This window comes from Diceros bicornis, chromosome 11 (assembly GCF_020826845.1).
Source record: "Diceros bicornis minor isolate mBicDic1 chromosome 11, mDicBic1.mat.cur, whole genome shotgun sequence".
Lineage (NCBI taxonomy): Eukaryota > Metazoa > Chordata > Mammalia > Perissodactyla > Rhinocerotidae > Diceros > Diceros bicornis.
The window spans coordinates 62,635,641-62,764,516 of record NC_080750.1 but is presented as its reverse complement, the minus strand read 5'-3'; the positions used below and the strand labels follow the sequence as shown (position 1 = coordinate 62,764,516).

Here is a 128,876-nt window from a genome sequence, read left to right as displayed (position 1 = left end):
TTCCACCAGGGCCTAGAGCTCCAGACACCTAAGACATACACAGGACAGCAGCCAGGCTGCCCCATCCTGGCCTTTAGGACCAATCCTGACTGCATACAGGGGGCTCCAGTCCAGATCCTGGGGTTCCACCTCCTCCTGGGACCCCTGACCCCAGGGCTGAGTACTGGAAGTTGGCCTCATTCTCGGGGTAGCCTGAAACATGGCCAGGTTCCTTTCCTAGACGACTGGGGTTGGCAGGGTCCTTCAAAGTTATCTCATCTGCCATCCTCACAACAGCACTGGGGGTGCTGTTGTCATCTCCGTGGACAGATGTGCACACTGAGCAGTGGGGCTGCAAAGTGACTTGCTCTGGGGTTCCATGGGGAAGTGGCTGGCCTTGTTTTCTGTGGGAACTCAGCCCCCCAGATGCCCGAGACCCTTGTGCTGCCCCCTGGGGCCCGTGTCCTTCACTGCAACTCCCCAGCTGGGCCCTGTCCCACTTCCTGCCTTTCCCTCTTCACTAGGACGTTTGTAAGGGACTTTGTCTAAGAAGACATCCTGCTAATGGGAGCACCTCTTCATGCTAAGGGGTTAATGCGTCTAAGCTAGCAAGTGTACAAGAGCAGGGGTCTCCTGGAGAGTCACAGCATCAACCCACCCTCTTGATTCCAGCTCCTAAATATCCATCCAATCCTTCCACTTCTTCCCATCCCCTCTGCCACTGCCCTGGCATGAGGCACCATCAGCTTGCTCCCCTCCAGCAACAGCCTGTTACTGACCACGCTGCACCCAATCTTGGCCCTCGACTGTCTCCCCCAGAGCCGGTTATTCCTCCACAGCCAGAGCAAACTCTTCAAAATGGAAATCCAATCCTTGCTTCTCCGGGCTTGAAAGCCCTTCAACAGCTCCTAATACTGCCAGGATTAAAACCCACCTGGGCTGCCAGGTCTGTGTGGTCTGGCTCTGCCCACCTCTTGGGTCTCACCTTGCTCTGATGCTCTGCTCTCCAGACAGACACTCTTCCAGGTCCTTCTACATACCTGCTCCTCCCACACGGGGCTGACCACACTTCTACCTCCTGAGGGGACCCCAGGTTACATGTCCTCATAACCCCACCTACCTCTCCTTCATGGACCAGTTGTAATTTTATCTTCGCTGTGAGGTTATTTGATTAGTATCTGTCTCTCTCCGAGGCTGTAGGCTCTGGGGGGCAGGAACCATGTTTGCTGGCAGAAGGCTGGGTCTGGACTCGGGGACTTGGCATCCTCCTGGCTGGCTGTCCCTGGCCACAGGGCCTGTGCTGAATACAGAGCTTTTGCCTCACTGCTCACCAGTGTATTCCGGCCCCAGCACGTGGTAAGTGCTCCAATGTCTCCTTGGTAGGGCCGTCCACCTCATCTGGAAATGCTTTCTCCCATCTTCACCCGCCTAGCCCCTCATTTGGCATAGGGCTCCTGTTCCTGCTTTCTTGTGGGTGCGCTGCCTTCTGTCTTCACATAGACAGGCAGCCTGTCCAGGGCAGGGACGGGGTCTCACCCTCGTGTCTCCCATGCTGCCTGGCATAGGGCTGGGCAAGAGGGTGATCAGTGACAGGAGCAGGAGAGTCAGCGAGGGAGGGAAGAGGAGGAGGAAGAGGAGATCTCTGTGGGAAGAGTCTCAGTTCTAATGTCTAGCCATATGCAGTGGTCAAATGAATCATAGTTAGAGCTTCAGCACTGGGTAGTATGTGGCCATACAAATAATATTTTCAAAATGTTTTTGATGACATAGGGAAATGCTAATGATTTCATGCTAAGTAAATAAGACTGGAACACCAAATGTCTAAGTAAATAAGACATTATGAAACCTTTAATCTAATATCTAATTCTTTTATATGTGTAAAAAAAAGATTGGGAAGGTATATGCAAATATTAGCTGTGGTTATCTCGGGGGGGCAGGATAACAGAGGACTTAACATTTCCTCTATAGACTTGCATTAATTTTCTACACTGAATAGTTTTTGTAATTAGCAATGTCAGGAAACACTACTATAAAGAAAAGTTGTCCCTGTGTTTGGGGAACCTGATGTGTCCTGCTGTGGATGGAGCTGCCTTTTATATGAGGTGCTGTACGGCTGGGCTGGAGCCCAGTGATGAGGAGGGAATCCCTGTGGCTCAGAGCAGCAGGGCCACCTGGGGGCTCTTTCCCTCTAGTTGACCCTTTGGACCAGAGAACATTGGGCTGAGTCCACAAAAATGAGTCTGGACTCGGCGACAGCACACTGATTCTAGAGCTGCCTGTGGGATCATTCCTATCGATCCAGTTTGACTTTCAAGAGGCAAGATGTACTGATGTGTGAATGGCTGGCCCAGGTGTCTGGACCCTCTTAGTGAGTGCATATGGCGACCGACAGCAGCCTCACTGACGTTAGCACACCACTTTACAGGCTACAGAGTGGTTTCCTTTCCACTGGTCCCAAGATGAGTGAGACATCATCTCTTTTGATCCTATAGAAATCCTGTGAAATATCAGAGTCAAGAAATATTCTCCCTATCTTACTTACGAGACATCAAACTGGGAGAGGTTAGGGTCTTACCAAAAGTCGCACTCCAGGTAGTGGCAGGGGTCCCAGGACTGTCTGACTCTGAGTCTAGGACACTTCATACTGCACTACACTGACCCTCAGTCCCTCCAAGCAGTGGACAAGGTAGTCTCAGTGATCACAACGTGCCTGACCCACGCATGGTGGGCAGGGATGATCTCATTAATAAGGTGACTTTCAAGCAAAGATTTGAAGGAGATGAGGGAATTGGTCATGAAGTATCTGCAGGAAGGGTGTTCCAGGCAGAAGACATAGCCAGTGCAAAGGCACCTTGCAAGCAAACATGCCTGATGCAATCCAGGAAGAGCAAAGGGGCCTCACACTAGAGTACAGCGAGCAGGGGGATGACGAGAGCTATGGGAGATGATGCCAGGGAAGTGACATGGCAGGGTGCTGGGGCAGATCCCGTGGACCTGGCAGACCATTGTAAGGCTTTGCCTTTTCCCCAAGAGAATGCACAGAATGCGCAGCTGGGTTGGGTCTCCGCCTTCTTGGCACTCCCCCAGCGTAAAGCATTCCCTAAATTAGTCTCCCCTGTTCCTGGGGGAATTTTTAAGCTACTCAAGGGCAAACTCCATTGTCTAAGGCTCTTGTGTATCCCTTATGATTAAAATTTGGTCCCTATTCGTTGAATGAGAGAAAGAAGGAAGGAAGGAAGAAATTTCTGTTTGGCTCTATTGTACGGAGGACGCGGCGGGTAGTGACATCCTCCCCTGCTCCAGGGAGCAATTAGAACTCGCAATCTTGAGCCAGAGTCTGCTAGCTTCTACCATCTGCCTTTGAGAGGGACTTTTCCACCCAGGGCCCAGCGTTTCAAGAGGATCCAGGAAGCATTTGTCATATGGCTTTGATGCTGGCAACAGTAATGGCTCTTCTCTGCCCTTATCTCTCAGAAGGGGTTGATTAGGGCTGAGGCACAGAAGGGAGATGGGGCCAACTTCCTATCTTGTAAGGAAGCCATTAGTTCAATGAGCATTTGTGGGCAGCTCCCTCTGTGCCATCCAGTGCTAGGCATGGGGGTACGGTGCCTTCAGCTTATTGCCGTAGGAAGATGATTAACAAAGCATCTACCTTGGAACTGGAGTTGGGGAGGTGACAGGTGCCACTAAGTCCAGTTGAGGAGGAGTGGGAGCTGTCTAGGAGAGGTGGTGGGGAGGCCCGAGGCAGGAGAGGGAATAGGATTTTCAAGTGTGTAGGACAGAAAGAGATTCAGCATGGCTGAGAAGAAAAGTACAGGCAGGAGTGACGGGCCAGGGTAAGTCTTTGGACATGATCCTGAAGGCAAGGGATTAAGAGGGAGTGTGTTATGGCTTTTGTATCTCAGAGAAACTAGATGGATGAGGGGACAGGACAGGAGGCAAGGAGACCAATAAAGAGATTGTTTCCGTTTTACTGGTGATGAGAGGCAATGGAAGTCCAGACCCACAGCAGGGAGTGACTCACTCCCCAGTAATGATGGACGGTGAAGGGGAACAGCAGGGGTTCTGGAGGCAGGCAGACTTAGGGTCAAGTCCTGGCTCTTCTGACACTGGTGTGTGCCTGTAAGAAGTCGCTCAAGTTTTCTGAGCTGCAGTTACTTCATCTATAAAATAGAAATACTTTTAATAGTACTGTCCTTATACATGGGCAAAGGGGCCTGCCTTGGACCTCATGCTTTAGAGAGCCCCGCTCTGGGCCTCCTCCATGTGAGGTGGCCATGGGACCAGGGGACATGCCCACTCAAAAATCTATTCCTCTCTTTCTACTCTGGGCTGTAAGTATCCAGGACCCAGGAAGTTCCTGCCCAAATAGCCCACGTTTGGGGCTGTGCAGGCCTCTTTCCTGGTCTGTGGAATATGCATGAAGGTGGGACTCAGGCTTGGGTTTCTCCTGCCAACCTCACTCCCCCTGCCCCTCTGTGTTCCAGGAGGCCAAGGGTGCACAATTGGAACCTGCCTTTGAAGTTGTTCTAAAGATATATTTGTCAAGGCAAGAGGAAAGAACAAACATTATCTAACAATTTGTTAGCTTGGTTTATAACTCTCAAATATTCAGACACATGGCATGTGGGCCTTCATTTACACGTTTGCTTTGGACCTCTCAAATGTTAGGGGTGGGCCCAATTACAGGCCTGGCTTGTGGTTTGTTTAAGATCACTTTCCTCTCCTTCGTGGCATCTCAGCATCTCCTGCAGAGTTGGCCCTTTTATCCTGTGGACACTTGTAAGAATCACCACCTAGAAGATGCTGCAGAGAGTATTTCCAGGCCCAGCTCCAGCACCTCCTAGTGACAACTGGATGACAACCAGGCCTCCCCAGGCGTGTGTAGCATTCGAAGGAAACCAGAAATGATGCCGCTAATGATGGTGGTGCAGCAGCCCTGATGGGCAGGGGAGAGCCTTCTAAATTCTTATAAGCATCATCTCACCCAAGGGGCCTAGCTCCTTTGAACAACGGAAAGAACCCTGGATAGGTATCAGGAGATCCTGGTCCCAGTCCCGGCTCTGTTACTAATTAGACCTTTGTCAAATCACTTTCCCCCATTGGATGGTTTCCTCCCCACTGGAACAAGGGGTTCAAGCTCTGGCATCTTCTGACTCACAATTCCAGGATACCCCACATCCACTGAATAGAATCTGTCATGCTGGGCAGTGACAGGAGGCAGGACCAGAAACTGCAAAATGGGAATGTCTGGTGGTTACTCCAAGTCTGGGCTAGCAGGAAGTCAAGACCAGCTAGATGGAGGGAAAGAGTATGGTGGGCTTGCCCTGAGTCTGGATGAGAGCTGGCAGCTGAGACACTCATGAACAAGGCTGCACCCCCACATCCTGGAGGAGAGCCTGCTTGTTCTCTGCCCTGCTTTAACCTCGGGGGCCAGGAAAGGCAGACCTGAAGGCAGGATGAGGAAGCCTAGGGCGTGCAGCAGAGCTCTGCGCCTTATGGAAGCAAGGTCAGGGATGCCCAGTTGCTTCACGACCTCAACAGTGCTCCTAGTGGCCAAACCAACAGCTGCGGCTAAGGAGTTGACTTCATTTGCACCAGCCAATCTCTGATGATATGAGAGGCCAGAAGAGGGTGTCAGAAGGAGAAATTATTGCACACGGAGATAAAGTCAAACTTAATCATTCTATCATTAAGAAAACCCAGACCATAAGTACAGGCTTTGGAGGCAGGATCAAGACTAGGTCCCAAAAGATAATGGAGTGCTTGTCATCCACCAGGCAGAGGACTGCTGAGGGGTTCTGGGGGAAGCTGGTCTGTGGATCTTCTTATTCAGCCCCTTTCCAAGAATTCTGCCCCGAGGACAGAACTCCCTAACTGGGGATGGAATCTCCCTTATATTATCTGCTCTCCTAAAATCAACTCAAACCGACTGACCCCCTAGCTGTTAAAACAAATGGGATGCACACTTTCTCTCCCACCCCATCCTGCCCAGCGAGGTGGGAAGGAAGTATACTGTGTGCAAGTCTGGGCTTCGGGGACCTTGAGTCTAGTCCTGGCTCTGTCACTTGCTGTTGGGCTGCTTTGGGCAAATATCTAACACTTTTGAGGCTCAGTTTCCTCATCACACATTGAGTTAACAGTATCTACCACTATGAGTTGTTGTGAGGATTAGAATTAATGCCTATAAAATGCCTGACATAATGTTTGGCACAGAGTAGGCACCCAACAAATGATGTTTCTTATCATATCTGTGCACTAGCCGATTCTTCCACCGTGCACCGCCTGAAAAGGCCGTCCCAGTTGCTCATTCTAGTCTAACGCACAGCACGAGCAAATATTTAACAATCAAGCTGGCAAGATTCCTGAATATCTTAGCTGCCCTGTGTGTCTTCTTTGAACATGAGGTAGCTCTGTTTGGAATCTGACACCAGGAAAACAGGACGGAGCACAGAGCAGGCAAACATACCCCACGGTTCAGCCGCAGTTTTCAGGCACAGACTCCTAGCACTTCCTGGCGGGGTTGCAGCAAACCACTTCAGTGTGGTCAGCTGCCATTCTGCTGACTAACGTCTTATGACCAGGCCTGTTCCTAGTTCACAGAGAGAACTGGCAGTAGACAGGGAGAGAAAAAAGATGCAGGCGCATGGTGATGGGCTTACTTATTGCACTCAAGGACGAGAGAAACCGAGGGACAGACGACGGACTGATGAACACACAGAGAAACCACTTCTGCAGGACCCCCTGATGAATCACTTTCAGATTAATGTCTCATGATCAGATCGTTTAGCAAACGGAATCAGCCCTCCTTGGAAATGGTTGGTTGTGATGATGCCAAAGGCTTATGAGAAGGAAAGAGAGAGTGAAAGAGAAACAGAGAGAGAGAGAGGGAGGAGGGAGACAGAGAGAGGAGGAAGAAGGAGAAGAAGTAGAAGAAGAGAAAGAAGAAGAGGAGGAAAAAGAAAGAAGGGCAGGGAAATGTTCAGAATGGTGCTATGGTGTGAATGTGTCCCCTCAAAATTCATACATTGAAATCCTAACCCCCAAGGTGATGGTGCTAGAAGGTGATTAAATCGTGAGAGTGGAGCCCTCATGAATGGGATTAGCGCCCTTGTGAAGAGAACCCGCAGAGCTCCCTCTCCTCTCTGCCATGTGAGGACCAATGAGAAAGCACCAGCTATGAACCAGACAGCAGGCTCTTACCAGACGCCAAATTTGCTGGCGCCCTCATCTTGGACTTCCAGCCTCCAGAGCTGTGAGAAATAAATTTCTGTTGTTTATAAGCCACTTAATCTGTGGTGTTTTGTTAGAACAGCCTGAACAGACTAAGAGAGTAGGATCCGTTCTTCCTCAGTGGCCCGGTGTCCTGGAGTCAGGAGCCTGTGTAAGTGAACAGCATGCTGCCAGGATGAACTAATAGCCTGACATTTTGCCCACCGCTCCCATGAAGGCCTTGGTCCACGCAGGCCTGGGCAGTCTGGCTCCTACAGGAAGGGTAGGTCAGCCTGGTCTGAGAGTTCTGCGGCAGAGCCCTACCCATGGCGCACCCCGACCTCAGAGCAGTCTCATCATGCCTTCTCTCTGTAGGATCCACTCTGTTGTCCCCGGGCCTGACCTCAGATTTTGGAGCCAGTTTCCCTAGTGGGCATTTCTGCATCCTTGCAAGTCAGGGCTTATGGCGCTGAAGGAGTAGGATTATCTTTGAAGTTTTCCAAGGGGGAAAAATGACCTGTTGGCAGTTGAGAGAGAAAGCACCTCAGAGTGACTGAATAAAATCCTCTCAACCCCACCCACTCCTCATTGGCCCTTCTTACCCTGAAGTCCAGCCATGCAAACAACTCAGGCCTGTGGGATCTCAGAGTCTAAACAAAATCAGATGGAACCAAAAAGAAATCAGAGGCCCAGTTTAAAGTACAGTTGAGATCCAAGCTTTTAAACATCATAGTCCTTCTGAAGTATGTCTTTACAAAAGACTTCTCTTGCCATCAGAAGAACCACTAGATTTCTAAAACCTGCTCACATGCAAACATGCCCACCCAAATATATCAAGTACCTGCTAAATACTTGGTTCTGGGCCAGATAATTATATTTTTGTGATCTGACTTACGTGTTAGAGGGGAGTAGAGAAATGTTCAATAAATCTGGTCAGATGTACTTATTTTCAGGTCCTAGGATACATAGATTCTCTATTCTTTCCCTAAATGTACTGATTCCATCCGCTGACCCCCCCGCCCCCATCCACTCCCCTAGCTTGAGTTAGTGCCCTTTATCTATGCTTCCCTATCACCGGGGCAAACCCCTGCTCTAACAGTTCACCCTGAGGTCACTGATCTCTTGTCCATCTCTCCTAAAAGATTCTAAGCTTTTGAGGTCAGGAGTGATGTCTTACTCATTTCCATTCCCAGAAATGTTCCCAGTGCCCAGCTTGGGGCTGGAACATGGAGATTATCTAATCAACGATGCTTGTGTAAGTGAACAAATGAATGAATGAGCACCCATTCTTATAAACCCTTGTGTTTAGTTCCCTCTGCTAAAGAAGGAAGGGGAGGGAAACAAGGTAAGCTGGGGGTGCCAGGAGTGTCCTGGATGGGCAGCTGGCGATGGGGTGGGTGGTTTCAGCGCTGGACCATTTGATCTCTCCCAACCTAGGAATGAGCTGGATGGGGCTCACTTAGTTCACCTCACATGCAGTCTGGCCACCACTGGCCTCCCCAACACTAACTTACAGAAAGACAAGAAGCGGTCTCTTCTTGTTACTAATGGGCCTGTGTGATTGCTCCTCTTTTCTAAGGAGCTAAAAGAAGGTAGTAGATTACTCTGTCTCCGTTTTCAGGAAATCAGCAAGGGGCAGCCTCTGCTATGTCCTTTCTGCAGATGGAGAGGCTGAGGCTAGAGAGAGCTCACTTCCCAAAGTGCCCCCGCAGCTCACATGGGAAGCTGGCTGCTAGTCTGGGACTTGCCACTCCCCTCCAGCCCAGAGCTCAGGAGCAAGGCTCATTAAAATGTTTTCCATTCAGTAGTTATCACTTGGGAAAATTCCACAACCTGCCCCACCTTCCCCCAAGGCCCAGGCAGCTGAGGTGTGTGCACCTAGGTATCTGGACTGGGTATGAGCCCAGTGGGGGCAGAGTTAGGGAATATGCATCCCAGTGCATTTCCAGGCCTTGAATTCATTCCTGTGGCAGGTCATCCCTCCTGATGGCTTGAGCAAGGGAGTGAGAATTTAGGCCCCCTCTGGCTTTAGGCCATGTGGAGACCGGAAACTCTCTCATGTGTTCTGTTTGGGAGACTGTTTTGGGCTGGAGTGCGGGGGCTGGGGCCGAGGCAAGGCCAGAGTCTGTGGGAAAGAAATGGGCTAAGTGGGAGTGTGTTATGAGGGCAAAGCAGTGGCGACCCGCCTCCTGGGAGGCCTGAGAGGAGGCCAGGCAGCCTGTCTTCTCGCTGCTCACTCTGGGCCTGGGCTGCCAGAACCCGGCCTGTTTGCTCACCCCAGAGCCCTGTTCTTGGGGTAGTCTGGAGACAAATGTTTTGGGGCTTTCAGTTTTAGTTTTGGTCCCCTTTCTTTGCAGAAGTGGGAAATTTGAAAAATAATGAAAAATCAAAACTTCAAAAAGAAGAGAAAAGAACATTCATTCACAGTCTTACCAGCCATAATGAACAATTATTAATATTTCAGCATATTTGCTTCTATACTGTATACTATACTGTTTTTCCGTACTGTATACTGTCTTAAAAAGTATACTAGTTGTAAGTAAACTGATTCTTCTTTATAAAAAATGAGGGCATTATAGGTAAGGCTAAGTCTCTCTGACTAGCCCCTGCCACCTGCCCTTCCCCTGTACTACTTCTCTCCCCTCCTCCCAGAAATAATCACTGCTATGAGTTTGGGGTGTGTTTTCCTTATTCATGGCTTTACTTTTATACACACGAGTGTATATAAAGCACATACACAAGGTTTCATTTTGTTTGTTTGTATTTTTTCCTAATGGAATAATCCTGTAAGTATTGCTCTGCAGTTTGCCTTTTTCCTCCCCAGTAGGCGTTTGATGTTGATACACATGGATCTGAGCCACTTCCCTGACCCACTTCCTTCCTGATGGACGTCTCCGCTGTTCCCCGTCACCGTGGTGCAGTACCATCCTCATCTACCTGCGCTTCTCCAACATAGGTTCCTGGAGGTGACATCGTGGATGACTGGGCCTTTTCCCTTTTGCTAGATATTGACAGATTTCCCTACATGTAGTGAGGTAACCATTTACATCCCAACCAGTAGGACCCGTTTACCCATTAACCAAGCCAACTCCTGATATTGTCTGACTTTGTGTGTGTGTGATGGGGGACAATGGTATCTCACTGTTACTTTTCATTTCTCTGGTTACTACTGAGGTTGAGCATATAATTTATTTTTTTTTGGATGATTACCCAAATGCTCCAACATCATTTATTAAATCATTTATCCTTTCTCCACTGGCTTAAAATGCCGACATTTTAATACATTTCATTTCCATATATGCACAGATCCTGCTATTCAGTTCTATTAGTCTAGTTGTCTATTCCTGAATTGTCAATACCACACTGTTTTAATTATTATAGCTTTATAGTATATTGGTGCCTGTCTTAGTCACTTTGGGCTGCTATAAGAGAATACCGTAGATTGGGTGGCTCAAACATCAAACATTTATTTCTCACCGTTCTGGAGGCTGGGAAGTCCAAGGTCCAAGTGCTCCACATCCGTCAGGTAAGACCCTGCTTCCTAGTTTGCAGACAACCGCCTTCTCATGCCTTCTCATTGTGTCTTCACGTGGCGGAGGGAGAAATCTTCTCTCTTGTGTTTCTTATTATATGGGACTAATCCCATTCATGAGGGCTCCACCCTCATGACTAATCACCTCCCAGAGGCCCCATCTCCTAATACCATCACACTAGGGGTTAGGATTTCAACATAGGAATTTTGGAGGGACACAAACATTCAGTCCATAACAGTGCCAATGTAATTTTGCTAATCCCTATAGAAATTCTGTGAGAATAAGTATTATTCTCTTTTTATAGATGAGGAAATTGAAGGCCAGAGTTAAACTGATCTGTCCATGGCCTGTCTCATCCAGCACCCACTGCCAAAAGGGGCTTCAGATGGGGCCCTGTTGTTTCCCCCGCCTACTCTGTTTCCCTAGGCCTTGCCACCCTTTGTTGTGACCTAAACTCACTGTGATGCACTACAGATAACAGCCCCATCCCTGAGCTTTTGTGAGGAGTGTTGGGGAGGTTGTGTCCTACATTATGCAGTGTCCCCCCAAGAGGGCCCACTGGACAACTTGCACATTGGACGGACTTTGTTGTGCTTCAACCTCAGGAGAACTGGGCTTCTTGGAGCAGCTGGTTTGCTTTTCTTTTTTGGACACTGTCATTCTTGAGCTGTGGTGCTGTGCTCTTCACTCTGGGTTCTAGAAAACCCAGAGCCAAGGGTGTGCCCTCCTTAGGAGTGGAGAGGACTTCACAGCAGGCTTTGGGTCCTCTATCCTCATCCCTGGCTCCATCTTACTTTTCTACTCTTATTCTCCCCTTTGACTCATTTTTCCCCCATCTACTCTAAAAATGTTTTCTTTTGGCGTATTGTCTATGTGCGTCTTTTTAGTTAGACTGCACTCCTCTTTGGAATGAGGTAGCAAGGTGATCTATAAATGAAAAATTAAAGTGAAGTATTTCATGTAGAGGTGGGAGCTCTTTGGGGCCTGATCCCAGTGAGTTAGGGGGTTCCAAAGGCTTCTGGGGCCCCTCTCCACCTCACTGGAGATAATTCTCCAGATCCCAACCCCTGTAGCCACTGTGCTCCCTCAAGCCTCAGCCCCGGCTGTGGCCCGGCTCTTCATGCTCCTGGGGCTTGGTCTGTGTTCCATTGAGTGACCCAGCTGGGTCTCTGCTTCTGCTACCGCCCTGTGTGAGGCCAGGACCCTCCTAGGCACTCAGCCCTGAAAGAGCTTCCACTGACTCAGCCATGACTCACCAGGTGTGGGCCCCTGCAGGCTGGATGGCCCCCTGGGGAATCTGGAGAGGGTGCCTACAGATGCCAGGCTGCAGACATTGCTGACCTCTCTTTAAGCTACTGAGCAAGTCTGATTTGTGGCAGCTCAGCCTTCAGGGTTTGAAGCTCCCAGAACATTTCCTCTCAACTCAAACCAGTCATTAGTGGGATTGTGGAATGGAAGTCTGGGAAGAATTTTCTAAGGGGCCAAGTGTTGGAGAAAAGAGAGGACTGGACTGTGGGTCAGGAGACCTGGTATCCAGTCCTGGTGTTACTGCTCACCAGCTTGTAGCCTTGACCACATCACTTTCCTTCTCTTAACCCTGTAAAATGGAGACAACAAGAACCAGATGAAGATTCCTTCAATTATTCAATAACTATGATGGAGCACTTCCGAGGTGCTGAGAGCTGGCCAAGGGGCTAGGGTACAGTGATGGACGAGAACAGTAAGGCCCCTTCTTCTGGGGCTTACCTGTGCTCTGATGAGCAAAGATAGGTGGTAACAAGGAAATCAACCAACCAACAAGGTAACTTCAGCTACTGAGAAGTACCATCAAGAAAATAAAACAAGGTGCCGCAAGGGAGAGTACTGGGGAGAGGGGAGTTAAAAGCGGCCAGAGAAGGCCATTATCCAGGCCACGGTGCCTTATACTGGGGTGATGGTGATGGGGCTGGAGACAAGTGGGCAGATTCTAGATCATGTTGGAGCTAGAGCCCATAGGATTTGCTGACTGGGGGAAAGGGATCGAGAGGATGACCGCTAGGCATTTTGGATTGAGCACCAGAGTCAGTGACGGTGTTGATTCATTGAATCAAGGAATAAGTGGGTCTGGGAAGGGAAAATCAAGAGATTGGTCTTGGACATGTTAAGTCAGGGACCCTAAGTTGGCTCCCAAGTGGGGATGAGATGAAGGCAGTCAGGGACCCTGTTTTGGAGCATGATGCCTAGCTGTAGAGCAGATACGAAGGGCACACATGTAGTGAAGGGTCCAGAGGTGTGGATGTAGGTTTCTAGGTCTCTTTACACATTTCCACCAGCCCTATCCCCTTTCAAATGGCCTCACACTGCCCAGTGCCTCGGGCACCCTGGTGCTGGCCACAAGCTTCCTTGGCAGATGACTCTGGGGCTGTTCCCACTTCTCAGCACAAAATCCATACCCATTACATCCTGGATCATGGGCCTGGCTCCCAGTTAGCTGACAAGTAGGAAAGCAGCCGCAGACTGCCTTTCACTGAGGGATCAGTGACACTAGGCATCTTATTCTCTAGCTGGTGGAGTACTTTTCCCTCTCTTTTTTTGGGGGGGAGGGGGAGGAGTGTGTAGGGGAAAGGGAACAAAGCCCCAATCCAAAGGATTGTTGGAGTTGTTGGGGTGTTTAGATTGGGACCTGAATTTGAGCAGTCCAGAACCCTCTGATCTCGGTGTGAGGAGCTTCCTGGGGCCGAGGAAAGCCTATTTTCCTGAGGGAGCTTAGAAGGCAAAGAGGATGCCAGCTGCTGGGAAAGGGGTACCCAAGGACCCCGCATGGCAGCTCTTGCCCTTATGTCAGGCATGAAAATTATAGGTTTGGGTTCTGGTGATTGCAGCCAGTGAACTCTGGGATAAAGAACCATCTTAGCAATTCTGAAGACGAGCTCTATTGTCTCCAAGCTGTACTAAAATGATAGGGTCCCTAATGAGCACCTGTGCCTTGCCGAATATGAGATCCTTTCCCATGTCAGCTCATTGTTAAACCCCACAGTCACTCTGTCTGGTAGCTTTCCATTTGCAATTGAGGGGTAGGATAGCTGGTTAGGGAGTGGCCTGGGGCTGTTGGCCAAATTGGGGTCTTTACCTCAGCCCCAGGACAGGGCCTGGGATCTTTGCAAAGGACAGGTGAGCTCTGACCTGCCCAAGGGACAAGCAGAGAACAGCTCGTGCTCAGGGACTTAGATGGAACCTAGGTGTCAGCTCCATGTCAGTGCTGCCAAAGGAGGCCAGTGGAGACTGGAGGATGCCGATGTTATCCCATGGAAGGCAGTTTTCAAATACGGAGCAACTGCTGGCTCGTTCTTTGGGCACCATCACCCCAAATGATCCAGCCTCTTGGTCTACAAACAGGCCTCCTCTGTGCGGTGGGGAAAACACCCGCCGGTGGCTCCAGCTTAATGTCCTTAGCAGAGAGCGTGGGCACCAGAGCCAGGCTCTCTGGATATCCATCCCTGCTCAGCCCTTCATTAACCTGGTGACTTTAGGCAAGTCACTTAACCTCTCAGGAAATAGCAAAAGAAACCATCTCACAGAGTTGTTTGAGAATTAAGGGAGATGATACCTATAAAGGGCTTATAACAGGAGGCGGTCATAGTAAGGTGCAGTCAGAGTCAGCTGTCGTTACTGTTACTGTGTGGCAATCGTGGGAGGGGCTCTCGTGGGCCCTGCTGGGGTCCAAGATCACTCCATGGGCCAATCCCTGGTGTCAGACAGGTGGGCTATTGTGGCTGGTCAGGTCCTGGGTCATCACCCTTCCCTGTGACCAGGGAGCACATCTCTTAACAGAAGAAGGGGGATGGGAAATTTGGAGAGGCAAATAGAAAAAGCCAACAAAACAAGACAAAAACTAAAGCAAGACTAAAAACAACAACTTCCACAGTCTTCTACAGATCGCCCCAAACTGTTTTGTCTACTGTCTGAGAGGGCGGTGGTCGACTTAAATGGATACCTCAACAGCACCGAGCCCGTGGCTGTTCATAGTCGAGTGTTGCAGAACTCTGTCAGTTTACTCAGGCTGCCATAACAAAATACCACAGACTTGGGGGCTTAGCCAACGGACATTTATTTTCTCACAATTCTGGAGGTTGGAAGTCCAAGATGAAGGTGTTGACAGGGTTGGTTTCCTCTGAGGCTTCTCTCCTTGGCTTGCAGATGGCCACCTTCTCCCTTGTCCTCACATGGCCTTTCCTCTGTGTGTGTGCATGTCTTGTGTCTCTTTTGTGCGTCCAAATTTCCACTTCCTATAAGGACGCTGGTCAGATTGGATTAGGGCCCACCCTCATGGCCTCACCTTAACTTACTCGTGGCTTTAAAGGTCCTATCTCCAAATACAGTCACATTCTGAGGTCCTGGATGTTAGGGCTTCAACATACGAATTTTTGGGGCACACAATTCAGCTGAAAACTAACTCCATCTGCAGAAGTCTGAGATATACAGAATACACAAACTTCAGGAGGATTTCAGAAATCACCAAGTCCATTCCCTGCATTTTGTAGGTAAAGCTCAGAGTCCTGGAGCCACTTGTCCAAAGTTACAGAGTAAGCCAGTGCTGAGCAGTGGCCAGCATCCCAGGGCTGCTCTCTCAGCTATGTGGCTTGGGGCAGTCACCGTCCTCATCTGTACGAAGCGGATGAGGAGTCTTCTCGAACTGGGCTGTCTGTTGAGAAGTCAAAGTATGATCACGCTCACAAACGTGCTTTGTAAACAGCAAAGCCAGCAACCAGGGCTGCATCAATATTTAGAGAGGCAGGCAAGGGTCATGGTAATAGAGACCCTGGGTTTTTGAATACACTCCTTACTCAGGATGAGGAGAGGGAATGGGCTTTCTGACTGCATGCCAGGCTTTGTACAAATGTTCACGTTTATTCCTAATAACAGCTCTACTTCAGACTGGAGATTGCTACTCTATTTTGCAAAGGAGAAACCTAAACGTCAGAAGACTTCAGTAACTTGACCAAGGTCACATTTAGTAAGTGATAGAGCCAACACTAAGTTTTTCTGGTGTAGCCCACACTCTTTCTACTCTTTACCAGGTAGAGGCCAGGGATTTTGGGGAGGACGTTAGCCAAGAATCAAAGCTTTAAAAAGCAACATGCCCTCAGATTCCTAGCTGGGAGAGGACATGTTCACAAGTGCATAAAGAAGCTTCTTGTGACATCCGATATTTATCTGGAAGGCACTGGATACAACAGAAACTTGGGTGAGGAATTAGGAGTTAGGGGTTCCGTATCCTGCTGAGTTACCCTGTGTAAACCCCTTTCCCTCTCTGGGCTTCAGTTTTCCTCAGGAGGAGATTGGATGAAATGAAAGGTGGAAAACTCAAAGGTGACCTGGAGGGTGACATGAGCAAGGGAGGCAGATCCAGGAAAAGGGATGGCCTCTCTGTCATTCCTTGTCACACTTGTGATAGAAGGGTGGGGACAAGAGCAATCTTGCCTTTCTGTTAGCCCAACTGGGGCAAATAAGGCAGCAATGCAGCACGGGGATAAATGGCAACTGAAAGTCCTTGAGCTGTGGGAGACTGTGACAAAGCTCCAGCTAAGGGGCGGCCACCACCCAGCTCACCTGATGGTGGCCCTGAGGGAATGCCGTCTAGAGGACTTTTCCAAATAGACAGGAATCTGGATTTTCACATATAATCTCCTGGTTTTTAATTGCTGTCAACAAATTCAAAACCTAAAATAAATGGACTAATGCTGGAGGCAAAGGGGGAAACAAGAGACATCTGTGGTCTGTGTCCTAGGCTGTGCATTTGAGATCTCTGGACTGGGCGCATCTAAGGCCTGCTGGCTCTGAGAGTGTGGATGACCACCATAGAAAGCACTGGAATGGCATGGATTTGGGCATTTTGAAGTACGATTCTGATCACCAATTACCATGTGTGTGGGAGATTTTCCCCCACATCACCAAGCAAGTCTCTGACACAAGCTGGGTATCCGACAATTCAACTCAATTTTGACGCTATCTACCTGGAGATAGCATCAGATCCCACAGGTTAAGTGCTCAGTCCTACAAGCCTGTGTCCCAGCCCCGACTTCAGATGCCAATCACAAGTCCAGGTTGTCACCTGTGCTTCTGACAGATGAGCCATAGATCAGAAATTCCCATGACCCCCTCTTTGGGTTCCATTAATTTGCTACAGCAGCTCACAGAAATCAGAGAAACATTTTACGTACTAGATCACAAGTTTATTATAAAAGGATATAACTCAGGAACAGCCAGATGGAAGAAATGCATAGGGCAAGGTGTGGGGAAAGGGCGTGGAGCTTCCATGCCCTCTCCAGGTCAGCCATTCTTCCCAAATGTCTATGTGTTCACCAACCCAGAAGCTCTCTGAATCCCATCCTTGGAGGTTTTTATGGAGGCTTCATGACATAGGCATGACTGATTAAATCATTGACCATTGGTGATTTAACTCATTCTTTATCCCCTCTTCCCTCCCTGAGGTCAAGTGGGACTGAAAGTTTCAACCGTTTAAACACATGGTTGGTTCTTCTGGCAATCAGCTGTCATCCTTAGGTTACCTAGGGGCTTTCTGAAAGTCACCTCATTAACATAACAAAAGACAGTATTATTGCTCTCAGCACTTAGGAAATTCTAAGGATTTTAGGAGCTATGTGTCAGAAACCTGGACCAAGACCAAATATATATTTCACAATAAATGTCACACGAAGACATGAACATTTACCAGCCGTCTTTACCCTGCTCTGCTCCCCAAGCAATCCCAACATTTAGGCTTGTTTTGTTCATCAATCAGGACTCTTTCTGCTGAATAACTGAAAACTCAATTTGGAAGGGAATTTATACTCTCACATCACTGGAAAGTCTAGAAGTAGGGCAGACTTCAGCACTGGTTTAATCCAGCAGGTCAACAACATCTCCAAGGACTAGTGCCTTTACATTTCTCTGTTCTTGCATCTGCAGTGTTGGCTTCACCCTAAGGCTGCTCCTGTATGATCTTGGTAGCTACCAAGAGCTCCCAGGCCACACTGCAGAAAGAGGGGGAATTAGAGAGAGTACAAAGTTTGAATCAAGCCTTCGTGTCCTATAATTGCAAGGGAGAGCCCTTTTATTTACCCTGGTTGGATCCACTTAGAACAACTTCTACCCTTGAACCAATGGCTACAGTCTCAGGGATGGGATGTGCTGATGGGTACCTGGGAGTAGGGTGGGGCCAGATTGCCTCAAACCACTTGGACTTGAGGGAGAGGAGAAGATCCCCAAATGAAAATCTGAGTTTTAGTAGAAGGAGGAAGGGGAGTGGATAGTAGCTAGGCAACCACAGTTCCTATGACGTTTTCCAACCTTCTCAACTGCCCACTCCTGGTAGACAGTCAATGGTAGGAGTCCTTATCCATGTCCCTTGGGTGTGAGGAAGGTACAAGGGCGAACTTTGCTCCAAACCTTTCTCAGTTCTCCCTAGCAAACATCTTTGATGAGTTTCTTGTATGCCCTCCACACCCCCCACACAATTCTTGCCGGACTCTGACAGGTGAGTCGGTCAATTGCCCAAGTCTAGAGTATAGATAGATCCTAAGACATTCTGAGTGCTTGGAAAATCATGAACAACCACGTCAAGGCTGCTGCCCCTCCCTGTCTGTGCATATTACTGCAAGTTGGATTCTACCTTGTGTTCAGCTCTCTCCTTCGTAGCAGGGAGGGAGGGGCAGTTGCAGGGTGCCACAGGGACATGCTAAGAAAATGAGGTACAAGTACGGTGCTTCTCAAAATGTTTAACACTGACAAGTCAACATGGTCTCTGGCTGAAAACCACCACTGCAGCTATGCCAGTGTGGACAGGCTGAATGTTTAGTGCTCTCTGCCCTCCCAGGGAGCCTTGGATCCTGCCTCACTGTCACTTGTTTCATGCGTCCAGCCAACTCAATGACAGTGATGATGATAAACGTCTACATGGCATTTGTGAGCCATTACAATGGTGGTGGTAAACGTCTACATGGCGTTCATGTCTCAGGAAGCATTCGAATGCTTTGTATGTATCAGATGCTCATCGAACCCTCACAAAACCCTAAGAGACAGGTATTACTATCACCCCCATTCTAAGGTAAGGAAACAGATCCCCGCTAGGTTGGGCCACTTGCCCAAGTCCTCGGGGCTGTTAAATGTCTATGGTAGGGTGTGACCCAGGCAGTCCTGCTCCAGACTCCAAGGTCTTAACCACTGAGCTATTTCAGGGACACGTGAGGACTCACTCGTGAGGACCTATATTATTGGGGCATTGTGTCTTCGACTTAAAAGAAAAGGTAATGAATATTTTCTGAGTGCCTCTTGAGAGCTAGGCACTTTTACAGACCTGCTGTCTCAAGAACCTGAAGAGCTGGGTTTTGTTATCTTAGTTTTAGAGACAAGGAAGTTGACGCTCCAGGTGATTAGGTGACACAGAATTTCACAGCCAGTAAGTTTATAAAAGTGGGAATTCAATTGTGAGCTACACAATGGTAAAGACTGTGCTCTTCCCACTGGATCCAGCTGCTTCCCAGGCTCACCACTGTCCCCTCGGGATGCTTCACACCAGTGTTTTTGGCTCTGTGGGGCTTGATGCCTGAGTGGCGGTGAAAATCAATTTGGTAGGTCAAAATAGCATTTAAAAAATGAAATGTAACAGAAAAGAATAAAGCCCACAGAAGAAAGGAGAAGAGACGAGAATAGAACACAGTAAAATAAAATAGAATAGAATATATAAAAGGTGAGGATAAGTATTTTTCGGTGAATCTTTGGGTTTAGTTATTCACATGTGTATACTGGATTATAATGTAAACTGTGGGTCACAATAAAAAAAAAAATGGAAGCCACAGCTCTGTGCTTTCCTGTCCCTTTGTCTGCAGGCACCCCTCTAGGGCCCAGGGGTTATGATAGTCATAACCCTAACAATAGGCCCTGTACTCTCTCTAGTTTTGAACTGAGCTATTCTGGAAAAAAAAAAGTCCATCTCCTATTGGAGTTCCCAAGGATTAGGGACAAGACTGCCAATTTGGTAAGCTTCAGGATGGCTGCTAAAGATCACATTGCTGCCTCTTCCATTCACTGTTCTGAGAGTTTTCTCAGGGCCACAGTCCCAGAATCTCCCTTTGTTTCTGGGCAGTATTCCACCTATGAGTGCAGAAGCTCTCCTCCTCAAAACCTGGGTCATCTCGTTGTCTCTTTCTCGATTTTTTTTAAATCTAGTTTTATTGTGTATTGGGGTCACACATGTACGTGGTTTAGAGACTCAGAGAGCCTTGCATGAAAAAAGGGAGGGCTCCTTTGCCTCTGCCAACTGCCTGCCATTTTCTGCTCCCCAGAATGCATGCTTTCAGTATTTTCAACTGACAATTGTGACACTTACCTCCATTTCACCAAATAACATGCTTAGATTGCTACTTCTTGATTTTTCAATTTTAGACGTGATATTTTTACTTCCTACTAAAAGTTTAGCTCTTTTTCAGTCTGTCCAACACATCCTTCTTATCTCCCTGTCTTTCCAGTATAGCTATATAATAATTTTTATTAGGTAAGTATTCAATATTTGTATTATGAATATATAAACTCTACTTACAGCTGAGCCATATAGTGTACTATGCTTATTTTTTTCAAACACAATATTAAGTTTTCCCTGGATATAATTGACTTGATTTTTTATTTGCTTAATTATCTATGTGTTTATCACTAATTCAACCCCTCAAACTAGTTGTCTTTAGTTGTGTAAATCTCTTCTCAATATAGTCCAATACATCAGACAATATGGTAATATCACCTTATTGAAGAAATCCCCCCAGAGGTCTCTGCTCCAGAAATGAATGCGTTGCTTCCTAGGCCTGCTTCACAGCTGTTTTCTTGAGATCTCTCTCCTCTATCTTCTTGGGAATCTCTTTCACCCCTCTAATACTGGCGGTTCTGTTTCCTGGATCCCACGTTTTTTCTTCCTAGGTTTATTTTTTAATTTTGGTGAAGCACGTCATTGAGTCTCCTCTTAAGAAAGGGGACATGGTACCAATGTTTTGAGACCTCGCATGCCCAAAAATGTCTTTATTCTACTCTCACTCCCAATTAATAGTTTGGTTTAAGACAGAATTCTAAGTTGGAGATAACTTTCCTTTAGAATTTTCAAGACATTGTTTCATTATTTTCCGGCTTCCAGTAGTTTGAGTAGTTTGAGTTACTTTGAGTAGTTCAAAGCTATTTTGGTCATTGGTCCTCTGTTCCCTGTTTTTCTTTCTGGAAGCTTGTGGATATTCTCTTACTTCATTGTTCTGAAATTCTATGATGCAATGCCTTGGTATAGGCTGATTTATATCCATTGTGCTGAACATTCAAGGGAACTTTTCAATCTGGAAACTTATATCTTTCAACTCGAAGAAATTTTCTTTAACTAGTTCTTTGATCATTTCTTTCTTTCTCTTTTCTATCTTTGTGGAATATTTTTGTTGTTTAAAAATTGGACTTTCTGTAATGGTTCTTTAATTTTCCTTTCTTTTCTCTTCTGTTTCTATCTTCTTTCTTCTTTATTTCTTTGAGATTTATTTAGCTTTATTTTTCAACTTTTCCATTTTTCTGTTAATCCCTAAGAATTTTCTTTTTAAGAATATGAACATTTTTTCTTTTTTAAGCATCCTGTTTTTCTTATTTCATGGTTCAATATTATCTAACTCTCTAAAAATATCAATAATATTCTTTTTGAAATTGTCCTTTCCCTGCATAGGCCGTTCCCTCCAAGTTGGTTTTTTTTTTTTTTTTCTCCTGTTTGTTTTGTCTTGGTCTGACATATCAGATGCTTTTTAAAAATACTTACTTATTCTTGACTGGTTGCTCCTTTTTTAGAGTTGTGGACTCAAAAAACTGTTTGGAAACTCTGAGGCCATGGGTGGGGATTGTCAACTGTTCTCACTGTAGGGTGATGTGGCTTGGGCTGTTTCCATGGAAACAATTAGTGTTAGCATCTTTAGACGCTGGGCTGGTCTGAGTCCCCAGAGAAGACTTTCCCCACTCTCCTGCTTGAAGGCATAAAGCTGGATGCCTGTGTTTTGGATGCATAGTGGGGAAGAAGGCTGGGGTTGGTGGTGCTCAACCTTCAGTAGGCAAATTTTCACTTATTCCCTCTGATCTCACTATGGTAGCTGTGTCCTCAGTTGTGCCTGGTGTGTCCCAGTTCAGAGTCCCTCTGTTGTAACCTCAACAGAGAACAAATCTCCAGTCTTCTGCTGGGGTAGGGAGGACCAAATGCCCAGATGTGCTGAGTAAGGGAGAAAAAGTGAGGGGGTGGAGTCTGACTGCTTCCTGAGTAATCGTCCATCAATCATTTTGTTTTTAGCACAACTTTACCTTCATTTCTAATTCCTGAACCTTCAGGAGATTCTGTGATGAAAATGGGGTCTTCTCTTTTCTTTATTGACAGTGGAGTCTTTACTGTATTGATTAATCTAGCTAAAAGTTTATCAAAACCTTTTGGTTTCATTGATTATCTCTTTTTATTTGTTTGCTTGCTTTCTATTTCATTGATTCCTATTCTGATCTTTATTATTTCTTTCCTTCTACTTACATTGGATTTGCTTTGCTCTTCTTTTTCACTGATTTTAGATATTTTTTCTATTCTTTTCTAATCTTAGCATTTGAAGCTATAAATTTCCCTCTAAGTAGTACTTTTGCTGCTACCATAAAATTTGATGTGCTTTTTTTCATTTTGATTTAGGTCAAGATATTTCCTAATTTCTCTTCTTTGAGGTTATTTAGAGGTGTGTTGTTTAATTTCTACATATTTGGAGATTTGCAAGATTTATTTCTATTATTGATTTCTAATGTAATATCCACTGTGGTTGGAGAATATACTTGATATGATTTTATTCCTTTCACAGTCATTGAGACTTGTTTTATGGCCTAGCATAGGGTCTATCCTGATGAATGTTCCATGCAGACTTCAAGAATGGGTATTCTGATGTTGCTGGGTGGAGTGTTTATATAAGTCAGTTAAATCAAGTTAGTTGGTAACATTCTTCAGTTCTTTATCCCTACTGATTTTCTTTCTACATGTTCTATCAATTCATGAGAGAGGAGTATCAAAATCTTCAACTATAGTTGTTGGATTATAAATTTCACCTTTTAATTCTGTCAGTTTTTGCTTCATATGTTTCAGGGTTACTTTTTATGTGCATAGACATTTATAATTTTTTAGGTCTTCTAGCTTTATTGACCCTTTTGTTACTATGAAATCACCCTCTCTTCTCAGTCATATTTCCTATCTTAAAGTTTATTTTGTTTGATATTAATACAGGCACTTTAGTTTGTTATATTTATATTGTATGCATCAGATATATTTTTTCTATCTTTTACTTTCAACCTATTTGTTGGTCTAGCTTTAATGTCAATCTGAATTTAAAGTGCACCTTTTGCAGCCAGCACAAGGTTGGATCTTGTTTTTTTTGTTCAGTCTGTCAATCTTTGTGTTTTGATTGGAGTGTTTAATCTATCTATATTTAATGTAATCATTTATATGCTTGGCTTTAGATCTGCCATGTTACTATTTTTTTTCTACTTGTCTTATCTCTTTTTTGTTCTTCAGTTCCTCCTTTATTGCCTTCTTTTGTATTAAAAATATTTTTTGTATACCATTTTAATTCCTCTTTACTTCTTTCTTCAACATTATTTAGGTATAATTGACTACCAAAAACTGTGTAGATTTAAGGTGTACAACTGATGACTTGATGCGTGTATACATTGTGAAATATTCACCACCACCAAGCCAATCAACGTTTCCATCATTTCATACCCTTACCATTTCCTTTTTTCTCCTTTTTTTTGTGGTGAGAACACCCAAGATATACCCTCTTAGCAAAATTCAAATACACGATACAATATTGTCAACTATAGTCACATTGCCGTACACCAGTTCCTCAGAACTTATTCATTTTGCATAACAGACACTGTGTACCTCTTGACCACTATTTCCCCATTTCCCCCTCCCCCAGCCCCTGGTACCACCGTTCTACTCTTTGTTCCTATGAGTTTGAATATTGTAGATTCCACATGTAAATTAGATCATGCAGTATTTGTTTTTCTGCATCTGGCTTATTTCACTTAATGTAATATCATCCAGTTTCATCCATGTTGTCACAAATGGCAGGACTTTCTTCTTTTTAAGGCTGAATAGTATTCTATTCTGTGTGTGTATATATGTGTTTGTATATATATATGTATAAATGTATATATATATGTACATTTTCTTTTCATTATTCGTTCTTCTGTTTGAAAAACACATAAATTGTTTCCATATCTTGGCTATTGTGAATAGTGCTGAAATGACCATGGGAGTGCAGATATCACTTCGAGATACTGATTTCATTTCCTTTGGATATACACGCAGAGGGGGGATTATAATATAGTTTTATTTTTTGAGGAACTTCCATACCATTTTCCATAATGGCTTTACCAATTTACATTCTTACCAACAGTGTACAAAGACCCTCTTTTCTCCACGTTCTTGCCAAGACTTGTTATCTTTAGTCTTTCTGATAATAGCCATTTTAAGAGATGTAAAGCGATATTTCATTGTTGTTTTGATTTGCATTTTCCTGATGATTCCTGAAGTTGAGCACCTTTTCGTATACCTGTTGGCCATTTGTATGTCTTCTTTTGAGAAATGTCTATTCATGTCTTTTGCCCATTTTTTAATCAGTTTTCTGATTTCTTGGGGTTTTTTTTTTTTGCTATTGAGTTGTATGAGTTCCTTATATATTTTGGATATTAACCCTTATCATACATATGGTTTGCAAATATTTTCTCACATTCTATATGTTGCCTTTTTACTCTATTGATTTTTTCCTTTGCTGTACAGAAGCTTTTGCATTTGATGCAATCCGTTTGTCTATTTTTGCTTTTGTTGCCTGGGCTTTTGATGTCATATCCAAAAATTCATTGCCCAGATCAATGTCAAGAAGCTTGTCCCCTATGCTTTCTTCTAGTAGTTTTATGGTTTCAGGTCTTCACGTTTAAGTCTTTAATCCATTTTAAGTTGATTGTTGTATACGGTATGAGATAAAGGTTCAATTTCATTCTTCTGCATGTGAATATCTAGTTTTCCCAACTCTATTTGTTTTTTTTGTGAGGAAGATCAGCCATGAGCTAACATCTGCCAATCCTTCTCTTTTTGCTGAGGAAGACTGGCCCTGAGCTAACTTCCTCCGCTTTATATGGGACACCGCCACAGCATGGCTTCACAAGCGGTGCATCAGTGCGCATCCGGGATCCCAACCTGCGAACCCTGGGCCACCACAGAGGAGTGAGCGCACTTAAATGCTTGCGCCACTGGGCTGGCCCCCCAACTCTATTTTTTGAAGAGACTATCCTTTCCTGTGTGTGTTCTTGACACTCTTGTTGAAGATCAGCTGACCGTAGATGCATGGATTTATTTCTGGTCTCTCTATTCTATTCCATTGGTCTATATGCCTGTTTTTATGCCAGTATTGTACTGTTTTGATTCCTGTAGTTTTGTAATATATTTTGAAATCAGGAAGTATGTCTCTGCTTTGTTCTTCTTTCGCAAGATTGCTTTTGCTATTTGAGGTCTTTTGTGGTTCCATATTAATTTTAGGATTGTTTTTTCTATTTCTGTAAAGAATGCCACTGGAATTTTGATAGAGCTTGCATTGAATCTGTAGATCAATTTGGGTAGTAAGGACATTTGAATAATTTTTCCAATCCATGAATAACAGGATGTCTTTCCATTTATCTGTCTTCTTTAATTTTGTTCATTACTGTTTTATAATTTTCAGTGTACAAATATTTCACCTCTTTGGTTAAGTTTATTCCTATGTATTTTATTCCTTTTTTTGCTATTGTAAATGGGGTTGTTTTCTTAAGTTCCTTTTTGGTTAGTTTGTTGTTTGTGTATTGAAATGTGATTGATTTTTGTATGTTGATTTTATATCCTGCAACTTTACTGGATTTGAGTATTAGCTCTAACATAGAGTTTTTTGTGGAGTCTTTGGGGTTTTCTATGGATACGATCATGTCATCTGCAAACAAAGATAATTCTACTTCCTTTCCGATTTTGATGCCTTTATATCATTTTCTTGCTACTTGCTCTGGCTAGGACTTCCAGCAGTATGTTGAAAAGAAGGGGTGAAGGTGGGCAGCCTTACCTTGTACCAGATCTTAGAGGGAAAGCTTTCAGGTTTTCTCCATTGATTATGTTACCTGTGAGCTTTTCATATATGGCGTTTCTTGCGTTGAGGTAAGTTTCTTCTATACCTATTTGGTTGAGAGCTTTAATCATGAATGGATGTTGAACTTTGTCAAATGCTTTTTCTGTGTCTATTGAGGTGATCATGTGGTTTTTTTCTTTCATTTTGTCAATGTGTTGTATCACATTGATTAATTTGCGTATGTTGAACATTCTTGTATCCTGGGAATGAGTCTCACTTGCTCATGTTGTATGATCCTTTTAAGGTGCTATTGAATTCAGTTGGCTAGTATTTTATTGAGGATTTTTACATCTATGTTCGTCAGGAATATTGGTCTGTAGTTTCTTTTCTTGTAGTGTCTTGTCTGGTTTTGATATCAGGGTACTGCTGGCCTCATAAAATCAGTTTGGAAGTATTCTCTCTTCTTCTACTTTCTTGAAGAGTTTAAGAAGTATTAGTATTAATTTTTCTTTGAATGTTTGGTAGAATCACCTGTGAAGCCATCTGGTCCTGGGCTTTTCTTTCTTGGCAGATTACTAATTCAATTTCTGTATTTATTACTAGTCTGTCCATGCTTTCTCTTTCTTCTTGATTCAGTTTTGGTAAGTTGTATGTTTCTAGGAATTTATCCATTGCTTGGTAGGTTATCCAGCTTGTTGGCATATAATTGTTCATTATAGTCTCATCATCTTTTTTTTTGTTTCTGAGGCATCCTTTGTAATGTCTTCTCTTTCATTTCTGGTTTTATTTATTTGAGTCTTCTTTTTTTCTTAATATAGCTAAGAGTTTGTTAATTTTGTATGTTGTTTCAAAAAGCCAACTCTTAATTCTGTTGATTTTTTTCTGTTGTTTTTTAATTCTCTATTTGATTTATTTCTGCTCTTATCTTTATTATTTCCTTCCTTCTGCTAACTTTGAGTTTAGTTTACTTTTATTTTTCTATTTCCTTGAGGTGTAAAGTTGTTTGAGATCTTTCTTCTTTTTTAATGTAGACATTTATCGCTATAAACTTGCCTATTAATACTGCTTTTGTTGTATCCCATAGGTTTTGGTATGTTGCGTTTTCATTTTCATTTGTCTTGAGATAATTTTTAAATTCTTTTTTGGTTTCCTCTTTCACCCAATGTTGTTCAAGTGTATGTTGTTTAGTTTTTACTTATTTGTGAATTTTCCAGTTTTCTTACTGTTACTGATTTCTAATTTCGTTCCATTGTGGTCAGAAAAGATACTTGGAATGATTTCGAACTTCTTAAGTTTTTTAAGACTTGTTTTGTGACCTAACATGTAATCTATCATGGAAAATGTTCTGTGTGTTCTTGAGAAGCTATTGGGTGGAAAGTTCTGTATATATCTGTTAGATCCATTTGGTCTATAGTGTTGTTCAAATCAGCTGTTTCTTTATTGATTTTCTGTCAGAATGTTCTATCCATTATTGTCAGTGGAGTATTGAAGTCCCTTACTATTATGTTCGTATTGCTGTCAATTTCTGCCTTCAGATCTGTCAATATTTGTTTTATATATTTAAGTGCTCTGATGTTGGATGTATATATATTTATAATTGTTATATCTTCCTGTGGAATTGACCCTTTTATCATTATATAAGATCTTTCTTTGTCTCTAGAGAGTTTTATACTTAAGGTCTATTTTGTCTGATATAAGTATAGCCACTCTCACTTTCTTTTGATTACAATTTGCATGAAATATCTTTTCGTACTCCTTCACTTTCAGCCGATGTGTGTATTTAAATCCAGTACGAGTCTCTTGTAGACAGCATATTATTGGATTTTGTTTCTTTGTCCATTCAGCCACACTATGCCCTTTAGTTGGTGAGTTCAATCCATTTACATTTAAGGTAATTATTGGTGAGGACTTACTATTGCCATTTTGTTGGTTATTTTTTGTCTGTTTTACAGTTGTTTTGTTCCTCTCTTGTCTTACTGTCTCCCTTTGTTATTTGATGATTTTTTGTAGTGATTTGCTTTGATTCTTTTCTCTTTATTTTTTGTGGGTCTATTATAGGTTTTTTCTTTGTGGTTAGCTTGAGGCTTGCATAAAATGTTTTGTGGTTATAACCCTCTATTTTAAGTTGATAACAACTTAACTTCAACTGAATACAAAAACACTACACTTTTACTCCCCCTCCCCACACACAAAATTTGTGTTTTTGCAGTCAGAGTTTCCTTCTTTTTATATTGTGTATTCATTCATACATTTTTATGTTTTAACTTTTATATTAGGGTTAAAAGTAATTTATGCACCACCAATATAGTGTTACATTAACTGTGTATGACTGTATATTTACCTTCACTAGTAAGATTTATGCTTTCAGGTACTTTTGTGTTGCTGTTTAGCATTGTTTTGTTTCAATCTGAAGAACTCCCTTAAGCATTCTTGTAAGGCACGTCTAGTGGTGATGGACTTCTCATCAGTTTTTATTTGTCTGGGAAAAACTTTCTCTCTCCTTCACTTTTAATGAATAATTTTGCTGGTTATAGTATTTTTGGTTGGCAGATTTTTCTTTCAGTATCTTAAAAATGTTATCCCACTCTCTCCTGGATGTAAGGTTTCTGCTGAGAAATCCACTGATAGTCTTATGGGGATGCCCTATATATGATGAATTTCTTTTCTCTTTCTGCTTTCAAAAATCTCTTTATCTCTGACTTTTGACAATTTAATTATGATATGTCTTGATGTAGACTTTTTTATGTTGATCCTGTTTAGGGATATTTGAGCTTCATGAATTTGGATGTCCTTTTTCCTCCCAACATTTGGGAAGTTTTCACCCATTATTTCCTTAAATAAGTTCTTTTTCTCCCTCTCTCTCCGTCTCCCTCTCTCTTTCTCTCTCCTTCTTCCAGAAACTCCATAATGCCTATATTGGTTCGTTTGATGCTATCCCATAAATCCTGTAAGCTTTCTTCATTCTTTTTTTCCTTTTTCTCTTCTAACTGGATAATTTCAAATTATCAAGTCTTTGAGTTTGTAGATTCTTTCTTCTGCTTGATCACTTCTGCTGTTGAAGTTCTCTATTGCATTTTTTATTTTATTAATTGCATTATTCAGCTGTTTGGTTGTTTTTAATGATTTCTAGCTCTTTGTTAAACTTCTTATTTTGTTCATGTATTGTTTTCCTGATTTTGCTGAGTTATCTCTCTGTGTTCTCTTGTAGCTTGCTAAGATTCTTTGAAATAATTTGAATTTGAATAATTCAAAGAATAATTTGAATTTGAAATAATATTTTGAATTCTTTGTCTGGCAACTCTTAGATCTCCACTTCTTTGGGGGTCAATTATTGGAAAATTTTTGTATTCCTTTGGTGGTGTCATGTTTCCTTGATGTTTTATTTTTCACATAGCCTTATGTTGATGTCTTGTGTTGTGTTGATTTGATGAAGCAGTGACCTCTTCCAGACTTTACAAACTGGCTTTGGATGGGAAAAGAGCTTCACCTATGGATTCTAGGGTACAGGCTGGGTGAAGTGCTGTTGCTCCAGCTCTGGGGCGCGTAGTTTCAGCTCCAGCTCTGAGGAGGGCACAGTGGCATAATATCTGTGCAGCTCCATCAGCTAAGGTTAGCATCAGCAAAGACTGCAGAGGTCCTTGACATCTAAGGCTGTGGGTGTTCACAGTGATGGTGAGGGCTGTTGGTGTCCCTGTTGGTGAAGACTGCTGGATCCTTCTGTTCTCTTTATTCCCCACAGGGGGATGTCAAGGCCAAGAAGATCCCTCTTGGTTCTGGGTTTGGCATGAAGGCATGCTCACAACACTGGTGGCACCAGTGTCTGAGGTGCAGTGGAGTGGTCACAGGGCCAGGTCTGATGCACAGGCATGTGCAGAGCAATTGTAGTTCCAGGGTCTGGTGTACAGGAATGCTTCCTGTAGTGGTGGTGCCAGCGTCTGAGGTGTGAGTGTGCACAGAGCAGCTGCTGAGCTAGAGTCCGGGACATCCATGCAATTGTGTGTAGGGGAGGCAAGTGTAGAGGCATGGTAGCCCTGGCCCTGGGGGGATGTAGTGGCAGCTCCTTCTCAGGGTAGGGAGCACATCAATGGTTCCCTGGGGTGGGAAGTGGGGGGCATAGCAGTGGCTTCTTCTTTTGGGGGACACAGCATCATAGACTCCAGGTAGCTCTGCCAGCTGAGGTCAGCATCAGCAAATACTGTGGGAGTCTTCAGTGGTGAAAATTTTGGATGTCCACAGCAGTGGCAAATGCTGCTGGGGTCCTTCTTGATCTCCTTTTGCCCCATGGGAAATGTGGGGAGGTCATATTGAGGAAATTCCTCTTGGCAGCGAGCTGTGTCAGGTTGAGGGATGGGGTGATCCAGGTAAGATACTTCCTGTGCTTTTCTCTTCAGCCATCCCCGGTTTTCATGCTCCATTGAGTTGCTGCAAGTTCTTCATTGTATTACAGAGCCCTCCCAGTGCTATTTTCATCTGTTTGTAATTCTTTATTCATTACTGGTGTTGTTTTTTGTGGGAGGGACTCCTAGTGTGCTATCTTGCTGAGATCACTTCTCTTCTTTGCTTTTTACTAAGGTTCTTTGAAGTTTTTTCCTTAGTGTCTGCTCTAGGGATTACAATATGCATTTTCAATTTATCACAATCTGCTTTAAATTAATATTGATTTTTGGTGAAAAAAAAACTTTGCATTATTAGTATAGCTCCTTTTCTTATGTCCCCTCCTCTGTGCTATTTTTGTCATATATATTTATGTGTGTTATAAACCCACAGTATGATGTTATAATTTCTGCTTTGAACAATCATATGTCTTTTTAAAAAGTTAAGAGAATAAAAGATAATATATATTTGTATTTTATATATATATATATTTTTTTTTAATGTACCTATGTGCTTGCCATTCTCAGTGTTTTTCATTCCTTTTTGTGAACTGGTTACCATCTGGTATCATTTTCTTTCAGCCAGAACGACTTCCTCTAGTTTTTCCTGTAGCTTAAATCTGATAGAAATAAATTCTCTCAGGTTTGTTTATCTGAAAAAGTATTTATTTCACCTTCATTTTTTAAGAATAGTTTTATTGGATAGAGAATTCTTAGGTGACATTTCCTTTTTTTTTCCCCCTAGCACTTTAAATATGTCATTCTGCTGCCTTCCAGCCACCATTGTTTTTGATAAGAAGTCAACCATTGATTGTATTGTTACTGTAAATGTGATTCATCATTTTTTCTCTTGCTGCCTGCAAGGTTATTTCTTTTCTTTGGTTTTCAGTATTTTGACCATGATGTCTAGGTGTGGTTCTCTTTGTGTTTATGCTATGTTGGGTTCATTCAGTTTCTTGACTGTCCTACTCCATTTGGGCTGTTATAACAAAATACCATAGAGTAAGTGGCTTATAAACAACAGGAATTTATTTCCCACTGTTCTGAAGGCTGAGAAGTCCAGGATCAAGGAGCCAGCAGATTTGGTGTCTGGTGAGGACCCGCTTCATAGATGGCTGTCTTTTCACTGAAACCTCACATGGCGAGAGGGAGGAGGGAGCTCTCTCAGGCCTGTTTTATAAGGGTACTAATTCTCTTTCTTTTTCAGATAAATAAAACTGAGGTAATTTGTTTCTGTTCAACTTACATGAGCCTCCATTCTTGTGACCTAATCATTTCCCGAAGGTTCCACCTCCTAATACTATTGCATTGGGTATTAGGTTTCCATATATGAATTTTGAGGGGACACAAATATTCAGACCATAGTATTGACTCTTTAAGTTAATGTTATTTACTAACATTAGGGAATTTTCAACTATTTTTTCTTCGAATAATTTTTCTGTGCCTTTCTCTCTTTCCTCTTCTTTGGGACTTCTATAACATTTATATTTGAACACTTTACATTGTCCGGCAGGCTCTCAGGCTCTGTTCATTTTTCTTAACTCTTTTGGATCTCTTTCTTTGGATTTGATAACTTTTATTGTTCTATCTTCAAATTCACATCTTTCTTCTGCCATCTCAGATCTGCTATTGAACCTATCTAGTGAATTTTCAATCTTACTTCTTGTAGTTTTCAGCTCTAGAAATGCCATTTGATTCTTTTTTATAATTTCCATTTCTCTGTTGAGATTCTCTTTTTGTTGACTTGTTGTTAACATAAATTCCTTTAATTCTTTGAGCATATTTTCCTTTAATTCCTTGAACATAACTATAACAGCTGCTTTGAAGTCTTCGCTAAATGCAACATCTGGGCCCATTTGCAGTCAGAGTCTATTAACTTGTTTTGTGTGGTTAGTTTCCTTTTCTTTGCATATCCAGTAATTTCTAGTTGAAAATTGGACATTGAATCACAAAGCTGGTCACCTCCATGGTGTGCAGCCATTGATATCACTGTGCAATTTGTATTTTTAGTATTTCACTTTGTTTTTTAGTCTGATTCTCTAAGGGTATCCCGTTTCTGCATTGTTTAATGGTCAGGCAATTATTTGGACAGAGGTTATGCTGAGACATTTTGAACCTGTAAACTTTCCACCTTCTGCTGCCCAAGCTGCGTGGTTGGAGGAACAAATTCAAATCTACAGCCAGTCGTCAGGTCTACCCTGGCTTTCACTTTTTGCTATACTCTCTCAGGTCTCCCTGACGCATGCGTATTTTAGCACTCAGTCAGGGATGTATGGGAAGTTTACTGTCTCAGGCCTTTCTTGGCTCTCTTACTTCCAGGATTTCTCCCATTACATTTCTGGGTAATCTTCTGCCCACTCTGAACAGAGGTTATAACCTCAAGCCGGTAAAGCTGTAGTTTTTCACTTTCTGTCTAGAACTGATTCCATGACCTTTAACCCATAAAACTGCAGATTTTCATTTCCCCATCCCAGACCAAGTCTGTCACCCCAGCTGATAAAGCTGCTGGTTTTCACTAACAGCTCTCAAACCAAGCTCCACATTCCCACTGGTAAAGCTGTGATTCTTATCACCCAAGCTACAGGATAGGGGAGGAGAGGACGTAGCACCTCCAAGTAAGAAGACCAGAATGGCCATTCTGATGCAGCAGCAGTTTTTCAAGATTAAACATTTAGTTTATTGTCTGCCTTTGGTCATTTTTCGAGTCCCCTGAAACGGTTGGTTTTGACAACTTTGTCTAATTTTATACTTTTCTTCAGAGGGAAATTTCCCATTTTCTCATACCACCATTCCTGAAGTGAATTTTGGACTGGATTATTTTAATGTTTCTTCCACTTAAACATTCTTTTGCCCACAGTTTTTGATTTTGATCAGAAAGTTACTGATGTCAGGAGGCTGATGTAGACACAATGAAAGAGAGCTCCAAATTTTGCATAAGTCACCTCAAATTGTGCAAAAATAAATAGGGGAGCCAGTGAGGCTGAACATTGAACTGGGTGTTTCAAAGCTGGGGTCTGGTCTCAGTGCAGCCCTGAGAGCGCTCTCTGAGGTTCTCTAACAAAAATGTTTAAAAAGGATACCCCTAGCCTCACCTAACACATCTCACTGCTTCTGATCTTCTCCCCTGGGTCCTGCCCCCACCTCCCGTCTGCCTTTCTCATGGATTCTATGACTCTCTGAAGGTGAAAATGGCTGAAATTAACTTTCACTTCTGCTCAGACATCTGAAACCCAAGAGCAAGGTCATTTCCTTGTTCTTTTCTGAGTGACTGCTGGAGTCCATTTTTGTTGTTTTTCTTTTTCAATGCCTGTCTTTTGGAGGTGGACAGAAAGGTGAAGATGTTTTTCCAGACCACAAAAAGGCCAGCTTACCTTGAACCTCCCCTCCCTGCAAACTCTCACATCCCCTCTCACTCCAACCTTGAATAAATGAGCCAGAGTCAGAGGAAAATGGATTTTCTCCTTAGCAAAGTGGATTTCCTGCTCCCCACTATATTCTCTATATCCTTAGGTCCAAGTATATAAAAGTTGTCCAAAGGTCACTTATTTAGGCCCCACTGATAAAAATATTAGACATAAGTCAAACAGCATCATTGGATCCTTGTTCAGTAAAAGCCTCCATCTAGATACCTGCCTCCAAGAGTCTGTAGGATTCTTAGTCACAAATCACATTCGAGGCCTTCTCCCTGGTAACTCCCCCCAATAATCCCTGATGGAATTATTCCTCCTGCCTCTGATCTAATATTGTGCCTTGTTGAGGCTTCTGTGGCTGCACTTACCATATCCCATACCCCATTATAATTGTCAGTCTAGCAGACCCCCTTCCCATGACCATCAGAGGAGGGTCATGTCTATTTCTGTCTTTACCCTCAGCCTCTAGTGCGTGCTTACCACAGAGCAAACACTCACAAAATTTGTTGTGTTAGTTGAATTGAAATAACAAGACAATAATCTTATCTCAAATCAGTAACTTTTGAAATCATAAGTTTAAGGAGTTTGGGATTTTTTCAACTTGTGTTTAATGCTTAGGTTTAACTCTCAGGTGCCAGGAGGTGAATATAATAATCAATTCATAATAGGTATGATTCACTGAGCATGGCTGGTTCTGAACACTCTTCTGGGCCCTTTGCTACCCAGGATAGAAGAAGACAAAGCAGTTTTAAAGATAAGATTTGAGACTTAGTTTAGACATATTCACATCAGCTACCAGTTATTTGAAGTTTACTATGTGCTAAATACTGTAATAGATATTTTTATACATTAATCCACTTATTCTCATAAAAACCTTTTGGGGAAATGAAGCAGATAGTTTCCAAGGACACTTAGATCCTAAGAACTCTATGTTGCTGCTGCTGTTGCTGTGAACATCTGTCAGAAAGCTCTTTCCTACCAGGAACTAACAGCGAGGTATTGTCTTAGTCCTAAAATCCAAGGACAGAAACTCCATGAGGATACTGAGATTCTGGATTGTGATGCCAGGCCAGGAGTAGAAGCAGGCCTATCTGAATTCTATCCGCCTCAAGGTTTCCAGACATAGAGGCAGGAGAAGAGCCCCCCCATTGGCTCCCTTTGTTCCATGTGTCAGAAAGCAGGCGACCAATGGCTCACCATGTCTGGATGGACAAACAAGTCTCCCGAGGTCATCTCAGCAACCTTCTTGGTCCTGTTGGTCCCTCAGCTGGTGTAGTACAGGACAACATCTCACCACTCTAGATGTTAGGGTCCCTTCCCCACCTCCTCCATCATTCTCTGCTCCTCTGAGTTTTCATAGCCAAGTGAAGCAGCACGATTGAAGAGGCCCTGAGATCAGAATCAACAACTGGCTAGAGTGCTATAAAAAAGAAACAGGGAATTAGCATTTACTTATTGAGAGCCAATTCTGTGCCTGTCACTCACACCCATTCTATCATTTGTGCTCATAGGATCTTATGGGCTAGGTGTTATCAGCACTTTTTGGAAGATGAAGCAAAACCAATACGGCTGAGAGAATGGCTGCCCTGGCTCCCACGAATGGCACAGGCAGCAGAGCCCAAGCTCTTTCTTGTCTTGCAGACAAATGTGGCCAGCCAGAGCGAAATACCCTGTAGAGTTAGCTTGACTCTGCGAGGCTCGGTACAGGAAAAACACCACCTGTGTTGTCAAACCAAAAGCCCACGAGAAAACTTTCTGGGGGCGGAGGGGCATTATGACCGATGTGGCCTGGGGCAGGAGAAAGACCAGCTGCCTGTGGCCCTTTTTCATGGGCTTTTCTGGGACAGTGGTGCCCACTGGGCCCAGTGAGCCCTTGGAAGCTTTTTGAAGCACTGGGGTGGAGGGGCGGGGCTCTTTGGGGGCGGCTGGTGAGGCTCTGACCACAGACCGAGGAACCTGCCATCTCCGCCTGGTGCTTGCTGCCTGCAGGAAGCCACGAGCTCCGTGAACTGATTGAGACGACTGGGATGGGCTTTTTCTTTGGGATTACATCAGAAGTTGCTGGTTATAGCTAGAAGGCTGCGTCACCACAAGGGCGCTGGGATTTGAAGAACTATGGTGAAAAGCCACTGAGCATCGCCAAGGTAAGACGCTACATCTTCTGCCTTCCTGATCGTCTCATTTCCTTCAACTGTGCAAACAGTGCTCTGAGGCCTGTAGCTGGGAGAGCGGGCAGGAACATCACTGTGGAGGCTATAGACAGAGAGAGAAGACATTAATGTGATCTGAGCCACAGCTATGAATAGACTGCCCCATTGTTTGTTTGTTTCTATTTTAGAGAGACTTTTCATTTATAAAAATTCATCTGGGTAGACTCTGCTTCTTGGGCTTTCTAAGCTGGAAAAGGCAGTGGATGTGCCACAGAGAAAAGACAGGAGAAGGCTGTGGGGTGGGGAGATGGGTGGGCACACACGTGGCAGCTGTGGGCATCAATCATGTTACTCAGCCTCCCTAAAAGTGACAGTATTGACATTTACGATGCAGAGCTAACAGGAGCTGGCAGTGATGTATGCAGAGTGTCTGACTCAAGGTCAATGATTGGGTGTTGCTTTTGTTTTATTTTGTTGGTTTTTGAATCAAGTTTTCCATTTTTCAGATACCATGGGTAGGGTGACGGAATAGATTTAATGATGATCTTTTGCCTAAGAGCTCTATTTTGGCCAACTTCGAAAAGGAAAGAATAACTGATAATATATGTTGAGAAAATTTTTTAAATTCTAGGGTTTTGACAACTTTTCTAGTCATTTTCTAATTGTCCATTGCTTCCACCCTCAACTATCCACATTACCAAGGAACCAAAGAATTGTTATTGTCGTGCTCCATAGTTATAGAGAAGAATTCTGCATGATACATGTAGATACTCCCCCCTTCAGGATGGGAGCTTGATTCCCCTCACTTTGAGTGAGGACTGGATGTAGACCAGAGTATGGGAAGGGAGAAACGGTAACTCCATAGTGGAGAATCCTGACAGACTCCACCGGCAGCAGGTGATCAGGTTAACAGAGTAACCCGCAATGCCAGTAGAGTCATGAGAAAACATCAGACAAACCCAAATTCAGGGACAGTCTACTGAATATTAGATCTTAAAAATTGTCAGGGTCATGAAAAGCGAGGAAAGATGGGGAAACGATGACACATCAGAGGAGAGTAAGGAGACACGACAACTAAGTCCAGAATTCACATCCTGGATTGGACTGGATCCTGGAAAAAAAAGTCATTGGTAAAAGTAGACGAAATCTAAATAAAGTCTGGAGTTTAATTAATATCATTGTACCAATGTGATTTCTTAGTTCTGGCAAATGTAGCATGTTAGGTAAGATGTTAATATTAGGAGAAAGTGAGGGAAGGGCATATGGAAAGTTTCCATAGTGTCTTTGTAATTTTACTGTAAACCTAAAATTAGCCCAGAATAAAATGATAAAAACAATTTATCTTCATCCTGCCTGAAGGCAGAAATGGTCAAAATCTGAACATGCTTGGGAAAGCTGGCATCCATGGCCCAGTGGTCCCCACTGTCTCTCGAACATTCTGGAACATAGCAGGCCTTTTGCATTTTTTACCATTCTCTTTCCCAACCCCCACCTTATTCCTGGAAAGCTCTATATTTCCCTCTCCTCATGGTATTTCTCATCATTCATCTAATTTTTCATTCAGCACATGCTTTCTGAGCCCTCACTCTGTGTCAGAGGGTTTAGGACTAAGTCCCCCACCCTCTGTCTGCCCGGCAGAGCTCACTGTGCTGATTCAGGCTCTCGGGGCTCCAAGCACATGCCCAGCTACCCAAACATGACCCCTCCCTGGTAAGGAAGCAGGAGGCCGAGAATGGAGGCAAGCGAAGGCCAGACACTGCGTGGAATACTGGATGGATTCTGCCATCCTCTGGGCTCAACCATCCCCACAGAGTCTGTGGCCAGTCAAGCAGCTGTGAGGTGTGCTGGAAAACAGTTTCCTGCGAGCAAAGCTGTGTCCTGAGGGATGCAGAGTGGGACTCGAAGAGCCAACTCCTGCTTGAGTGACAACCTGGCCTGGGAGCCCACTCTGCAGCCCTAGAATCTGCAGCAGCCAGAGGAGGCCACCAGGGGCCAGCATCCTTGCTTGTAAGGTCCAGGTGTGTGGAGAAGCTTGATATGCCCCCACCACCACCCCCACACCCCCCACAGGCCCCGCAGAGCAGGTGTGCCCTTGTTCAAAGATGATGTCTCAGCTAGATTAGAGAAACGCTTCAGAAGCAGGTGAGAAAGAAGAAAGAATTATGAAGCCATAGGAAGACAGCATTTAGATGAAAATCACACCACTTAGATGAAGATCAAAACTAAAGAGCTGCGATTACCACTGGGCCTAAAGTACCTTCCTGTCACATCTCCTGCTTCCCCCACTGCCAACCTGAATGCTTTGACTACACCAGCCACGCACTGCTTCTGGAAAGCACCAGGCCAGGCTCCTGCTAGTCCCTCTGCCCAGGATCCCCTCCCCGCTGTCTCATCTAGGTAAGTCCCACTTGTTCTAATTCTCAGGACCCGTGCCAATGTCTTCTCTTCAGTCACCAGTGCCCAAATCACCCCCTGTGTCCCCGTGAACCTCCAGCACGTGCTTAAAGCTATTTGTTTGCAGGTCTGCTGCCCTTCTGGGCCTGAGCTCCTCCAGGACAGGGACCAGGCCCTCCATCCCTTCCCCTCTGGGTCCCAGCACCCAGAACAGTGCCTGGCACAGGATGGGTACCCTGTGAAATGGCTCTTGAGTGAAAGAAACGAGGACAAATTCTTGAATGCAAGTGAAGATTAAGACATGAGGAAGAAAGTTTGAGGGAGGAAAAACGTGTAAGATTTAGAGATCACCCTTAGCCACAATGAGCTCTGATGCCATCGCCACATGAGGGTTTTAACGAGGGTCCTTGCAGAAGGAGACCGGTGTCACTAGGTCTCTGGCATGTTTTGCTCCCTGCAAGGCAGTGTGGGCCAGAGGACAGTGGGCCTTGGGGCCAGCCAGTTCTGTGCTAGACCTGGCTCTGCCACTTGCCAGCTGGGGGAGTGTGAGCAGATGACCGAGCTCTCTGTGAAATGGGAACAGTCGCACACAGCTCCAAGCACGGATATGAGAACTAAATTGAACAAGATGATGAGAGCACGGAGAATGAGGTGTAGAAGAGGCTCTGCCATGGTCCCTGCTGCTCCTGGGTGACCCCTGATCCCCACGGGCCACTGTGTGGCTCATGGGTGCTCCTTCACCAGAGGGCTGAAGCTTCCAAAACCACCTGGTGGAAGGAGATTCTCTTGGGTGCCTCGTCATCACGGCTCTCTGCTAGCCTCTCTGCACATCTTGATACCTGGGCTGCTGGGCCAGGACCAGGGTGAGGCAAGTGAGGCACCAGGGGTGCAAAATCTAAGAAGGCCCTCCCTCTCAGGGTCGCTCAAGTGCAGGGAATGTTCGTGTATGTTCGTGGAGTGTCTACAAGGGTATGAGATGATCTGAGCTTAATGGATTAAGTCAGGAGTTCTGACCTCTGGGACCATGGACCCCTGATGACTTTCATGGGGCCTATGAGCTCCTGGAGCTTGTATGTAAGCTTTTGTGGACATGCACACTCTTCTGCAAAGAGCATTTATGGCTTTCAGCAGATTCCTAAAGGATCTGCCAACCCCAAAATATTTGAAATCACCAAGTCCAATATTTGGTAAGAATAATTTAATTTTCTCTCTCAGTGTGTTGTAGATATGAGGAAGTGGAAAGAGCTTGGGCATAGGAGTAAAACAAAGCAGCCGTGGCTGAACGGTTCTGTAGCGTAGAGGCTGGACGCCGGGCCTTGTGGACCAGAGGGCCTGAGTTCAAGGTTCAGGCCTGCTCCTTCCTGGCCGTGCGACCTTGGACAAGTCACCAAATGTCTTCATGAAATAACAATAGTTTGACCTCACTCTGTACTGACATCCTTACCTACCTCAAGTCTTATTTCTTTATTTGTTGATAATAGCACATCGCAGGGTTATAAAAATTAAACCCCAAAGCCCTAATTCTAGGTGAGTTGAAACTGAAGAGTACACAATATTTCCATCTGGATTCTACTCAGGTCTCCATGTAAGAATCACCAGAGGAGTCCTTGCAACTTGAAAAGGCACATTTCACATTGTAACTTCTTCGACTTTTTTTAATGCACAGTACTTATTTTGAAATCTCGAAAAGGGAGGGAGAGCTTGGTTTTGTTATGATTCTCAAAAGAGGAAATGAGTTTAATAAGATTGAGAAACATGAATCTAGACATTTTGGGTGTTCACCTGTATCAAACTAGTCAGTCTGAGAGCTGTGTCTGGATCTCAGTGCTGGAGTGTCCAGGAATCGCACCCCTGAATCAGGCTCCGACTCTCTCTTGGCGAGGGCACGCCGTCCTGGGCTAGTGCTGAAGGCTGCTGTAAGGACCTAGGTGGGAAACTCACTGTGGCATTGTTGCTGCTACGCCATTGAGCCTGTGCTCACCATCCCACTCAGAACCACCCTAGGAGGAGCTGAGAGAGAATTACTCTCAGATTCCAGACCCGGAAAATCCATGCTTCTCTGGAGCAACGGATGTCCTAAGGACACTGACTCTTCAAACTGATAATTTCCCACTCTGCTTTGGACTCTGGGACCCCTAAAGCCAAAGCTGCCTCTAACCATTAGCAATTGGATCTCATGGTCTGTACTTCTGTGTACCAGCTGTGCCCTCAAATTTGCTTTGTGGCCCTAACTTACCCTTTCGTCTGATTTCTTCATCTATTTTTCTCTCCTATTGTTTTGTATTTATTTTTACAAATGGACTCAAATCTATTTGGAAACACCAGGAAATGAATAAATAAACAAGAACAGGACAGAATATTTGAAAGAGCTTGATGCATGGTGTGGGCACTCAATAAGAATTAGTTCCCTTTCTGTGTACAAAATAGAATTCCCTATTATATTTTTTTACCAAGGGGGCCAATTTATGGTGACATATTCAGCTGTGAGTCTATTATAGTTACACAAATAGCCTAAATTTCAACTATTTTTACAAATCTTCCACCTTGTATTGTTACAAAGATTATATATAATTATTTCATGCAAAGATTCCTTTCATTCCTGCAATGTCTATAGTACAACACAATTTTTTTAATAAAATAAATTCATTTTGTTAAAAAAATTTCATTTGAAGATGGGATCAAAAGTAATAAACAAATTTCATGATTTTATTTGGGTGGCCTTATGGGAAAGGCTGAACTCTCCTTTTCCTACATGTTAACATGGAAAAGGAAACTTTTCCCGTTTTCAGTATCTGTCAGTCTGTCTGAGAGACTCCCGGGCCCCTGTCAGTGCAGTGGGGAAGTGTTAGGTTAAGATAGATAGTATCTTCTAGATGAGAGCAGTGGTGTGCTGATAACTGTTTCACAACCAGCTTTCCGGGGAAACAAATGCACACATGTAGCCATACATAAATTTATTATACCTTTTACTGATATAAAGGATATGTAATACATAGTTTACAAATAGTAACAAAATATAAAATATCCTTTATTATAAATACCATATAGCCAATTGATTCTCCATAGAATGCTTTTGTTGACTTTTGCCAAACTCCTGTATCTGTAGTTAAGCAAGGGTGCAATTGATGCGAGAGTGTAGTGTTGGCATGAACATTTGTTGATCTTTTCATTTATGTTAAGTAAGACCAAAGTGAGACAACAAAGACGTCTTGGAACTGCACCATTAGTCAGTGATGTGACTGACTTCTTTGCTGAATTGGATAATAGTTTCTAATTACTCAAAAAAAAATTTCATCAATTTTTTTGGTGCTATTCACAGCTACAAACAGGACATGTTTTTAAGCTTAATCTACATTAACATTTTTTCCATCACTGTATTAAGTCTGGAAAATCAACAAACGAATCACCCCAGATTTGTAGCACTTGCCTAATCCTGTGGTGTAAACACTCCAAGCTGCCAACATGACTGAATATGAAGCTGGGAAGAGATGTGCTGCAGCACACCATTATACAGTGTTTCCACCATACAGATAGAATTGACGTGAACAACCTCAAGAGCAGAGCTAAAAGTAAAATGTAGTAAAATAAGAAGGAAGTGATAAGATTTTAGTGTTTATTACCTTTGTTTTTAATATAATTCATTTAATTATATTTTATATAATTTAATTTTAGATAATTTTAATTTTTTGTGGTTAAATTTGGAATAATGATGTGCTTAACAAATGGCTCAAAAAATTCCCTGAAATTTAACAATTGGCTCTTACAAATTGGCACGAGCAGGCCCTGGTACACCACTAAGAGGCAGAATATCTCAGTGCCAAACTGCGGATCAGCATCCTCTCTGCGTTTGATTTTGCTGAGCCAGGACAAGTGGAGAAGAACCTGCCTCCTGGGCTTTCCTGAGTCCTGAGGCTGGCAGAAGAGGCCCAGATACCCAGGTGGTCCTGCTGTGTGCTCGGTGGCAGGGAAAGATTGGGGGGTGCACGGCCCTGGATGGAAACCTTCCTACAGCCGCCGTGTCCCTGTACCAGTTGCTGCAGCTGGTGACCTAATTCTTGGAGACCATGGACCCCTGATGAGTTTCATGGAGCCTATGAGCTCCCTGAACCTGCCTGCAAGCTTTTGTGGACATGGGGAACCCTTCTGCAAAGAACATTTATGGTTTTTATCAGATTTCATCAAATCGGGAAGGTTTGGGGCTGCTGGCACTGGAAGGATTGGCTTCTGGTTTACTCCCAAGGGGAGAAGGTGGTTTTTCCATATTCTCTTGGATCAACGTAGGATTCTCTTCCTGTTCCAAGAACCACGCAGGGCAGCGCTCACCTGGGAGGTGTGTCACTTGTGTCAGCTAGAGGTATGAGGCAGAGATGTTTCCTCGAGTGGGCCAGGGCTCAGTGAAGTACAGAGGGTTCTTGTTGGCAACTGTCTGAGACTGTGATTGGTGCGGAGACACCTGCTCATGTCTCTCTTGACAACCGGGTCCGGTGGCCCTATCACAGGTGCAGAGGAGGGAAGGGGGACTGCACCCATATTTCTGCTGGGGCCTCACCTCAGCTGAAGCTGCTTGCTGTCTGGGCTGCTGGTGACAGGGGCCAGCTCCCACCTTCCCCTCTTGGTCAAATGAATCTTCCCAAGCTCCTTTGCTCCACGTTGTCACCAAGACAAGCATCCTCTGAGGACTAGCAAATAGGAAGTGAAAATAGCACCCCCAGAGAGGCTCCTAGCTCGGAGGTGAGAGAACAGGCCCTGTTACTGATGTCTCCCTCGCACCTGGGGCCCTGGCCTTCAGGAGGATCTCATTTGTTTGCATAATAAGGTCACACTCCTCTGTGGCATAGAAAAAAGGGTTTAAAACCTCTCTCCACAAGGCCTCTTGATGAGGGTGAGTGTGGATTGCAGTGGGTCAATGCAACATTCATTGCATCCATGCAAAATGACTTTGCAGTATTCATCTCAGCGGCTTAGAGCCTTCTGTTGTAAAACCAGGTTCCCCTGATTGCTGCCTACATGTAAAGCCTCTCTCTTGGGATGTGCACGCTGCCCCTCTCCCTATCCCCCTCTTCCTATATGTAAGAAAATGGACATCTCCACATCTGGTCTTTTTTTTTCTATTGATTGAAAAGCTTGTTGACACTTGAGTGAAGAAAAAGGCATAAAAAAGAATGTGGGAGAAATATGGGCCTTAAAAAGCTGGTTTTGTCCATATGTATACAATAGTACCCCTTATCCACAGGGCATACATTTCAAGACCCCAGTGGATGCCTGGAACTGAGGATAGTACTGAACCCTATGTATACTATGTTTTTTCCTATACATACATACCTATGATAAAGCTTAATTTATAAATTAGGCACAATAAGAGATTAGCAACAATAACTAGTAATAAAATAGAACAATTATAACAATATACTGTAATAAAAGTTATGTGAATGTGGTCTCTCTCTCTCTCAAAATATCTTATTGTGCTGTACTCACCCTTCTTCTTGTGATGATGTGAGGTGATGCAGCGCCTACCTGATGAGATGAAGTGAGGGGAATGACACAGGATTGTCACGCAGCATCCCAGGCAGGACAGAGAGGGACAGTGCAAGATTTCATCATGCTGCTCAGAATGATGCGCAATTTAAAATTTATGAATTGTTTATTTCTGGAATTTTCCCTTTAATATTTTCGAACCGTGGTTGACCGTGGTTAGCTGAAACCACAGAAAGTGAAACCGTGAATAAGGGGGGCCTACTGTAATGTAGTAAAGTTTATACTTAAGATCTTTTATGAATCTTCATGGTTAAATACTTTTAGTTCATTGCCGGTGGGAGTGACTGCTAGCCAATCTCCACTGAACATGTGCTCAAAAACTGTTTCCAACGTGGTGATCCGTGTTTGAGGTCGGCCTGAGTGACTGAGCAGTGTGCCCTTATTTCCCAGCCTGTGAGATTCAGCTTGAGAAGGGAGCACTTGCAGTGTGAGCCTTGGGTATCCTGGCAGTCTCTGGCATGCGGTGTTGGGGTGAGGGGTCCATTTTGGACTCTGTTTTAAGGGTTTTATAACTAGAAAGATAAAAAAGAGGACATCTCTGCAGACAAGGGGGTTATTGATACAGCGTGTGCTCATACACAGACACAGACACAGACACACAAGCGCACATAGAAACACACATGCACAAACACACAGGTTCATACATACACATGGATACACAGACACACACACGTGCTCAGACACACATATATTTATCAACAACAACAAAACCACCCATCACAGCAAATGCCATTGCAACAAAAGTGAATGAATAAATTCTGCCCCATAAAGAGATTTCCATGCCTCACCTATTTTGTAGAAATCTAGTCACTGGAGCACCATCCTCCTCAAAGTTCTTCTCATTCTTCATACTTTCTGTCGTACTAAGTTTTCTGTCATGAAATGGCAAAAAATCTCTGTCTTCCACTTTGAGCAGGTCTTGAGGAGGCAGAGAGCATCCATCTCCTACTCGCCTCGGCCCAGAGCCCAGCCTGGCGTGTTCCCCACGGGGACACCGTGGGTGGGGGACGGAGTCAGAGGAGGGACTGCAGAGCAGTGGATGAGGGAGATGAAGGAGGTGCCAGGTCTGCCGCTCTCCCGGGACTTGGCGTTACTTTCCTGCCTCCACATGGAAGGGGCGGGTCTGAAACCCTGGGGACCCCTGCCAGTCTTTCACCCCCTGCTAAGGGCGACTATCATCCCCCGGCATCTCCAGGAGAAGGCGTGTTCCCTGCAGAAGAAACTTGAAGTGGGGGAAGCAGGAGTCTTAGCAAAGGCCGGAGGACAATTTTAACACTCACAGGTGTCCCTGAGAGAGGGCAACGCTGGAATAACATCTGTCCCTTCCTCTCTCAAATGTGTCCCCAGATCCCCATCACTTTCTTTCAGGTCCTCCCTACCTGTGGACTAGACAATTGCCACTTCCTCGGAGCTCATCTCTCTGCCTTCAGCTTCTCCCACTCCAATCCATCCTACACGTGGCTGGCAAGGTCTTTCTAAAGCTCAGCTGTGGCCCTGTCACCCCCCAGGGTAAGATTTCTGTTGACTCCTCAGTGCCTGAGAACAAAGCCCAGGCCTCTGGAGACCAGGCAGGCTGGGTCTCCTTTCCCAGCTCTCTCCCGGTGTCCTTCTCCAGGCACGCTGGGCCCAGCGATCCTGTCTCCAAGGACTCCCTGGTGCCCATCGCATCTCAGAGCTTTTGCCGAACCCTCCTCTATGCCTGAAATGTCTATCTCCCCGAAGAGAGCTCCTGTGTATCCCGAAGGTCCAGTCCTAAAGTCTCAGCATCCGTGAGCCTTCATGGCCGTTCCTCGCCACCCCAGCCCAGGCACCACCAGGTCTAGTGGCTTCTTCCACTGGGCCCAGCAGGGAGCTAGAGCGGAAAGGGCTTTGGGCTGCCTGCCAGGTGGACATGGCTCTCTATCCCAGTTCCCCACTTACACAGCCCGTTTGTATTGCCAGGCCCCATTCGCACACCCAGAGAGCAGAGAGCCTTACCACAACTAGCTTGGCCTTCGGCCGGAGATCTTCGCTCCTCACTTCTGTCTGTCTGGCCACACCACAGGGGGCCTCTCTAAGACAGCTCTCCCACGTCCCACAGACCTGAGGGGAGGACTGCGCAGTGCTGAATTTGTCTCCTTGCTTTACTCCCTTTTACCTTCCCAAGGTCACACAGCCTGAGGACACTCAGGAATATGTATTTGGCTCATTTATCATTCCCCACCACCACCCAAAAAAGAATGTGCTGTTTGCAAGAACAATGAGGCTAAGGGGAATCTTTGAAATTGTTGACAATGACACCAGCTTCACAGAAGGTAGAGTGGGTTGAGCAAGTTTATTACGAAGGTGTTCCTATCTCTGGAAGAACATCTGGGGGCTCAGGGAAGTCATGAGACAGTAGGTCCGTGTGGGGTGAGTATGAATCTCAGTCCACACTTGGTGCAAAAATACAACATCTAGTCTGAACATCTTAACTTCTGCTGGGTGGTGGAAAATAACCCCAGTGAGCTCAGAGCTCTCCCTCCGTCTCCAGGGTTGGGTCCCAGTTCTGGGGGGGCTCGTGGGGCTCAAGACTTTGGGGGTGGCCCATCTGGTCTTCATTATCAATCTGCTGCTAGGATGTCTCATTCCAGCCTCTGACCCGGGTCAAGCCTTTTCTCAGGACTTCTGAGCCACATCACCGATGTGAGAATCATCGTGCCACTCCCTCTGGGCCACTGGGCTGGGGGGTCTCGGTGAGACCACTTGAGCCGCCATCTGCCCAGACTGACTCACAGCATTTCTCTCAGTCGGTCCACATCGTCTGGTCTAAGCCAAGAAAGTTCTCTTATTTCTACTTTCTGCTCCCCTCTGGCAATGGCTTGAATGTGGGTAAGGAGTAAAGTCATAAACCAATAGAAGAAAGAACATGCTTTAATATCTCAAAAAACATGTGTCTGCTCCACCTGCTGACAGAGCCATGTGTAAGCAACACGGGGCTTGTGGCTTTGATATTTTTTCCAGCATAAATGGGAACTTTGTTTATGAGCTATGTTGACAAGGTTAGGCAGCTGTGAACAGCCATGGAATGGGAAGACTGAAGGGGGAAGGGATTTGAGGCAGGATTAAGGAAGAAGGACAGCTTGCCAACTAGTTTGTGTTGAGGGAAGAATGGACAGTGGGATTTTGAAAGAAGAAAGCAGAATGTTCTACGTTCCTACCTGCAACAGACCCTGCCTCTGGCAATAAGCCTAGATCTGGTGGATCTTGGACCACCAGGAGAATGTCAAAATGCAGGTGGGCACTGATGGATCCTGTGGGGGAATGGGGGCCTCTACCCCTGGGGAGGGTAGGTTGCTCTGATTGGAAGTGAAGACACCCCCATCCCGGCTGCTGAGAGCTGTCAGAGGAAGGGAAGTCAGTGCTCTAAAGGAACTTTAAAGGGACAGGAGCCTAGTGACCCCAGTGGAGATAAAAGGTCCAGCTCAGGAGGCCAGCAAACGCTTGCAATATATGAGTGGCTGATCAGAGAATTCCAGTGGGCGGACTTGAGGGTTTGTGGGATACAAGGGCCCATGAGGAGATAAAGCTGAGAGAGCACCAAAGACCAAGCACACGTCGGGGTGCAGGTGGCTTTAGCAAGACGGGACAACAACCTCAAATTAGGACAGGAGGAGGAGCCTGAAACCAAGAGAGCTGGGAAGAGAGTGCCCAAGAGTGCCAGTGTGTGCCAAGCTAGTTCTGTTCCTAAGACTGTGTTTCTACAGCTGGGCACTGGCCTTGCCGTCTTGGCTCGGTGACTTCTTCTCTTTGGGCTTTAGGTTCCTACTCTGCCAAATGAGGGTGTGGACTAAATGGCCTCTGAGCATTCTTTCCAGTTAACCCTTTGATGGGTCTGCTCGGCATGTAATGCATTCTGGTCAAATGTGGAAGAGCTGCCAGTCCCTGAGTGCCAAGAAATGTGCCCGGTGCTTTGTGCACATGAGCTCACTTAATCCCCGCAAGAGCCCTGTGACATCATCAGGAACCCTCCAAGGGCCCGGGCAGGAAGGCCAGAGCCCAGATGCTGACACAAGTCTGTGTGACTCCAAAATCACTGCTCTTAACTCTCCGTTAGTCAGACTATCAACTGTCCACTGCGTGCAGAGCACCGACCTGGGCAGTACAGTAAGGCAAGAGAAGCTTATCACCCACATCCAGGTGAGGGCTAAACACAGGCTGTGAAATTGCAGCTTGCAGAATGATGCACAGCAACTGAGCAGAAATGGAGAGCCAAGGACAGGGGAGTTCGGGGTGGTTCTCACACAGCGTCTGGGAAACATCTGCCTGAGGAAGCTCCTATTCTGCTAGGAGGCGTCTGGCACAAGCTTGCCTGAAGAAAAGGCCCTCCAGAGAATGTCTCTCTTGTCCTGTGGGCTGGGTTGGTACATGCCAGCTTCCTTTTTCCCTTTCTTGGTGAGCATCATCCCTGTCTACCCATCAGCTCAAGCCTCCTTGCTGCAACTTCCTTTCCTCCATTGCTCCCTACGTCTGTCTACCCTTCAGGATCAGACCTCTCCCGGAATTCCCCCTGCCTTATTGTCTTGTAATTGTCAGTCGTCAGTTGTTACTTATTGTGACCTGCAGTCAGCCAGACTCTCACTAGGCCCTGAGGGCTCAGAAACGAGTCGCCGTTAAATTACACATGTACAGCCATCCTTCTCATCCGAATCTGCCTGTGATGGATTTGTCACTGAGGTCCTGCCACACGCTTTGGAGCTATCAGATGAGGGAGCCATTCATTTATCAGGGGCCAGAAGAGCCTTGATGGAGGAGCTTCAGGAGGAGGGGTTTCATGGGGCTCAGGGGAACCCTGCCCTCCACTGGGAAGGAACTACCCCGAGAGCAGAGTGTGCTGATTGCTGCTCTTACCGCTTGTATCCCAGATCAGGCGCAGATGAGAGGAGACAGTTAGGAGCTTGGCCTGTGGGAAGCGAGCCAGGCCTTGAGGTCTGAGCTGTGCTGCAGCGGGCGCTGCTTTTACTTAGCAAGCTCTGTACTAATGACTAGCGCACTGACCGTGACCCTTAAGAAGGTCAAGTGGCCTCCTGATTGCTGAAGCTGCTGCCCCTCTGGCAGGTTGCACTGTAGGAAGCTTTTCGATAATTTTCTCTCAGTGGCTGTTGTGAGAGTGGCTAACCTCCCAGCACCCTTGGGGACTCTGTGAGGACCCCGTGTCTCCAGCATCAGCAAATGGGAGCAGGAAGCCCAGACGGGCCCCAGGCTCGGCAGGAGAGGAACTCCAATGCCGTCTAACCAGGAACAGGTCTGTCGCCTTTGACAAGTCATTTACTTCTGACTCTGCGGATCAGCCTATGTGTGGGTGGTGTGAATCTAAAAATCGGAGGCTCACATAGATTTAGACATGAAATTCCTCATGCTGCTTGTAGGAACTAGTCTCCCCATCAGCCCAGACTCAGATGCAGTGCCTGCTGGGAACCAGGGTGAATGCTGGGAGTGATGGATGTGCTCTCACTCCTCTTTCAGCCGCATGCTTGGGTTCTGTGCTCATCTGGGTCTGTGCGAGCTCTGACTGGGGCTGCCGTGCCTGCCTGCCTTCTCAGCCTGCTCAGGAGGGAAATCACAGAAAGAGCTGGCTGCCTAGAAGTGGAAGAGGGCCCCAGCCATTCGGAAGACCATTCGGAAGAACAGGCTAGTTTTGTATAGCTGCATCATTTATCTCCTTTCTTTAAAACTGTAAAAATTATGTAATACCAAAAAAAATTGAAAACAGACAGAAGCCATCAATAACTCCACAAACTTCACGTTTCTACCCAAGAGCTACTTGTCTTGCTTCCTAGGATGCATTTTTTCATCACTCAAATCATAAGGGACATAGCACTTCTGCTTGCTTGCTTCCTTCCTTCCTTCCTTCCTTCTTTTCTTTCTTTCTTTCTTTCTTTTTCTTCATAACATAAGTATCTTTCCCACGGCTACATGTCTTCCCAATGATCATTTTTGAGGCTGCATAATATTTCATTGCGTTAACTCTATTTACCCATTTCAACTGGACATTTAGTTTGCTTCCTTTTTTTTTTTTTTTTTTAACGTTATAGAGGACTATGATTAAAAACAAAAGAACGTGTAGCTTGCAAAGCCATTCGGAAGTACGTCATGCAGCTGAAGGCTATTCTTTCCTACTCCCTCCAAAGAATGACAATTACATAGGGAGACAAACTGCTCATTTTGGGGGTGGAGCAGGGTGGACTTCAAATTGCATTTTAAGTCATGGTGACAGTGGCTTGAGATTTGCATCCTCTCATCCAGCTCCCTTGTTGTCAGCAGCTGTATTTGCTGGCCAGGGTTGACCACTGATGCGGTCTTTGGCCAGAGAACAGACTTTCCTCTCTGTGAAATGAAATGACTCATAAGGAAACAAAATCTAAGGCTTTGGCCTCCTTTGTCCTGTAGTCTAAACGAAGGTCCTTAATCAGAGGTCCAGGAATTGTTGTGAGGGTTTTGGGTGGAAGATCCTGAAACTGGGCACAAAATTTGACGTGTATGTGCATAAGTGTATTTTCTGGGGAGAGTATCTGTAGTTTCACCAGATTCCCAAAGGAGGCTGTGACCCCCAAAATGCTTTTAAAAAGCAACTGATCTCTCTCTCTCTCTTTGTCTCTCTTTCTCTCTCTCCCCTGTGCTCCCCACCTTTTGGGAGTCTGAGATTTAAATGAAAGAATCCTAAAGACCTGTGTCTACATATAGAGGTCCAGTCATGGGGTGGGGAACGTATTATCCCCATTTTAATGATGAGGAAACTGAGGCTCTGAAGTACTTCTAAGGGTACACAGCTGGCATGTGGGGAACCCTGGATTTGAACCCAAGTCTGTTTCACTGCCCCAAGTCTGTGTGCGAATACCCATTATGTTAAAGCGTCTTATGGTTAAGAAAGTTGCCTCTATTTTTACTTCTTTACACAAAGCTAATTGCTAATGTGTTAAAGTAAGAGATTCTGCCATGATTATGGTCATCCATGGTTCTTAACTAAAGGAAATGTTTTGGCATTTGTTTAAAGCCTTGCATTTCCCTCCAGGGAGTCAGGCTGACACAGAAATATTTGTGGTTGGTTAATTGTTCTTTCCTGCTGCGAACATTAACCATAGGAGGTAAGCCGTGTTTATCAAACTGAAATGTTGTCACTCAAGGCTTAAGGAGCCAAAGAAACTTTGAAATTCGTGAGACCAAATCTGACAATTCAACCCAACGGGTGGGAGACATCAGCCCACGATTTCCTGAATATCACTGGGCCTTTTCGAATAGATGTTTTTATCAACAATAAACTATTTGGCACCAGTAAGTGACTTTGGCTTCCTAAATGTTTTTGCTTTCCTTTCTTTCTTAGTAATCCTGTCCTGAATCTCCTTAAACTCAGGTGTATACCTGGAGGCGATGAAGATGGGCTATAATTCAATTTCACGTCTCCTTGCTTCCTCTAGGAATCTCTGCTAAGTTAACCACTTATTATTACTGAAAATTGGCAGCCCTTAAAGAGGAAAGACTTCCTGAAATATGGAAAATAATCATGCAATAAAAGAGAGTAAATTGTAATTTTATCTTGGGCATCTTAGATGTAATACAACATTAAACATTGGATCAATGTACCTTGTTGGCCCCAAAGTATTGGCTAATGATCAAAAATCAGTATATAGAATAACACTGGCTTTGGAATAAATAACATCTTTCTACCATTGTCCTGGTAAGTTAAACTGTTTTTAATTTTTGGCAGTGGGGTATTGGAGGGAGGCAGATAAGTAGGCATTTCTTATGTTTGGGTTTTTCCTGATTGATTGATTGATTCATTTACTCAAAAGAAAAGAAAAATTTACTTCATATCTAGTATGTTCCCAGTGCTGAGATGGGCCTTGAAGATGTAAAGATGAAAAAAAATAGCCCCTTTCCTTGAGGCACTCACAAGGAGTCTAATTTAGAAAGCAGACATTACACAAAAGCCCCAGTATACTGTGATTGGTGCTGCGGGCACAGAGGAGGGGGTGATTTAATGGATACAGGGTGCCAGAAAGGCTCCCGGAGTTGATAAAGCCTGACTATGTCTTGAATGAAGACTAGTTCTTCAATCAGACCCAGGGAATGACACCCAAGAAAATCATCTTGACTGTTTCTTTAGCTCTTTTCCAGACCTTATTAATGTGGTCTAATCAATATCCTTGTTAGCATGTAAAAATCCTCATTCCACACACCACTCTGAAATGAGCTGACAACATGTCAGTTATTCAACAGGGATGTGGATAGTCTGGAAGACCGATGGTTCTAAACTTTTAGATTTTATAATTTTGGTCTCGACAGAGATTTTTATATGGCACTCTATAGTTTACAAATTACTGAAATGATATCATTTGATCCTTTAAGGCAAGAAGGAAATATATTCCTAGCCCTACTTTATAGATAAAGCAACTGAGGTTCAGAGAGATTTAAAAGTCTTGCCCCAAATCACACTGGCTTCTCAGTAAATAAATATACTTATTTCTTGATGGTTTGGGGTCACTACTATAATATATTATTGTGCCAGGCTTTAATAATAACTACTGACATTTATTGAGTGCTTACTATGTGTTAAAGCACTACTCTAAGTACTTTATAATATTTCATCTTATTTAATATTAAATCATTCAGGAACTCGCTTAATCAAAGCATTTTTGGCTTTTTTGCCTTTGCTTCATCTTACAGATGAGTCCAGATTATTTACTTTCAAGCTTTTCTGGGCAACATAGTATGATTGTTTTCTTAAAAATTAATTATTAATTAATTATTAATTAATTGATAAAGGCTGAAGCGAGATTATCTCAAAATTTTTTGCACTTGAGAGAATATTTATTTTCACGTTTTATCACAATTTACCCGATCCCTCACCTCCATGCCCACAGCCTGGATTGGCCTTTGGTGGTGAACGTCAGCAGAGGTGCCTGGGTCCCAGGGTGCGTCCACACGCTGGGCCTAGCTGGGGCTGCTGATGACACTGTGTGGCTGGCTCAGGAATTGGGACCCTGAATCTGAAAGAGAGTGTCAATAGGCTGGGAGGTGGGGATGACAAAGGCAGGGGAACCAGGCTGAGGGCAGTAGAAATGAAGACTGGTGATTCATGGACCGTGATGGAGGCAGAGAGGGAGCTGAGAGGGGAAGAGAAACTAGAGAATCGTTCCTAACGGGATCTCTGTGTAACCGCCATAGGCTCCTTTGGGCCATGAGAATGCAGGGCCTGGACCATCTCCCTGTTCTGTCCTCATTCTTGGCGGCTCTGAGCCGAGCTCAGGTTACCACCTAGACACTGCTGTTCCTCTGTGCCTCCATAAATCTGCAGTGGAATCATGGGCCCACCGAATGTTAGGGCTGGGGGCCACGCGGAGATCATCCATCCAAAGCCCTCGAGACAGAGCAAAGAGGTGACTTGCCCGAGATGCACCAGAGGCTACTAAATTGATACTGAGTGATCCAAAGAGGCCCTTAAGGCATTACAAAGTGCTAAAGTGTCTTCAGAACAGTCAGAAAGAGGTAGGATGTGCTCAGAACCAGTTGGGAGCATTTATTAAATTCCACGTTATTTAAACGAGGACGGCTGGCAGACTTTGGTGTCTATGGAGACTCTGTATGAACAAGACTGGGGTGACCACAGCAGCCCAGTACCCAGCCCAGCTACATTTCATACTTTACCGTTAACTTGGAGAAGTCTACGCCTTGGAGGGTATTTAACTCATTGATTGGCCTGTCTCTTGTGAGGGAAATATTTGGAATTTTTTACAGGTCACAATAGCTACGGTATTTTATTATATTGAACCTGATAAAACCTGTAATGACACCAGATCTGCTGAGATATTTGGGATCCTCCCCTCTCGTACAACGGAAATTTTTGTTTCAGGAGTTCAGGAATTTTAAGGAAAATCCTGAGATTTTACCTGAATGGAGTCTAGACAATTTCTCTGCCCCGATCACCTGGACCATGTGCTGCCAATTGCTGAGTCAATGGTCATTCCAGCTCAGCTGAAAAACACAACTAAAATAATAGGGCCACAGTCTGTCCACAGGATGCTCCCAACACTGCTCACCTAAATTTGAGAAAACCCAGTTGTCCCTTTGTGAATGATGCATTCATGTCTCAGTCCCACTCTGAAGCCATCGTCATGGCAGAACTAAACGTGGGAACAAGGGTGTCTAGGTGCTGTAGGCGAGAGCCCCGCAATGGCCTCCCTCAGGGTTTCTGAGGCCCAACAGGCCACCCAGTTCTCCCAAGCCTTATAAGAGCAGAGTGAGGGCCCCTCCTGAACACTGAGCTCGAGTGGTAGGAGGTAGGGGAGAAATAATAGGGGGGGGGGCAAGTGAGCCTGTGCAGAGGTGCTCCTGGCCGCCCTGCCTTTGTGGGCCTTCTCTGCCCACCCAACCCCTGCAACCCTCCACCGGCCCCACCTCTGAGCTATAGCAGCCCCTGGGCCGGTCACTGTCTCGAGGCTGGTTCGCTGGTGAATGTGCCTGTGTAGCAGGGCCACCCCCAGGGTTACGGGGGCATTGGTTCCAACCCTGGCTGTGCATCAGAATCACCCAGGGGGAGGGGAGGCTTTAAAAAACAGATTCCTGGCCCCACCTCAGACTTGCTGCATCATGTGGGGAGCCCAGGAAGCAGCTACAGTCCCAGATCGTTCCTAACACAACCAGCCAATACGCTCACCAGCACAGGAACTGGGACCCACCAACCTCACCTCGGCCCTGCCTGTTCCTGGCCATGTCCCCATTCCAGGGTTAGTGCACATGTGGCCTTGGCCTCCTCTCGAATCCTCCCACTGGCTCCTTGATCCAGTGTCTCTTCTGGGAATCCTTCCCCTATTCCCCAATATGGGCCCAGCGGTCACCACAAACACCCACGGTCCTTACGCACGCACGCGTCTTCAGGGTTTCACCCTGTTTTGTCAGTAAGTGCCTTGAGGGAAAGATCACCCCCTGGGCTGGCAGTGGAGGTGCCATGGCAGAGGAATGAGGAAGGATGGGCCTGGGTTTGCAGGCCTGCCTGACTCCACAGCCAGCTGAGGGACCTCAGACAAAACTTGCTCTGTCATCTCCATTTTTTTCTTATTTGTACAGTGGGATCACCCATGCCTGCCTCCCAGGAGGTTGTGAGGATTAAATGGGAGCTGAAACAGTGCCACAAGGCTGGAGAGCATGTCAGTGGCTTCACCCTGAGTCCCCACAGCCTGGCGAGTACCTGGGACAAGTAGGCACCTGGTGCCTTTTGGTTCTCCCCTGTGCCCCCTTAACTCCCATATTTCTTATAACATTACTTCCCCTCTTTGCTTGTTTTCTGTTGCCCTAATCTGTGCACTTATTTTCTCCTCCCTTCCGTTTTCTTTGACTTTATTCTTTTTCTGACTGCTTAAGCTGGTCACTTACCTCATTAATTTTCGGGTCTTTGTCTTTTCTAACATCAGTATAAGCATTTAAAATATACATTTTCCTTAGATGCACCATTTTAGCTGTTTATACTCCTTTATACCTTGTATCTTACACAGTTGTGTTGTATGAGGTGTGTGCCTGGTGGGGCATAAACTCCATGAGTTGCTTCATTCACCTCTGTTTTCTTCAGAGCAGTGGTTTCAAGTGGGGAATCATGGTCCTTTAGTGGTTCATAAAATCAATTTAGTGGTTTGTCACAAGCTGAAAAGACAGCCTGCAGAATGGGAGAAAATATTTGCAAATCATATACCTGATAAGGGATTAATATCTGGAATATATAAAGAACTCCTGCAACTCAACAACTAAAGAATAAATAACCCAATTGAAAAATGGGCAAAGGGGGCCGGCCCTGTGGCTCAGTGGTTAAATGCGCACGCTCCGCTACTGGCAGCCTGGGGTTCGGATCTCGGGTGCGCACCAATGCACCGCTTGTCCCGCCATGCTGAGGCAGTGTCCCACATACAGGAACTAGAGGGATGTGCAGCTATGACATACAACTATCTACTGGGGCTTTGGGGAGAAAAAGGAGGAGGATTGGCAATAGATGTTAGCTCAGGGCCGGTCTTCCTCAGCAAAAAGAGGAGGATTGGCATGGATGTTAGCTCAGGGCTGATCTTCCTCACAAAAAAAAAAAAAATGGGCAAAGGACTTGAATAGACGTTTCTCCAAAGAAGACATGCAAATGTCCAACAAGCACATGAAAAGATGCTCAACATCACTAATCATTGGGGAAATGCAAATCAAAATCACAGCAAGATATCACCTCACACCCATTAGGATGGCTACTATCAAAAAAAAAAAGGAACATAACAAGTGTTCGCAAAGATGTGGTGAAATTGGAACACTTGTGCACTGCTGGTAGGAATGTAAAATGGTGCAGCCACTATGGAAAACAGTACGGCAGTTCCTCAAAAACTTAAACAACATGCTACTGAACAACCAATGGATCACTGATGAAATTAAAGGAGAAATCAAAAACTATCTGGAAATAAACGAAAATGATAATATGCCATATCAAACCATATGGGATGCAGCAAATGCAGTCCTGAGAGGGAAACTCATAGCGATACAAGCCCACCTTAACAAACAAGAAAAAGCCCAAATAGGCAACCTTAAATTACACCTAACAGAACTAGGAAAAGAAGAACAAACAAAGCCCAAAGCCAGCAGAAGGAGAGAAATAATAAAAATCAGAGCAGAAATAAATGAAATTGAGACCAAAAAAACAGTAGAAAGGATTAATGAAACAAAGAGTTGGTTCTTCGAGAAGATAAACAAAATCGACAAACCCTTAGCCAGGCTTACTAAGAAAAAAAGAGAAAAGGCTCAAGTAAATAAAATTAGAAATGAAAGAGGAGAAATTACAACGGATACCATGGAAATACAGAGGATTATAAGAGAATACTATGAGAAATTATATGCCAACAAATTGGACAATCTAGAAGAAATGGATAAATTCTTAGACTTATACAACCTCCCAAAATTGAACCAAGAAGAAATGGAGAATCTGAATAGACCAATAACAAGTAAAGAGATTGAAATAGTAATCAAAAACCTCCCAAAAAATAAAAGTCCAGGACCAGGTGGCTTCTCCAGTGAATTTTACCAAACATTCAAAGAAGATTTAATACCCATCCTTCTCAAACTATTCCAAAAAATAGAGGAAGATGGAACACTTCCTAAATCATTCTACGAGGCCAACATCACCCTGATACCAAAACCAGACAAAGACAGTACAAAGAAAGAAAATTACAGGCCAATATCGCTGATGAACATTGATGCAAAAATCAACAAAATATTGGCAAACCGAATACAACAATACATTAAAAAGATCATACACCATGATCAAGTGGGATTTATACCAGGGACGCAGGGATGGTTCAACATCCGCAAATCAATCAACGTGATACATCACATCAACAAAACAAAGAATCAAAACCACATGATCATCTCAATAGACGCAGAGAAGGCATTTGACAAGATACAACATCCATTTATGATAAAAACTCTCAATAAAATGGGAATAGAAGGAAAATACCTCAACATAATAAAAGCCATATATGACAAACCCACAGCCAACATCATACTCAACAGGGAAAGACTGAAAGCCATTCCTCTGAGAACAGGAACGAGGCAGGGCTGCCCACTCTCACCACTCCTGTTCAACATAGTACTGGAGGTTTTGGCCAGAGCAATTAGGCAAGAAAAAGGAATAAAGGGAATCCAAATAGGTAACGAAGAAGTGAAACTCTCACTATTTGCAGATGACATGATTGTATATATAGAAAACCCTAAAGAATCTGTTGGAAAACTATTAGAAACAATCAACAACTACAGCAAAGTTGCAGGGTACAAAATCAATCTACAAAAATCAGTTGCATTTCTGTATGCTAATAATGAACTAACAGAAAGAGAGCTCAAAAAGATAATACCATTTACAATTGCATCAAAAAGAATAAAATACCTAGGAATAAATCTTACCAAGGAGGTGAAGGACCTATACAATGAGAACTACAAGACATTATTGAAAGAAATCCATGATGACATAAAGAAATGGAAAGATATCCCATGCACGTGGATTGGAAGAATAAACATAGTTAAAATGTCTATATTACCTAAAGCAATCTACAGATTCAATGCAATCCCAATCAGAATCCCAACGACATTCTTCACAGAAATAGAAAAAAGAATACTAAAATTTATATGGGGCAACAAAAGACCCCGAATAGCTAAAGAAATCCTAAGAAAAAAGAACAAAGCAGGAGGCATCACAATCCCTGACTTCAAAACATACTACAAAGCAATAGTAATCAAAACAGCATGGTACTGGTACAAAAACAGACACACAGATCAATGGAACAGAATTGAAAGCCCAGAAATAAAACCACACATATACGGACAGCTAATTTTCGACAAAGGTGCTAAGAACATACAATGGAGAAAGGAAAGTCTCTTCAATAAATGGTGTTGGGAAAACTGGACAGCCACATGCAAAAGAATGAAAGTGGACCATGTGCTATCGCCATTCACAAAAATTAACTCAAAATGGATCAAAGACCTGAAGGTGAGACCTGAAACTATAAAACTCATAGAAGAAAATATAGGCAACACACTATTTGACATTGGTTTTAAAGAAATCTTTTCGGATGATGTGCCTACCCAGACTAGGGAAACTAAAGAAAAAATGAACAAGTGGGACTTTATCAGATTAAAGAGCTTTTATAAGACTAATGAAACCAGAATCAAGATGAACAGACAACCAACCAGCTGGGAGAGAATATTTGCAAAACATACATCTGACAAGGGGTTGATCTCCATAATATATAAAGAACTCACACAACTGAACAACAAAAAAACAAACAACCTGATCAAAAAATGGGCAGAGGAAATGAAGAGACACTTCTCCAAGGAAGATATACAGATGGCCAATAGGCACATGAAAAGATGCTCAACGTCACTAATCATCAGGGAAATGCAAATCAAAACAACACTAAGATACCACCTCACGCCCGTTAGAATGGCTATAATCACCAAGACAAAAAACAACAAACGTTGGAGAAGATGTGGAGAAACAGGAACCCTCATACACAGCTGGTGGGAATGCAAATTGGTGCAGCCTCTATGGAAAACAGTATGGAGATTCCTCAAAGAATTAAAAATAGAGATGCCCTATGATCCAGCCATCCCTCTACTGGGAATCTATTCAACGAACCTGAAATCAACAATCCAAAGAGGCTTATGCACCCCTATGTTCATTGCAGCATTATTCACCATAGCCAAGAAGTGGAAGCAACCTAAGTGTCCCTCGACTGATGATTGGATTAGGAAAATGTGGTATATATATACAATGGAATACTACTCAGCCATAAAAAAAGACAAAATCGTCCCATTTGCAACAACATGGATGGGCGTGGAGCATATTATGTTAAGTGAAATAAGTCAGAAAGAGAAAGACAAACACTGTATGATCTCACTCATATGTGGAATATAAAACAACACATGGACAGAGAAAACTGGACTGTGGTTACCAGCGGCAGTGGGGGTGGGGGGTGGGCACAAGGGGTGAAGGGAGTCATATATATGGTGATGGACAAACAAAAATGTACAACCCAAAAATTTCACAATGTTAGAAACCATTAAAACATCAATAAAAAATAAATAAATAAATAAATAAATAAATAAAAACTTAAACATAGAATTACCATATGACTCAGCAATTCCACTTCGGGTATATACCCAGAAGAGTTGAAAGCAGGGTCTCAAAGAGATAGTTGCATACCTATTTTCATAGTAGCATTATTCACAATAGCCATGGTTGAATGAATAAACAATGGATAAATTGTTGAATATACATATAATGGAATATTATCCAGCCTTAAAAAGAAAGGAAATTCAAACACATGCCACAATGTGGATGACCCTTGATGACATTATGCTAAGTAAAATAAGCCGGTTACAAAAAGACAAATTCTGAATGATTCCACTTTTATGAAGTATCTAGAGTAGTCAAACTCATAGGGACAGAAAGTAGAATGGTGGTTGCCGGTGGCTGGCGAAGGGGACATTAGGAATTGTCCTTTAATGGGTACAGAGTTTCGATTTTGCAAGACAAAAAAGTTCTGGAGATTGGTTTCACAACAATGTGAATATACTTACCATTACTGAACTGTACATTTAAAAATTAAGATGTTAAATTTTATGTTATGTATATTTTCTGAATTAAAATTTTTTCTAAATAAAGAAATAGAATAGAATTGAAAATATTCAAGTGCATTACTTGAGGTAAGGGTAAGAAACATTTCATGGCAAGGGGGATGTGTGTGTGTGTGCGCACCTGGGTGTTCTACCCTGCAGATGTACAGTATATTTCTTACCTATGGTCATAGTAACAAAGAAAAAGAATGTTGACAAACACTGCAGTGGATGACCTCAGACCACACAGCACAATGAGGTGCTCATACCTGTGTGGTTCGAGACCTCACCTCCCCTGTGGTGCAACAGAGAGCAGTTCAGAAGAACGGCTGCTGTGGCTCTGTTGCTCTCACTTCCCAAAGAAAATTCCTGATCTACTCGAGAAACACTTATGTCTATTGAGGGAAAGATAATCTAGTAGGTGTTGTACATTCTCCATCTTCTCCCATTTTCCCAAGAACTAGAATCAGATGTGGGAAAGAAAGGAAATGACAAGTATTTAGCATACTCACTAACTGTAGAAGGAGGAAGAGAGAGAAAGAACAAAGGAAGGAAGAGAGGAAAGAAGGAGAGAGGGAGAGAGGGAGGGAGGGAGGGAGGGAGGAGAGAGAGAGAGAGAAAAGAAAAGAAGGAAGGAAGGAAGGAGGGAGGGAGGGAGAGAGAGAGAAACAGAGAGAGAAACAGAAAGAAAGAGAGAGAGATAGAAAGACGAAAGAAAGAAAGAGAGAGAGAAAGGAAGAAGGAAAAAAAAGAAAGAAAGAGAGAGAGAGAAAGAGAGAAAGAGAGAAGGAAAGAAGGAAAGAAAGAGAGAGAGAGAAAGAGAGAAAGAGAGAAGGAAAGAAGGAAAGAAAGAGAGAGAGAGAAAGAAAGGAAAGAAAGGAAGGAAGGAAGGAAGGAAGGAAGGAAGGAAGGAAGGAAGGAAGGAAGGAAGGAAGGAAGGAAAGAAAGAAAGAAAGAAAGAAAGAAAGAAAGAAAGAAAGAAAGAAAGAAAGAAAGAAAGAAAGAAAGAAAGAAAGAAAGAAAGAAAGAAAGAAGGAAGAGAGAGAAAGAAAGAAAGAAAAAAGAAGCAGGTGGGAATAAAGACGGATGTGGTCTAGATTTCTCAGACTTGCAGATTTTATACAAACACTCTGTAACCTCAGGAGGCTAATCGGCTCATTGGAAGCCGTCCTAGGGCTGGAACAGGGTTTGGGCACCTCGGGCCTGTTCTGCAGAAGTGACAGGGAGAAGCGCTCCATCCTGCTGGGCCTTCAGGAGTGCACACTAGGTCTCCTTTGCGGGGAGGAGAAGTGGCTATGAACTGACCTACAGGTATGCCCAAAGGGAGACATTTTTTCTCTCTTCTCTCTGACAATTTTGGAGGGGAGTCTATTGAAAGTGAAAGTATGGGGTGCGCGTTTAATGAAGCAGCTACATCAGCACCTGGTTTATAACTTCTGTACAGTGCTGCACACGTAAGATGCCGTGAGCGCCTCACGGTGGTTCCCAGCTGAGAAGAGTGGAGTTCAGCTAAGAAGAGGCAGAGCTATGACTTAAATGCATTCGTTGTGATTTAAAATCCCTGCTATTCCTGCTATCCTGGGAAAAGTGATAACACTTGTTCTGGGCCATGAGGTGAAGCGAAAAAGGCAATGGACTGAAATGAGGGGATGAGATCTGTATCCCGACACATCATTGGATAAGCCTGAAGCTCAGTACCCTCCCCTCCAAAACCTCACAGAGCTGTTGCAAGGAGCAAATTTGATGACACATTCAATTGCCACAACAAAGATTAGGATGGACGCCATATTAGAAGAGGAGCCATCCATTCATTCATTCAAAAATATTTGTGTACTTTTACTAGAGGCACTAGAGTGACATCCATGGACAAAATAAAGGCTTATCCTCATGGGGCTTACCTTCCAGTGGGGGAGACATAGTACACAAATTAGTAAATAAATAGTGTCAGGTGGTGATCAGGACTGTGGAGTAAAATAAATCCAAGTGAAGTGCCTGGGATGCGGGTGGGCTGGGGTTGTGTTATTTTCAAAGGTCAGGGAAGGTCCCTCTGGTAATCAGGTGACACTCGAGCCGAGGACTGAAGGACGTGAAGGAGCCAGCGGTATCTGGGGAAGAATGTTCTAGGCAGAAGAAGAACAAGCAAATGCCCTGAGGTGGGAGTGTGTTTGCCTGTTTAAAGCCAGTAAGGAAACTGGTGTGCTGGGAGCAGAGTGGGCAAGAGGGAGAGAGAGAGGAGACGAGGAGAGAGGAGAGAAGGGTGAGGATCATGGGACCTTGTAGGACATGGAAAGGACTTTGGACTTTTTTCTTATTGTGGTAAAATGTATAAAATAAAATTTACCATTTTACGTGTACAGTTCAGTGGCATTAAGTACATTCACGTTATCGTGCAACCTCACCACCAGCCATCCCCAGAACTTTTTCAGCTTCCCAAACTGAAACTCTGTACTCGTTTGTTATGGGCTGAGTTGTGCCCTCCACCCTGTTGTTGATGTCCTAACCCGTAGTACCTTAGATTGTGACAGTATTTGGAGAAAGAGCCTTTCGAGAGGTAATTAAGCTCAAATGAACTCACTATTTTATAATTCAATCTGACTGTGCCCTTATAAGAAGAGGAGATTAGGACACAGACATACACAGAGGGAAGGCCATGTGAAGAGACCAAAGGAAGACAGCCATCTACAAGCCAAAGAGAGAGGCCTCAGAAGAAACCAACTCTTCTGATAACTTGATCTTGTACTTCTAGCCTCCAGAAATGTGAGAAAATAAATTTTTTTTGTTTAAACAGTCTGTGGTATTTTATTATGGCAGCCCTAGCAAATGAACACACCATTAAACAATAACTCCCCATTCTCCCTCCCGCCAGCCCCTGGCAACCCCCTTTCTACTTTCTATGAATTTGACTACTCTGGGTATTTCATATAAGTGGGATCATACGGTATTTGTCCTTTTGTGTCTAACTTCTTTCACTTAGCATAATGCCTTCAAGGGTCATCCCTGTTGTAGCACGCGTCAGAATGTTCTTCCTTTCTAAGGCTGAATACTGTTCTATTGAATATATATACCACATTTTGTTAATTGCTTCATCCATCGATGGACACTTGGGTTGTCTCCACCTTTGGGTATTGTGAATAATGCTGTTATGAACGTTGGTGTACAAGTATCCGTTCAAGTCTCTGCCTTCAGGTCTTTTGGGTGTATACCCACAAGTGAATTTGCTGGATCATATGGCAATTCTATGTTTAATTTTTTGAGGAACTTCCCTTCAGGACTTTGGATTTTACACAGAGTGGGATGGGGGCTGTTGGAGGGTTCTGGGTAGAGAAGTGACATGGTCTGACCTACATTTTCCAGGATCACAATTGGCTGCGTTGTTGGAAATAGGCTGGTGGGAGGCAGGGAAAGGAGCAGGGAGATCAGTTAGGAGGCTACTGCAATATCGCAGCTTTGACTGGGATTGCAGCAGTGAGGCAGGGAGAAGTGGTCCAATTCTGGGTGTATGTTGAAGGTAGAGTCGACAGAACTTAGTGATGGTTTGTTTGTGGGATGTAGGAGAAAGAGCTTGACCAACTAGAAGACGGAGTTACCACTTACAGAGATGAGGAAAGCCTTGAGACCAGCAGGTTTGGGGGAGACTAGGGGCTCATTCTGGCCATTTGAAGTGTGAGCCACTTTCTAGAAATCCAAGTGGCGGTATCAGTGGTGATGTCAGCTGGTTCTCTGAGCTCTACCAACCCCTTTCTCTGGCTCTTTCCCACGTGAGTGTCATGGACTTCCCAGCCTCCAAGCACATCTGGACCCTCCAGATGCCTCCAGGCTTCTAAGAGCCTCCTGTTGCTGCAGGTGATGCTTTGCTCCTGTGTGCCTCGCCTGCTTTCTGAGTCATATTTGAGAGAGAGCATTTCCTGGGTGTGTGGGAGTGAGCAGCCCCTGTGAGAGCAGGAGATAGCCTCGCAGCTCCTGAAGACCACGCTCCTTCCCTAGCTGAGCAGGCTGCCCTGAGACCCTGCCTGCTGCTGGTGCAGCGTGGTTCTGCCGTCAGAGCTCTTGGCCCTGTTACATGGTGGGGTCCTAGTCCCCAGAACTGCAGAATTGCACCCTGAGTCAAGGGCCTCCTCTCAGAGCTGAGAATGACTTCTGGAAAGCCAGAGAAGTACTTTTTCCCTGCAGCAGCAGCATGGAGAGCAGCCCAGCCCTGTGCCCACAGAGGTGGGGGGAGCTCCAGGAGGAGTCACCAGAAAGATGTGGGAGCCGGGTGTCCCCGCATGTCTGATTATCAGTGAGTGCCAAGGATGGCAGCCTCTCAGAGCTCACTTTACAGAAGGGGAAACTGAGGCTGAGAGAGGTTGAGGGAATGTGCAGGGTCCATAGCCGGTTGATGGTTGAATCAGGTCCAGCACCCAGTTCTCCTAGTTGCCAGGGCTCTGGCAGCCCCCCATGAGCAGCCCTTTGACTTTACACAGGCATTAGGGGCCCTTTATCCTAAACAAGGAGCAGAGTAACTTTCAAATTCAGGCTCCAGTTAAGGCTCCAGATGGTGGGTGCTCCTGGCAGAGCTTGGCTTCCCAGATCCAACATCCACTTTCATGTGTGCTTATTCAGCACATTCAATTTTCAAAAACTGACCTGTCAAATCCCTGCTGAATACTAGGTTCTAATTCTGAATGCAGACACCCCATAGCAGGGGACAGAGAGTGCAGGCAGAAGAGTCTAACTCTTCAGGAGCATTGAGGGGTATTACTTTCCCCTCCACAGACAGACCCTCCCAGATCTGAAGGTCATCATCACCTTGTCGTCGGCATCTCACCGTTGCCATCTACTTCCCCCATTTCCACTGATGATACCCTCGGCCCACTACCTCTCCCCACGCCTCCTGCAGTGGTTTCCTACCTAGTGACCCTGCTTCCGGGCTCATGCCCTACAATCCTCTCCACACAGCAGCTGCAGTAACCTTTTTAAAAGGTAAGTTAGCCCCGCTTAAAACCACCCGATGGGTTAACACAGCATGTTGAAAAAAAGCCCAGCTCTTTCGCCTGCCCTCTGTCTTTGCTCTCACCTCCTCCCACCTCCCTGCCCGCTCTGCTCCAAGCACGCCGACCCTCCCACTCCTAGAATGTGCCAAGTGCACACCCTCCTTAGGGCCTTCCGTCCTGCCATTCCCCCTGCCCTTCCAGACCTGCAGAGCTGCCTCCTTCTCATTCAGACCCGGTTTAGAAATCTCAGCCCCGGGGCGGGGGGCTCTCTCCTCGTCATCCGAATAACCCAGTGCCTCTGTGGTAGTTCTCTCACCATCCTCTGCTTTCTTCGCAGCATTCGCCTCTTTTGGAAGCCATTGGCCATTTACTTTGCTTATTTGCTCTCCTCCAGCTTCGCCTTCACTGGCACGCGAGCTTCACGGCAGGAACCCGGTCTGTCCTGTTCCCCACTGTGTGCCCAGCAGTCACCCCACAGCCTGGCCCTGAGTCTGTGCTCAAAGGTGTTTGTTGTGGGGAGAAGGAGTTCCTCACGGGGAGGGGTGAGACGGTTCTGGACTGCCCCGGGTGCAGGAGCACCACGCTGCAGTCAGGTGGGGCTCGCTCGCACACGCGGCTGCTGGGACCCACTCTGTCAGCCTTTCTGGAAAGCAACTTGACAGTGTGGATCAGGAGTCCTGAAACAGTTCCAGGATAGTGGTCCAAAGCAACTTTCCTTCTGAGAGCCTAAACAAAAGGGGGAAAAGTCTGAAATGTAGGCAGCAATTTATACACAAATATCAGATAAAGCTATATGTGTGTGTGTATGCACATAGTAGGGGAAAATTTTTCAATTATGTTTATTATAAGTCTGAATGATATGAAAAAGGCCTATGATGTAGTATTAAGTGATAAGAGGAATACAAAAGTGTGTGCACAGCGTAATAATAGCTAATATGTATTTAGAGGCTGTTTGTGCTGGGCACCATGCCAAGGACTTTACTTATACTTCCTAATTCTCTCAACAACCCCATGAGGCAGTTATTATTATTTTACTGACTGGGAAATTGAGACTTCAAGAGATCAAGGAAGTTGACAAATGTGGTGCAGTTCATAAATCATAAAGTCAGGATTTAAATTCATTCCAAAAAGCATTTTAAACCAGGCTCCGTACTGATTTCAGCTTTGTAAAAATTTTTTCAATCCCCACCCTCCCCACACCCCCGGCCAAAAGACTAAGAAGAAATACACCAAAATATTAACAGAGGTTGCCTCTGGGTGTTGGGATTATGGGAAATTTTCTTGTTTATAACTTCCTATACTTAAAATTTTTTCTATAATGTACACATATTATTTTCATACAAAGTTTTGAGTTTTATTAAAAATAAGTTGTTACAGGGGCCGGCCCCATGGCGTAGCGGTTAAGTGCGCCCGCTCCGCTTCTGGTGGCCTGGGATTCGGATTCCAGGTGCATCGGTGCTGTGGCGGCGTCCCCTATAAAGTGGAGGAAGGTGGGCACAGATGTTAGCCCAGGGCCAGTCTTCCTCAGCAAAAAGAGGAGGATTGGCAGGGATGTTAGCTCAGGGCTGATCTTCCTCACACACACAAAAAAATGTTGTCACACACAAAACTACAGATAAATTTGGCTTATTGATATAGGAGCAAAAATTGTTTTTAAAAAAACCAATTTGAGTGAAACATGCTATTTAACATATTGTAACTAAGTAGGGTTTATTCCACCATAAAAGAATTCAAATTAAGAAAAATATTAGTGCAATTTGTCTCATCAGAAAATCAAAGCAGAATGTAATTGTTGACTCTCCTGAAAAGATATTCAACAGAATTCAACAGCATACTTGTAAAAGCTTCTTGTAACCTAGGAAAAAGGAAACTTTCCAAATATCTAACAAAAGCCAACAGCCAAATTCATAATAAGTCAGACATGCCTACTAACATTGATATTATTTGACTTAGTTTTAGAAATTTTAGCCAGTATAATATAACAAGAAAAATTAGTAAAACTTCTACGTATTTAAGGAAAAGGCATAACAGATGATACATTTGTCTTCCTGGGAAATCTAAGACAAGTAACTGAAAAACTATTAGAACTAATAAAATAACTCAAATATACAAAACCCAATAGCTTTCTTTTTCCAATAATAACATTACCAAACTAATTTTCCAAAAATAATATATGGATTTAAATGCAATACCAATAAAAATTAACATAGTTATTTTTAACTCGTCAAAATTATTCTTAAATTATATTAGAAAAATGAGTGAGAAAGAATAAAGAAAGTCTTGAAAAGAAGAAATTAAACTGTGTTATTAAACTGGAGTAATTAGTATATGTGGTTCTAGGCAAGAACAAATAGAGAGTCCAGAAATAGGCCCAGGAGTATGTGGAAATTAGTATGTGATAAGGGAGGCATTTCAAATCAGTGAGAAGGTTGAGTTTTTAAAAAAATTTTATTGTATAATATTCTATTGTCAATTCAATAAATATTTCTCTTTATTCCGGAGATATTTTATACTTTCTGAAAAAAAGTTTTGAATTTTGCCTTTGACATTTATGTCTGTAATCAATTTGGATTGGATAATTGAGAGTGATTGTGAGGTAAGGGTATAGTTTCGTGTTTTTTCCATATGGAACACCAGTTGTCCCAGCATCATATGTTGAATGGCTCATCATTTCCCTGGTGATCTATAGGGTCTCTTCTAGAATGTTCCATTTCGCATGTGTGAATGTCTGTTTGGGTCCCTCTGTCCTGTTCCCCTGTTTTATGTGTATATTCCTTTGCCAACTCCACTTTTAATTGCTATAGCTTTTAATAAATGTTGGTATCTCATAGGAGTCTCTTCTCTTTCTTATTCTTTTTCTTCAGGGATATCTTTTCTGTTCTTCAGCCTTTGCTCATCCATAAAATTTTAGAACAAGCTTGTAAAGTTCCTCAAAAATACCCGTTGGAATATTGATTGAAAGTACATTCAGTTTTTGAATGATGTGAGGAGAATATACATCTTTAAGACATGAGTCTTCCTAATCATGATCAATGTGTAGCTCTCCTTTTGTGCAGGTACTTCTTCTGTGTCTTTCAATAAAGTGCATATCTTCATACAAGTTTGCACTTTTTTTTTTTTTTTTGTCAAGAAAGACCAGCCCTGAGCTAACATCTGTGGCCAATCCTCCTCTTTGTGCTGAGGAATATTGGCCCTGAGCTAACATCTGTGCCCGTCTTCCTCTATTTTATGTGGGACGCCTGCCACAGCATGGCTTAATGAGCCGTGCGCATGTCCACGCTGAGGATCCGAACCTGCAATCCCCGGGCCACCGAAGCAGAGCACGAGAACTTAACCAGTATGCCACAGGGCCGGCCCGTGCACATTTTTGTTAGATATATTCCTAGGCAACTGTATTTTTAATTGGTATTAGAAATGAGTACTTTTTTTTAAAAAACTGCATTTTTCTAAATGGTTAAAGGATATGAATAGGCCATATACAGAAGGAAAAACCCATACAACCAATAAACATCTCAAAAGTAATAAAGGAAAAATAAAACAAAAAGATTCCATTTATCACTCATCCAATTATTAGAAAGTAATGTCTGATAACGCCAGGTTTGGCGAGAATATGGGGAAAATGAGAACTCTTAGGTATTGTGGTGGGAGTATAAATTGGTACTTTGGACCATTTGGGGATTTCTTAGTAGAGCTAAAGGAGCTCGTGCTACTGCCCTGTAGGTCCACAAAGGGAATTAAAGCTACCTTGTTCAGAGAAATTCTCACATGTAGCCACAAGGGACATGTGCTCATCGCAGTGCAGTTTGTCATTGTGAAAAAGTGAAGACAACTGCTCCTAAGTAAAAAATGAATAAATGGATAAATAAAATGAGGTTTATGTGCTTAATGGAATAGGATAAAACGAAAAATAGAAGAACTAGAGATCTATGTAGCAAAATGAAAAAATCTCAAAAACACAATTTCCGGTTAAAAACAAAAAAGCAAGCTGCAAAAAGGGTTCATGCACTATGAAAACATTTTTGCAAAATATACAAAGCAAGAGTACATATTTCTTGTGGCTGTTTGTACCTATGCCATAAATGTACAAACTCATACATGATAATAACACCCGCTAACTTCAAGATAATGATTACTTTGGGAAACAAAGAGAGGAGAAAAGGATGATCAAGATTTAGTTTTTTCTGTGACATAAAAAGGGAGAGAAGAAGGAAGAAAAAGAACTGAATAAGTGTGACAAAATAGTAATATCTGTTTGATATGAGTGCTGTTACATTAGTTTCTGTGCTTTTTATACATATATTCATGATTAATAGTGAAAAAAATTAAACTACTTGCATATTTCTATAATCTTGGTGTGGGGAAGATATTTCTATGTGTGAACACCAAGGCAAAGATTGGTAAGAAAGATTAATAAATTGACTAGATAAAGATGATAACCTTTTGTGCACAATAAATATCATAAACAGAATTAGTAAGCAAACGACAAATTGGGAAAAGTATTTATAATATATATGACAAATCAATGTATAAATTAAACATATTTATCATATAAAGAGGTCCTATGTGTCATTAAGAAAATGATAAACACCTCAATGTAAAAATGAGCAGAGGATATGGACCACCAATTCATCACATGAGAAACATAAGTGGTTGATAAAAACATGATAAATATTAATAGAAAATGAAATTAAAACTATGTTGTTTATCACTTTTTGTTTAGCAGATTAACAAAGATTTTTTTTAAACTCGATAAAAGCCGTTGACAAAGGACCAGGGAAATGGGCTGTCTTCATCACTGTGAGAATGTAAATCAGTATGACATTTGTAGAAATCAGTTTAGCTTCAGAGATCAAGATCCTTAAAAATGTGCATCTTCTTTGACTTAGAAATTCCACTTATAAAAATATAGCTTTAAAAATATTGGACCAATGACCAAAGACATATTTTACAAGGAGGTTTATTACAGGTTTATTTATAATAGTCAAGGTTAAAAATAACATATTTGACCAATAGTCGTTAAATAAATTAATGTTAAGTCTGTACAATGGCATGCAGTTAATAATATTTGTTCCAAAATTGTATTAACTTTTATATAGTTTACACTGTACTGTTTACTGGAATAACCACGCTATGACACTGTATAACAGTTTCGCCCCATTTTTTAAGTGTATATGCAGATATAAAAACTCTGGAAATTCATCACCAAAGTGTTCCTAGTGATTCTCCATACGTGGTGGGATTGCAAGTGATTTTTATTATCTTCTTTGCGTAGATCTGAATTTTCTGATTTTCAATGTGTGTGTATTACTTGCTTAACAAAAAATTAGGTTAAAAAGTAAAAGATAACTTTTAAAATAAATTAACTTAGTAAATATAAAAAGAATAATGACATTTATTAGAGAAAGTGTGGGGAAATACGTACTCATATACTGCCACGTGAAATGCCTCAAGGTCAATGCGGCAAAATGTATCAGAAGACTTAAACATGTTATGCTCTCGGGCCTAGCAATTCCACTTCTAGATTAATGGGGGACATGAACAAGGATAAAGTACGTGAGCAAAGGACATCTTGGCAGCATTATTTCTGATACTAAAAAAATAAGAAGAGCTTGGGTGTGTCACAAAAGGAATAGATAAATCAGTGTGGTACAACCTTCCCATAAGATGCCCTGCAGCCTTGCATACGATGCTACAGGCAAACAGGTAATGACAGGAAAAGAGGGCCGTGCTACACTCATAAAAGCAGGTCACAAAACAGGATGTAGATAATGATCCCAGTTTTGCTTTTTTAAAAACTGGCAATGGAAAATTACATACCAGAATATCAACAGTGGTTACCTCTGGATGATGGTGTTGTAGGTAATTTTTATATTCCTCACTACTTTCTGAATTTCCTGTAACAAAAGCAAATTACTTGTGTAAAGAGGAAAATATATTTAATGTGTTTTGTAAGAGGAGGCGGAGTCCTCCAAGCACCGCCTGAACATATAAAGGATAGAATTCTGTCGCCTCATTCATCCTGTCTAACGTTGCTCAGGGGCACACATTCCCGTATTTTTTTAGGTAATTGCCTATTTTCTTTTTTTTAACTTCACATTTAAAAACAGTATTTAAGGGTATTACGTATTTAAGCTTATTGCGTGGTTTAATCCAAACCAAACAGAAGTATGGAAAACAAAAATGTCAAGTCCTCCGATCTCTTTGCTTGCGAATTTCATTCTCCAGAAGCGGGCCTGTTAGCAGTTTCATTTATACCAATTGCTTCCAGACATTTTCTTTTGATTTGCAAATTTATTTATACACTCCTTTTTTTACTTTTACACAACATGGATCATATTATACAAAGCATTCTGCAATTTACTCTTTCACGTAATAATACATTCCAGAATTTTTCTTTGTCAGTTCAGATCTCTTTTATTCTTTTATTAATTTGTTTATCTACACATTCATTTACTGAGTTAGATTTCATTATTATATAAGAAGATGTGGTATATGTGTATACAATGGAATACTATTCAACCATTAAAGAAAGATGAAATCTTGCGATTTGCGACAATATGGATGGACCTTGAGGGTATTATGCTAAGTGAAATAAGTCAGATGGAGAAAGACAAATACCATATGATTTCACTCATATGTGGAAGATAAAAACAACAACAACAAACAAACACATAGACACAGAGGATAGATTGGTGATTACTAAAGGGGAAGAGGGGGCAAAAGGAGTACAGGGGCACACGTGTACGGTGACGGATGGAAACTAGACTTTGGGTGGTGAACATGATGTGGTCTACACAGAAATCAAAATATAATGATGTAGACCTGAAATTTATATAATGTTATAAACCAATGTTACCTCAATCAAAAATTAATTAAGGGCCTGGCCCAGTGGTGTAGTGGTGAAGTTCACATGCTCCGTGTTGGCAGCCCAGGGTTCGTGGGTTCGGATCCCAGGCATGGACCTACACACCACTCATCAAGCCATGCTGTGGTGGCATCCCATATACAAAGTAGAGGGAGATTGGCACAGGTGTTAGCTCAGGGACCATTTTCCTCACCAAAAAAAAAAAGTTTAATTAAAAAAGTTATCTATGAATATTGTTTGTAAAAATGTGGACAGCCCCAAAGGGTCTAAACTGAAAAATAAAAGTTTCTCTCCACTGCCACCCGCTGAGGCTCTCTTCTAGAAGCCAGCAATTGTTTTTGTTTTTAAATCTCCTTTTTGTTACCTTTACAAGCTTAATAAATACTTTCATTTTAGTTACATCTCCTTTCTCCTCAATCCCCTCACCCCATCCCCCAGCCCCTGGGAACCACTGATCTGCTTTCTGTTACTATAGTTTTCCCTTATCCAGAATTTCATGTCTGTGGAATCATGCAGTATGTGTTCTTCGTGCTCCTTTCTCTTAGCACAATGCTCTTGACAGTCACCCATGTTGTTGTAGGTATCAGTAGTCTGTTGCAACCACAATTTTTTTAACCGTTCATCAGTTGCTAGATGTTTTGGTTGTTTCCAGTTGCGAGCTAAAATGAATAAAGCTGCTATGAATATATACACACTTGTGTCTTTTTGCGGCCGTACGTTCTCATTTCTCTTTGATAAATAACTAGACATGAAATCTCCAGGTCACAGGATGAGAAGCTCCCAATTGTTTCCCAAAGTTTCTGTTCCATTTCAGCTCACCATCAACATTGTATGAGAGTTGCAGTTTCTCCGTAGTCTTGCCAACGTTTGGTATGATCAGTCTTTTAATTTTAGCCTTTCTAGTGGGTGTGGAGCGGTATCTCACGGTGATTTCAGTTGCCATTTCCCTGACGATTGACGATATTGAGCACCTTTACGTGTGCTTGTTTGCTGCTCATATATCTTCTTTGTTCAAGTATTTGTTAAATTAAATTCTTAGCTTCTTTTATTGAGTTAAAAGTTGTTTATATATTCTCATATCAGATATATGTTTTTAAAATATTTTTTCCCAATCTGTGGTTTACCTAGTCATTTCCTTAATAGTGTCTTTTAAAGTGCAGAAGTTTTTAATTTTGAAAAAGTCTAATTTATCAATTTTTCTTTTATAGTCTAAGAGATTATTTGCCTAAGCCAAGTCATAAAGATTTTTTCCTATGATTTTTTTAGAAATATAATGTATCTTTTTTAACAGCTTTTAAGATTTTTTTCTTTATCACTAGTTTTCAGCAATTTGACTATGATGTAACTTGATGTGGTTCTCTTCATACATGAGGTTGATTGACTTTCATGAATCTTTAGATTTACAGTTTTCATCAAATTTGGAATTTCTTTTTTTTTTAATATTTTATTTTTTTATTTTTTTTGTGAGGAAGATCAGCCCTGAGCTAACATCCATGCTAATCCTCCTCTTTTTGCTGAGGAAGACCGGCTCTGAGCTAACATCTATTGCCAATCCTCCTCCTTTTTTTCGCCCCAAAGCCCCAGTAGATAGTTGTATGTCATAGTTGCACATCCTTCTAGTTGCTGTATGTGAGATGCAGCCTCAGCATGGCCGGAGAAGCAGTGCATCTGTGCGCGCCCGGGATCCAAACCCGGGCCGCCAATAGCGGAGCGCGTGCACTTAACCGCTAAGCCACGGGGCCGGCCCCAAATTTGGAATTTCTATCTTTCATGTCTCCAAATATTTTTTTCCTCTTCCACCCCCTTTCTGATAGTTCAATTACATGTTTTTTGACCACTTAATATTGTCTCACAGGTCACCAATGCTGTGTCCCTTTTTTCCAGTTTTGTTTCTCTCTCTGCTTCACTTTGGGTAGTTTCTATTGCTGTGTCTACAAGCTCACTGGCCTTTCCTCTACAGTGTTTGATGTACTATTAATCCCATCTAGAGGTGTTTTTTTTTTTTATTTTACATCCTGTATTCCTCATCTCTAGAAGGCCCATTCAGGTCTTTTTATCTTTCTTTTTTCTCCTCATTGTTTTAATGTTTTCAGTGATATACTTGGGCCTATTTATATGATTTGTAATAGCTGTCTTAAGGTTCTTGTCTACTAATTACATAATTTCTGTAATTTCTAGTTCTGTTCCTATAAATTCACTTTTCTCCTGGTTGAGAGTTCTGTTTTTCTGTTTCTTTGCATGCCTAGTAATTTTTATTGGATGCTAGACATTGTGAATTTTACAGTGAGTGCTGAGTATTGTCGTGTTTCTTTAAAGTGTTAGGCTTCTCTATAGCACATTATTGAGGTACTCGTAGATCAATCTGATCATTTCAAGGTTTGCTTTTAAGCTCTATTAGGGCCTGTCCAGAGCCAACTTTATTTTAGGGCTAATTTAGCCGCACTACTAAGGCAAGACTTTTCAAATGACTTTATCCAATGCTCTGTGCAATACAAAGTCTCCCTACTCTGGATGGTGGGAATTTGAACTATTTCCAGCCCTGTGTAAGCTCTGGGAATTGATAAGACTACTGTTTCCTAGTAGTTCTTTCTGACGGTTTTATGTGTGCACAAATTGATATTCAAGGAGAGGTCAAAGACTTGAGGGTACCCCTCTGCAATCTGTCGACTGTGCTCTCTCTCTGTGAGCAGCTCCCTCTTCTTCAGCATCTGCCCAGCAAATTCTAGCCACCATGGCCTCTTCATACTCTAATCTCTGTTCCCTCAACTCAGGGGAACCATTGGGTTCTCTCTAGCTTGGGAACTGTTTTCTGGCAGTAATTGGGGCAATTGTAGGACCCAGGCTCACCTGATTTGTTTCCCTTTTCCCAGGGATCATAGTCCAATGCTGCCTGTTGTCCAATATCTGGAAATGGTTTTCTGTCCAATTTTCTAGTTGTTTTAGTGGGGAGGGCAATTCCTGTAGAGTTAAATATTCAAGAATGGAGGCTGAAATCTTTTAAAAGGTATACAATGTATTCTTGGTGAATTTTCTGAATTCTTGTATATTCAAAACTGTCCTTCCCCTCAAACTGGATTGATCATTTTACTAGCTGTGGAATTCTAGGTTTGGAATACTTCCCACTAGGAACTTTAAAAATATGGCTCCATTTCTAGCATCAAATCTAATGATAATCTGATGAACATTCCCTTGTAAGAAAACTTTTTTTTGTATAAAAAATTTTAGGGTTTCCTATGTATTCTTGGAGCGCTGAAATTTTATTAAATATGTTTATATTTTTAAAAAATCTGTTTAGGTATTAGAGGGCTATTTCCATTTTAAGACTTATTTTTTTAATTCTTAGAAATTTCTTTTATTATTTATAATATTATTTATTTTTTCTATGGTCCTTATTCTCTTTTTCTGGTACTCTCATTGTATGGATGGAACTCTTAGTGCTATTTTCCTAATGATCATCTGTTAATTTCTCTTATATGAATTGATCATATGTTAGTTTTTTTAATTAATAGATTTTATTTTTTTTTTAGAGCAGATTTAGGTTTACAGAAAGATGATGAAAAGTACAGAGAGTTCTCATATACCTCCCTTACTCTCCCATTTTCCAGTATTATTAACATCCTGCATTAGTGTGATACATTTGTTACAATTGATGAGCCAATATTGATACACCATTATTACCTAAAGTCTATAGTTTGCATTATGGTTCACTCTTGGTGTTGTACATTCTATGGGTTTTGACAAATGTATAACATGTATCCACCATTAGATTATCATACAGAATAGTTTCACTGCCCTAAAAATCCTCTGTGCTCCACCTATTCATCCCTCCCTCCCGCTTCTGAACCTCTGGCAACTGCTGATGTTTTTACAGTCTCCATAGTTTTGCCTTTTCAAGAAAGTCATACAGTTGGAATCATGCAGTACGTAGCCTTTCAGATTGGCTTCTTTCACTTAGTATTATATATTTAAGATTCCTCCATGTCTTTTCATGGCTTGGGAGCTCATTTCGTTTTAGTGCTGAGTATTCTATTGTCTGGATGGACCACAGTTTGTTTATCCATTTACCTACTGAAAGACATCTTTGTTGCTTCCAGGTTTGGGCGATTATGAATAAAGCTGTTATAAACATGCATGTGCAGGTTTTTGTGTGGACATACATTTTTAATTCCTCTGAGTAAATACCAAGGAGTGTGATTGCTGGATCATATGGTAAGAGTATGTTTAGCTTTCTAAGAAACTGCCAAACTGTCTTCCAAAATGGCTGTATCATTCTGCATTCCCACCAGCAATGAATGAGCATTCCTCTCGCCCCACATCCTCACCAGGATTTAGTGTTGTGAGTGTTCTGGATTTTAGCCATTCTAATAGGTGTAGAGTGGTATCTCATTGTTGTTTTAATTTGCAGTTCCCTAAGAACATATGATGTTGAGTATCCTTTCACATGCTTTTGTGTCATCTGCATATCTTTTTTGGTGAGGCATCTGTTCAGATCTTTTGCCAATTTTTAAATTGGGTTGTTTTCTTATTGTTGAATTTTCAGAGTTCTTTGTCTACTTTGAATACCAGTTCTTTATCAAATATGTTTTGCAAATATTTTCTTCCAGAATGGCTTGTCATTCCTTTCTCTAACAGTGTCCTTCATAGAACAGAAATTGTTCATTTTAATGAAGTCCAACTTATCAATTTTTTCTTTCACGGATTGTGCTATTGGTACTGTATCTAAAAAGTCAGTGCCTCCTCAGAGGGCTTCAGGCCAAACCAACAAGTTTTTCGTGTGAATCATCTTCAAAGTGAGAAAAGCAGCCACCTCTGGCTTTCCTAGAAATAACTGGCCTTCAGTTTCTCCTTCTGAAGGTGCAGGGATTCGGCACAGAATTTACTTTAAATGGGACTGAAGGAGTATCCCTCTTCTATGTGAAAAAACAGCAATTGTATTCTTCCTTCTGACTCTTTTTTTTTTGTGTGTGAGGAAGATCAGCCCTGAGCTAACCTCCATGCCAATCCTCCTCCCTTTTTCCCCCCCTTTTTCTCCCCAAAGCCCCAGTAGATAGTTGTATGCCATAGTTGCACATCCTTCCAGTTGCTGTACGTGGGACGCCGCCTCAGCATGGCTGGACAAGTGGTGCATCGGTGCACACCTGGGATCTGAACCCCACCAGTAGCGGAGCGCGCGCACTTAACTGCCAAGCCACTGGGCCAGCCCCTTTATTCTGACTTTTTAACCGTTTGGTTCACTTCCTGTTAGCTTGGATAAAAATAATAGTTTCCTACTTGGTGTCAAGGAGGACAGAATTATCTCAACTTTCATCAGTGTGATGTGTAGAACGGACATCATTGCCATTAAGTTCCTTCTGAGCTTCAAGGAAAGACTTAAAAATTTTGTTACATTTCAATGACATTCAGACTTCAGGAGCCAAAGAGACCATTCATCCAATTGACTAAAATATACGTTGACTCCCATTTCAAAGTCTCTTAAGTTTTATGCTTAAAGACAACTGAAGTGGTTGATCAAGAAAGTTGTATTATTTCATCCTAAATTAAACTGGGGGAAATGTGTGTTTAGTTTCTACTTATTCAGAAATTGCAAAATGGGAAAAAGTTGATATGAAAGAATCCCTTTTCCTTCTTTGGTGTACATAGTTCAAATCTTTTTTTTGTTTTTGTCACATTCAAACTATATCCATGTACATCAGTCTGTTTTGGACTCCTCTGCTAGCATGAAAGATGGAAATAAAACCGTTAATTTTAACCAGAAAAAAAGTCATCACCAAAGTCAAGGTCAAATAGATTTTCTCCTATATTATCTTCTAGGAGTTTTATAGTTTTGTGTTTTACATTTAAGTCTATGATTCATTTTTAGTTAATTTTTGTGAAAGGTGTACAGTCTGTGTATAGATTATTATTATTATTGTTTTTGGCATGTAGATATCCAGTTGTTCCAGCACTGTTTGTTGAAGAGACTATACTTTCTTCACTGAATTGCCTTCACTCATTTGTCGAAGATCAATTAACTATATTTTGATCTGTTTGTCTATTCTTGCACCAAAACCACAATGTCTTGATTACTGTAGCTTTAGAGTAAGTCTTAAAGTCAAGTGCTGTCAGTCGTCTGATTTTGTGCTTCTCCTTCAATTTTGTGGAGACCCAGGGCTATCCTGGGTCTTTTGCTTCTCTAAATAAACTTTAGGATAAGTTTCTCAATATCTACAAAATAGCTTGCTGGAATTTTGATTGAGACTGCATCGAATCTGTAGATCAAGTTGGGAAGAACTGGCATAATAATGTTGAGGCTTCCTGTCAACGTACATGAATTATCTCTCCATTTATTTAGTTCTTCTTTGATTTCTTTCATCAGAGTTTTGCAGTTTTCCTCATATAAATCTTGTACAAATTTTGTGCAATTTATACCTTAGTATTTCATTTGTTTGCTACTAATGTAAATGGTATTGTGTTTTAAGTTTTAAATTCCAATTGTTTATTGCTGGTATATATGAAAGCAATTGAGTTTTGTACATTAACCTTTTATCCTGCAACCCTGCTATAATCATTTATCGTTACAGGAGGGTTTTTTTTTTGTTGATTCTCTGGGATTTTCTACATAGACAATCACGTCATCTGTGAACAAAGACAGTTTTATTTCTTCCCTCCCAATCTGTATACCTTTTGTTTCCTTTTCTTGTCTTTTTGCATTAGCTAAGACTTCCAGTATGATATTGAATAGGAGTGGTGAGAGCAGACATTCTCGCCTGTTCCTGATATTGTATTTTAGTCTTTTATCCTATTTCCTAGGCTATTTCTTGACTTTATATTCCAGATCATGAACTTGAACTTCAGCCATATCTATCTTATTATTTTTCAATCACAGTTTTAATTTACAAGACTCCTTTTTTTCTTTTCTTTCTTTATTTTTATTCAGGTGACATTGGTTTATAACATTATATAAATTTCAGGTGTACATCATATTTTGATTTCTGTGTAGACTACATCATGTTCACCACTCAAAGACTAACTACCATCTGTCACAGTACACATGTGCCCTGTCACCCCTTTTGCCCTCCTCCGTCCCCCTTCCCCATAAAAGAACTCCTTTCTTTTCTGATTATTCTTTTTTCACATCAACCTATTCCTGTTAAATTTATATAATATCTTGTAGAATCTCTCTGAGGACACTAATTAGAGGTTTTCTTGAAAGTTATTTTCTGGGCCAGCCCTGGCGGCCTAATGGTTAAGTTCTGTGCACTCCACTTCGGTGGCCCAGGTTCAGTTCCCCTGGGCATGGACCTACACCACTTGCCTGTCAGTGGCCATGCTGTGGTGGCAGATCACATGCAAAAAGAGGAAAATTGGCAGCATGTTAGCTCAAGGCTGATCTTCCTCAGCTAAAAAAAAAAAAAAAAAAGTTATTTTCTGCACTGTATCTCTGCTTCCTCCTGAATTATTCTGTTTATTTTTAATCCTCTTTTTCATGTTGCTCATTTTCTTCTGATTCTTCTGACACTTGATTGACTGTTTGTATTTATGGATAAAGGACTGCACTGTTCCGTGTTGACAGCTGATATAGATTTCCTCTGCAGTTGTGCGGAACTGTTTCCTCACAGGCCCCTTCCCTGAACGGAAGGACAGACTGTGCATTTTGTGTGAGATGTGTGGGCTCTTCCGAAAGTGTGAGAAATAGGTAAGAAGGTAACAACAAGACTGGCTTTCTAAAAAAGTAAAACAAGGTACGTAGTGCTAATTGCAGTGCCTGCCACCAATAATCATGCTCACTGCCATGAATGAGCACAACGGTCGCGATGGTGGCTGTTCCCAGATTTGATAACTTATTACCCACTGGCACTTCTAAGTCTTCCCAGACAAAAATTCCTACTTTTATGAAACACAAACTATATGCCAGCCTCTTATATACACTGTCATTATTTCTTATAACAATTATGCAAGGTAAGCATTCTATTTCCATTACACAGATGAGGAAACAGAGGCTTGGAGTGGATAGATCACATTATCTTTGTCAAACAGCTTAAGCAGCGAAGCCAAAATTCAACACATTTCTGTGGGTTCCCAAAGTCAAGAAGTGCTGTCAACATCGCACCCACAGTGTTGTCCCTCACACACTGCTATTGAGGCAGACCTCTCTGCTATGGGGCCTCACTGGGTGATTTTTTGAGCCTAAATTGCATGCTTTCTACTCTTATTTTAATTCCACTTATTAGTTTTGAGCAATCATTCCTGAGGGATTTTTTTTCTTTTAATTCTGGCTCTATTAGTTTTTCCTCTCATTTTATATCTTCTCAAATTCTAATGAGCAAGATTGTTATGTCTGCATACAAATTGCTGATAAAATATTGACTACGAGAGGTTAAAGGTAGAACCCTAAAGCGCATACCACAGACCTTCCTCAATGTGAGATTAATCTATTATTCCACACTGCTCAGTAAGGTGGCTCACTCAGACAAGCTTGCCTGGCCCTGGATAACAAAACTGGTCCAGAATGAGAATTGCAATTATAAATAAATGAATCACTTGAAAATCTCCAAGACCCTCATTCTGTTCTAAAATCCTACTATAATCCACTTTTACTTATTTATCACTTACACATAATTTTCTAATTAGTTTCACGTTCGTCACAGATGTCATCACAAGGATTTTATTTTCATTACCTCACATCTTTAGCACAGAGTGAAATCAGCCAGACTTTGGAGCCAGATAGAATCGGTTTTCAAATACCAAGTCTGTGACTCACTGTATGGTCTTGAGCAAGTCCTTAATCCTCCCTGAGCCTCAGTTTCATCATCTGTAAAATGGGAAGGAGTGTGTCTGCTGTCAGGCCTAGGTATCCTCTATGTAGAGCACATAGCGTAGTATCGTCGGGCCTTGAGCAGGAAGGAGTACTAGGCACTGCGATGGTAATCATGAGTGTTCATGGTTTCATGTGATAGGCAAATCCTACAACAAAGTTTTCTAAGTTAATCTTAAATCTCTGTGTCTCTAGCTGGACATCTATGTCCCTAGATCCACCCAATAATTACAATTAACTGAAAAACGTCAGGTACCTAAGACCTTTTTTTTCTTTTTCTGTCTTTAACCTTTTACAACTTTGTGTTTGAAAGCAGATAATAGAGCCAGCTTTTTCAGTCCAAATAGTACCCCCGCCCCAAACTTGGCAGAGGTGCTTCATGGCACCAGCTTCCCTTTGTTTACAAATTCCATCTCTGAGTTGTGCTTAATAAACATTGGAGAAGTGGCTCAAAAAGGCTGAATGAGGGATAGTGTCTTTTTAAAGAAATTCAAGCGGTGAGCAGATGCGTATCTGGGAAGATAGCTGTGAGCCCGGGTGTGAGAGAACAAGGCTCTGAGGTCAGAGACAGGCCTCAAATCCCTGTTCCTTGCTGCAGCTCCTTCACCTGTCTGTCCTCAGTCTCCTGTTTGAGGACGAGGGTCTTGATGACGACACTGTTTAGTTCACAGGGTCGTCTGAGGCTCCTGAGAGGCAGTGTGTGAAAATGCTTTGTGAACCACAAGTATCAGAGAGACGCTAGTCGCTACAATAGAAAGAGAAGTTATTTCCCCCATGTCAAAAAACTGTGCAGAATTATATTAATATGTAAGGAACATGTGTATGGAGGACAGAAAAAAATCATCTCATTTAAAGACAAGAGGACCCCTGGCAGGAAAACTGAAGCATTATTTATGAGGGGCTCATATGAAGAAATACCCAAGGTCTGCAGGACTGTCTTTTAATCCTTTTCACAAGTTATACTTCAGAAGCACAGCCGTATAAGAGAAAGGCACTTCATGAAGTGGGGTTGATGAACCTGTCACATCAGCATCATTGGGGGCACTTGTTACAAATACAGGTCCTGGGGCCCCACCCTGGACCTATACGTCAGAACTGTTGGGCTGGGCCTCAGGAGTCTACAGACTCCTAGCTGGTTATAAGGCAAACTGAGGTTTGAGAATTATTGTGCTAAGGAATTGTAACTGACCCCATTAGGAAGTAGTGAACTCACAACTTAACTTTTTCTTCAACTTTTAAAAATGAAAACAATGCAGAAAAAATTTAGAAACTGAAAAGTAGACTAAGGTCCATAGACCCACCAGTACAAAATACGTTTCAGTAGCATGTTTTAATTATCACTGTTGTGGGGTTTTTTTAATTTATACATATATAGTTAGATGATGTCTCCAAATAAATGAATTTTACTCGCAGGCTGTAATTATCGTAAGAATTTAAATATCAACACGGTGCCACTTTTCTGCATAATTGCCTAACAGATTTCAAGCTTCTCTATGTCAGCAGAATCAAATGTAGGTGACTCAGTGAACATCTGTCTATTTTTTACTTAACACAGCTTCACCAGAATGCTGTCTTCCTTCCTGAAGTTTTGTTCAGCCCCTCACACTTTTGACCACCTGAAAATCTTTTCCATCAACTTTACCATTGCGGGGAGTTAATTTCCACTGCGGATATATTTTCACCTTACAAAGTTGAAAAAGCTACATGTGTGTCTCCTCCTCACTGTGCCTAAACTGGCAGCCACTTTGCCTAAAGGCACACACAAGTCACAAGTCGCCACTGCTACTCGCCCCTTGATGGGGTGGGGTGGAGGGGGGTGGCCCGCAGGTGCACAGTGGCCCTTACACACTCAGCCAGGAGTTACAACTCTACGTCATGTCCTATGTTAGTACTGGGCAAATATTCTACTGGTATTTAAAAGTATCCCACAAGGCGTTAACTGTGGTTTCTTGAATAATTTTATCATATGCTCTGCAACGCAGCCAATGGAAAAACTCGGTTTTCTGAACAAGGTTCCTGTCTCTATGTCTTTGGGAAAAAACTATTCCTCTATATCCAAACACTTACCCAACCCTGGGGGAATTATGCACGGCATTTTTTGTAGTGTTCTCTCATTCTCATCCTGTACACTCTCAACTCCCAGCTAACGAATGTGGGAGCAATGACGGAATTAGAGCATCAGTATTTAGTAACCCCCGAATGGATCATTCGTTGAAATGTTGATGAGGAGCTTCTCAACAGAGGGATCAGACCAACATCACCTCAATCTAGATCTATCTTAGCATCACTAGAGTGGTGCAGCCAGACAGAGTGAGCCTCCTGATAGTATGTGACATGCAGCACATGTCACCCCCATAAGGCACCCCTACCAGAAAAAAGATGAACCTGAATCTAATGGAGCCTATAGAATTAACTCTATGTGCAAGAAATAGGAAGAGAGAGGAACACATTATGAGCCATCACAAGGAAGCAAAATGAAGAATGCAGAACATTCTATACGACCACCCTGGTTTTCACAAATTGATGGCATGAAACAAACCTAAGTGGGGGGCAGGGGCACCTCCAGTAAGGGAGACTTAAGAGACATAACAATCCTATGTAATGTGTGAAGCTTGTTTGAATCTTGAATAGGACAAACCACGAGCGAGAAGCCATTTTTGAGACAATTGGGGAAATCTGATTATGGACTGGATGTCAGGTAATACCATGGAATTATCGCTAGTTTTGTTAGGTATGATAATGACATTGTGGTTCTGTGAGAAAATGTCTCCATGTTTTAGAGACACATACAAACATGTGGAGGTGGCATGGCATGTTTCAAGGTATTTATCTCATTTTATTTCAATTTCAAGCTTTTATTTATAAAATGATTTGTCTTAAAATACTTCAATCAAGAAAATAATTTTTAAAGATAATTGTTGAATCTGGGTGATGAATATATGGGTGTTCATTACACTCTTTATTTTTTATATTTTGAAATTTTTCATTAAAAATAGTTTTAATCTAAAAAATTATATCTGAACCATCCTTTAAGGTCCAGCTAGTGTTTTCTCCCAGGTGGAAGTGATTTCTTCTTGCTGAGCTCACAGAACCTCTCTTCTATATGTAATCCTACCTACCCTGAATTGTCGTAATTTGGGAATACGTCTCAGTTCTTTGTCTTACCACGAGGGCAGACTCCTTCCGTGTTTCATCTCTGTATCTCTGCTATGCCTGACACGGTCTATGCTTGACAGTGACTGAATGAGCACAGCCAATGCTGTGACTGTTTCATACTCACAGGCGGAGAAATCAATACGGAGGCAAAGGTGAGGTAGCCTCATTCAAGTGAGTTATCCTGAAGTTGATACTCTAAAAATGGGATTTCAATTCAAATTCTTTGGCCTCTTTAATTCAGAGTCATAAGCCCATCACTATACTTTACTCATCTAGGAAATGGGCATCGCATTAGTGGATTCGTAGGGCGCAGGACTTAGAATGCCTGGATGTTGGCAAATGCTCCATGAGGGAAGAGGGAACTCACCGATGGAAAGCTGGCATCTCATCATGGCAGCCAACACCCAGGATGAGCCCTGGCAGTGTGGATAGGCTCACGTGTTCCACCTTGTTGCTGCCCACCCATGTCTGGCAGGTCAAGTTAGAAAAGTAAAGCTTTCAGCAGATAACACAGCAAGGTTTCCAGGTCACAGACAGGAGCCAGTGAGAACTGGATGGAAGGCCAGCCCAACAGCTTACCAGCCACTTGACTTGGAGAGTTGCTTCCTGTCTCAAGTCTGTTTCATCTGTAGAAAGAAGGCAATAATGCCTATCTCACACAGTTACTAAAGAAATTACTATTATTGATTATTTGTATATGTGGAATGATAGTGAAATATTTATTAAACACTTACCGTGGGCCAGGCACTGTTCCAAGATGTGCTAATGGCATGTAATAACTAATTTAATCCTTACAACGCTTCGGGATAGAAACTATTATTATCCTGAGACTAAGAGACAGAAATGTTAAGCAACTTACCCAAGGACACACAGGGAGAAAATACTGAAACTAGGAATCAGACCTCAGCATTCTTGTCTACTGTGCTATGTGGCCTCTCTCGAACAGGACAGTGTCTGTAGGGGTCCACCCCAGTGTCTAGCACATGAGAATCACTTAACACATGATAGTACCTGCTATTTAAAACAGTAAACTGATTTTTCTGTCGTGAAACCACATGCATTCCAGGGTTGACATCATGCGTGAGATTTTTTTCAACCAAATCATCCCTCTGTCTCTAAAATGACATGCTTGGGCTCCTGGAGCAGCCAGTGCAAGTGGAGGGACTCAGAGCCATCAACACTTCTCTGGGCCACAGCAGCCCACCATCCACGATGGCCTTTGTCTCCCCACCCACCACCACCACCAAACACCCTGGCTCCCAACACCAGGCCCTCAGCCCCAAAGGAAAGGTAGGAAATCCCAGTGGATCCCAGGGCCACCTTGGGCATCATGAAGCTCTGGAGAGGGAAGATGTCACCCGAACGCCCCAGTCATTCTCTAGCTAATATATATTTAGTGCTCTGTGTGTTCTCATTTCTTTCTCACACTCATCTTGTTTGGTTCACATGACAACCATGTGGATTATGTATAGGCCGTTAGTCCTTGACCTCTATAAAGCCTACATAGTTGCTCATTATGTGTCAATATCCCAAAACATTTTCCATATGTTGAATTTGGACTTGAGCACGTCAGCTGGTGAACGAACATTCCTGACCATCACGGTGGACTGTCACCAGCCTGCCAGCAGCTCAGTCTTGGCAGGATGATCGTTTCATCTGGGTTGTAGTGTTTGCACAATTGTTCTAATATTTTGGTGCATTTTTCCCTAGTTTTACACAAATAGTCATTGGAATTACGCCCATAGCCATGGATAAGTGCATAATTAAAAGACATCTGCAAAAGGCTGAAAATACCTTGTGAAGATTTGCCAAATAGGCAGGGTGGAGTTGAGAATTTCATAACATGGTTGAATTCTGCAGAAACAGAACGGCCCCCTCCCCCCAAAATAGGAAAGTTAATTGTTTGACCATTTTTTCAGCATTCACTTTTGAGTATGCTTTTTCAGAAAGGCTTTATGTATGAAACAAGGGACGGTTTCACACCTCCCCATTTTATAAGTAACGAAACCGAGACTCAGAGAGATTAAGGGATTTGCCCAAGTTCACACAGCCAATAAGTAGCCTGCTTTTGAGTCTCGGTTCTTTGAACCACCCACTCACTCCGCTGGACCAGGGAGGAGGGAGAAGGCTGTCCAGGTCTCTGCCTGAAATTCCAGAGTGGCCCCCAGCCCCCAGACCTCTCTCCAGCAGCTCCCCAGGAGGCTTCTCCTCTGGACACGAGGGCTTTGGAGGCAGGTGGCAGCAGCCCTGACCAAGGAGGACAGGGTATCTGAGCCTGAAGCTGAACTGTGGGCCGAGGGGGATGGAGCCCGAGGTGGGCCACCCGTGCACCTGCTTTGGGCACTGAGTACGGGGCAGGATTGGGACAGAAAACACCCTCCAGCTCCTATCTCTGCTGCCGTCAGTGTGACCTTAGCAAGCCACCTCGCCACTCTATCTTCAGCTGTAAGATGAGGATAATTGTAACCAACCTACCGATGCTATCAGGAATATCAAATAAATCACATATGTCAAGTGCTTTTCAACCTGTGAAATGCTAGGCAACTGTAAATAAATGCTTTCTAGTTTCTCTATTTTTAGTTGCTGCCTCCACCACATCCCCTGTCAGGCTGAGGCTGTTTCAGGCTTTGAGCATCTCCCCTGGGCAAACATTGACCTCCCTGCTCTGGTTAAACTCTGTGTGGGGGTCTAATCCATTCCAAATAAACAAACAGAAGTCCCCTCCCCCACGTTCTCCTCCTCTTGCTAGCCCCCCTCACTACTGACACACACACACACACACACACACACACACACACACACAAGCATACGTATATGGTGCATGTGCTTGCTCTTTCTCTCTCTTTCACACACACACACAAACTCACTCAAACTCACACCCTTCTCCCATCCACCCTTCCCCACTAGAAAGGAGGCCAGTGTCTTCTCCAGGCAGCAGAGCCACCTGGAGCCACCTGGGACCTGCACGTGCTACACTTTGCTTTTGCATGGACTTCTGCATTTTCCGGCTCCACCCAGCCTGAAACTGCTAAAATATCACAGCAGGTGGCACCTCGAGCACCAGACACAGCTCGGGTTGTCACATGGCCTCCAGAGTAACTATTCTCCAGTCAGAGCCTTTGGGGCGGAGGGACCCATAGAGAACCTATGTTTTTATAACACCCATGGGAAATCATCTGTATATACGTACACTGCTAAGGAGTCGGAGGACAAAAAAGTGTAAGTAGCGGGTGATTTAATTTTAGGAATTTTACTTTCTGTCAAGTTATTGAAATGTTCGATTACGTTGTTTAAGCTGACATAAATGTTTGCCCAGGAAGTTTACAATTGGTGGCAATATGGCTGAACAGATAGGGCTGGTCATTTGGGCAGGCACAGAAGCAGGAGTTCAAGTCTGGAAAATTCTAGAAGCTGCTGCCTGCTGACTCTTTGCTGAGCCAGGGAGAGGTCAGGAAAGGCCTGAGGCTCAGTGGCCATTCTCCAGAAGTTGAGTTGGCCCTGGCTCCAGGCCTTATGCCCTCTCTATTTCTGGGCAAGTCATTCACATTCTCTTTCTATTTTTCTGCTTGATCCAATAATATATGCTTACTATTAAAGAATTCGAGGAATATATAAAATTATAAGAAAGAAAGTAAAAGTCATATGAAGTTCTATCACCTGAGATAAACAATATTAACATTTTAGGAAATGTCTTTTTGGGGCACTGCTTTGCATTAACCTACTCATCCCCTCACACAAATTTTTTAATTTGTGCTTTTTTTCCGGCCTTTCACCTCTTCTTTCTACTTCCCCCACCAATAACCAAAGTAAACAGCTCGGTGTCCATCCTCCCGAACCTCTCCCCATGTAAAAGCACATGCGCGTGCCAAGTAGGGGTTTCTTTTCTCGTTCTTTGGTTTCCAAATATGGGATGACCGCATGCTCTTCTTCGCATCTTGCTTTTCTCACGTAATGGCACGTTGTAGAAATGCCTCTTAGCCTCACTGGTAAAGATCTAGTACATTCTTTTTAACAGTTGCGTATGGTAGAGACTTGCAGATTGCAGCTTTATTCAACAATTCTCTGATAGATGAGCAGTTACAAAGTCTCGTTTTGTTTTTTTTTTTTTTTGCTGCTGCAACTATTGCTGCCATAAACATTTTTGTATCTCATATATTCCTGTATAATGATGTTTTATTACTCCGTGAGATTCCCAGAAGTGGGATTGTAAATCAAAAGTTATGTGTAATTTTTAACAGAACTTGAAAGATTGCTTTCTAAAAGGCCGGTCATATTTCATATTTTATTTGTTCAATAAATATTTATTAAGCACGTACCCCGTGCCAGGCACAGTTTTAGCAATTTGGATTCAACAGTGAATAGAACGAAGAACCCAACCCTCCTAGAGGTTTCATCTTAGAAATGGAGTGGGGAAGAACAGATGAAATAATAACTATAATAAATACTTTTATACCAAGAGTGTGAAAACACAATTTTCCCTTGTTTTGCTATCAACAATTCGTATATCATTCCTTTCATTTTTCTCTCAAGCTTATTGATGAAATGTGATGTTTTATTGTTATCTTAATTTGCATTTTCCAATTGGTAAGTAATTTTAACATTTTTCACATTTACTTAGCTATTTGGATTTATGTTGGATGAATTGCCTATTTATTACTCATTTTTCTATTGAGTGGATTGTATACTAGGCCCATACTTCTTGTCAATTTTCATGACCTCTGTGTATATTATAAATAGGCATTTATTTGCCGTATGCTTCACAAATCTTTTCCCCAATCTATTGCTTTATCTATTGACTTTATGATGGTTTCTTTGTAATACCTTTAATGTTTATGAATTTGTCTTTTTGGCCTCTCAGCTTCTGGCTATTCTATCTTTGTTAATTGTTATCTTCAAACTCTGAGTCATTTGTATAGTCTCTTTAATTCTTTTCCAATTAATTTTTTTTTATATTTTTCTTCAATACACTTAGAATTTATTTTTTAATATGGTGTAAGGTAGAGTTCTAATTTTTCTGGGAAAAATATTTTCTTCTAGGTAGATAGCCATTTTCCCAACATCATTTATTAAAATAAACCATCAGTTCTCCACTGAATTAAAATGCCACCTTTTTCATATACGCAGCTCCCATATATACTGGAATCTATTTGCATGCCTATTATTCTGCTCCACTGATTACGTGTCTAGTCCTATTCCAATTTCATGCTGTTTTGATTACAGTCTTATTTTTCATAATTTTAAAGATGAGTTAAAACTTTACTCAGATAATTTTATCCAATTAAAATTGTAATTATATTGATAGTACACAATTTATATTAGGAACAAGAAAGAAGTATAATCAAGAAAGAGAAGAGATTAAAATAATTACAAGACAATACAATGTAAAACTTTATAGCAACAAATTGGAAAATGTAGAGTAAATCAAATATCTCCTGTAAATCATATAAATCATCAAAATGGTGCAAGGAGGAGGAAAAATGGGGACAGACCAATTCCCGTAGAAGAAATTGGAAATGTATTTAAAGATCTACTATTTAAAAGGGCCCCGGCAACAGATTACTTACCACTGAGTTCTATCTAGTCTTTAAAGAACAGATAGTCCCAATGTTATTAAACTATCCAAGACCATAGGAAAAAAGATAGAGAGCTCCGCAGTGTGTGTTATGACGCCAGCATCATCTTAATGCTAACATCTCATAGACGAATTCCACTTAGGATTAAAGATTCTCATTCTAAATAAAATATTAACAAATAGGATCCATCCATGTATCAAAAAGACTAATGCACTGTAACCAAATAGCTTTTATTCCAGAATGAATGGATGTTCCCATAGCAGAAAATTATCAACACAAGTCATTACATCAACAAATTAAAGGAGAAAAATTATTATATTCGTAGATACTAAATAGGCACCTGATAAAATTCAGTAGCACTTCCTAATACAAACCCGTAATCCCTTATTCAAAATTCTGATACCCAAAAATCTCTGAAAACTGGAATGTTGGCCTGTAACTTTGGCATTGTATTTCATTTGATGCTAAAGTTGATCTGAACTGATAGGAAGAAACTACTTAAATACAAAAAGTATTCTTCTTTACAAATGTAAAGTATTACACGTTCTGTATGCGGGACCCACAAAAAAAAATACTTGTGGATTGTTTGTTACTATGGCTCTCTGTCCTATATTCAAAATTATTATAGTCTTTTCAAGGTGAATTTGAGGAGAAATAATATGAGGCATATGCTTTCACCTCTCTGGAAGAAAAGCATTACCGCGTATCACTGAATCTAAGACACCCTGCTTGGAAGGGTAGCTTTTATTTTATGTATCACTAAAAGAGAAAAAAATGATGCTGTTAATTACTTCATGAATCATCGTCACATATAAGACACATCCCAGTTTCAGAGATATTGAAATGTGAAAAAAGATGCATCTTAGAATCGATGAAATACTGTGCGTACTTCCAAAGGCAATCAGGAACTCTCCAGCAACCCCTCGGCCCTTCAGGCAGGCACTGGGAACTCAAGGCCCTTTCCTCTCTCCATGTCTGCCTCTTGGGGTTGGGCCAGCTGTGAGGTGGAGTGGCGTGGTCTGGGGTCAGCCAGGTCTCCAGAGTTGTCTTTGCATTGGTTAATTGTTTGAACACGAACCAGCCATTTAATGTTTCAAACCTCAGTCCTGGACAGTAATGATACCCACTTATGCTTACTTTAGAGTTGAAAGGATGATACGAGATAGGGTTTGTGAAGGTGCTGGTCAAGAGTAAGCCCTCCCTACGTAGCTGCCCCTGGAACAAGGGTGGTGGTGATGTGGTGGTGATGGCGGCCCTGGTCTCTACGGTCTTTTCCACGTTTGTCACCCCAAGATTCTTTACCCAAGAAAAATCTTGACCACGTTTCTCTTACCTCTAAAAAAGATTCCCTGATGTTCCTGAGACGCTGCAGCTGGCCTTAGAGGCCTGTACCATCAGCATGCCCTAAATTTAAAGCATCTCACCTGAAAATCGGAGCGGGAAAGAACCCCAGACGTGTTCTAACAGGCGGAGAAGGCAAACGTGCCTTTCCCAAGTGACGCAGCCAGTGGCTAAAGGAAGACTAAAACCGAGACATGTCGGTCAGACTCTTTCTAGAACCCCATGTGGCCTCGCCGCCAAGGCTCCTGTCCCCAGGGGACTGGGATCCACCCCACCAGTTTCTGGCGGTTTCCTTAGGCCAGATCATCTCTGTGTCCTAAATCCAGTCATTTTTCCTCTCTAGGCAACTTCTTCCTGCTCTGGGAAAAAAGATGGATGCAAGCTCCGCCCACCCAGCCCCCTTCTGCCTTGTATTCTGACTTGGACCTTCACCGCCCCCACTTCCACCCCACTTTCTGATTGGCCACCCGGAAGGGGTTGGGGGAGCTCTTCTGCACAGAGGCTCTGAAGACCTACTCACATCGCCAATCTGCTGTGTGCTCTCCGACAGGATGGGAATGGTGAGCAGCAAAAAGCAGGAGAAGGAGAAGGAGAAAGAGAGGGAGAAGGAGAAGGAGAAGGAGAAGGAGAAGGGCCGATGGAGCCCTGTGAAGGTCAGCGCCCAAAGCAAAGATCCCCCGCCACTGCCACCCCTGGTGAGTGATCTGTTCCCAGCTGGAGAGGGACGGGCAGGAGGGAAAGCACCGAGCACGTGTGGCTCCCTGGGGGCTGCTGCTTGTTTCCTGCCAGCCTCAGCACCATCTCAAGATAACTCAGGGCTCTGACAAACAGGCCCCCTCCCCCTGCCACCCTAACTCACATCGGAGTGGCAGTGTAGTTCAACGTTTAGCAGCCAGATTGCTGGAGTTTAAATCTATTAGGTTGTGTGCTTTGAAGTAGCTTACTTAACTCCCCTATGCCTCAGTTTCTGCATCTGTAAAATGGGTACAGCAAAAGTGCCTTTCTGTTAGGGATGTAACAATATGCAATGTATATACAAGTATGCCACACAATGACGTATTGCCTTTAGCACAAGACCAGGCGTGGTGAGCCCCCAATAATTCTCAGCCAGTTTTCATTTCGCAAGGGTAGCCTTGAAGAGAAAAGGAAATGAAAAAGGTCAGCATGAGGAGAGGGTGTGGTGCGGAAGGATCTGGGGCATTTAGCAACATCTGCTGCCCCCACCCCTACCCAGAAGCTCCTGGAGGTCACTGTCCCCTTCGTGGCATTGCTGCTGGCATTCCAAGGAGCTTACTCTCCTGGGAAAGGAATCCCAGGACTGGAGGCGCTTGTCCCCCCCCATCCCCAGCAGGCCCTCAACTCTTCCTGGAGCCTGTCACGTACTTCTGGTTTGTTTACAAAGCATTTAGCACCCTTTGACAGCTGCTGCATTCCCAAAGATGCATTTCTAGATGACTGCTCATGTCCCCCTGCCAAGTCACCTACCTCCTTTTGGTTTTGGACAGTTGGGAGTCATGCCTGGACCCCCTCTCTTGCTCTCTCTACCTCCACCGGCACATCCAACTGGTCATCGCTTTATTCTAACAGTGACCTGATGGGGGGTGGGGATTGCTAATCCCATGTCTTAGATAAACCAGGCATCTTATCTATTTATATCCCAAATTAGTGCGGGGCGTGACACATAACAATAAAATGCTTGTTGAATGAATGAGTGATTGAACAGGCAAACTCCGATTTAGACTGAGCAATTTCCTCAATTATATGCTATAAGTAGTAGAGCCTGGAATGTTTTTAACTTTAAAAAAGTCACATAACATATTAATTACAAAAAAAATTATAAGTACTCATTACCCCACTACCCAATGATACCCGAGTTAGTACTTCAGAGCTCCTATCTCCAGACCCTTTTTCTGTGTGTTATTTACATTATGTGTTTATATTTTCAATGGAACCACACCATACATACCATTTTGCAAAATGCTACTTCAAAATTGTGTTCAATAAATATGGAATACAAAAAAAAAAGAATATTTATAAGACATCTGCGAAGTTGAAAGAAGAAAATAAAATGAGCACCTAGCACAGCTCCTCCCATCTTCAGAAGAGGAGAGAACGGTTCCACTGCAGCCCTCTACTGTCCCCCAGTCCGGCCCCCTCACCCCAGGCCCCACTACCCTGAATGTGTTTATCATTCCTTATTTGGTTTTCTGGTACCATCACATATGCATATATTCCTAAACACTATTTAGTTTAATTTTGCTGTTGTGAACTTGAAATCAGATGAATCCAACGCCATGTATTCTTCTGAGATTGGGGTTCAGATGTACCTTGCATTTGTGAGCTTTATCCACATCGACGCATGTAGCTACAGCTCATTAACCCCCGTGGCCGTGTAGGATTTCATTGCCTGTGCCACAATTTGTCTACTCTGCTGTAATTCGTCATAAGGGTGATTTCCATGCTTTCACAATTTTTATGTCTTATTACTTTTTTTGCCGGGAGCATTCTTGTACATGTTTCCCAATACACATATGCAAAGGTTTCTCTAGAGGGTGTACACCTAGGAATATATTTGCTGAGTTTTAGGGAAATACACTTTTTAAATAATTTTTCTTGAGAACAAATACTCTTTCGCAACTTCATCCTTTAATAGCAGAGCCAGGATTTTAAGCCGGGTGATCTGGCTTTCCCCCCACTCCACAGCTGCCTTTTACAGCTGTAGGCTGTAAAAGTTGGGGCATCCCCACATAGCCCTCCTCCAACTGTGTGTGTGGCCAGGGCAAAGACGGCAGGTGGTCCCGGGGTTGTGCGAGGTGGCACTGGTACCTGGCAAGTTGCGGCAGCATATGTAGAATTTACCTGTGCCAACAGAGCAGCTCCCCACGGACCATCCAGCTGACAGGCACAGCAGCCCACCCACCCCCAGGCCCTGCCCAAGCTTTGGGGTGTTGAACTAACACAGTGCGTGTGTTTCTGCTCCAGGTCGTGTTTAACCACCTGGCTCCTGCACCCCCCGACATGCACCCAGACCAAGGTAAGAAGGGGTTGCTTTAGAAACTGAGGCTCCACGGCCCTCTCCCCCAGGCCTCGGCTTTGTGCATTTAGAACAGGGGCTCAGTCAGGAGCAGCTCCCTGGGGAAGACGAGGTGCAGGCCCTCTAGGGCCAGAGAGGAGAAGGCTGGGAGAGGCTGAATGAGGAGCCACTAGGCGTGTGGCCCAGCTTCCAGGCTTCTCCTGCCCTCGGGGGCCTCTCCAGGAACCAAGCACCAGTTCCCTTAGTGTCCCTGATCCTGGGTGGGATTTTAGAATAAAAGGACTTTACAAACGATGAATGAGCACAAAAAGACAAGAGTTAGAGTAAACACAAACAGCATCATGAATCCAGGCTTTCAAAGATCCTAACGGCCAACCTCAAAGTGCAGGGCTGGTTGCTCTGCGTCTTCTCTCCAGCCCTCAGTCTGTTCCCTGTGGAAGCACCATCGTTTCCCTCTTTCCCAGCCCACTTTCAAAAGCTGCCTGCCGACTTCTAACCACTCACGCCACCCTCTCTCACCTCCAGTCTCCACTTCCACTCTGATGAGCAGGACTGTGGAGGTGACATTATGAATGACCTTGGCCTACCTGGGTCAGGGGCTGACCTCAGGGGGTGCTCACAGGATGGTGGCCTTGTTCAGAATTGACTTACAGAATAGCAGCACCCCCAGCATCCTCATAACCCCACACAGCACCAGGAAGGTCTGCCTCGGCCAGCCAGGGATTGAGTCATTAATTCACTCCTTCAGTATCCACTGAGCAAATGGTACCCAGAGCCCAGCTCCATCCAAGGACTGGGGAAGATGTAAAATGAGTGAGATGTGGCTTCTCCCCCGAAAGAGCTCAGAGTCTGTCAAACTTAGGAGCAAAGTGCTGAAACCGGGTTAGTGACCTCACCTGGTGTTTCTTATCCTGCTAGGGGATCACTATTAATTACCGTCAGGGGAGGCCCTTCACTTCCTGCCAGGGGGGTCACATTTCCAGGAAGAAAGCCCAGGGGAAAGAAATAAACTGCCTTTGGTGCCAGAACCAAATGAAGGGGGCTGCTGTCATCTATTCTAACCCCCTCCTCCCGCCAAGGGCAGGTGACCAGCCCAAGGTCATGACATGCATTAGTGACTGCATCATCTAGCCTCGGGGAAGCTAAGTGGTCTCTAGGTGATTTTGTCCAGGTGAGTCTTGGCTCCGCAGAGCTGTGCAGAAAAGCCCTCATCACTAGCAGTGGTCATTTGAAAGACAACATGCCAAGCTAGGGAGCCCTCTCCTCACCTCTGTTCCAGGGACCACCAGGAAGTCAGGGGTACTGCCAGCCAGAAGCACTGTGACGGGGCCCTGGGCATGGTTATAGGTCAAAGTTACAGCTGCTGTGTTTCAAGACCTCTACCCCCTTTGGAATAGAGCCAGGAAGGTGCAGGTGGGGAAGAGGAGGAGAGGGGAAGCTCATGTGCCTCCCCTGGGAAGGTGATGAGGGATCAGCCAACATCAGTTCCCAAACTTGAGTCTGCAGCCATCAGATCCATGCAGCCAATCTCCCTAGATCCTCAGGCTGTCGATTCCCTTACACAATAGCCCTGTCCAGGCCTTAGGGGTTCCACGTGGGGTCCAGAAGGAAGACAAGATGGGCCCTGAGGGGCAGCCTGTCCTAGTTCTTGGCAGGAAGGTCAGGAAATCAGTCAACCAGACAGGAATTTCCTCTTCTGCATCAGTGACCGAGAAGGCTCACCACGGCTTCCCCTCCATCCTTGCCTCTTCCTGACCCTCTTGGTACCCGAAGGTGGCTCGTAGCACAGACTTATCCCAGCCCCTACCATCACTCTAGTGGGCCAAGGGGTGGCCATCTCTTCCTTGTTCACTCTAGAGGAGCATTTCGTGGTGGCCCTGTATGACTACACCGCAGGGAACGACCGGGACCTACAGATGCTAAAGGGAGAGAAGCTGCAGATCCTGAAGGAGTAAGTTTCCAGAATCCTGTCCAAGGTCAGAGGTCTCTGCAGCTCCCTATCACAGCAGAACTCCCACCCATCCATCTCCCTACCTCACCCCACCCCACCACATCCTCCACGGCTGCCTCCAGAATATCTTCTCCATTCCCCTGCCCCCCCAATAAGTCACTCAGCATTTTCTTAAACTTGACCCAATCGCCTTCCTTCCACCTACCTTTCCAAAGTCTTTTGGGGGTGGTTCCATCTACTACCTCCTGCTCCGCTGTCAAAATCCTACTCTTCCTTCAAAACCCACCTCTAATGTCCCCTCCTCCTTGCCGCCCTCCTGCACCCACATCACTTGCCTTGCTGCACTGTCACAGCTTGTGTTGAGGTCAGTTGTGTCCACGTTTGTCTCCCTTGCCAGAAAAGATCTTACACAGGATTCTCCTCATGAAATCAGTTTTCGTTTATTTCCAGTGTTCCTTGTCAGAAACTCCTCTGAAGTCTGCTCTCTCTCAAACGTCAGGCTCGTCCTGTGGAGCCCTCAGGGCCTGCTTTTATTCAAGAAGTTCTGCAGTGGCCTTGCACCAAAAGCAGGAAAGCCCTGACCTTTTGACCCCGTGGGCTGCCTGGTGCCTCCTTTCATCAGCAGCCCTCCTCCTGTTTTTGACTTTCCTGTCCAGTCCGTACTCAGTCACTGAATTCTAAACAAGTCCCATTAATCAAGAGGAAGGCTACTCACTAGAAGACAGCGGCCCACTTGGGTTGGTCAGGCTGTCTGGCCAACTCTTACCCCAGAGGCTGCGTCATCTCCCTTTCTCCCCTGCACCAGGAGCACCCTGGGCCTGTCAGATGCTCGGTGACTTAGACATAACCCAGATAGCCCCCACGTCACTGGGCACCTCGCACAAGCTCCCTCTCATCTGCCAGCCCACCTCCATGAGTCCTCTGTCTCCCAGGGACGAGATCATGTTGCAGAGGGCTGTGAGTGCCCCAGAGTGAGGCCTATAGGAGCCACTATCCCATTTTTATTCTTCCCTTCTCCACCTTAGAGCTGGAGACTGGTGGTTGGCCAAGTCTCTCATCACAGGAAGAGAAGGCTACGTGCCCAGCAACTTTGTGGCCCGAGTAGAGACCGTGGAAGTGGAAAAGTAGGTGGACAAACTGAAGAGCCCTCAAAGCAGAGGCGCGCTTGCTGGTTGTGCTCTGTGGGCTGCTGTGCAGGGTGGAGCCAGAAAGCGGCTGAAAAGCGAGCCTGGGTGAACCCAGCACGGAGGGAGCAGGGAAGGCGCAGGGAACTGGAACTAGGGGGAAAGGCTTATCTGCCGGTCCAGACAACTCTGGGGGTCACTCCTCTGTGCTCACCTCACTCTTCCCATCTGTGAACTGAGAACCATCCCTGTCCTGGCTTACGAGGATAGAAATGTCCCCAATGTCCCACGGCCTTGCAAGCTAGCAGTGAGGCACCGTGATCTGCTACCACTCCTCCGATGCCCCCAGTGGGCAGGACCCAGGGGCTCGGACCTTGCCGGGACTCACAGGATGGTGGTCTCGTTCAGAATTGGCTTACAGGAGAGCAGCATCCTCATAACCCACTCCCACACAGCACCAGGAAGGTCTGCCTCAGCCAGCCAGGGCCTCGGTCATTAACTCACTCACACAGTGTGCGTTAAGCAAACAGTACCCAGAGCCCAGCTCTATCCAAAGACTAGGGAAGACGTAAACCTAGGAAGACGTGGCTCCTCCCCTGAAAGAGCTCAGAGTCTGTCGAACTCAGAGGCAAAGTGCTGCAACAGAGTTAGTGACCTCACCTTGTGTCCCTCATCCTGTGGTGGTTGCCCTTAGGAGGGTTCCTTGTCCGACGCTCCTGTGCCTTTCCCCAGAACAGCACGTGGACCATGCGGCACTTCCACAATGACCAGTCCAGGATCAAGGGGAACATGGTGGGAATCCGTGCCCTGAGGGTCTCAGCAGTTTGTCTAATTCAGAGACTTGACCCCAAGGAGGGTGTGCTTTGAGGGAAGGTGGTTGGGTGCATTTTCCCGGAGCAAAATTAACAAAGGCACCCAAATAATGTTCTCATTTCATTGCAAGAAAACATTAAGTCCATCCGCTGATGGGAAGTGGAAATAAGGGGGCGTAGAGGGTGAGGCGCTGTTCATGTATCAGGACATGAGGAGTCTTAGCTCGGGGTTGAGTTGGGCACAGGAACACGATATTTTATTTCTTGGGTGGGAGGTATAGCTCAGGAGGGAGATTTGGGTAAGAATATTCTGAGGATCCTGGCCACTCTCTGAGGTTTGCCTGCCTTTGCCCTTTTCCAGGTGGTTCTTTAGATCAATTAGCCGGAAAGATGCCGAGAGGCAGCTTCTGGCTCCAATCAATAAGGCGGGCTCCTTTCTGATTAGAGAGAGTGAAACCAGCAAAGGTAAGCGTGGGCGGCCGGCCCTCCCTTTCTCCTGCCGTCAGGGAAGCCCCCTCCTGAGGCCTTGCTGCTGGGAGCAGAGTGGGAGGGGAATGCCAGCCAGGAGAACCTGGCAGGTCCGGGCCCAGGCCTCCCTCTCAATTCAGGCCCTGCCTGGACAGCCCAGCTAGTGCCCAGTTGTTGGGTTTGAGGCTGTACACATGAACAGTTCTCCCATGGCCCAGGCTGGCAATGCGCCCGGGCACAGGTAGGAGAGGCCGTTGGACAGCTGCTCCCTTCCCGGGCTGGCCGTGCATCCTCTCCGGTCAGCAGGAGCACTGAGGCCGGGGGCTGGGAAGAGGGGGTGTAACCAGAGCCTCATTTTGGGATCAAAGGATCTGGGAGCTGAAAGAATCCTTAGAGATAATCTCAGCCAGAGCCTGTGACCTCAGACACTTAGAGGAGCCTGGAGGGTAACAGAAGTTTGGGGGATGGCCTGTGGCTGGATACAAAAGAAGGGGTGGTGGTGTGGAGAACTGGAGGGACTCATGGATTCAAACCCACTGACCCAGCAAAACATTTCTGCCGCCACCCTCGGGCCACTAGGTTTTCTCTGGTACATTTAGTTTTCTATCCTTCTTTCCTTCTTAAAGTTCTTTGTGTTATAAAACCTAAAACACATATAAAAATTGTATAATTATAAATATAGAGTAATAATAAGTAAAAACCTGTGCAACCACAAGACAGAACATTCCAGAATGTCCAGAGCCCCTCTCACTCCTCCACCTGTGCCCCTTTCTGATTCAACCTCCCCATCCCCAGAGAGGTCACGGCTATCCTGACTTCACGGAAATCCTTCCTTGCTTTTCTTTATAGTTTTACCATCATGTTTTGTCTGTTTTTCAGCTTTATACAAATAGAAGCATACTATTTTTATTTTTATCTGTGTTGCTCCTTTCACTCAGCATTGTCAGTGAGATTCTGTATTAGTTTGCTAGGCCTGCTGTAACAAAATGCCACAGACTAGGGGGCTTAAACAACAGAAATGTATTTTCTTACATTTTGGGGGCTGGAAGTCGGAGATCAAGGTGTCAGCAAGATTGGCTTCTTCTAAGGCCTCTCTCCTTGGCTTGTAGACACACACAAGTACACAAGTGTGTCTGTGTCCTAATCTCCTCTTCTTATAAGGACACCAGTCAGACTGGATTAGGGCCCACCCCAATGACCTCACTTTAAGGTAATCACCTCTTTAAAGCCCCTATCTCCAAATATAGTCACATTCTGATGTACTGGGGGTTAGGACTTCAACATAGGAATTGCGGGGGGGGACACAATTCAGCTCATGCCAGATTCACTCATGTTGTTGAGTATGGCAATAGTCTGTTCCATTTCATTGCTGTAGAGAATCCAGTATATGAACATTCTGAAGCTATCCGTAAGCTATTTCTCCATTCTAATCTTGGTGGACGCGGGTTGTTTGAACTGCTATAACCTTATTATATACACTTCCTGATACACATTTGCCACTAGTCTTCCATCTTTGACATGGGCCAATACCCCCATTTGAATGATGAGGAAACTGAGCCCCTGAGGGAGGAAGTGGCTCACATGAGGCCAGCAGTGAAAAATGTCAGAGCCCATATCATCTATGAGGCTCCGAATATCTTCACAAGCCCTAAAGTGTGTCAGGCTGGCCCTGGGGTGATGGAGGGGAATTTCCCAAGCAGTATGGAGAAAGCCTTTGTTTATTAGGACATTGCACATAGGGACCTGGTACATCCTTATGGCCAATTTTTAACTGGAGAGGAGGTGGTGACAGCAACATCAGAGGGGGAAAGGGAGACAGAGTGACTGGACCGTGACTTTGGTTCCCTGGGGTTGAGGCAGAGAGAATGGACAGGTTTTGCCTGGTCAGAGCACCCCTCCGGGCTTGTCCCTTAGCTCCATTCACGGCTGGAGAACCACAGCAAGTGGAAGCCCCAGAGCAACAGAAGCTGGACAGAGAGCTGCTTATAATACCCTGTGGGGCTCAGGGAAGACCCTTGGCCTCATGGGCCCTCAAAGGGGCAGGGCCAGGCTGGGGAGGAGGAGGGGTGCAGGTAAGTTGGGGTGCTCTGTGCAGAATTTCCTGAAATGCATCAATGGTTGCATTAAATCATATATATATATACACATACATACATATTAGGACATTGCCATTATTCCATTTTAACAGCAGATTACCTGTGTCCAAGAAACAATATGGGAATCACTGATGACATAAATGTTTTGTGTTGTTGTTGTAGAACATTTCAAGTACATACTGAAGTAGAGAGAATAGTATAGTGGAACCCCTTGTACCCAACACCCGGCTTCAACAATGACCAACTCAGCCAATCTTGTTTCATATACATCCATCCCCACTCATCCTATCATTTTGATGCAAATCCCAGATATCATGTCATTTCACTCTGGAAATGATGTTTTAATCATTGCCTACTGCTAAGATGCCCTCTGGAGGGAAAGGGACCCCAGTCCTCAGTGTGGAAGAGGAAGGGGTTCTCTAAGGGTGGGGGTGTCTCCTCCTGTCCTTGCCCACCCTGGGAAGCTAGCCAAGCTGGGAACTGGCCAGACAGAGCTGGGGCTGCAGGGCGGTCCAAGCATCATCAGCCCTCACACATCTGTATACACGTGCACACACACCTGCTTACATGCTCCTCCCAACTCCAGAGCCAGACCCCTCTGTCTGCATCTGGAGCCCGTGGCTTCCAGACAGGGCCTGTCCTCCCCAGACAGGGAAGGAAAGCTGCCCTCAGAAGCAGGGGGAGCCAGCTTAGCCCGTGTGGCCTCCAGGACGTCCCTTAGCCTCTAAGCCTCAGTTTATGGGTATCTATGTGAGGACGGACTAGTTTCCTAGTCCTTCCGGTGTTAGGAAATCTCAGTCTCTGGGAGCCCCGCCCTGCGTGTCCAGCAGGGTAGGAGATCCAGGTTTTGTGAACCCGAAGCTGATAGGATCTGCAGGTCCCCTTTAAGAAGAATACCAAATTGTAAAAAGATATCAACGATAGGCCCTGGATTGAGCCCAGGCAAGTGAGGGACCCTAAATCTCGAGCTTCCTCAGCAGCACTGCGTGAAGGAGAGAGAGGTCTCCTTGGCTTATCGCTAGGCACCCTACAAAGAGTGAGGGGCGAAGAAATGGGGTGAAAAGCCTTATTCCTCACTACAGTGGTGCGAGGATGAATGAATTCCCTAGAGCCACTCTCCGGTTCCTTAGATACCGGGGCACACAGTTGCAGCTACGCGGGGCGAGGCAGGGGGGACTGTTTGCAGCTGGGGCCGGGGGGCGTGGGGTGGACTGTGGCAGCGGAAGGCGCGCCAGCTGGGCGCACGGCCTCTCGCCATCCTTTTGCAAGTGGGTAATGAGAGAGGCGCAATGGCTAAGTGAGATGGGAGGAGAGAAGGGGTTTGAGATGGGGTGAGGCTCTGACAGGAGAGGAAAGATGCCTGAAGACAAACAGCACAGCGGAAAATCAAGCGTCCACACCCGAGAAAAGAGGTATCCGAGCCTGACACCTGGCGGGGGAGCGTGGTACTGCTCGCGGTAGGCGCGCCCTCAGGGAGGCCCCCGGAGCCCCCAGGCCTGCCGCTAACCAGCAGAGTCACGTGGGGCAAGCGACGTCTCCATTCCGGGCTTCAGCCTCCTCATATTCCAAATAACGAGTGGGGCATGGTACCCAGAGAGCTGGACAGAGGCATTTTATAAAAAACATCAAGTTTATAGAAAGAAGTTTCTCAGCTGGAAACTCTTGTCTCCTAAATTGCTCTTAACCCTTAGCAACTGCTACCCCTTGTCTGCAGACAAATATTAACATAGATGAATTTGAACAGAACCCCTGGGAAATGTCTCATCATGTTTTCCTCCAGGGACCTGAGTGCTTGAGGTTTGGGATTTGCTCTTGATTGTGGGGATAGGGTCAGTCTTTTCTGCCAGAATGAATGAATAGAGTGACCAGGTTTCCAAGTGGGAGCACAGCGCAATTGCTAAGAGAACGTCCAGGCTGCTCCAGAGTTCTGTGATTCCCTGGCTGAGATTTGGGAGGAACATCAAGGACAGAGCCAGATGGAGCTGATAAGGAAGGCTTCCAGAAGGGGTGAGATTGAGATGGAGGAGAAGGTAACATGACAGAAGCGGTCAAAATGGAGAGCAGACTTTGGGGAAGTTTTTTCCAAGGCATTGAAATGAAGCCCAAATCCCAATCCTGATTTTCCCTCTTTATGCCTCACTTCTACTGCATGTGTCTTTATTAACACTCTAGGTGCCTTCTCCCTGTCTGTGAAGGATGTGACCACCCAGGGGGAGGTGATCAAACACTATAAGATCCGCTCCCTGGATGAAGGAGGCTATTACATCTCCCCCCGAATCACCTTCCCCACTCTCCAGGCGTTGGTGCAGCACTATTCTAGTAAGAGGGGGGTGTTTAATGGGGGCGGGGACTTGTGCCAGAGGAGCCCTTGTATCTCTCTATGATGAAGATTTCAAGGTTGCATGAACCATTGCTGCCATCTTGGGGGATTGTCCCAAGGCTGGACCTAAGGAGTTGACAACCATCAACGTAATGATTCAAAGTCTGTGTCCCTAATCCCCTCCACTGTCTCAGCATGCAACCACTTGGAGAGTAACAGGTATTTTCAGTCTTAGAGAGAGCAGGTCAACGATAGCATGACTTGTTTTATGCAAAACAAAGGCAAAGAGCTGAGTGTGTGTGTGTAGTGTGTGTGCACACTCACACATGTACACTTGGGGGTGGGAGTGGGCCTGGCAAGAAAGGGAGGGGGACACAGCTGGGAATGTTACCCAGCTCCCAAGGGAGAGATGCGACTATAGCTGCTCTGATAACCTCCAGCCCCATCCCTTCTTCCCTAATGCAGAGAAAGGGGATGGTTTATGCCAGAGGCTGACCCAGCCCTGCGTGAGCCTGGCTGCTCAGAACCCCTGGGCCCAGGACGAATGGGAAATCCCCCGGCAGTCTCTCAAGCTGGTCAGGAAGCTTGGGTCTGGGCAGTTTGGTGACGTCTGGATGGGTAAGTATGTGGCTTGCCCGGAGCCCCTCTCTCCCTGCCCTGAGTCACAGAAGGCTGGGGATTTGCACAGTGCATCAAGCTTCCCCATAACGGCTTGTGAGGAAGAAGGGACAGAGGCTATGATCCCCATTTTACAGATGAGGTAATGGAGGCACAGAACATTGATGTGACTTGCCCTCAGTTGTTATGACATCCTGGTGATGGAAAGGAACAGAATCCAGCTCTCCCAACCTTTAGTCGGTTCTCTCCTTCGTTCCTCACTGCCCCGTGCTGGCCTTGCTGCTGACTCGTGTGTGATCCTGAGCATCTTGCTAACTCCTCTTAGCTTTGGCTCACCAGATGGAAACAGTATGTTAAACATGGTGAGCGGTGACCCAGGAGCTCCAGGAGTCTGATAATAGACCAAGGCCACCAGTTGCAGCTGTGTGACTCTGGCCAAGTCACTTAACTTCCCTGTGTCCTCACCTTTCAATCGCAGCTGATGACTACTCCCGTGCTTACCATGGCACCATCAGAATATAAAAGATGGTGCTTTGTTTTATCCCTGGAATGGTCCATGTTTCTGGGGCATGATTTCATGGTAGGATCCTGCTGCCTCCTGAATCCTCCAGTGCCCAGGGCTGATGCCTGAGGCACCTCTGGCAGGAGCTCCGCCTGGGTCCCTGCTCAGCTCCCCTGAGAAGGGAGAGTCTGAGTTATTGCTTGTCTTTTACTTTTCAGTATGGATGCGGGACCTAATGGAGGGAGGGGAGAGTGTGGAGGTGCAGGTACCATAAGGAGTGGGAGAGGAACACCACAGGGCACGGCAAGGGGGGAAGGAGGCCCCTAAGCACCTCTACCCCCTCTACAATTTTGCCATGGGCAAAACATGATGTTTGTTTCCACGATGAAGCTACCATGTGGCAGGAGAGACTCATGTAGGGAGGGAGGCAGGCTACAGGAAGGACAAAAGAATGCAACCCAGACCCCAGGTGTAGGGGCAAGGAGGTGAAATGCCACCCCCCCCAGGTGGGTTGAGTTCATCAGCTGCCCGAGGCTCCAGTCCAGCAGGGAGGCTGAGATGGGCCATCATCCTGCAAGATAAGCCAGCATGTCCATCCCCCCAGGAGCTGTACATTCCAGCCCGGGGCCACTTCCTGGGCCCGCCTGTAGGACAGGGATGGCTCCTGGAAGCTTACATAGATTGTGGTTAAAGGATCACCTCCCACAACCTCTGGGTCTTCTCAGTGGCTTCTTCACTTTCTCCCCCCAACCCCGGGCTCAGGTTATTACAAAAACAACGTGAAGGTGGCCATCAAGACCTTGAAGGAGGGAACCATGTCTCCGGAGGCCTTCCTGGGCGAGGCCAACCTGATGAAAACTCTGCAGCATGAGAGGCTGGTCCGTCTGTACGCTGTGGTCACCAAGGAGCCCATCTACATCGTGACCGAGTACATGGCCAGAGGTGGTGCCCTGCACGGGGCTGGTCCCTCAGACGGAAGGGAGGGGTGGGGGCAGGGCTCCAGGTTTAGGGGGCCGGGGAGGCTGAAGCCGATCTGCTTCCGTGGGTTTGCCTGGCAGGGGGTCACTGAGCCGTGGGCTGGATCCATTAGTCGGCGTCCTGCAGATCTGGTGTGTTCCATGTGCATGGGGGGCAGGAGGGAAGGATGGTGAGAAACAAGACGGGTAAATGGTTCCTGTATAGCTGTGTCCTCAGTTCGGGACCACTTCAACATTTTTGGAGTGTATCCTCTGTGTCCGGCACTGTTTGATGGCCACTGGGGAGGACAGAGCTTTACAAAGTCGAAAGAGCAGTGGGCTGGGTGTCCAGGGACGGGTTCCAGTCCCAGTTCTCCCACTCACTGGCCATAGGACCTTTTGCAACCGTATGAATATTTACAACAGGGATGAAAAGAGAGGTTGGGCAGGATGGCCTCGGAGGTCCACGGTGTGGCCAAGCTCTTGTGGGGCAGTGGGCCTGGGGTTGGGCCTCAGCCTTTGACCTCCTTCTCACTCCTCCTGTGACCCTGCTTCCTGTAGGATCCTAACGTTGCCAGTTAATTTAGTCCCTTAAAAATCGTTATGAAGTGGGCCCCACCTTGAGCAGAGGGTACAGTGGCTCCCCTGCTCACCTCTTAGCCGCACCTCAGGTGAGCATCCCTCCCAGCTCTTAGATGCCACGAATGAGCTGCATTTGTCCCCTGCACAAACCCCAGGGGACGGGTCTCTCCATTCTGGTACTTTCTTGCACTCTTGGTCCTCAGAGGCAGAATCTCTGCCAACAAAGGGTGAAGGGGGCAAGAAGACACTTTGGAATGTCGTGCTGGGACCAGCACTCAACTTAGAGGAACAGGTCTTGCTCCTGGCTCCCTGGCTGTGTGACACTGACCCTGGCGGAAATCTACTTCCTCTGAGCAGCCGCGAGCACATCAGCTGCCTCCTTGGGTGCTATGAGGAGTGAGATGGGAATTTCTGAAAGCAGGAGGCGCTCTGCAGCTGGGGGTGGAGTTCTTCTCTGTGCACAAGAAAGTGCCACCTCCTTCTTGCCCCCAAGTGGGGAGCAGCCAGGGCCGGGTCACTTCGCACAAGTGCAGTTGCAACTTTTCGTTCCTTAGGATGCTTGCTGGATTTCTTGAAGACAGATGAAGGTAGCAGATTGTCCCTCCCGAGACTGATTGACATGTCGGCCCAGGTTTGTGAGCTACCAAGTGCACGGGGCCTGAGAGTACCAATGCCCTCCTACAGGCCCAGGCCCCCAGGCCCTCTCCTCCATGCCCTGCAGCTTAACAAAGTCAACTATTTAGAGGTTGTATCCGTTAGATTTAGGCTGGGCTGTGAAGAACAGAAAACCCAAAGTAATAATGGCTTCAATGTGTAAACATCCAGAGGTGGGCATTCTGGGGAGGGTAGGTGGGTCTGCTCCTGGAGGTCACGGGGACCCAGGTTTATTCCACCTGCCGGGTGGGTATCTAAGCATGTCATCTTATTGCCCAAGATGGCTCCTCATCCTTTACCGTTGTGTCCTCCTCTCAGCCAACAGAAAGAAGCAAGGGGAGACAAAAGCCCACCTTCCTCCCTTTAGAGACTCGTCCCTGAAGTCACCCACTACACTTGCTCTTACATCCACCCCCCACCTTCCTGTCACCTGGCCACACCTAGCTGCAAGGGAGCCTGGGAAATGTAGTCTTTATTCTGGGCCAAGCCATGATGGCATGAGGTGGGTTCTATTACAAAGGAAGTGAGGGAGACAGGATGGGCTGGGAAACCCAGAGAGTTCACTCAAATTCCATTTAACATGGTAGGCCAGTGTCTTCTTGCGATCTCATTTCTTCCTGAGATGGTGCCCACAAATGCCTTCTGTAGCAGGTGACTCACGACTCAAACTTCTTGAGGAGAAGAGCAAAATGGAGAGGAGGCGTCTTTCCTCCCCAGGGATTTTAGCTGAGGGTTCTAACTGGCAGGAAAACACATCTGGTGGCCCCAAGTGTGTGTCTGTTAAAACTGGAACTCTCAGCAGAAAAGCTCTGGTCTGTGGTCAGCCTGCGAGACACATGAACACACACACACATCCGCCGACAGAGAGGAAACCTCCCCCACCCTCGCCGCCCCAGCCCCACCTCCTCTGGCCTTATCTGCTATTAGTATCAGTACAGGAACTCAGGTCACTGACGCCTTTTTTCCACTGAGGTGAGCACGGATGGGTTTGAGCAGGCTGGTGAGAAGGTCTTGGAAAATTAACGCTGTCACCGGTTTCAAACCACATAACAGTGATAAGCCTGCCTGCTCCTTTTTTCGCTTTCTTTCTTTTCCTTCTCTCACTCTCTTATTCAATCTCTTGGGAAATCTTGGGTCACCCAGGAGCAAAGGATGTGAAAAACCACCTGAGTTTATATCTAGGTGTGGTCAAGAATCTGAGGATTAGGAAACCAGCAAATCAGAACCTCCCAGGTGAACAGCTTCTAGACCACATTCTGGTCATGCTAACAGCTCGCCATGCTCACATGGGTGTGCGCGTGCACACACACACACACACACAGACACTCTTAACGCCCTTCTGGGCGCCCCTTTTCCTGCTCTACAGGATGAAGTGCAAAGCTCCCCTCCAACCACAGCCCCATGTGCCCTACTTTGCAGCCATATAGCAGCTCCCCAATGTCCTGCACACCTAGGAGCCTTCGCCCCAGCTGTCCCCTCTGCCTTTGACTCTCCTCTCTCCTGGCAGAATCTTAATCAACCTCCCTGACCCAAGACAAATGTCATTTCTCTTAAGTTTCCCCTGGACGGGAAAGTGCTTGCGAGCACTCGGCTCGTGTGTTCTCGTTAGTAGTGTGCATGGCAGGGTCTTCTCCTGGAAAGCAGATCTGGGTCCTACTCAACCTTTTTCTTTTTTCCCTGTATTTCTAGTCCTGCTTAATACATATTTCTTAACTGATGAGTACAGCTAAATGCTGTCTAGATGTAAGATATTTAGTGTTCAGTTTTATGGTCCTCACAGTACCAGACCAATAAATGTATATTGATAGAATGGTTTAGCGAAGGAATAAATAAATGAAGGAATAAGTGAATGGATTCATGAATTCGCCAGTGCAAATGGAAACGTAAGCAGAAGTGGGATCGATTCCAGTGCCGGCTTCTTGCCATAGCAGGTCTGAGGAGGTAAATTGGCTTTCTATTCTCGGCCTTAGTTTCTTCATCCATCAATTGGGAGTGCAGTAAAGAAAGCCTGGGTTAGTTTCCTCAGCTAAAAGGCACAAGAGCAGCCAAAACAGCTATTGCTGGCCCATTGCTGGTGACTAGGGACAGAAACGAAGTCCCATCTTCTTCTACCGCCTCTGTTCCATGGGGATTCTGTGCACGTTCCCTGAGTGCCCTCCACGGGGCGCTGCTAGGTTAGGCCCTCAGCCACATGTCTCATCTAATGCCCCCCTCAACTCCATGTCCTGGAGACCCCTTCCCTCCTGCTCCTGGTCAGGACAGTGACCCCTCAGGGAGCTTAAGCAACGTGCTGGGGGTCAGCGATGTAAATCCAGGGCTCCCTGCTCCAGGAACAGGCTTCCAACTTGCCAAGGAGATGAAAGCCTTTCCTTCCCTCTCAAGAGACTTCCTTTTCTCCTGCCTTCATTTGCTGTCTTCCTCCTCTGGAACACTGGGAGGAGAGCGGAGGTGGCTGAGGGGTACAGGTAGCCCCCGGCTCTGATGACCGTGTCTCCGCCTTTCTGGGCTTGTAGAGGACTTTATGGGGTTATGGCTTTCAGCTGAGGAGCAGTTGAAGCCTCTCTCTGCTCCACCCAAGAACCTGCTCCTCCAGCACCACCACCAGCCCCTGTGCATCTACCACAAGAAACAAAACCCAATGCCCAAGCGTCCCTTCCCCTCACAGGCTGTGGGAGGATGAGGTTGGGTTCACAGGCTGGTGGCGAGAGTGGGCAGGGTCCTTCCTCTCCCCCACAGGGCCTGCGCAGGGGACACTGGGTGGGCTGGACCCTTTCATGGAGGTGTCCGCTCTGTCCTTCACTGTGTGGCCTGTTCCCTCAGATTGCCGAAGGAATGGCGTACATCGAGCGAATGAATTCAATCCACCGCGACCTGAGGGCAGCCAACATCCTGGTGTCTGAGACGTTGTGCTGCAAGATCGCAGACTTTGGCTTGGCCCGGATCATCGACAATGAGTACACTGCCCAAGAGGGTGAGCAAAGCCCCCAGCCACGAGGGAGACCTTGGGCCTTACCTTCCCCAACTCCCCAAACCCCCTTGGACTTCCCTTTGTCACAACAGAGCAGAGCCCTGTGTGAAGAGATTGGAGAGCTGTGCGGTTTCCACAATTCTGCCTTACCCCCAGCTCGATCAGCATTTCCCTAAATGTGCTCCGCAGAGCACTGGTGCCTCATGAGGAATGGCTCTGTGATGAAGTAGGTGTGGAGATCCTGCCTAGTCCATCCAGCCCCCCTTGGAGATTCCCAATGCACACCAGTATCTAAAGGCACTGAGAAGTCCTGCAGTAAAGAAAAGTGTACATTTGCTTCACCTGGGGTCTCCACACTAATCTGAGCCCCAAATAATTTTTCCAGTTATCTTCTATTAGCCTCCCACAGACTTAGAGTTTCACAGAACAAACCCTGGAAAACATTGCTCTAAAGCATGAGCAGCACGACCTTCTACCTGAATTAGGGTTTCCACAAGCACTCTACTTTACTTTGTTAGTATGACTGAGGTGCAAATCCTCTTCACAAGAGAAGTGGAAGTGGTCATATACATTTATCGAGAAAGCTAGCAAGCGATATTAGCTGAGCACATTAATCCATTGATACAGGAGAAGGATCCATGTGGCTCGTTCCCTGAGGGAACGTCAGGCTGGCTGGGAGACCAAGGTAGCAGGGCAAGGTGGGAGGTAATCAAGAGCTGAGCTGTCGGTCCCTCTGAATGCCGGCCAGGGCTGCAGCCATCCTCAGGGCCTCTACAGGGCAGCAGGATTTGAATCCCTCCTCACTGTGACCCTAGCAGGTACATAAGTCATGCGTCATCATTTCCTTTTTGCAGGAAAGGGTTAACTGAAGCAGGGACCAGTTAGAGTGACTGCCCAAGCTGTGGGCTCCTGTTATTAAAGCAGGCCCCTGTGAGGTGGCAAAGGACCCTTCCACCCCAGATGGAAACACATGCTGGTTGCCCACGCAGGCCCACAGCAAAGCCCCAAAGAGGGTGACAGGGTGGTATCTGTGTCCATACTGTCCTTCCGTGCTGCGGACCCCCAGAGTCTGCGCATGCCTGGCCATGTGTCCTGGTGGGTCGTAGTGACTCCCTGGACGCATCTCTGTCATGTACAGCATGCCAAGCTCTGCAAGGGAGGGCGGGGGCACAGGGGGAGCAGGAAGAGCAGGGAGTGGGGGTGCCGGGGCGGTCAGTCATGGCCTCACAAAGCTACTTGCGGCTCTTCTCTCAGGTGCCAAGTTCCCCATCAAGTGGACTGCCCCAGAGGCCATCCACTTTGGGGTGTTCACCATCAAAGCGGACGTGTGGTCCTTCGGAATCCTCCTGATGGAAATCGTCACTTACGGGCGCGTACCCTACCCAGGTAGGCGGCTTCGTCCTACAGTGACATGCGGGGCTCCCTGCTGTCCTGAGACAGCTGTGATGGCAGAATACCCATCCTTGGTGCCCGGGCTGCCCACAGACATGTCAGAATGCAGTCCCCACAGTAAGGACAGAGAGCCAGGCATGCCACTCTGGGGGCGGGGTTTCTGCCCCTTTCCTCAGCATTGCTCTTGGCAGCAGGGTTGTGTCCCCTTCATCCAGCAGAGGTCAGTGAGCCCCCAAACCTGGAATTAAGTAAAGGTCCAGGTCTGAACTCAAGTTTACTCCCAACTGGTTTGTTCTCTGCTGAGGACAGGCTGTCCCTCTCTTGGCCTTACACCTTGGGTGTATTCCGGAAAGCCCATGTGATGGTAAAATCCCCCTCTGGCCCCATCCCCAGCCCCGCGTCAGAAGGGCTCGGGCAGCTGAGCAGTCTGCCCCTGAGCGATCTCTCCTAGGGAGCTGGTGCCTTTTCACGGAGCACTGCCCGGTGAGGGATGGGCTTCGCCGTGTGCCGGGCAGTCCCAGGTAGGCGAGATAGGGCCCCATCCCCGGAGGAACTGCCCCGCGCTAAGGCGGAAATCTGCAGCCTCATTTCCAGCCGATCGCCAAGCAGTGAAAAGGAAGTAGAGGGATGTTTGACGGTGGCGCCAGCGGGCGGGCGGTCAAGGGACCCGCAAGGGAGGAGCCGTGGTCCGTGCCTCAAGGCCCTGGCCCCTCAGCCGCGCTCTGCGTCCCCTCCGCCCCAGGGATGAGCAACCCCGAGGTCGTGCGCAGCCTGGAGCGCGGCTACCGCATGCCGCGGCCCGACTCGTGCCCGCCCGAGCTGTACCGCGGCGTCATCGCCGAGTGCTGGCGCAGCCGGCCCGACGAGCGGCCCACCTTCGAGTTCCTGCAGTCGGTGCTCGAGGACTTCTACACGGCCACCGAGCGCCAGTACGAGCCGCAGCCCTAGCCCGCTGGGGGGCGCGCTCCGGCCCGGGGACGCCTCCCACCTGCGGCCCGACCGCGGAACCCACGAGGCGCGTGCACCTCGCGGCTGTTGTTCCAGCCCCACACGGGCTGCAGAGGCAGGGAGGGATTGGGACGCCCGTTTCTCAGATGAAAGTAGGGGTAGAGGCGGCCTGGCCGGTGGGTCACAGCACGGACTCCGGAGCCGATCCAATCGCAGTCCCATCCCTCTCAACTGTGTGACCTTGGGCGAATTCCTTAGCCTCTCTGTGCCTGCGCTTCCTCATGTGTACAATGGCGAAGAAACATCATAGTACTTACCTCGTATGTTGCTCATGAGGATTACATTAGTTAACCCCCGTAAGATGTGCAGAGTGTTCAGAATAAGAGATACTCTTAAGGCTCCCCTGTGCTGGCACCAAAAGCGAGAGGTCAGCCGCAGGTGACCGGGAGGCCCGCTGCGCCCACCTGCGCGGACCGCGCCCCGGTGCGGCCCCCGTCCGCGACCCCCGCAGCAGGACTGGGTCCTCCAAGCCGTCCGCTCGGAGAAGCGTCCACGCGCGTCGGCTCTGGGCGGGGCCCTGACCCAGACTGCGCTCCAGCACTTTGGGACTTTTCCGTAATAAAGTCACGAGCTCTGACCTTTTCCGTGTCGTTACTGGTGACAAGCCTGGACATCGCACACCTGACGTACCTGGCTGCCGGAGAGGCGCTTCTGGGGACTCGCGGATGGTACTGGGTTTCTGATGGAAACTGAGCCCCCAACCCCAGGACAACCGCGCAGACCCCACTGTCGCTGCCCTTTAGGGGAGGCTCGAGCAGGACCAGCAGGTGGCGCCCTCACCTCAGAAATCCTTGGCCTCCGCGGATCTGACTCTGGTGATCGGGTACCGTCTGCTCAGCAAAGCGCCGGACCTGACAGCGGGAACCGCGCTTGCTGGGTGCGCGCACAGGCGAGGTGGACAAGCGCCCTGGGCTCCGAGTCCCGGGGACCAGGCACATGAATAATGAGCGGATGACGATGGCATGGTAACACCAAGGAACATTCGAGGCTCCCCACTGTTCACGGAGGCTCCCCATTTGTCATGTTTTTTGTTTTGTTTATAATAGATTTTAAATTTTTGAGCAGTTAGGTTTACAGAAAAATAAGCAGAAGGTACAGAGAATCCCCATTTACCCCTCACCCCTGCCCCCCAATATCCCCTATTATTAACATCTTGCAATAGTGTGGACATTTGTTACAATTGATGAGCCAGTATTGACACATTGCTGTTAACTGAAGTCCATAGTTTACAGTGGGATTCGCTCTTTGTGTTGTACATCCTATGGGTTTGGACAAATGTGTAATGACATGTCTCCACCATTACAGTGTCATACAGAGTAGCTTCAGTGCCCTAAAAGTCCCCTGTGCTCCACCTTGTCATCCCTCCTTCTCTCTCTCTGAACCTCTGGCCACCAACTTGCCATGTTTTGACTCCTCTGATCCTGTGACAACCCCAGGAGGTCAGAATATTACCACCCCATGCACGGAGGAAGAAACCGAGGCACAGAGAGCTTGTGTGGTGTCCCCAAGGTCACGCTGTTCATAAGTATCGGGATGGGGGTGTGGACCCAAGCAGAGCTGCTGGACTGTGGCAGCAAAGGGGGCGAGGTGCTGGGCTGGGAGACCTCACAGAGGGGCAGCTTCTGCAGGGGAACAGAGGTGACCAGCAGAGAAGGACACAGGTCTGTATAGCACTTGCTATTTCCAGAGTACATTCAGTACTACAGGCTCTCAGACAGCCACGGGAGGGAGGGAGGGAGGGAGGGAGCCGTTCCCTTTATTATTACGCCTACGCTCTTTTCCGCAGAAAAAGAAAAAAAGAACCCGAAGATTCCATACCACCAGGCTTGCCCAGAGGCTCTTAGCTGGCTGGTACTGAACCCGGGATCTGAGCTGGCTCCTTGCCCCCAGCCTCTCGCCATAAGTGCTGTGTGAGGGAGCAGAGCCCTCTCAGGAGCAGGGGGTGTCTGCAGGCGGAGGTCTGGCAGACTTGCTGGGCAGTTCCCAGGTGGAGCCTGGGGCAGTGGGGGTGATGTGGTCAGATTGGCGCTTGGACAGATCTCCCCCTCACCCCGTGGTCCAGCATGCAGGGGGTGGAGGGCCCCTGGGGCAGGGAACCCCGTCCTCGGCACAGTGAAGGCTCCAGAGAATTGCCTCTGACCTCCCCCAGGAACCAGGGCTCTTTGGGGGAGGTGACTGCTGAGTCTCTCAGGAAAAAAATGTAGCTCGGCCTCCCCCAACCCTAGCCCCAGGGCCTTAGTGCCTCCACTCAGTCCCCCCATTCTCCTCAGGTCTCCTGTCAGTCCAGGTGCTGGAAGAAAGAAATCTCTGGGAAGTGGAGCTGCCTGGCCCAGAATCAGGGGTGAGAACTAAGCTGGCAACCTCTGCCAGAGTGGCGCACCGGGCAGAGACAGACCTGAGCCCGTGGGGCCCACAGAGAAGGGCCCTGAGAGGACCTAAGGGTGCCTCTGGAGGTAGGGCTGGGCAGGGAGCTAGCATCAGTAGGGTGAAGAATAGGTCTCTCCTTCCAGCTTAACACCCTGACCCCTGGGCCTGGGCACCACTTCCCACCTCCCACGGCCCCTCTGATGTGGTTTCCAGGACTTGGGCCCTGGCTGTCCATGAGCTGCAAGGCCTGGGCTGGCTCATCACCTCCCTGGACCCCACTGCCTTCCCCTAAAGACGAAGGGGTCACCCAGTGCTCTGACAACCTCACTATTCATGAAAATCACCTAAGTTCCTTGTTTTAAAACACAAGTTTCTAGACCTCTCCCTCTGAGATTCTGATCCAGCGGGTCTAAGACAAGGTCTGGAAACTTCATCTTTTCTAAGCACCCTAAGTGATTTCCAGCTTAAATCCACGGCTCTCAATCCTGGATGCACGTTCGAATCATGGCGGGATGGAAGAGGGAGGACGACCTAGGGGGAGGGCACATTTAAAATACCAGTGCCAGGATTGCAGGGGTCCTGGCCGTCAGTACATTTTAGATGTCCCCAGCCGGGACTGGGAGCCGCTGGGCGAGGCTGTGTGGGGTTCGGCAGTACCCTTCCCAGGAGGCATGGCTGCAAGTCACCTGGGGGGGGGCAGTCTGATGCCCAGGTCCTGGAATTGCAGGACCAGCTCACGCCTGTAGCTCTTCTCAGTTTTAATACGCAAGTCACAACTGGGGAAACTAAAAAGAAACCCACAAGACTGGGCATTCTCGGAGGAACATTGTCAGGCGAGGCAGGAGCATTCCCTCCTCCACCTCGGGTTCCCCCTGGAGGTTTCCTGGGGAAGGTGAGGCTGGAGACGAACCTTGAGGGACCAGTGAGGCTTTTCTCCACTAGGAGGCGCACTTGCTTTAGCGGTGCCGGGAACTGAGCCACAGTGTCCTGGTGCTTTTCTGTTAGGAAATAAGTTTATAAGGGACGAGAGCTTTCCAATTCCCAGCCAGAAAGTGAAGTGTGCGAGGGTGTGGAGAGAGAGAGATACAGCAAGAGAGAGAGACAGACAGATATACAGAGACAGAGAGAAACAGAGACAGGGGGAGAGAGAGAGAGAGAGTACCAACAGGCAAAAGCAGCATTTCCTGCTCTGGGTCTTTGTCTTCCGAGTGGGAGGGGAGGTTATTCAGGGCTGTGGAGGCCGTATTCTCCCAACGAATCTGCACGTGTGAGGATACCGGGAAGGGGGTCCAGGCCTGGAGCATATGATTGCTGCTCCCTCACCCAGAGCTCTGGTGAGGCTGCACCCAGCCTTGGACCCCAGTCGCCTTCTTGCCTGTGATGGAGATTGTGCCGTTCCTTCGCTCTCCCTCCCCAGAGACACGACACATTTGCAGTGTTATTGTAAAATGAGTAACAGCAAGATCTTTGGAGTCAGATAGACCTGGGTTCAAATTTAAGCACTTCCTCTGCCCTGAAGTGTGACTTCTCTGAGCCTCAGTTTCTTCATCTGTCAAATGGGCATACTAATGACACCTATATTATAGGCTCATTTCAAGGTTTAGATGAAAGAGTACATGTGAGGCGTTTCTCACAGTGCCTGTCATGGTGAATGCTCAGAAGTGTCAGCTCTTATTACTGTTATTACAGCCCCCAAAGAAAGGCCTTCGAAGATGGTGGTCCACAGCCCCAGTGCCCTTAACCGGGGTTCCCCTGTCCTCTGTGCTCTCTCCTGCTTGGGCTTCTAGTTGTCCCCTTGGCGTTTGTTCTCTGTTCATGGCCGTGAGTTTTCTTTATCTGCCTTCATACTCCTCCCACCCTCCCTCGGGGCAGAACCTTGAAAAGAGCATGTGGGGTTTGAAGTCGAGGACCCAGGTTTCCCCAGCACTTTCCAGCTGTGTGACCTTGGGTAAGTAACTCAAGTCCTCTGAGCCTCAATTTCCTCGTCAAAAACAGAAGAATTTGGGGGAGACACAATTCAACCCGTAACAGATAGTAACACCTAAACGTAACAATTATTTCTTCTCCTATATCTTCCACTATACCTGCCCAGTGCTAGGCACACGGTAGGCGTCAGTGTATTCTTGTTTCAAAAACAAGAACACTTGGTGTGAATAAACTTCCCATCTACAAATAAGGGCGATCAGAGCTAAGCTGGAATACCACTGACTAGCTTTAAGCAAACTCACATAGAAAAATCGAGATTTACACAAAGGCAAAACTGTCCTTAGTGATTTATTTTATAAAAGGTTTTGCCACATGATCCTTTAGGTACTTTAAAAGTGGTACTCGGGTTTCCCCAGGCTTCATGTTGTCATTTTTTTTTAAATTGTGGTAAAATACACGTAACATAAAATTTACTATCTTAGGCACTTTTTAAGTGTACTGTTCAGTAGCGTCAAGCACATTCACGTTGTTGTACAACCATCACCACCATCCATCTCCAGAACTTTTTCATTTTCCCAAACTGAAACTCTGTCCCCATTAGACAATTCCCCAGTGCCCTCTGCCTCCAGGGCAACCACCATTCTCCTTTCTGTCTCTATGAATCTGACTACTCTAGGGACCTCATATAAGTGGAATCATATACTGTTTATCCTTTTGTGACTGGCTTATTTCACTTAGCATAACACTTTCAAGGTTCATCCATGTTGTAGCATGTGTCAGAATTTCCTTCCTTTTTAAGGCTGAATAATATTTCATTATTTATTGTATATATCACGTTTTGTTTACCCATTCATCTGTCAATGGACATTTGGGTTGTTTCCATCTTTTGGCTATTGTGAATAACGCTGCTGTGAACATGGATGTACAAATATCTCTTCAAGACCCATTGCTGAACCATATAGTAGTTATATTTTTAATTTTTTAAGGAACCGCCATACTGTTTTCCATAGCAACTGCACTATTTTGTGTTCCCACCAACAGTGCACAAGGGTTCCAATTCCTCCACATCCTCACCAACACCTGATATCTCCTGTGTTTTCAATAGTAACCATCCTGATGAGTGTGAGGTGGATAGTGTAATTTTAATAGTAATAATCCCAATTTTTTCAACTTTGGACCCCACAGGACCTCAGCCCTCTTTGAAATACCCTCAGGTGATTCTAAGTTTCCAGGGTTTTTTTCTGTACGTGTTCATGACAAGCCTCTTCAGAAGGATGCCTCTGAAGTTCCTCCGTTTCCCACTGGGCACTGGGGGTGAGGGGGGCTTCACGGGCCTGGCTGAGAGGTCCCAGCTGGATGGAGGTCCCTGGGGCGAGGGCAGAACTCTACTCTGGGGGAAAAGCCTTTCAGTTTCCCTGAGTAAGCCTGCCCCGGCACTGCACAGTGTCTCCTGGAACTTGTCCAGGCTCTCAAAAGACATCCCCAGGTGGGTGTGTGTCCTGGTGGGCACATGCTTGGACCTCAGTCTTAAAATGCTCACAAAGATTTGCTTGACACACAGCATCTCAGTCATCACAGGAAAGAACGGTGTCCAGTTTGGGGCACTCAGCCACAGAGGTGACAAAGAGAGAGGGCAGAAGGGAGCAGCCACCATGACCCACAGGCAGATCAGAGAAAGCAATAGTCACCTGGGCCTTTGACATAGGCTGTCAGCACCCCACAGCCAAGCTAAGCTTGTAATTTCTTCTGGATTAAAGAGCCACCCCTGATACTATGTTTAGAATCTTAGAGAGCTGAATAGGACCTGCACCATCAGTCAACATTTAGTGAGTATCAAGTGTCAGCAACCACCCAGAGAGGTAGTCCCGTGATCCTCATTTTACAGATGAGGAGACCGGGGCACAGAGAGGGAGACAGCGGCCATACAGCTGGTAAATGGTGGAGTGAGGACTCACCGTTCTTAACCACTCTTCCAGAGAGAATCCAATCCAGATGTTTCAAACTGTGCTCCTCGGAGCCTTGGGGGTCTCCGGTGGCGTCTCAGGAGCAGGAAGCTCACAGTAGGATGGGGGGGAGGGGAGAAGGCCCCACCCACTTCAAACCCAGCAGCCTCTCTCTCATCAATTTCACAGGTTCAGCTGCCTCACAAGGGTTATTTTAACAGAGTGTGGTTTTAAAATTGTTTTGAAAATCAGCCATCTAGTCCAATGCTCTCTCCACCCTCTCCCTCTCACAAATGGGAAACCGAGGCCTAGATAAGGACTCATAGCCTCACAGGGTCCACACACAAGGGCCCAGCCCTCAGGCACTTGGCTACGTCCTTCCTCTGTCCACTCCAACTCACCTGGGCTTCCTGGTAGGCAGATGTTGGCTTACTCCAGATTTTTCTGAAAATAGAAATCCTTATATTTGAGAACTCTCCAAATCAGACAGTTGGTTCCATGGAAAACCCCATTCCTTCACTATGCCAGAATAGCTATTTATTTAACAGAACAGAGTGTAGAGCCTTGAAAACAGTTACTCATAAGAATGGGGCCACACACGGGCACAGCATTCGACAGTTTACAAAGGGGTTTCCCTCGCTTTGTGTTGCCTCAGGTGGTCCCCCCAGCAGCCTCTCAGATGTGCGGCCACTTCAGTTCTCTTCGTTCTGGACAGGAGGCAGGCAGCCCCGCTGAGCGAGTCACTCACCATCACATCACTAGAGAGGGGAAGGGCCGGGACGAGAATGCTTGGCTCCTGGCTCTGCGCCCAGCACTTCAGGGACCCAGCAAATGGCAGTGAGATTAAAAATGCTCCTGAGAAGTGAGGAACAGGGTGGACACAACCCACACAGGGCCTGCTGAGTGGCCCTCGTGGGGCAATCCTTTTAATAAGGTTAAGCAAACCGTTCCGAAAAGATGACAGGAAGGGTTGTGAATGCCTGGTGGAAAAGAAGCAAGGAAGAGAAACATCTGGCGCTGATGGGGGCGGCCAGGCGTCAGGGATCCTCGTACGTGAGGCAGTAACAGCAGTCCCTAGAGAGGTGAGGTGGCCAGAGTCCCCGGGGGTGAGGTCAGGAGCGCTGTTGATGAATCACAGAGTAACAACTCTGCCTGACATCAGCCGAAGACCTAAAAATAGCCATCGGGGAATGACCAGGAGATGATGGGGAACAGTTACAATTTGTGGGCAGAATGGTGGGTGCACAGGGAAGATGTCTAACTGGCACCTGTAGGGACTTTGTGACTTCTCAGGTCCTCACTTGACCCTGAAAGGAAACAGCGATGAGTAAGACAAGAACCTACTCCCAGAGAGCCCTTAAATGCGTCCTCGCGCGTAGGAGGGTCACTCACATCACCCTCGCTCACAATCAAGGATTACGTGCCGTGTGCTGTGCTTACACTGCACACGCTCAACCTCATTTGGCCCTCACGGCAACCCTCAGTCGATTCCATTACTAGTCCCATTTTGTAGATGAGAAAACCGAGGCTCTGAGAGGCAAGGTCATCTGTCGAGCTCACACAGCGGGCACGTAAGCCCAGATGGGCCTCCGTGCAGAGCCTCCTCTGGGAGAGTTCCCTGGGAGAGGGGGGAGCTAAGGCTTTGAGGCTCCCGGCCACATGGCAAGCTGGAGGCGGAGCTGGAGCTGCCCCAAAACTCCTGGGGGATTTTGCCCACGGCCCTCTGGCCTCTCTCTTGCCAGGTGCAGATTGTGTTGTGGAAGAACAGGCTTTGGAGGAATCAGATTGTGTTCACTTCACCTCTTGGCTCTGCCTCTTACTGGCTGTGGAATCTCTGGCAAATTATTTAACCTCTCTGAGCCTCCGCTTTATCACCTTTAAAATGGACTTGAGCATACCTACCTCAAAGGGAAGCCAGGGATGCACTGAATTAATGTACATAAAGCTTCGGGTACAGGGTTGTGCGTACAGTAGGAGGTCAATGCACGCACAGTCCCTTCTCCTCGTCGAGGTCCCGGGCACACAGACAGCACCTTCTGGGGGCCCCTGGGAGTCAGTGTGGGAGCCCGGCCTGTCCACCCCACCCTAGCTGCCTCCATTTCCAATTAGCAGCTTTGCCCCTGGGCCTCCAGGTCTCTGCAGGCAGCAGAGGCTGACAGGGGCTGATGGGAGCCAGTCCCAAGGGGTCTGAAGTCAGATTACTGAGGACTGATGAGGTGAAGGGCACTGCTGCCTGTGAGCTGACAGCATTGCCTTGGAGGAAGGGAAGGCAGGAGGGCAAGGGGGTCCCCTAATCTCTGCCTGATGTCTTCTGGAAGGGCTAGGGTACCGTCTGGGGGTGTCTCTACTGGAGCCTTTCCTTCTGTGCCAAGGTCACTCTGGGGTACTTGGTTAAAATTAGCCTCCTGCTCATTGCTCTGGACTGAATGGCCTTTTCCCATGAACCACCAGAACGTGGCTTTGCACAGACAGGGGCTGGGCTGTGTGCCCTCTGCTCTCCAAAGAGCAAATAGAATACGTCTTCTCCACCCTGGAGGCCGGATGAGAGGGTTGGGGCGTGTGTGTACAAGTGTGCACATGTGCGTGCATGGGCGGGCATGCCTGCACACATAACCAACCAAAACAGGGCACCCGGGAGGAGGCTGAGTCACAGAATCATGCAAGCTTTTCGTTGTTGGCATTATTCCTTGATTGTGTTGTTTCTTTCTTACCTCGAGGGCTCCCATGGGATGTCTGGCGACATCATCTTACTCATTTCTAGCCCCTAGCATTAAATAGTAGGCCCACCCACCCCCTTGCACCACACCTGAAATTAAGAGAAATGTGCAATGCCTCCTGAATCCCGGGTGATCCACAGATATTTATTAAGTGAGTGAGCAAATGATAAAGCAAAGCAAGGAGTGGTTTGGCCAGACTGTCCCCTCTGTTGAGCTGGGCTGTGTCTTTTTCCCACCATCTCCTCAGCCGCTGGCACAGGGCCTGGAACATAGAAAGTGCTCAATGGATATTTGTCACAAACATGAATGGATGGGGACAAGTCACTATTTTGCTCTTTGCCCACATCCCATAGATAGTAACATATTAACCCAAAGCAGTACGCTCAATTAGGGCTTAGGCAAGGATGGTTTGAGCCACCTGGGAAAAGGGGGCTGAGACTGGGAAGTAAAGAGCACAGTGGCCAAGGCTCTGGGGGCTCAAGAACTGCTTGGCCACGTGGCCTGCAAGTCAGCCAACTCCTCCAGCCTGATTCCTCACTCGCCAAGTACATCCACTAACTAGAGGCCTTGCCTGGAGTGGACGAGACGATGCCTCTCCAGTCCCCTGCAGAAAGCCTGGCACACGACAGGCATTCAATGAAAGAGTAACTGGCAATATTTTTACCAGATTTCCTGGGAGAAATGTGAGTTAAACATCCAGAAGCATAGGATAGGATAGCTGCTCATCCCGCAGAGGAGAACCTCATGAAGGACACGTGAACAAGTTAAGAGGAAGTGTCAGACGGGGAGAAAATATTTGCGGCACCTGTACGGCAAAGGACTCCTGCAAAGAAAGCTTAGGATTCCTTCCTGTCCCTAAATGCCCTGAAGTCAAATAGAGAAATGATCAGATGTGGGCACTGCACAGAAACAGAACTCGAACAGCTAACAAACGTGGGGAAAGGCGCCCACCCACAGCAGTCAATGGGAAAATGCACATCAAATAGCATCACGGTATTTTTTGTCATCAGAATGGCAAAATGGCAATACTGCTAATACTCAAAAATATTGGTGACGATGTGGGAAAATGGTTACCCTCATCAAGTGTTGATGTGGTGTAATTTGATAAAGCCTTTTTGGGGAGTATTTTTGGCAGTACCACTCAAAATCTGGGATGCATATAATCAGTGATGGAGCAATTGCACTTCTAGAAAATTATCCTATACTAAAACATGCCCGTGTTCTCAAAGATATATGCACAATACCTTTCACGGCAACATGTTTGTCATAGCAAACAGCAAACATTGAAAACAACTTAAAGGTACAACGATGGGGAAGATATAAGCAAATTGCGGCACATTTGTCTTATGGACTACTATTCTGTCCTCAAAGTGGATGAGGCACTTCCACAGGTACTGACATGGAAACATGTCAAGCGGGGAGAAGGTGCAGGGAAACACATATGGCATGAATCTACACACACACACACACACACACACGTACACACACACACTCAAATGTACGTAAGTGTGCAGCAAAGGGACCAGAATGATACCCACCAAAGAGAGCCTGCATGACCTCTGGGGGTGGGGGCAGGCGGCTAATGGGCAAAAGCGGATAAGGGAGGGCGCTCACCTTTTTTGCTGTCCCTCCACATGGCTCGGATCTTTTAGAATGAGAATGCATTAATGCATTTGGAGGGAAAACAAGCCAGGCAGGGGTCAGTGATGGATTGCTTGGTGCAATTGTGCCTGGTGGCAGAGAATGGATGACGTGACCCCCGGGGTTGGGTCCCGCCCTGGGGCTCTAAGCGCCCTCCTGACGCGGGCCTCATTCACCATCCCCCGTTCCAGCCCATTTCCTCTCCCGATAGCACCCCTCACCAGGTTATCAGCAGCCTCCCAGCCCTGCACCACGCCTTTAATGTGCCATCACCAGTCTTATCATCCCTGCACCGAGGGAGGCCGGTGGGAGGTGGGGGGACCGCACATCACAAGCCGTGGGTGCTGACGCTGGTCAACGGTGACCTAGCCCCCTCCCCTCAGCCCAGGCCAGCATGCTAATGGAGTGGGGGCGGGGGGATAACTTCCGACCACCAGCATCTCCTCCCTCCGCTACTGTGCCATCCTGTGACATTCTTCAGACGGCCCTCTCTTTCTGTCATAACAGTGATGGCACCAAGCATTCATTGCGTGCCTACTATGGGCCAGCCACTGTGCTAGGCAGTGGGCCTGCTTTTTTTCTTCTTAATCTTTATACCATCCTAACAAGTACGTACTGGCGTGCCCACTTCACTGATAAGGAAGCACTCAGAGATATTAAGTGACCAAGGTCACTAGCAAATATGGGGTAGAACTAGGATTTGGACCTGGCCCACTGCATGGACTTCGGCCCATGGAAAGCAGGAGGTCCCAGAGGACCTCATCAGCTCCATCCCTAGGTCTCCGAGGTGCCCCTCACCCCAGCAGTGACTCATTCTGCTGCCTTATCCTTGGCACTGAGTGAGGGACCTTCTCCACTGGGGGTGGCTCACATAAATGTCATTAAACTTGAGCCCTGCTAATTGAGAATTTGTGTCTCCTGGCTTTTTGAGGGAATGGGTGGTGTGGAAAGTGTACTTCATGGGATCAAAGACCTGGCAGGGCTTCATGGTACTGCAGGCCTCTCTCAACCTCAGCTGTGCCACTTGCCAGCCTCACTTATCTCATCTGTAAAATTGGTATAGCAAAAATACCTGTGGGAGTAAAGGAGGTGTCGACATAAGTCGTGTCCTTGGATGTCAAGCAAGTGGATATCAGGAACTGGGGTATCATCATCATCATCATCATCATCATCATCATCATCACCATTTGTGTCAATCTCTGAGCCTCAGGTTCCTCATTAGTAAAATTAAGAGGAAAGGTTAGAGGATCTTTTAGGTTTCTTCCAACTCTGTCTATAATCCTGACTAGCCCGGGTGAAGTCTCCTTGGCACCCTTCTTGAGGAACTAGGATTTGCAAAACCAGTGTAAGTGAGACTGCAGAGGAAATACTTGACCCTGGTGGGGGAGACGACTTGCCAAGGCTTCCAAGAACCTCCAGAAACCTACAGAATGTGCCCACCATGAATCTTCTACTCTTTGAAAGCAATTCGCTGGTAATTCCATCCACCAACCTCGAGTAACATTATATCCCTGGAGGTATCAGGACAGCCTTACTTTTGAAACCGCCAACGTTCCAACACAGAGCTTCTGTGAGTCAGGCTCACCTCTACCCCACTCACAAGGGTTGGCATGGCTGAACGGGAGGAGGATCCTGTTGTACGGCACCTCAGAGAAGTGTGAGGGAGCCTGGGATTGGGGGAGCTTTGGAAAGTTCTGGACAAAATCCCTTCCTGAGTTTAGGCAGCAGGAATCCGTGGTCTCCGGAGAAGCCACCTGGAGCTTCAGAGACTCGGCACCTGTTCGAGCTCCATCCCTTCTTGGTTATGAAGCCACAGCTCCCTCCCAGGTCCTCATGCCATTTGTGAGTGGAGGAAGCTCTTTCGGGCCTCAGCATAGGAAGGACCCTTAGACTGTCAGAGCTGGAGGGGCTCAGAGTTCCCCTGATCTCTTTTGCCTGGGCCCGACCTCTGTGTGGTTTCTGGGAAATTACCTAATTTCCCTGTGCCTCAGTTTACTCTCATGAAAACTGTAGTAGTTCCATCTCCTCGGGTAATTGAGAATACCAGGAGCAGGGCCGGCACTTGAAAGCCTCGTCCAACATCCTGCAGCTCTTAGGGATGATGATCAAGACTTAGAGGAGCTGATTTGGGGAAATGTCACCAACTTCTTAGTTCTCCCAGAGGCCTGTGGTGACTCTGCTCCATTCTGCCTGGATCCTTTCCCAGGGTAGTTGAAAGTGCTGGGGACTCCTCCCCAGGGGTCCAGAAAAAAAAATCAAAGAGCAGTGGGTGTGTCATGGGGATGAGTGGGCTATGGGGGAGTGGGGTTGTCATGGAGGGGTGGGTGTGTTGTGGGGGTGCTTGTACCATGGGGTGGGTATGTCAGGGAAGGATGGGGTGTGTGCTGTGGTGTGGGGATGTTATAAAAGGCGGTCTACAGGGAGAGGTGCGTGGATTGTGAGGGTGTGTCTTAAAGGGATACATCTAGAACTCAGGGCAGCAATCTCCATAACCCGGAGCCCCCACCAGCAGGCTCAAACATATTTGTGAGGCCTCTAGCAAACCACACCCAGGAGGGCGGGTAGAAGAGGTGGAGCAGGCAAAGGAGATGGATGGAGACAGGCCAAAGCGGACACAAATGGTAGCCAGCAATGGCTTCAGCTCCTGCAGGGTGTACCCCAGCACTAGAGCTGGGGTGGGGGTGGTTGATGCCCACGAGTCCATTCTGTGGCATGCATCTTTATGGAGACTCTTTCTGAACCAAACACTGTTCTTGGTGACTCAGATTCACCCAACACACACTTAATGAGCACCAATTGAGTGTCTGGCCTGGAGCTAGGTACTTCCCATGGACCATTTTGTTGAATGGTATAAAAACCCTGTGAGAAGACACAGATGAAGAAACTGAGGCTCAAGAAAGGTGGATGAATTGCCCAAAGTCCCGTGGCTTTAGACTTCCAGTCCAGTACCCTTTAAACTATTCCGTAGTTGGTGAGGTTGGCAGGACTGGCACCCAGCTTCTCACAACACAATTGGCCCTGGAGAACACTGTGCCAGGAACAGTCAGCCGAGTGAGAAAGGACTTAGAGTCAAGTATGATCTCAGAGTTCCACCCAGGGGCTCTCCAGCAAATTCTACTGGGTCATTGTGACCCTCTCAAGTATTAGGTTGGACCATATGAAACCACCATTTTTGTTGATCAAAAATAATTGAATATTAGCAATTTCATACGGTTCAACCTAATTGTATTTGGAAAAATCTTTAAAAATACAATGGGTGGAGACAGGGGGTTGGAGGAAATACCCCTCTCTGGCTCAAGGATTCTATGATTTGTCCCTTGAGTTTCATTGCGACTGTGATCAGCCTTATGGAACAATGGCTGAGACCCAGAGATACTACAACCACACTCCCTCCACCCCACCCAGGGGAGGTGACACATGGTCTTGGACAAGCTCCTTCCCCCGTGGCTGGCCAAGCCCTGATGCTCACGTGCTGTGGGTCGATGGCGGTGTTCCATTCGGATGGGGCTGGGGTGGGAACAGTGCTGGGCAATCTACCCACTGACACTGAGAGCACTCAGTTCTCTCCTCCCGGGTCTCTCTGAGTTCCTTACATCCCACAAGGATTCCTGACCCCAGATGCTGGTGGAAAGGCTTAGCAGGAATTCGAGTGGGCTTCTGTCCGGGGCAGTAGAGTGAGGCGAGGGCTCTGGAGGGCTCTGGAAACTGACACACCTGATCACAATCCCAGTGCTGTCACCTCCCAGGTGGGGAGTGACCCCAGGTAAGGTATTTGCCCTCTCTCTGCTGCGTGCCTCAGTTTCCTCTGCTACAGGAGTCTGCTAATAACAGTCCCTCTCTCAAGGGCTGTTGTGAGGATAAGTGGAGTAATGTTTGTAAAGTGCTCAGTTGATGTTAGCCAGTGTTTGGATTACTGTCCATCCAAGCACTGGGCATTTATTAAGCACCCGTGTGGAGCCAGGACTGGTCCAGGGGCCTGAGGGACCCTCCCCCAGTTTCCTCTTTGCTCCACCCCCACCCTCGTCTTGGCTGCATCGTTGGTGGTCCTGGGCCCACCGCAGCACTGTCTCCCTGTGATAACTGTGGGGTCACGGGGGTCAGTCTGGGGCCAGCAGCTGGTCAGGCATTCGTGATCTCTCCTCGCTCCCTGCTGATGGGGGGCCGTGTTGGAGGCTCAAGGCTCTCATCTCAGAGACGATGGTGTAAACACTGAGATGGACACGGCTGAGAAGGACACGACAGCATCCGCAGCAAATCTGGATGAGCTGGGAAGCACCTCGCCCTCTGCTGGGAGCCACAGGCCTGCAGGTAGGGGCTCCTGGCCAAGGATGGCAGCACCCCAGCATAGGAGGGCCTGACCCAAGGACCCAGTGCCTCACAGGTGTGCCCAATGCACCTTGTGCATATGGTGGGTTAAGGGATGTTCTCTGAGGCCTCCTTTCCCAAAATACTGCCCCTCTGGTTTACTTACTCCTGGTATTCCCCCATATACTCCTTTGAATTCCATGGGACCACCGTGAACCTCAGTCTCCTCTTCTGCAAATGGATGATAATACCTCCTCTCTAATTAGCCCAGAATTGTTGTGAGCATTGGATTGTGCCCAGCGCAGTGCCTGGGCACCAGAAGAACTCAGTACTGGTCAGCACCTTCCCGTTATGCATTCTGCCCTCTCCAAAAGTCCTTTCCCAAGATGCTAAGGTCTCTGGGACAGGCCGCAGAGGCAGTCTGGTCTGTGGCACCTGTCAGTGAAGAGAACGTCTTGATGGAATTACAGATCTTTGAAGCTGAAAGGCCCCTGCAGAGCTGGGCAGCCTACTCACAATTCTCTACTTCATAAAGGCTGCGGGACTCGCAGTTCACTGGCTCGGGGCAGATCTCCACTCGTGAGCTGCGTGGACTTGCAGCAGGCCCTCAACCCCCCTGAGCCTCAGAGTCCGGGTCCCAACGTGGGGCTCATAGCAGTGTCTTCCCCGCCAATCTCACATAAATGAGATGAGGAGTGAGAAACAGCTTCATAAAGTCAAAGTTCTTACTAGTTGTTTGCATTGTTTTCAGGGGCTCAAGTAGCCAGGTGTTTCTCCAGCTTAGCCCGGGGTCAGACTCACTTGGCCTGACCCCCCTGCCTTCTCCCTTCCCAGTCCACAGAAGGGGTAAGGCAGCCCATCCGGGCGTCCAGACCATGCAGCCTGGGAGTTGAGGCCACGCTCCACCATGCAAGTCCTAACTCAATACTAATCAATGATGTGTGGGGACCACTTACTGCGTGCCAGGCCCTCCACACGCTCGGCTGGTTACTCCTCCTCCTGTTGTCCCCATGGTCCAGATGCCCGACTTCCCTCTTCAGTCTTCCTGTGGGCAGCGCCTGCCAGGTTGATCCTACTACTGAATTCTGCCTACTACATAATTACCAAATGGGGCCTATTCTTAGTCCCATTTTATAGATGAGAAAACTGAGGACTAATTAGCCAAAGAATCAGCTGTGATTGGACCACAACTTGGGTCTTTCTGACACCAAAATTCTTGCCTTTCTTTCTACTGCTTTTTCTAAATACTTTCCCCACCTCCTTAGTCCTGTGGATTAAGCCTCTATTCTGTGCACATCTTCCAACTTCTTGTAATTCTAAAAATCTGAGCCATTCCTTTCTGCCCCCTGTAAAATACTGCTCTGTTTCCTTTTCAAGCCATTTTGTGTAAGTCTCTCACCGCAAACAGTGAGCAGTCTTTTGGGGGAGGGCCGCTCCAGTTTCCTTCTGGACAATCCTGCCAGCTCCTGAGCTCTGGTATCAGCCCTGCCCCAGCTGACCCAGATCAGAGTCATGGCGGCCACAAAGAGGCTCAACGCACAGCCCCTAGGAGAGCGCCCCGTCCCCAAGGACAACGCCGCCTGGATTCCTAGCCTCTCCCTCCAATTCCCTCACGAAGTCAGTGACATCAAGGGGGACATCACGTCTACAACGTCCCCCTGCTCTCCTACTTAGCAATCCCATACTCAATTAGTTGATAAATTAATTAATACAGGAAAGAGAAGAAAAAGAGAGAGAGAGGAAGGGAAAGATTCTGACCCATTAGGTCTGAGGGAACCCATATTGACTCCGAGAAATCGCCACACGTTTTCTAAACATTTGCAAAGCGCCTGCATGTGAACTCCATGAGAGCAGTGGATTTCATTCCCTGCTGTGGCCCTGGCCTAGAACAGGGCTTGGCATACAGTAAGTGCTCAGCAAACAATTGTCAAACGAACAAACTTTTAGTTCCTTGTGCCGGCCTTCCTCTGGCTATCTCTGTTCTGGATCCTCTGCTCAAGGACTTTCTCCAGGCTTTGTCTTCTCATCTCTCCCATCACCTCATCTGCTTTCCCAGTGTTCTTCCCATGGCCTTGGCCCTGGCCCCCCAACCTCGAACTTTTCTGGACCAGACCCAGGATCCCAGGCCCGTTGCCCCAGCCTCCACCTGTTTGTGAGGGTTGGATAGTCAGGAAATAGTGTCATAGTGATTGATTAATAAATTGAAATCTTCAAATGCTTAAAACCCTTTGATTTTGATCTGCTCTCCTTGGTCAGGACTGTTCGTGAGAATCTCTGTTAAAAGATTTACATTTTCTCTCATTTCTTTTGCTCTGCACATGTCTTAGAGGAAGCAGCAAAGAAGAGGTGGCAAAAGACACTAGGATGGGAAAACAAGGGCCTGGAAAATCCCCAACCAACAAGCAGGACTGTGTTTCCAGTATTCATACCGTGAGTCTAGCAGGTTTGCAGACTGTAGTTTGTAAGAATTCTGGAACCAGGTGAGACCTGTCGTTTCCATTCCAGCAGCCTGTCTGTCCACTCACAGAGTGGTCTCTAAGGGAAGTCTAACACCTGCTCGTCGTCTCACATCCGTTATCTGCTCATCCAGCCTCATCCACCGTCAGGGGAGGTGGAGAGCCCCAAGGTTATTTCATGTTCTGCTTCACATTTCCTTCCTTAGGTTGCCTCTTCTCCTGAACTTGTGAGATCCATGTGAGTTGAGTTCAGGATCTGCCGTGGAGTCTCTTACTTTTTATTTCCTGCCTCTCAGATCTGCTGGAGTAAGGCTGCAGCCAACAGACACTTATGTAATCAGGCACCTTTGCCGGGTGTGATTTGGGGATGCTACCTCATCTCTCTCTCCTCCTGGAAACGGTGCATGCCTACACTATTAAAGTAAAATTAAAGTCAGCTGTACCCAGGTT

The 128,876-nt window shown here is 45.6% G+C and overlaps 1 protein-coding gene across 4 annotated transcripts; it reads left to right on the top strand.

The window, feature by feature from the left end:
• Window positions 1–35,640: 35,640 nt before the first annotated feature.
• Window positions 35,641–111,505, top strand: BLK (BLK proto-oncogene, Src family tyrosine kinase). 4 transcript variants are annotated; one of them, XM_058550401.1, is made up of 13 exons: window positions 35,641–35,806; window positions 91,137–91,281; window positions 93,569–93,620; window positions 95,478–95,571; window positions 96,597–96,695; window positions 97,869–97,972; window positions 102,244–102,390; window positions 102,857–103,009; window positions 104,274–104,453; window positions 105,604–105,680; window positions 108,524–108,674; window positions 109,926–110,057; window positions 110,806–111,505. In XM_058550401.1, the coding sequence occupies exons 2-13, from the start codon at window positions 91,138–91,140 to the stop codon at window positions 111,009–111,011; spliced, it is 1,539 nt and encodes a 512-aa protein (XP_058406384.1). In that variant the 5' UTR covers window positions 35,641–35,806; window position 91,137; the 3' UTR covers window positions 111,012–111,505. The 4 variants fall into 4 exon arrangements, with proteins under 4 accessions (XP_058406384.1, XP_058406382.1, XP_058406383.1 ...); XM_058550399.1 differs by having other exon boundaries at window positions 90,930–91,281; XM_058550400.1 differs by lacking the exon at window positions 35,641–35,806 and adding an exon at window positions 86,768–86,891.
• Window positions 111,506–128,876: the final 17,371 nt, after the last annotated feature.

What these genes read in the sequence shown, in the direction of transcription:
- BLK (XM_058550401.1), top strand. Translation starts at nt 91,138, where the DNA reads ATGGGAATGGTGAGCAGCAAAAAGCAGGAGAAGGAGAAGGAGAAAGAG. An exon ending in GAGACCGTGGAAGTGGAAAA is followed by an intron (nt 96,696 to 97,868) that starts GTAGGTGGACAA and finishes GCCCTTTTCCAG; the next exon opens with GTGGTTCTTTAGATCAATTA. An exon ending in GTTGGTGCAGCACTATTCTA is followed by an intron (nt 102,391 to 102,856) that starts GTAAGAGGGGGG and finishes TCCCTAATGCAG; the next exon opens with AGAAAGGGGATGGTTTATGC.